This window comes from Microtus oregoni, unplaced genomic scaffold (assembly GCF_018167655.1).
Source record: "Microtus oregoni isolate MIOR12 unplaced genomic scaffold, Mior012 000006F_ref0000085, whole genome shotgun sequence".
In the NCBI taxonomy this organism is placed as follows: domain Eukaryota; kingdom Metazoa; phylum Chordata; class Mammalia; order Rodentia; family Cricetidae; genus Microtus; species Microtus oregoni.
In genome coordinates, this window is record NW_024543065.1 from 39598674 (window position 1) to 39742852 (window position 144179).

The 144179-nt window shown below is 40.5% G+C and overlaps 2 protein-coding genes across 4 annotated transcripts; both read left to right on the forward strand.

Annotated features, from left to right (window-relative positions):
- Positions 1 to 24496: 24496 nt before the first annotated feature.
- LOC121449174 (vomeronasal type-2 receptor 116-like) lies at positions 24497 to 59166 on the forward strand. Of its 2 annotated transcripts, none has more exons than XM_041653441.1 (6): positions 24497 to 24681; positions 36781 to 37072; positions 37358 to 38170; positions 39543 to 39770; positions 49866 to 49989; positions 58262 to 59166. In XM_041653441.1, the coding sequence occupies exons 1-6, from the start codon at positions 24497 to 24499 to the stop codon at positions 59164 to 59166; spliced, it is 2547 nt and encodes an 848-aa protein (XP_041509375.1). The 2 variants fall into 2 exon arrangements, with proteins under 2 accessions (XP_041509375.1, XP_041509376.1); XM_041653442.1 differs by having other exon boundaries at positions 58412 to 59166.
- A 15593-nt stretch (positions 59167 to 74759) lies between these two features.
- Positions 74760 to 109171, forward strand: LOC121449134 (vomeronasal type-2 receptor 116-like). Of its 2 annotated transcripts, none has more exons than XM_041653363.1 (6): positions 74760 to 74956; positions 89055 to 89346; positions 89597 to 90394; positions 91702 to 91929; positions 97833 to 97956; positions 108267 to 109171. In XM_041653363.1, the coding sequence occupies exons 1-6, from the start codon at positions 74760 to 74762 to the stop codon at positions 109169 to 109171; spliced, it is 2544 nt and encodes an 847-aa protein (XP_041509297.1). The 2 variants fall into 2 exon arrangements, with proteins under 2 accessions (XP_041509297.1, XP_041509298.1); XM_041653364.1 differs by having other exon boundaries at positions 89055 to 89296; positions 89595 to 90394.
- Positions 109172 to 144179: the final 35008 nt, after the last annotated feature.

Genomic DNA, 144179 nt, shown 5'->3' on the forward strand with positions numbered 1-144179 from the left:
CAAACTTCCACAGTTACAAAAAAAAATATCAGTGTCCATCTGTGTCTTATCAGATCACCATGGATTAAAATTAGAATTCAACAACAATGCTACCCCCAGAAAGCCTACAACTCATGGAAACTGAACAGTCAACTACTGAACCACACCTGGATCAAGGAAGAAATAAAGAAAGAAATTAAAGTCTTCCTCAAATTCAATGAAAATAAAGAAACAACCTACTCAAACTTATGGGATACTATGAAAGCAGTCCTGAGAGGAAAGTTCATAGCACTAAGTGCCCACGTAAAGAAAACAGAAAAAGCACATATTGGAGACTTAACAGCCCACCTGAAAGCTCTAGAAAAAAAGAAGCAAACTCACCTAGGAGTAGTAGAAGACTGGAAATAATCAAACTGAGGGCCGAAATCCACAAAATAGAAACACAGAAAACAATCCAAAGAATCAATGAAACAAAAAGTTGCTTATGGAGAAAATCAACAAGATCAACAAACCCCTATCCAAACTAATCAAACGGCAGAGAGAGAACACGCAAATTAATAAGAGCAGAAATGAAAAGGGGGACATAACCATAGACACAGAGGAAATTCAGAGAATCATTAGATCTTACTACAAAAGCCTGTATGCCACAAAATTGGAAAATGTAAAAGAAATGGACATTTTTTTAGGTAAGTACCATTTACCAAAATTAAATCAAGACCAGGTGAACAATTTGAATAGACCTGTAGGTCGTGAGGAATTAGAGAAGCTGTCATCAAAAACCTCCCTACCAAAAATAGTTCAGGACTAGATGGTTTCAATGCAGAATTCTACCAAAACTTCCAAGAAGAGCTAATACCTATATTCCTTAATGTGTTTCACAATATAGAAACAGAAGAGTCATTGCCAAACTCCTTTTATGAAGCTACAGTTACCCCAATACCAAAACCACACAAAGACTCAACCAAGAAAGAGAATTATAGACCAATCTCACTCATGAACATCAAAGCAAAAATTACCAATAAAATACTGGAAAACTGAATCCAAGAACACATTAGAAAAATATGCATTATGATCAAGTAGGCTTCATCCCAGAGATGCAGGGCTTGTGCAACATATGAAATCTATCAATGTAATCCATCATATAAATAAACTGAAAGAAAAAACCATATGATCATTTTATTAGATGCTGAAAAAGCATTCGACAAATCAACATGCCTTTATGATAAAGGTCTTGGAGAGATTAGGGATACAAGGTTCATACCTAAATATAATAAAAGCAATATGCAGCAAGCCAACAGCTAACATCAAATTAAATGGAGAGAAACTCAAAGCCATCTCACTAAAATCAGGAACACCACAAGGCTGTCCACTCTCTCCATACCTCTTCAATATAGTGCTAGAATTTCTAGCAATAGCAATAAGACAACAAAAGGAGATCAAGGGGATTTGATTTGGAAAGGAAGAGCTCAAACTTTCCTTATTTGTGGATGATATGATATTGTACATAAGCAACCCCAAAAACTCTATGAAAAACCTCCTACAGTTGATAAACACCTTTAGTAATGTGGCAGGATACAAAATCAACTCCAAAAAATTAGTTGCCCCCTTCCCCAAATAACAAAGTAGCAGAGAGGGAAATCAGAGAAACATCACCTTTCCTGATAGCCACAAATAGCATAAAGTATCATGGGGTAACTCTAATCAAGGAAGTGAAAGATCTATTTAACAAGAACTTTAAATCTTTGAAGAAAGAAATTGAAGAGGATACCAGAAAATGAAATGTTCTCCCTTGCTCTTGGATTGTGGAGGATCAACATAGTAAAAATGGCAATTCTACCAAAAGATTCAATGCAATCCCCATCAAAATCCCAACAAAATTCTTTACAGACCTTGAGAGAACAATAATCAACTTTATATGGAAAAACAAATACCCAAGATAGCCAAAACAATCCTATACAATAAAAGTACCTCAAAGGCTTTACCATCCCTGACTTCAAACTCTATTACAGAGCAACAGTAATGAAAACAGCTTGGTATTGTCACAAAAACAGAGATGTTGACCAATGGAACCAAGTCAAAGACCTGGATATTAATCCACAAACCTATGAACATCTGATTTTTTACAAAGGAGCTAAAATTATACAATGGAAGAAAGAAAGCATCTTCAACAAATGGTGCTGGCATAAATGGATGTCAACCTATAGAAGAATGAAAATAGACCCATATCTATCACCATGCACAAAACTCAAATCCAAATGGATCAAAGACCTGAATATTAATCTGACCACACTGAATCTGATAGAAGAAAAACTTGGAAATAGTCTACAACACATAGGCACAGGAGACCACTTCATACATAGAACCCCAGCAGCACAGACAATAGGAGCAGTAATGAATAAATGGGACGTCCTGAAACTGAGAAGCCTCTGTAGGGGAAAGAACACTGTCATTAAGACAAAATGGCATCCATCTGTTTGGGAGAAGATCTTCACCAACCCCACATTAGACAAAGGTCTGAACTCCAAAATATATAAAGAACTCAGGAAACTAGACATTAAAACTCTAATTAAACCTATTAAAAAATGGGGCACTGAACTGAACAGAGAATTCTCAACAGAAGTTCAAATGGCCAAAAGACACTTAAGGTCATCCTCAACCTCCTTAGCAATCAGGGAAATTCAAATCAAAACAACACTGAGATATGATCTTACACCTATCAGAATAGCTAAAATCAAAAACATCAATGATAGCCTATGCTGGAGAACATGTGGAGTAAGGTGAACACTCATCCATTGTTGGTGGGAATGCAAACTTGTGCAACCACTTTGGAAATCATTGTGGTGGTTTCTCAGGAAACTGGGAGTCAACCTACCTCAAGATCCAACAATTCCACTTTGGGAATATACCCAAGAGAAGCCCAATAATACTACAAAAGCATTTGTTCAACTATGTTCATAGCAGCACTATTTGTAATAGCCAGAACCTGGACACAACCTGGGTACCCCTCAATAGAAGAATGGATAAAGAAGGTGTGGCACATATACAATTTAGTGTTCTACTCAGAGGTAAAAAACAGTGACATCTTGAATTTTGCATGCAAATGGGTGAAAATAGAAAACACTTTACTGAGTGCCATATCCCAGACCTAAAATGATGAAAATGGTATGTACTCACTCAGAAGTGGATTCTAGCCATAAACAAAGGACATTGAGCCTATAATTCATCATCCTAGAGAAGCCAAATAAGAAGGTGAACCCAAAGAAAAACATATATTTATCCTCCTGTATATTGGAAGTAGACAAGATTGTCAGGCAAAAGTTGGCATCACGGGGGTGGGGGTTTGTTGTGGGGAAGGGAGATGGGGAGAAAGAAGGGAGAAGGGGAGGATTGGGGAGAGCTTGGGGGAATGGGAAGGTTGAGATGGAGGAAGAGTGGATATAGGAGCAGGGAAGAAGATATCCTAACTAAGGGAGCCATTTGAGGGTTGGCAAGAGATTTGGTTTTAGAGGGGTTCCCAGGTGTCCAAGGGGGTTTCCCCAGCTAGGTCCTTGGGTAGCAGACGTAGGGTGCCTGAACTGGCCTTCTCCTATAGCCACACTGATGAATATCTTGCATATCCCTGTAGAACCTTCAACTGGCAATGGATGGAGAAAGAGACAGAGACCCACATTGGAGCACTGGACTGAGCTCCCAAGGCCCAGATGAAGAGCAGAAGGAGGGAGAACATGAGCAAGGAAGTCAGGACCGCGAGGGGTGTGTCCACCCACGGAGACAATGGGACTGATCTAATAGGAGTGTCTCAAGGTATAGTCAGGGCCATGGTTCCAGTTGCTCAGTTGTCTTGGCAGTCGCTGGTAGCTGCTGGCATTCAGCAACTAGGGTAAGCAGCTTAGGTCTTTGGAATTCACAGGTAATCAGAGGTTTAGGACTTTAGAACACTCAGGCGACTTGGCAGCTCAGAGTCTGGCCTTTCCAAGTAGATTAGCAGCTCAGGCCTCTCGAAAAATTTGGATTTTGGTGAAGCTGAAAGCTACTAAAAATATCCTAGATCAATTTAATTAGGCAATTCCATTTTGTTCATCTTCTACTCTTCTTAGTAGATATCGTTGCATAAGAACATGTGTACTGCAAATTATTAGCTGCTTGCTTATGTTTATCTAGCTACTTTTGTACTCTCAGATGGAAAGTTCGTTCAGAAGTACATTGTATCTGGGTATGTGCTTTCCCTTCCACTTTATAACCAGAGGCTGGTAGTCAATGCCAGATAAGATCTTTTTTTCTTCTTTTTTCCTAACCCTAACCCCTAACCCCTAACCCTAACCTTAACCCTAACCTTAGCCAGATAAGATCTTTTTCCCTCCAAACAATCTAAGGCAGGACATGGATGACAGAATATATGTACTGATGATGGGTAGGCCTGGAAAGTGGAAGAAGACAATCTGAGGCACACACAGTCATCTGTCCTGTAGCAAAAGTACAAGCTTTAATAAATAAATAGCTTCACTTCTTTAGCCATTCAGCAGGAGAGTTTTCTGTAGATCAGCTGCTCGAATACGCCCATCTCTTCCATTGGACCCTGCAAGCTACAAGTCCCACTCTTCCCCCAAACCCTCCTAACCCCCACCACCTTAGTGGAACTCTGAAAACAGCCTGTTATGACACAAGGAGGATCAAGAGGTGAGTGACCAGCCACTTGGTGGGACCTCCACTCTCTAGGGTCTCCATACCAGGACAAAACCCTGGGACCCTCCCCCACCTGCCTCAGCTTCTCTAGCAAGCCAGCAGGAGAGTTTCCTGCAGGTAGGCTTTTCTAAAACCCCCATCCCATCTATTGGACCCTCAAGTTACAAGTCCCACTCTTTCCTCAAACCTTCCTATCCCTCTGCAACCTCAGTGGAACTCTGAAACACAACCTGCTACTACACAGAGAGGACCAAGAGGTAGGTTGCTCCAATATCCCCATCCCCTTCATCAGACACTTCAAGCTATAAGTCTCACTCTTCCCCCAAACTCACCTGCTTTGACTTCTCTAGTCAGCCAGCAGGAGAGGTTTTTTTTTTCCAGATAGCCTGCTCCAATACCCCTATCCCATCCATTGGACCCTAAGATCTACAAGTCCCACATCACCCACAAAGTCACCTATCCCCACACAACCTCATTGGAAATCTGAAACATGTCCTTCTACTACACAGAGAGTGCCAAGATGTGAGTGACCAGCCACCCAGTGAGACACCTCACTCTCTAGGCCTTCCATACTGGGCAAAACCCAATTCCCTCCCCCACCTATCTCAGCTCCTATGGTCATCCAGTAGGTGAGCTTCCTACAGGTAGGCTGCTACAAAACCTTATCCCATCTATCAGACTCAGAAACCCCCAAGTCCCATTCTGTCCCCAAACCCTCCATCTCCCCAACAACTTCAGAGGAATGCTGAAACACAAGTTGCAAGTACACAAAGAGGATCAAGAGAGAGGACTAAGTGTGGAACTCTGAAGCACAGGTTGTGACTGCACAGAGTAGACCAAGAGAACAAACCAAGAGAGCAGGCTAAGAAAGACCTCAGTGTTTCCTTGAGACAGAGACAGTGACAGTACAGAGAAGACTAAGAACAGTTCCCAAGACACAGACAACCAATGCAAGAATTGGACCAAGATGCAAAGACACTGCTGGCGTCAGTTGAATGAAGAGATCGGTAGGCACCAATGCAAGAATTCATCTAACAACCTAAAAGGCAACATGGTAACACCAGACCTCAATGGTCATACAACAGGAAGACTTGATTATCCTAACCCAGAAGAAGCAGAAGAAAATGATTTTAAATGGAATTTTATGAGGATGATGGAGAACTTTAAAGAGGAAATGAAAACTCTTTTAAAATATGGAGGATAAGACAAGCAAAAAATTGGAAGAAATGAATAAATCTCTCAAAGAAACCCAAGAAAACAAGAAAAAAAAGCCAAACAAGCAGGTGAAACAAGCCGCTCAAGACTTGAAGACTGAAAAAGAGGCAATGAAGAAAATGTGAACTGAGGGAATTCTGGATATAGAAAATCTGGGTAAACAATCAGGAACTACAGAGCCAAGCAAAACAAACAGAAAATAAGAGATGAAAGAGAGAATATCAGGATCTAGAGATACTACAGAATAAATAGATTAATTGGCCAAAGGAAACATTAAATTCAACAAATTCTTAGCACAAAACATCCAGGAAATCTGGGACACCATGATAAGACCAAATATAAGAATAATAGGGATAGAGGAAGGAGAAGAACTCCAGCTCAAAGACACAGAAAAAGTATTTAAAATATAATAAAAGAAAACATTCCAACCTAAAGAAGAATAGCCCTATAAAGGTATAAGAAGTGTACAGGACACCAAATAGGCTGTATCAGAAAAAAAATGCATCCCCTTTTCATATAATAATCAAAACTCAAACCATACAGAATAAAGAAAGAATATTAATAGCTGTAAAGGAAAAAGGTCAAGTATCATATAAAGGTAGACATATGAGAATTACACCTGACTTCTCAATTTAAATCATGAAAACCAAAAGGTCCTGGGCAGATGTGCTGCAGACACTAAGACCAGAGATATAAGCCCAGACTACTATACCCAGCAAAGCTTTCAATCACCATTGGTGGAGAAAACAAGTCATTCCATGACAAAATCAGATTTACACAATTACTAGCAACAAATTCACCCCTACAGAAAGTACTTGTAGGAAAACTCACACCCAAGGAAGATAACTGCACCCACAAAAAACACAGGCAACAGATAACTTCAGACAAATAAAACCTAAAGAAGGGAAATACACACACACATTGCCACTAGAAACACCCCAGGAATTAACAGTCACTCATCCTTAATATCAATGGATATAATTCACTTATGAAAAGACACAGGGTCAGAGAAAAGATATAAAAGCAGGATCTAGTCTTTTGCTATATATAAGAAACACACCTCAACATCAATAATAGACATGATCTCAGAGGAAAAGGTTGGGAAAATGGACCTAATAAACAAGCTGGTGAAGCTATCCTAATTTCTAGCAAAATGGACTTCAAACTAAAATCAATCAGAAGATGATGTGGGATTCCCTTATGTATGCTGTGAATATCACCGGTGAACAAAAAACTATCTTGGCCTGTTTATAGGTTAGAACTTAGGTAGGCAGGGAAAACTAAATTGAATACTGGGAGAAAGAAAGGCAGAGTCAGAGAGAAGCCATGGAGCCCTGCCAGAGACAGACATGCTGAAATTTGCTGGTAGGCCACGACCTTGTGGTGATGCACAGAATACTAGAAATAGGTTAAATTAACATGGAAGAGTTGTGCAATAAGAAGCTGGAGGTAACAGGCCAAACATTTTTTTATATAATATAGTTTCTGTGTGATTATTTTGGTTCTTGGTGGCCAGGACAAACAAATAGCCCCCTGAAACAAATTGGCACACAACATGGTTGACTAAATCCATGTAAAACCTGAAAAAGCTTAAAAAGAAATCTTAAACACAAAGAATAGAGTTAAGCATAGTTTGGTAGTGGTATTTTCTTGAGCATATCCCCCTATCCTATCTGGATAATTATCTTTTCCTCTTTAGGTATCTAGATGTCCAGGGTCTCTTGAATTTTTGAAAATAAATATTTTCCTGCAAAGACAAGAATCAAAACCTGCCCCAACTCTTATAAAGTTTTCTTACCACCTGATTGGTTGTCACCTCTGTGGATGAGCCATCATATCTCAAGATATTTCTCTTTTTCAAATGAAATTTTTATTAATTTTGATGGTATATATAACTTTTCTTCTGTTGAAAGAAGAGTAAAACCCTTTTCCCAATGTAGTACATCTCCTGGCTTCCATTGTGAGATCAACACATCCTTGAAATACACTGGTTGATTCAATTCAGAAGTATTTTTCATTATCCAATAACTCTCTACTGAAGTTGTTGCTTTCTCAATAGCATTAAGAAAATTAAATGTTAATAAAGCATTATGCAATCTATTTCTGGGGATATTTTCCATCCCTTTCTGTTTGTTTAGGATATCATTTATAGTTCAATTTGAACTTTCTATAACTGCCTGACCTGTAGGATTATTTGGTATACCTGTAATGTGCTTTATATTATAATAGGCAAAAGTCTGTTTTATTTTCTTAGATACATATGTTGGGCCATTGTCTGTCTTTGTTTGTCCAGGAATGCTTATGATGGCCATAACTTCTAACAAATGTGTGATTACTGAATCAGCCTTTTTTGAGCTGAAGGCAGTTGCCCATTGAAAATCTGAATATGTGTCTATGGTGTGGTGCACATATTTTAATTTACCAAATTCTGTAAAGTGGAACATATCCAATCTGCCAGATTGCATTTTTTGAGTACCCTTTGGGTTACTCCCTGCAGCAATGGTGTTTGATTTTAGAAAGAGCAAGTAGGAAAACTCGTTAAAATATCCTTAACTTGTTGCCATGTAATAAGAGACTCTTTCTTTAAACCTTTGCTCTTGACATGATGTTTTTTTAATAAAATTCTGAGGCCTGCAACATTCTTCCAATCAATAATTGATCAATTTCTGCATTACCTTGTGCTAGAGGACCTAACAGACTCATATGGATCAGATGTGTGTTATGTTCAGAGGAAAATGCTTCTTCCTGATTATGTCCTACACCCGAATGAATAATAAAGTCAATTCTGTATCATCTGGTATAAACTTTACAGTTTCAATATGCAATACAACTCTTTCTGTATATTGTGAATTAGTAACTATATTAAGAAGTTCTTTAAAATCCCATAGTATCATAAGAATAGCATACAATCTGTCTTCTGGACAGAATTATAAGGGCCTTGTTCCACCTTACTTAATTGTTCTGATTTGTAACCTGCCTTTCCTGATTTATATGCATCAGTATAGAATATATGGGCTTCAGTTATAAGTATATCATACACAATTCAGGTAAGAATCTAAGTTCTCTTTATGAGGTTAAGTCTCTTGCTTTGGGGATAATTGCTATCAATTTCACCCCCAAAATTAGCACAAGCTCTTTACGAAGGTTCATTGTCTTCCCATAGTTTCTTAATTTAATCAGAAGTAAAAGGCACTATAATTTCTGCTGGGTCTATACCTGCTAGTTGATGAAGTGTCAATTTTCCTTTTATAGTTAATTCAGAGACTTTTTCCACATAAGTTTTTAATTTTTTACTTGGTTTATGTGATAAAAATATCCATTCTATAATAATATCTTCACTTTGCATTAAAATTCCCATGGAGTAAATTCTGGAAGGCAATATGACTAGAATGAAATTAAGATTTGGATTCACCCTATCCACATGTGCCTCCCGTAATTTTTCTTCAACAACAATCAATTCCTTTTCCACTTCAGCTGTTAATTCTCTGGGACTATTTATGTCTTTGTTTCCATCTAAGTTTTTGTTTAAATGGACTATTAGATCAGGTGTTATCCCAAAAGCCGGTCATAGACTGGAAATATATCCTAACGATCTTTGAAAGTCACTAAGAATCCGCAATCAATCTTTTTTAATTTGTGCCTTTTGTGTTCTTATTTTTAGTAAACCTATCTTATATCCTAGGTAACTGACAGAATCTCCTTCCCGTATTTTTTTCAGGACCAATTTGTAATTCCCATTTAGGCAAAACTCTCTTTACTTCTTCAAACATCTTTCTAAAGTACCTATGTTTGAATCAGATAGCAAAATGTCATCCATGTAATGGTAAATTATAGATGTAGGCAATTTTTTATGTATTATTTCCAATGTCTGACTTATAAAGTATTGATATAGTGTGTGGCTACCGAGCATTCCCTGTGGAAGCATGGTTTACTGGTGTCTCCTAGTAGGTTGATAATTATTATAAGTTGCACTGTGAAAGAAAATGTTTCTCTATCCTTTTCTTGTAAAGGTATAGTGAAGATACAATCTTTTAAATAAATAATTATAAGAGGCCATTCTTTTGGTAATAGAGAAGGCAGAGGAATTCCAGATTGTAGAGGGCCCATAGGTTGAATTACCTTGTTGATAGCTCTAAGATCTGTTACCATTCCCCATTTTCCAGATTTCTTTTCAACAACAAATTCAGGAAAATTCAAAAAGCTGGTAAATTCTTAAATATGGTGAGCATCTAGTTGCTCTTGTACCAGCTGTTCTAAAGCCTGCAACTTTTGTTCAGTTATAGGCCACTATTTAACCCATATTGGTTTCTCAGTTAACCATTTTAAAGGCAGGGCCATTAGTACCTCTGAAGGTTTATCAATTGCTTCGTGTTCTTGTATAGCCTGAATGACTGGTGACCTTCTTCTATAATATCTTCTAACATTTTCCCCAGAAACATAGGTTTTTGGGATTGTAGAAATGTTAATCTGTGTATTTCATAGCTGCCATAGATCATGACCACACAAATTCACTGCAATATTAGCTACATATGTCCTCAATTGTCTTCTTTGCCCTCCTGGCCCTATGCATTCTACCCATCTTGTGCTTTGCTTCATCTGAGATACGGTTCCACTTCTTGGGAACTGAACATCTACCTCTTGAAGAGGCCAATTTGGATGCTAAGATCCTGGAGTAATAATACTTTTATTCACGGTTATGTCTAGTAGGTCTCCAATAAAAATGCCATTTATACAAACCCTTAGTTTGGTCTTTGATCATTTATAGAAGTCTGCAAGACTATATGTTTCCTATGTCCGACTGGAGTTTTGACTCATCTTCCATATTTATTTAATCATCCAGACTAGTATTGTTTTTCACAGTACACAGTGGCATAGACAGTAAGTGTACAGAGTAAACTAAGAGCAGTTCCCTAAAACATAAACAGAAACTGTAAGGATTGGACGAAGAGGCAAAGAAACTTTTGGCACCAACTGGAGGAACAGATGGGTAGGTGCCAATGCAAAAAATTATTCAACAACCTAAAAAGTATCATAGCAATGCCAGAATCCAGTGAACATACAACAGGAAGACTTGACTATCTGATGCCAGAAGAAGCAGAAGAAAACCATCTTAAATATAACTTTATGAAGATAATAGAGAACCTTAAAGAGGAATTGAAAATTTCTCTTAAAGAAATTGAGGAAAAGACAAACAAAAAAATGGAAGAAATTAATCAATCTCTTAAAGAAACCAAGATAAAATCAAGAAAATAACCAAGATAACCAAGAAAAAGCAAGTGAACTGGAGAAGGAAACAGTGCAATACTTGAAAACTAAAACAGAGGCAACAACAACAACACAAACCATGGGAATACTGCCAATGGAAAATTGAGATAAATAAATAGGAACTACTGATGCAAACATAACCAACAGAATGCAATAGATGGAAGAAAGAATAGCAAATGTTGGAGATAGTGTAGCAGAAATAGATTCATTGGTCAAAGAAAATATTAAATCCAAGAAACTTTTAATACAAAAATTCTTAAATAATATGACAGCAGGACAGTTCAATGGAGACATGGCTTTAGTTAAGGCTCTTTTTATCTTCTAAATATACTTTTTTTTCTAAAACCTTTTAAAATATATTTCTTTTTTTTACATTTTTTTATTGAGAAAAGAAGAAAAAAACATAAACAAAAAACAAGTTTCCACCTCCTCCCAGCCTCCCATTTCCCTCCCCCTCCTCCCACCCTTCTCCCCCTCCTCCAACCCTTTCCCCCTCCCCCCACTCCTCTCCCCCTCCCTCTCCAGTCCACAGAGCAGTCCAGGTTCCCTGCCCTGTGGTAAGTCCTAGGTCCTCCCCCCTCTGTCCATATCTAGAAAGGTGAACGTCCAAACTGGCTAGGCTCCCACAAAGCCAGCACATTAAGTAGGATCAAAACCCCATGCCATTGTCCTTGGTGTCTCATCAGCCCTCATTGTTCGCCATGTTCAGAGACTCTGGTTTTATCCCATGCTTTTTCGGTCACAGTCCAGCTGGCCTTGGTGAGCTCCCAGTAGATCAGCTCCACTGTCTCAGTGGGTGGGTGCACGCCTCGTGGTCCCGACTTCTTTGCTCATGTTCTCCCTCCTTCTGCACCTCATTGGGACCTTGGGAGCTCAGTCCAGTGCTCCAGTGTGGGTCTCTGTCTCTATCTCTATCGATCACCAGATGAAGGTTCTATGATGATATGCAAGATATTTGTCAGTATAGCTCTAGGATAGGGTCATTTCAGGTTCCCAATCCTCAGCTGCCCAAGGAACTAACTGGGAACCTCATCTTGGGCACCTAGGAGCCCCTCTAGGGTCAAGTCTCTTGCCCACCCTAAAGTGGCTCCCTTAACTAAGAATTGTGGTTCCGTGCTCCACTATCCACCTTTCCTTTATCCCAATTCTCCTGTTTCCCCAAGTCCCCCCTCCATCCCTTCTACCTTTTCTCTCCCCATCTCCCCTTACCCCCATCCCACTCCACCCCCAAGATCCCAATTTTCTCCCCGGAAATTTGGTCTACTTCCCTTAGCCAAGAGGATAACTATATGTTTTCCTTGGGTTCACCTTCTTACTTAGCTTCTTTAGGTTCACCTATTGTAGACTCCGTGGCCCTTATTTATGGCTAGAAACCAATTATGAGTGAGTACATCCCATGTTCATCTTTTTGGGTCTGGGACACCTCACTCAGGATAGTGTTTTCTATTTCCATCCATTTGCATGCAAAATTCGAGAAGTCATTGTTTTTTACCGCAGCGTAGTACTCTAGCGTGTATATATTCCATACTTTCTTCATCCATTCTTCCATTGAAGGGCATCTAGGTTGTTTCCAGGTTCTGGCTATTACAAATAATACTGCTATGAACATAGTTGAACAAATGCTTTTGTCATATGATAGAGCATCTCTTGGGTATATTCCCAGGAGTGGTATTGCTGGGTTGATCCTGAATTTCCTGAGAAACCGAAACAATGACTTCCACAGTGGTTGCACAAGATTGCATTCCCACCAGCAATGGATGAGGGTACCCGTTCCTCCACAGCCTCTCCAGCAAAGGTTATCCTTGGTGTTTTTGACTTTGGCCATTCTGACAGGTGTAAGATGATATCTCAAAGTTGTTTTGATTTGCATTTCCCTGATTGCTAAGGAAGTTGAGCATGACCTTAAGTGTCTTTTGGCCATTTGAAGTTCTTCTGTTGAGAATTCTCTGTTCAGTTCAGTGCCCCATTTTTTAATTGGGTTAATTAGCATTTTAAAGTGTAGTTTCTTGAGTTCTCTATATATTTTGGAGATCAGACCTTTGTCAGTTGCGGGTTTGGTGAAGATTTTCTCCAAGTCAGTAGGTTGCCTTTGTGTCTTAGTGACAGTGTTCTTTGCTTTACAGAAGCTTCTCAGTTTAAGTAGGTCCCATTTATTCAATGTTGCCCTTAATGTCTGTGCTTCTAGGGTTATACATAGGAAGCGATCTCCTGTACCCATCTGTTGTAGGGTATTTCCCACTTTCTCTTCTATCAGGTTCAGTGTGTTTGGGCTGATATTGAGGTCTTTAATCCATTTGGACTTGAGTTTTGTGCACGGTGATAGATATGGGTCTATTTTCATTCTTCTAGAGGTTGACATCCAGTTGTGCCAGCACCATTTGTTGAAGATGCTTTCTTTCTTCCATTGTATACTTTTAGCTCCTTTATCGAAAATGAGGTGTTCATAGGTTTGTAGCATAAAATCTGGGTCTTCTATATGATTCCATTGGTCGACTTCTCTGTTTTTATGCCAGTACCACACTATTTTCATTACTGTAGCTCTGTAATAGAGTTTAAAGTCAGGGATGGTAATGCCTCCAGAAGATCCTTTATTGTATAGGATTGTTTTGGCTATCCTGGGTATTTGTTTTTCCATATAAAGTTGATTATTGTCCTCTCCAGATCTGTGAAGAATTTTGATGGGATCTTGATGGGGATTGCATTGAATCTATAAATTGCCTTTGGTAGAATTGCCATTTTTACTATGTTTATCCTCCCAATCCAAGAGCAAGGGAGGTCCATCCAGTTTTTGGTATCCTCTTCAATTTCTTTCTTCAATGCCTTAAAGTTCTTGTCAAATAGATCTTTCACTTCCTTGGTTAGATTTACCCCAAGATATTTTATGCTGTTTGTGGCTATCGTGAATGGTGAAGCTTCTCTGATTTCCCTCTCTGCTTCCATATCCTTTGTGTATAAGAGGGCGACTGATTTTTTGGAGTTGATCTTGTATCCTACCACATTACTAAAGCTGTTAATCAGCTGTAAAAGTTCTTTGGTGGAGTTTTGGGGGTCGCTTATGTAGACTATCATATCACCTGCAAATAACGAAAGTTTAACTTCTTCCTTTCCAATTCGAATCCCCTTGATCCCATTATGTTGTCTTATTGCTATTGCTAGAACTTCAAACACTATATTGAAGAGGTATGGCGAGAGTGGACAGCCTTGTCGTGTTCCTGAGTTAAGCGGGATGGCTTTGAGTTTCTCTCCGTTTAATTTGATGTTAGCTGTTGGCTTGCTGTATATAGCTTTTATTATATTTAGGTATGACCCTTGTATCCCTAATCTCTCCAAGACTTTTAACATAAATGGATGTTGAATTTTGTCAAATGCTTTTTCAGCATCTAATGAAATGATCATATGTTTTTTTTTTCTTTCAGTTTATTTATATGCTGGATTACATTGATAGATTTTCGTATGTTGAACCAGCCCTGCATCTCAGGAATGAAGCCTACTTGATCATAATGGATAATTTTTCGGATGTGTTCTTGGATTCGATTTGCCAGTATTTTGTTGAGGATTTTTGCGTCGATATTCATGAGTGAGATTGGCCTGTAGTTCTCTTTCCTGGTTGAGTCTTTGAGTGGTTTTGGTATCAGAGTAATTGTGGCTTCATAAAAGGAATTTGGTAATGACCCTTCTGTTTCTATATTGTGGAATACATTAAGGAGTATAGGTATTAGGTCTTCTTGGAAGTTCTGGTAGAATTCTGCATTGAAACCATCTGGTCCTGGCCTTTTTTTGGTAGGGAGGTTTTCGATAACAGCTTCTAATTCTTCGTGACTGACAGGTCTGTTTAGATTGTACACCTGGTCCTGGTTTAGTTTTGGTAAATGGTATTTATCTAAACACGTGTCCATTTCTTTTACATTTTCCAGTTTTGTGGCATACAGGCTTTTGTAGTAAGATCTAATGACTCTCTGAATTTCCTCTGTTTCTGTGGTTATGTCCCCCTTTTCATTTCTGCTCTTATTAATTTGCGTGTTCTCTCTCTGTCGTTTGATTAGTTTGAATAGGGGTTTATCAACCTTGTTGATTTTCTCCAGGAACCAGCTTTTTGTTTCATTGATTCTTTGGATTGTTTTCTGTGTTTCTATTTTGTTGATTTCAGCCTTCAGTTTGATTATTTCCAGTCTTCTACTCCTCCTAGGTGAGTCTGCTTCTTTTTTTTCTAGAGCTTTCAAGTGGGCTGTTAAGTCTCCAATATGTGCTTTCTCTGTTTTCTTTAGGTGGGCACTTAGTGCTATGAACTTTCCTCTCAGGACTGCTTTCATAGTGTCCCATAAGTTCGAATATGTTGTTTCTTTATTTTCATTGAATTCAAGGAAGACTTTAATTTCTTTATTTCTTCCTTAATCCAGGTATGGTTCAGTAGTTGACTGTTCAGTTTCCATGAGTTTGTAGGCTTTCTGGGGGTAGCATTGTTGTTGAATTCTACCTTTAATTTATGGTGATCTGATAAGACACAGGTGGTTACTAATATTTTTTTGTAACTGTGTAAGTTAGCTTTGTTACCGAGTATGTGGTCAATTTTCGAGAAGGCTCCATGAGCTGCAGAGAAGAAGGTATATTCTTTCCTATTTGGGTGGAATAATCTATAGATGTCTGTTAAGTCCATTTGCTTCATTACCTCCATTAATTCTCTAATTTATCTGTTAGGTTTCTGTCTGATTGACCTGTCCATTGGTGAGAGAGGAGTGTTGAAGTCTCCTACTATTAGTGTGTGCGGTTTGATGTCTGCCTTGAGTTTTAGTAATGTTTCTTTTACGTACGTGGGTGCTTTTATATCAAGGGCATAGATATTCAGGATTGAGACTTCTTCCTGATGAATTGTTCCTGTTATGAGTATAAAATGTCCCTCTCCATCTCTTCTGATTGATTTCAGTTTGAAGTCAACTTTGTTAGAAATTAGTATGGCCACACCTGCTTGTTTCTTAGGTCCATTTGCTTGATAAGCCTTTCCCAGCCCTTTACTCTGAGTAGGTGCCTGTCTTTGTGGTTGAGGTGAGTTTCTTGTAAACAGCAGAATGTTGGATCCTGTTTTCTTATCCAATCTCTTAGCCTGTGCCTTTTTATAGGTGAGTTGAGCCCATTGATATTAAGTGATATTAATGACCAGTGGTTGTTAACTCCGGTCACTTTTTTAGTAGTAGGGTTTGTGTGTTTTCCTCCTTTGATTTGCACTGATGAAGGGTCTCTAGATGTCTGAGTTATTGTGGTCATTGTTGGATTCCTTGGTTAGTGATTTTCCTTCTATTATTTTCTGTAAGGCTGGATTTGTGGCTACGTATTGTTTAAATTTGTTTTTATCCTGGAAAATTTTTTTTCTCCATTTATAGTGAACGAAAGTTTGGCTGGATATAGTAGTCTGGGCTTGCATCCGTGGTCTCTTAGTTTTTGGAGTACATCTATCCAGGATCTTCTGGCTTTCATGGTTTCCATGGAGAAGTCAGGTGTAAGTCTGATAGGTTTACCTTTATAAGTAACTTGGCCTTTTTCCTTTGCGGCTCTTAATATTCTTTCTTTATTCTGTATATTTTGTGTTTTGATTATTATATGGCGAGGGGATGTTTTCTTTTGATCCAGCCTATTTGGTGTTCTGTATGCTTCTTGAACCTTCATAGGTACGTCTGTCTTCAGGTTGGGAAAGTTTTCTTCTATAATTTTATGAAGTATATTTTCTGGACCATTGAGCTGCACTTCTTCTCCTTCTGCTACTCCAATTATTCTTAGGTTTGGTCTTTTTATTGTGTCCCATATTTCCTGAATGTTTTGTGATGAGAGTTTGTTGGACTTGCTGTTTTCTTTGATCAGAGCGTTTATTTTCTCTATGTTATCCTCAGAATCTGAGATTCTTTCTTCTATCTCTTGTATTCTGCTGGTTATGCTTGATTCTGTAGTCTCTATTTGTTTACCTAGATTTTCCATGTCCAGCCGGCCCTCTATTTGTGTTTTCTTCTTTGCCTCCATTTCAGTTTTCAAGTCATGAACTGTTTCCATTATCTGCTTGATTGTTTTTCCTTGGTTTCCTAGGGTATCATTCACTGAATTAGTCAATTCCTCGAACTTTCTGTTATACTTCTCATCCATTTCTATAAGGGTGTTTTTTATATGCTGCTTAAGGGTGTCAATCACTTTCATGAAGTCAGTTTTTTCTACTTCTTCTTGATTAAGGTGTTCATGTCCTCCTGTTGTGAGGTCACTGGCTTCTGGTGGTTTTGTGTTGTTTTTCAGATTGTTGGGAGAATTCCTGCATTGGCATCTGCCCATCTCTTCCTCCCAATAATCTCCTTTGGATCTTCTTTTACAGGATCAGGTCTTCTTGCCCACTGATGTACTTTCCCAGTGATGTCACTCCCCAGAGATGTTTCTCCACAATGATGTTTCACTTGGGGCCCAGATCGAAACTCTGCGCTGCTTGGTTATCTCGCGAACAAAGGGCCCACCCTGCTCGCTGCGGGCAGGCTATGGGAACAAAGGAGTTACCGGCCACCCCTTTGTCCTCCCGGTTCGGGTTCGGTCTCAGCACCCTAGCATACTGAGCAGGGAGGTGCTATGCCCCAAAGAAGGGAGGGAGGGAGGGAGACAGGGGGTGGGGGGATCTGGATGTGAGCTGGATGGGATCGGGAGAGAGAGGAGGTATTGGGCAGTATAGCCCCTGTAGGATGGCCAGGAAGTGTGGGCTGGCTGAGGTTTGTTCCCGGCTGCCGCAGCACTCACTCACCACAATGATGTTTCACTCGGTGCCCAGATTGATCCGCGCTGCTTGGTTAGCTCGCAAACAAAGGGCCCACCCTGCTCGCTGTGGGCAGGCTATGGGAACAAAGGAGCTACCGGCCACCCCTTTGTCCTCCCGGTTCGGGTTCAGTCCCAGCGCCCTAGCAGACTCTTAAATATACTTTGTATCAAGTTTAAAGTTGCCATCCTGGGTAGTCTTGGTTCGGTATTAATTATTAAGTGTTGAAGTAAAAATAACACACTCACCAATCCAGAAGGAAGTGGCTCAGATGCCTCTTTGTCTACCAGGGAATATGGGGAAAATTCTAGACCAAGTCATCAAACTGTGGTGTAAGGAACTCTTTCACATCCAAGAGAAAGAGTGTGTAACCCTCTTCCCTGGCTTCTTAATAGTCAGGTATACCCAGAGAAAATCATGCACATTGGGCCAGTTCACACTATTCCATTGGTCATTAGGCTGAATGATCAAATTCTTACATTTCTCCTTTTTTGTCTAACTAAGAAGACTTTAATCCTAACAGAAAACTATATACAATAAAAACAATTATTAAGCATTGTCCAGAAGAAAAGGCAATAATATAAACAAAAAAGGAACTGCTACCAAGAACACCTTTAAGCAAAAACCACATTCTAGATGTCCAAACCATCATTAACTGGCAAATTACAGAGATTACTCCAATAGTTGTCCTTTTCTGAAAAGTGTAAGTCTTGTACCTAATACACCCTTATGCAAGATTTGAGAGGATGGTAATTGTAACTATCTTGTGTTCAAACTGATCAAAGACCTGAGCAGAAAAGTAATATTATCTGAGTAAGCAGAAAGTGCAAGCAAGATACTTCTAAAAAATGTATGAAATTACAGAGACAACTGCTTTGCCTGTAAGTCACCCAAAGATTCTCTGCAATGTTGGAGCATCCAACAATGTATGTAGGATTATTGCATCTGACGAACCATTTTCAGAAGCAGAAAAAATTAAAGTCTGTTCTTATCTATCTCAGAATGGTTCAACAGTTACTTTTCCTGGAATCCTGCTTGACAGATTGGAGAGCATGTTTGCTGTGAGCACGTGATGCATGAGGAGCTTTTTGTCCAATAAGACAGTTTTGCAAAAAAGAAAAGACACTTAATAAGGAGTGCCTGCAGTGCCTGTCTTCCTCGCTGGAGTAGATCAGTGTCGTACATCAACAGATTTTCAAGTTAGTAAAATATTTAAAATGCCATTCAAAATGTCTTTGAAGCATTTGAAGATTATCTATCGTTGTGGAATATATCTCTGCAGGCAGTGTGGTGAACTTGTGAGCCATCTCTTCAGATTCCTATTTTCTATGTCTTTTATAAAGGATTAATATCTATTTTTAATACTTAGTATTGATTTTTTTGAGACAGAGTTTTCCTGTAGTTTTAGAGCCTGTCCTGGAACTAGTTCTTATAGACATAATTTTGACATAAATAATGGCTCCTTGGTAAAGCACATTGCTTTGTGGAAGGTCCAAGGCCCTCCCTACTATACCTAGGCTGAGCTGAGCATTAGATGGGGGTGGGCTTGGAGGATGTGTGGAGAGAATGGGAGTGGGAATTTGGATTTTTTTTAAAAATCTAATAAATTAAATAATAAGTGGCTCCTTGTATAGTAATCAATAATGAAGGTGATGGAAAAGCAAAATTCACCTAAATACAAAGTTGTATGTATATAAAAGTGCTGTAATGAATTCATTATGCTGTATACTATTGAAGAAAGATGTAATATTTGTGAGAAGGACAATATTAATACTGGGTTCCATGTACAAACTAGAATACTGGAAATTTTGAATACAATGTTTAAAGATGAATTTTCCCCATTAAAGGTTCCATCTGCCATGTCCCTATTTGTGTGTGTCTGTGTTTGATCTACCAGGACAGTTCATACAGAATCCCAGATTTTATACATACATGTTAATTTTTAGGTGTTTAACAAGATCTAGAGAAGAGAACCAAAACAATGCACTAATAAATATCTATTACTCCCACTACACACACACACATGAAAGAACTGTATTTGTTCTAATTTGTGAAAAGTGATGAAGATGGCTCAGTCTGTATTTGTTTTCATACATTCAGTTCAATCACCCTATTTGTTGAAGCTGCTGAGTTTATTCCAGGGTCTATTTCTAAATCCTTATAAAAGATCAGGTGTCCACAAATGTCTGGACTTAAAGTATCTTCCATTTGATTTATTTGACCAACTTCTCTGCTTAGATACCAGACCATGAACCTTTTAATTCTATGGCATCTGAAGTATGTCTTAAAATGGTGAATGGTGAGAACTGCTGCTCTGTTATTAATTTTGGTATTATTTTTAGCCATCCCAGGTTTGCTGAGTTTACATCATAATTAAAAAATCCTCTTCATAGATCTGGCAACAATTGTGTAGGACAAAGATTTAATGAATATATTGTTTTTGTCAATCAGAGTGATCCACGAGCATAGGGAATCTTTTCATCTTTTGATATCTTTTTCAAATTTTTTTTATTTTAAAGCCACAAATATTTTAATCACACAAAAGCTGCTGTTAAGATGGGAGTATGCATTACAGTGAGATTAAATAGCTAAAACGTTACAAAAAATTAATGAGCATGTCAGTACCTTGAGAATTCATATGAATGTTTATATTTAAAATGTGAGTAGAAATTGTGGGCACCATTGTGGTAAGCATATACAGCTAATACTGTTAGTAATAGAGGAATACCTTATGATCCAAGCATGCCTCTCATGGAATTTTCTAGGAACCAAAAGTCAGCATAGGAAATAGACACTTGCTCGTTCCTCTTTATTTCAGCATTATTCAGAAGATACAAGATATGGAATGAACATCCCAACACATGAGTAAATTAAGATATCATCTAAAATTGAATGATTTTACTTTCAAATATACAAATATTCATTATTGTTATTTACAGTGCATTCTTAGAATTTTTAAAGATTCATTCAACAAATTACCACAGTTGAATATACACCCAGTGATTTTTAACTTAAACATTACACTGATTTTATTGAAGCTTAAATTAATAGCTACCATGTAATCCATAAATTTGTGAAACCAATGATGAAATTAAATGAATAAGTTTACTAGGTACAGATGTTGCTTTGACATGTTGGAATTAAGATGAATGCGTCATAGAACTTACATGCACATAGAGGAGTTGTCTTCAACCTGGAAGAGTTAAATGATAGGGCATCTCTTGGGTATATTCCCAAGAGTGGTATTGCTGGGTCCAGGGGTAGGTTGATCCCGAATTTCCTGAGAAACCGAAACACTGACTTCCAAAGTGGTTGCACAAGATTGCATTCCCACCAGCAATGGATGAGGGTACCCCTTCCTCCACAGCCTCTCCAGCAAAGGCTATCCTTGGTGTTTTTGACTTTAGCCATTCTGACAGGTGTAAGATGATATCTCAAAGTTGTTTTGATTTGCATTTCCCTGATTGCTAAGAAAGTTGAGCACGACCTTAAGTGTCTTTTGGCCATTTGAAGTTCTTCTGTTGAGAATTCTCTGTTCAGTTCAGTGCCCCATTTTTTAATTGGGTTAATTAGCATTTTAAAGTGTAGTTTCTTGAGTTCTCTATATATTTTGGAGATCAGACCTTTGTCTGTTGCGGGGTTGGTGAAGATCTTCTCCCAGTCAGTAGGTTGCCTTTGTGTCTTAGTGACAGTGTCCTTTGCTTTACAGAAGCTTCTCAGTTTTAGTAGGTCCCATTTCCTAGAGCAATACTGACGAATATCTTGCATATCATCATAGAACCTTCATCTGGTGATGGATGGAGATAGAGACAGAGACCCACACTGGAGCACTGGACTGAGCTCCCAAGGTCCCAATGAGGAGCAGAAGGAGGGAGAACATGAGCAAAGAAGTCGGGACCACGAGGGGTGCACCCACCCACTGAGACAGCGGAGCTGATATGTTGGGAGCTCACCAAGCCCAGCTGGACTGGGATTGAAAAAGCATGGGATAAAACTGGACTCTCTGAACATGGCGAACAATGAGGGCTGATAAGACGCAAAGGACAATGGCATGGGGTTTTGATCCTACGTAATGTGCTGGCTTTGTGGGAGCCTAGCCAGTTTGGACGTTCACCTTCCTAGATATGGACAGAGGGGGGAAGACCTAGGACTTACCACAGGGCAGGAAACCCTGACTGCTCTTTGGACTGGAGAGGGAGGGGGAAAGGAGTGGGGGGAGGGGGAGAAGGGTGGGAGGAGGGAAAGAAGGGTAGGAGGAGGGGGAGGGAAAGGGGAGGCTGGGAGGAGGTGGAAACTTGTTTTTTTTTTCTCCTTTTCTCAATTAAAAAAAAAAAAGAGTTAAATGATGTCATTACCAGGAACTGGAGAAGGAATATTAGGTCATCATGTTAACTGAACAGAAAGACTTCAGAAATTTGATTTTTCACCAATGCTGAAGTTAATTCTCTGTGTGTGTATGAATGTGTGTGTGCATGGATGTGTGTGCATGTGTGTGTCTGTGTACATATATACATGCATTTTAACACAAAGAAAGTGGGAGAGATATTATTTGAGATTTGATTGCCTAATAGAATCCATTGGGGTGCTATGTGAAGCTAGTACAAAGAAAATATCACACTTGTCTCATAAATTGAACAAGCCCCCACACATCATCAAGTGAGCAGAAAACTTTTTGAATTGAAAAATAGAATTAGTAGAAAGATTTGCAGTAGATGTGGTTAACAGCATGTAAAATACCAACAAAGGACATGCTTCACATTTATAAATGTGACAAAACAAAAGTCTTTATGTTATGTATTAAATAAAATAATAATTATTACACAGAAGACAAAACTGGAAAACATAGCAAAACTGGAATGAAGGAGCTTTCATTTGCACTCGTGAAACATGATTTCTCTGGGTCTTGAGATAGAACAATTCTCAATTTTCTGAAAAAGCGACTGTCTCTAACACCTTTGCAGGCTTTTGGGACCCTACTTTTCAAATTGAAGCTCCTTGACCACATTTAATACAAGGTGAGGTGCTTAGTCTTATTACAACTTGATATGCCATGTCATGTTGATATTTACAGGAGGGCTGATATTTTTTAAATAGAAACGGGAGAAGTAGGCTGGGGTGGGGGCAGATAGGAAGTGGAATGACTGAGAAAAGAGGAAGGAGGAGAAACTGCAGTTGGGATGTAAAATAAGTACATAAATAAAAGGTTGAATTTCTTTTCTGTTCCTGTAAAAGACTCCTCCTGTCACATTATTTTCTATCCACAACTTTGCCCACCATGACACCTCATCGAAGAATCAGAGGACATGAACTTTTTAAATGTTGAGCTTTAAATGTGAAGTAAACGCCAGATGATAACCCTAGTGTTGTTTTCCTGGTCTTAAATGATAGTAAGTAACAACAGCAAAGGCTTACCCTACGTTTTCCCTGCTTTCTTTGCAGACCGTATTTGTTGAAATATGTGCATCAGCTCCCACTCAACAAATGGTTCTCACACTGGCATTGCAGGGTCAAGAATGCAAGCAAAACTAGAGGAAAAAGAAAATGGTATTAGAGGAATGTATACATTGAACCCAGGGTCAGGGTCACTGTGCTGTTTCCATTTGCTTTGTAGATACTCAACAAGATTTCTTTGCAGCCACAACTGGAATCTAAAATGAGAAAAACACTGTAGGAAATCAGATGAAGCAGAACATATTGGTCAAAATAAAGAATTCATGTATGAGAACTGAGGATTGGGGAGGGATTTTCTGTTTCAATAATCATATATTCACCTTTTCTTCTCTATACTAATGATTGGTTGGTACAAGGGGTGAGCAATATCATTTAGTATTTGAAATGTAGGACACAAAATATCGATGGAACATGTTGAATATTCAAAAAAACATGTTTATGTGGTGCTCTAAATGTAACAGTGGTTCTGTGATGAACTGGGTAGTTTAGAACAGCAGGATTCTGTAAATTTTGGAATTTTGCCGGATTATTGCTTCTCAAGACAATGGAAGCACAGTGTTTGTTTTAAATATTCTATAACTGTCACTGTTTCAGTATAGGCCCTACTGTGCATCTTGTGTAAAACTCAATTGCTCCCAACATAGAGGTGTTTTTCAAGGATAGGGACTTTGTGAAAGAATTCCAACTGTGTAACCAGAAATTCTTGTGAGTCCTTACTGACTCGTTAGCGCATGTCTCAATGTGGATCAACTAACAAAATCTACTGACATCATTTCTAAAGGCACTGGCACAAACAGAATGCTCAGGAAGTCTTGGAACCAAATATTCTCAAAATGGCATCCTCCAAGGAGCCTTAATTTCTGCAAATATGAATGATGTCAAGAAACTACATTAACTGTCATATATATTTATCACTCAAATTTAAACACAGGGACATCAGGTGCAGAGCCCCAGGGAAGAGACTGTCCAACATTCTTCCAGAGGTGAAAACCACTTTGGAAAGAAAAAAAAAAGCTCTCATCTGGATACAGAAATAAAAGCAGATAGGAAAAATATATGGGTGCCAATGTAATGTATTGATCTGAATAGTACTTCACAACACACACTGCCTAGGTTTTAAGTAGGACAAAGATGTTCACTTTGATTTTCCTCTTATTTCTACTTCTTTTGCCAAGGTTCATTTATCCTAGATGCTTTTGGAGAATGAAGCAGAATAAAGACAAGGATGGAGACTTGGTGAAAGATTGTGCCTTCTTCCTTGCAAGTGTGCAGCAGCCTGTAGAGATAGATTATTTCAAGCACATTCTGAATGAGCAGTAAGTTCCTTTGTATTTTCTATGTTATATAATTTGGGAATAGAAGATGAAAATCAGAGCAATATTTTGAGTCATTTGTTCTGGTGTGCAGCTGTAGGAGTTCTTTGGTAGAGTTTTTGGGGTCGCTTATGTACACTATCATATCATCTGCAAATAATGACAGTTTGACTCCTTCCTTTCCAATTCAAATCCCCTTGATCTCCTTATGTTGTCTTAATGCTATTGCTAGAACATCAAGCACTGTGTTGATGAGATATAAAGAGAGTGGACAGCCTTGTCATGTTCCTGATTTTAGGGGAATCATTTTGAGTTTCTCTTCATTTAATTTACTGTTAGCTGGAGCCTTGCTATATATTGTTTTTTATTATATTTAGATATGATCCTTGTATCCCTAATCTTTCCAAGACCTTTATCATAAAGGGGTGTTGAATTTTGTCAAATGCTTTTTCCACATCTAATGAAATGATCATATGGTTTTTTTCTTTCAGTTTATTTATATGATGGATTACATTGTTAGATTTTCATATGTTGACCCAACCCTGCATCTCTGGGATGAAGCCTACTTGATCATAATGGATGATTTTTTTGATGTGTTTTTGGATTCAGTTTGCCAGTATTTTATTGAGAATTTTTGCATCGATGTTCATGAGTGAGATTGGTATATAATTCTCTTTCTTGGTTGAGTCTTTGTGTATTTTGGGTATCAGGGTAACTGTAGCTTCATAAAAAGAGTTTGGCAATAACTCTTCTGGTTCTGTTATGTGGACATATTAAGGAGTATAGGTATTAGCTCTTTTTGGAAGATCTGGTAGAATTCTTCACTAAAACCATTTGGCCCTGGGCTTTTTTGGTCGGGAGTTTTTTGACGACAGCTTCTATATCCTTGTGACTTATAGGTCTATTTAAATTGTTCACCTGTTCTTGGTTTAATTTTGGTATATGTTATTTATCTAATAAAATGTCCGTTTCTTTTACATTTTCTAATTTTGTGGCATATAGGCTTTTGTAGTAAGAGCTAATGATTCTCTGAATTTACTCAGTGTCTGTTTTTATGTCTCCCTTTTCATTTCTGATCTTGTTAATTTGAGTGTTCTTTCTCTGTCTTTTGATTAGATTGGATAGGGGTTTGTCAATCTTATTGATTTTCTCAAAGAACCAGCTCTTTGTTTCATTCATCCTTTGGATTGTTTTCTGTGTTTCTATTTTGTTGATTTCAGCCCTCAGTTTGATTATTTCCAGTCTTCTCTTCCTCCTGAGTGAGTCTGCTTTTTTTTCTAGAGCTTTCAGGTGTGCTGTTAAGTCTCTAATGTGAGCTTTCTCCATTTCCTTATGTGGGCACTTAGTGCTATGAACTTTCCTCTTAGCACTGCTTTCATAGTGTCCCGTAGGTTTGGGTATGTTGTGTCTTCATTTTTGTTGAATTCAAGGAAGACTTTAATTTCTTTCTTTTTTGAAAAAAAAATTTGTTTGTTTATTTATTTATTATGTATACACTATTCTTTCTGCGTATATACCTGAAAGCCAGAAGAGGGCACCAGACCTCATTACACATGGTTGTGAGCCACCATGTGGTTGCTGGAAATTGAACTCAGGACCTTTGGAAGAGCAGGCAATTCTCTTAACCACTGAGTCATCTCTCCAGCCCTTTAATTTCTTTTTTTATTTCTTCCTTTACCCAGTGGTGGTTCAGTAATTGACTGTTCAGTTTCCATGAGTTTGTAGGCTTTCTGGGGGTGGTATTGTTGTTAAATTATAACTGTACTCCATGGTGATATAATAAGACACAGGTATCTGTGGATGTTTGCTTTGTTACTAAGTATGTGATCAATTTTCGAGAAGGTTCCATGAGGTGTTGAGAAGAAGACATATTCTTTCCTGTTTTGGTGGACTAGTCTATAGATGTCTGTTAAGAGCATTTGATTCATTATATCTTTTAGTTCTCTTATTTCTCTGTTAAGTTTCTGTCTGGTTGACCTTTCTGTTGGTGAGAGAGGAGTGTTGAAATCTCCTACTATTAGTGTGTGGGGTTTGATGTGTGATTTGAGTTTTAGTAATGTTTCTTTTACATATGTGGCTGCTTTTATATTAGGGGCACAGATATTCAGGATTGAGACTTCATCTTGATGAAATGTTACTGTTATGAGTATTAAGTGTCCTTTTCCATCTCTTCTGATTGATTTTAGCTTGAAATCAATTTTGTTAAATATTAGGATATCCATACCCACTTGCTTCTTAGGTTAGTTTGACTGGAAAACCTTTTCCCAACCCATTACTCTGAGGTAGTGTCTGTCTTTGAGTTTGAGGTGTGTTTCTTGTAAAAAGCAGAATGCTGGATCATGTTTTCATATCCATTCTCTTAACCTGTGCCTTTTTTTTTTTTTGGTTTTTCGAGACAGGGTTTCTCTGTGGTTTTGGAGCCTGTCCTGGAACTAGCTCTTGTAGACCAGGCTGGTCTCAAACTCACAGAGATCCGCCTGCCTCTGCCTCCCGAGTGCTGGGATTAAAGGCGTGCGCCACCACCGCCCGGCCTAACCTGTGCCTTTTTATGGGTGAATTGATTCTATGATATTAAGCAATATTAATGACCAGTGGTTGTTCACTTCGCTTATTTTTTTTGGTGGTAGTGTTTGTGTGTTTTCTTTCTTTGCATTGTGGTGGTGGAGGGTTAACAGATGTCTATTGTCTTCTGGGTGTTCTTTGCTTCCTTGTGTTGAGGTTTTCCTTCTAGTACATTCTGTAAGGCTGGTTTTGTGGATGCATATTGTTTAAAACTGTTTTTTTTTGTCATGGAATATCTTGTTTTCTCAATCAATGGTGAAATAAAGCTTTGCTGGGTATAGTAGTCTGGGCTTGCATCCATGGTCTCTTCGTATCTGCAGCACATCTATCCAAGACCTTCTAGCTTTCATGTTTTCCATTGTGAAATCTGGTGTAATTCTGATAGGTTTGCCTTTATAAATTACTTGACCTTTTTTCCGTTGCAGCTTCTCATATTCTTCCTTTATTATATATTTTCTTCATTATATGGTGAAGAGATTTTTTGGATCCAATTTATTTGGTGTTTTGTAAGCTTCTTGTACCTTCATAGGAAAATCCTTCTTTAGATTGGGAAAGTTTTCTTCTATAATTTCTTTGAATATATTTTCTGGGCCTTTGAGCTGGAATTCTCTTTCTTCTACACTTATTATTCTTAGGTTTGGTCTTTTCATGGTGTCCCAGATTTCCTGGATATTTTGTGTTAAGAATTTGTTGGATTTGATGTTTTCTTTGATTAATGAGTCTGTTTCCTTTATAGTATCTTCAGTGCCTAAGATTCTTTCTTCTATCTCTTATATTCTGTTAGTTATACTTGTCTCTGTAGTTCCTCTTTATTTATCCAGATTTTCTGTATCCAGACATCCCTCAGGTTTTGTTTTCTTCATTACCTCCGTTTCGGTCTTCAGGTCTTGAACTGTTTCCTTTACCTATTTGTTTGCTTTTTCTTGGTTTTCTTGGGTATCTTTGAGTGATTTTTAAAAATTTCTTCTTTTTGTTTGTCTTCTCTTCCATTGCCTTAAGAGAGTTTTTCACTTCCTCTTTAAGGTTCTCCGTTTTCAAAAGATTATGTTTAAAGTTGATTTCTTCTACTTCTTCTGGGTTAGAATGTTCAAGTCCTCCTGTTGTGTGTGCACTGGATTCTGGTGTTACCACGTTGCTTTTCAGGATGCTGGAGGAATTCTTGCATTGATGCCTGCCCATCTCTTCCTTCAAATGAGGCCAGCAGAGTCTTGGCGTCTTGGACCAATCTTTGCTGTGGCTGACTGTGTACTTTGAAGTTTTTCTTGGTCTGCCCTCTCTTAGGTCCCCTCAGCACTGTAACAGGCTCTCAAATCCCCTCTACTCTCCCAAATATTGATTATAAATGTTTGCATTTAAAGGCGGATATGCTATAAAGATTTGTATTGGTACGGATCTTGGTTTATTGATACAAATTTAAAGTCAATTTTGTTATTATCTATATATGTATATATATATATATATATATCTTGATTAAGGAATTGTGTTTGTATAGATCTTTAAAAATATAATGTATAATTAAGAATTATAGATTAATAGATAATCACTTGTAATAGTTAAGCTTGTAGTCATGTTAGTTAGATTTTCTAGATGAACAGATATGTATTTCAGATGAATAGGCATTCTTCAAACCTATCAAAGACTACATAGTATGGCATTTAAAATGTTTTAAGAATTTAGAACTTTTATGACAGTGAGACGTATCTGCTCCTGCCAGCACCAAACAGCTTCAAGAGGAAGACAGGCATTTAAGAGGCTCCTTATGGAGTTTGCTAGCTATTTGAGCAAGAAACTACTCTTGCCTAGACTGCTTGATAGTACATGCAGGACCAACAGAAAAATGACTGCTGAACTTGCTTAAAGGTGAGATGGTCTTTTGGGGTTCCTGCTTCATGAAAGAGTCTGCTAGAAACTGCCATTATTGGCAGAACTATATTTATACTATGGGCCTGTAGGCTGAAGATGGATGCCCCAATGGTACAGAATAACTTTGGGTGACTGTCCAGGCAGCGTGATGTCTCTGTCAATTCTAGAGTTTTGAAAGTTGCTTACAATGTACTTCCTGTTTACTTAGGTAATTTTATATCCTTCTGGATTCTTTGATGGAGCTGAAGAATTTATAGCTATAGTTATAGTTTTCCTTAGTTATGATAAAAGATAAAGTATATATATATAAATATTGTAACTATAGTTCTTGCTTGATACCTGTTTTGTTATATGTAATTTTACTATGTTAAGGTTTAAACCTTCTTTTTTTATTTAAAAAGAAAAGGGGAGGTGATGTGTGATTCCCCTCTGTATGTGGTCAATACTATTTGTTAATAAAGAACCTGGATTGGCCTGATAGGGGTAAATAGAGGTAGGTGGGGAAAACTAAACTGAATGCTGGGAGAAAGAAGGAGGAGTTAAGGATAAGCTATGTAGCCCCACTAGAGACAGACACCGGAATTTTAGCCGGTAAGCTACAGCCTGGTGGCAATGCAAAAATAAATAGAAATGGGTTAAATTAATACATGAGTTATCCAAAAAAAATCTAGAGCTAATGGGCCAAGCAGTGATTTTACTAATACAGTTTCTTTGTGGTTATTTTGATTCTGGATGGCCAGAACAAACAAGCAGACTCCTTCCAACATTTTTTGTTTCCTCTTTATATGTCTCCATTATCCTCATAAAGTTACATTTAAAATAGTTTTCTTTTGGATTAGGATGATCAAGTCCTCCTGTTGTATAACCACTGGGATGTAGCATTACCATGTTGCTTTTTAGGGTGTTGGATAAATTTTTGCATTGGCACCTCCCCATGTCTTCCTTTACTTGGTGCTATCAGTGTTTTTGCCTCTTGGTCAAATCCTTACGGTGGCCGTCTATGTCTTTGGAAGTTTTGAGTGTTTATGTCTTTGCTGGTCTGTATGTCACTGTTTGTGTCTCAGGGAGCCTCTGAGGTCTCTTTGGGAACTCTCACATGGCTTGTCCTCTTGTCTCACTCTATTGGTTCACTCTGCAGTCACAGCTTATGCTTTGTGTTTCTTTCTTGATCCTCTTTCTTGGTTCTCTCTGTGTAGTTGCAGCTTGTGTTTCAGCATTCCTCTGATGTTGCAAGCATGTTGTAGGAGGGTTTGGGTGCAAAGTGGGACTTGTAGCTTTCAGGGTCCAATGGATGGGATGGAGTTATTGGAGCAGCCTACCTGCAAGAAACTCACCTGCTAACTGGCTAGAGCAGCCTTGGCAGGTGGGGGAGTTTTCTGGAGTTTTACCCCAGTATGGAGGGCCTAGAGAATGGGGTGTCCCATCAGGTAGCTCACTGTTTGGTCCTCTTTGTGTTGTAGCAGGCTGTGTTTCAGAGTTCCACTGAAGTTGTGGGTGGATAGGATGGTTTGGGGACAGAGTGGATCTTGTAATTTGCAAGGTCAGATGGATGAGGTGGAGGTATTCAACCAGCCTACCTGCAGGAAACTTGCCTGCTGACTGGCTAGAGAAGCTAAGGCAGGCAGGCAAGGAGACTGGGTTTTTGGCCCCAGTATGGAGTGCCTTGAGAGTGGGGTGTCCCACAACAGGGCTGGACACTGATCTCTTGGTCATCTTTGTGTTGTAGCAGGCTGTGTTTCAGAGTTCCACTGGGGTTGCAGGAGGGTATAAGAGGGTTTGGGGGCAGAGTTGGACTTACGGCTTTCAGTGTCCAGTGCACGGGATAGGGGTAATGGAGTAGCCTACCTGAAGGAAACTCACCTGCTGGCTGGCTAGAGAAGCTGATGCAGGTGGGAGAGGTTTCTGGGTGTTTGCCCCAAGTATGGAAGGCATAGAGAGTGTAGTGTTCCACTGGGTGGCTTGTGACTCACCTCTTGGCTCTCTCTGTGTAGTAGCAGGCTGTATTTCAGAGATCCACTGAGCTTGTGGTCAAATAGGAGAGTTTGGGTGCAGAGTGGGACTTGTAGCTTTCAGGGTCCAATGGATGGGATGGGGGTCTTGGAGCACCCGACCTGTAGGAAATTCCACTCTTAGAATTTTGAAAGCTTCATTTCATTAATTACCACGCTGAAATATATTCACTGATTTTTTTTCCTTTCTCGTTTTTTTTTTTTTAGAAGGTTTCTTTGTGTAACAGTCCTGACTGCCCTGAAACTCATTCTGTAGAACAGGCTATTATTGAACCCACAGAAATTTGGCTACCTCTACTTTCTACATGCTGGGATTAAAGGTGTGTGCCACCCCTGTCCAGCCAAAGTGAATTTTATCTAAACCATAATGCTGATTTCAGACACGTTGAAATACATAGCTTGCATGTAATTCATAAAGGTTTGAAGCCAGCAATAAAATTAAATAAGATGATTGGGTACAGAATCCTCTCAGGCACATTAGAATTCTGATTAAAGGATCCCTGGATTTGTGTACACATAATTGCCCCCAACCTGAAAGAATTAAATGCCATTGGTAGAAATTGGGTATGGTGTAGGAGGTCATGATACTAACTAAAGAGAGACACTCCCGAAATTCAGATTTTTCATAGATGCTAGATGTACTAGTGCGTGTCTCTGTGTGTACATACACACACCCTTTTAAATGAAAGTAGGGGAGGTATTGGTTGAGAATTGAAGGCCTGAAAAAAATGGGAATGACATACCACGTGAAGCCAGTATGAAGAAAACATCACATTTTTCTCATAAATTGTACAAGCACACAGATATCATATGGCGAAAAGGAAGCTGTTTGAACTAAGATATGAAATCAGTACTTAGGTGAGATAAAGCTGTGTGTGACAGATGGGGAAATCACAACAAAGACATGCAAAATGTGTAAAGTGACATAATAAAACAATTTAGGATAAGTTAATTAAGATAATTATTATGCACATAACAAATCTGGATATCATCTTGAATCTTGATCTCTTGAATTTTTAGTTGCACTTTCTAAGAAAGGAAAATTGCTCTGTCTTCTTACGAAAGAATCTTCCTTTCATTTACCTCTATATTTACATCATGGGCCTTAAGGGATAACGTATCACAGAGCAAGAGGTCACGCACATTTTAAATGTTTATTTTTAAATGTACCATAAAATCCATAGCAGAACAGTACTCCTGTTAACCTCATCACAAATACTAAATAAGACACATTACCACCAATAACAAAGGCTTGCTCCATATTTTCCAACATTTTTTGCAGTCCATATCCACTGAAAGAGACTCATCAGAGTACATTCATCAGAAAACTCTTCCTTTGGCAGTACAGGTTCTAGGACAGAATAAATAAATTACTAAAAAAATGGTATAACAAGGTTACTTCTACCTTGTTAGTGGTGGCAGATGCTTTTAATTTCACCATTAGGAGGCAGAGGCAGGTGAATCTCTGTGAGTATGAGGACAGTCTGGTCTACAAGAACTAGTTCCAGGACAGGATCCAAATCTACAGAGAAATCCTGTCTTGAAAAACCAAAAACCTAAAAAGAAAAGAAGAAGGTCACTTGTCACTTTCTATTTGCTTCTAAGGTAATCAACAACAGATAATGAAAGCACAGGGTTTGGTCAAATATTCTGTACCTGCCACTGATGCAGCATAGTCCCCATTGTATATGCTGAGGGGAATTTAACTGCTCCAGAGATGAATCTGATTTCCCTGCATGAACTTTGTAATACCATGTCCAGTGTGCAACCAAAAATTCTGAATTTGTGAGTCCTCTTGAATCAATAATGCATGTCACACTGTGAATCACCTAATAAATTTCCATATATTTCTAAAGGCATTAATATATAGATTGATGAGACTGTCATGGAATAAAATTTTCTCAACGTGGCATCTTACCAGCAGCTTTAATTTTTACAAAGATGAATGATGCTATGAAAGTACCTGAACCAATCTAGTACAGTTGTCAACAAAATTTAATAAAATGGACTGCTAAAATCATGTGCAGGTACCCAGAGAAGAGTGTCAAAACTTCTCAAGAAATGAGGAAACACCTTAAAAAAATCAGCCGGGCGGTGGTGGCGCACGCCTTTAATCCCAGCACTTGGGAGGCAGAGGCAGGCGGATCTTTGTGAGTTCGAGACCAGCCTGGTCTACAAGAGCTAGTTCCAGGACAGGCTCCAAAAACCACAGAGAAACCCTGTCTCGAAAAACCAAGAAAAAAAATCAGGAATGCACAAGTATATATCTTTGTCCACAGCAATAAAAGCAAGTGGGGTACATGGACGTCCATTTGAAGTGCCTATATAAATGGCAAATCACAATTCACACTGATCAGTCATACACCTTGACAAATACAATTTTCCTGAAAGCATTCTACTTCCTATTGGGCAGTTTCATTCATTCAACTTGCATTTGGAGAAAAGGCAGAATGAAGTAGAGGATGGAATCTTGGTGGCAATTTTTGTCTGCTCACTTGCAGCAGTATATTTATTGGCCAGTAGAAAAGAGAATCTTAGCAACATTTAGAATATACAGTAAGTCTCTTTGTATTTTCTATGAAAATGACATCATGCATATTTACATAGCTAGAGGATTAAGAACAGAGCAATATGTTGAAACTTCTATCCTGTTTTCCCAATTTCCACATCAAAAATAAACCCAAAATATTTTTGGAGAATCAATGCTATTTTTCTACTTATAATTTACCCAGAGTGTTCTGTTTTTATCTCAGTTACCCTTGAAATTACAAGGCTGAAATCTGAGTGAAGAAAAGAATTTCTACTTTGTTCCATCATATATAGCCCTTCTCTTCTCAGTTTGCATAGCAAAATAGTAGGTGATGACTTATGAAATGAAGCCCCATTCTATTTTGATTAGTAACATTCTAAGTTGGTACAAGAAAATGACCATAGAGTACAATGTGTAGTAGGTCCTAAAGCATGTGTCAGGACAACTAATATTTGTGGCACATCTAGATGCATAGGTTTTTCATATAGATACACTGTAATTCTCTTGAATGCTCTGTACATGGTCATACTCTATCTTCTGAAGCTGCATCAAGAATGGAAATAGCAAAGCTTTACATTGTGAACATCATATGTGTCCCTATTTCACTGTACTTTGCTTACATACATGTAAACCACTGCCCTTTAATTTCAAAGTTCAGTTCTTTACTTCATTCTGAGAAAAATGAATTATGGAGTGTAAATTTTTCTCTTTATTTTTTTTAAAGAAAAGAAATTGTCTTTTTCATTATACATACCAATCTAAGTGTGAGGTTATCTGTTGTATATGTTTTTGTGGGAACAGTTAGATTCTTTGGGTGGGAATTTTCTTTCTAGTACTTTTTGTAGGGCTGGATTTGTAGATAGGTATTGTTAAAAACTGATTTTTGCCATGACATATCTTGTTTTCTCAATACTAGACCCTTTCATCTTAAAGGTCTTGGAGAGATCAGAAGTACAAGGAATATATCTAAACATAATAAAAGCTTTATACAACAAACCAACCACCAATATCAACTTAAATCGAGATAAACTCAAGGCAATTCCAATAAAATAAAGAACAAGATAAGGCTGTTCACTCTCTCTCCATATCTATTCAACATAGTTCTTGAAGTTTTGGCTATAGAGATGTTTGCATTCTTTGATAAGTAAGGCTGTAACTTCCCTTGTCACTTGTATGAGTGACAGTTGTGGTATGTGTTATTGATAACACTTGAGAATGGTAACAGAGGAAGGAGTTACATACTAAGTTATCTTTACCATTATTTGAGAAGCATGTGTCTTCTCTCTTTATATCCAAATTGTTTCTTATGTGACATTCATATTCCATTAACCTCTTATTTTTGCTTTGAGTATTTTTATTAATTAGAGCTGCATGTTTTACCAATGGGCACTATACACATTTTGATTTTATGAATTATTGATAGTTGTTTTCAAACACAGCAGTTTAGGTAAGTGAATCACTCTAACTCATGAAGAGACTGATGTTTATTAATGTTTGGTGAGCAGGTATTAGTGTTTGAGCTTCAAAAGATCTAGTCTCAAATGACTGCTAGGTGTTACTAGAAGTTTCAATGAAACTATTTCTGTGTTGTAATAGAGAATATTCCAAAATTATTTTTATTTTAAAATGTATGGAAAAATACATAAGGACATCATAGTGGTGCAATTTCTAAGTGAGAAACAGATTCTATTTAACTCTGAGTGAATCATTCAGAATGAATAATATGTTTGATGTTTATTGGTCAGATGATATTAAATGACTAGAAAGAGACAGAAGTTTTTATTCTTTGCAAAAACATATAAACACAAATTGGTATTATTCACTCCCAATTTACTTGTTACCAAATTTTATTACAAAACCCTCATAAATATTTTCCTTACATTTTAAAATTTGTAGTCTTCTATTTTACTAAGATGTAATACTGACATATACATATTCCAGTAGGATGCTATTGTTCTTAAGGGTATGTATAGGTATTCAAAGACTGCTTTCTAAAATAAAAGGTACGTTGGTCAGATATACCCCATATACCCAGTGTGAATATATTACATTTCTTTTCAAACTCAAATAGGTGAACAATAATAAGCAGGTAGTTCATGACCTTAATATCTGCACTAAGGAATTGGAGCAGATGTATATCTGTATATTTGAGGCCAGCCTACTCTATAGCAAAGTATCATTCAAAACCTTGGAATCCATTCCCTGTTTATGGCCCACAGAAGCATTAATCCTGTCTATATACATTAGTGAATACATACATAGGCCTCTCCCACTTACATCTCTGGTATTTGAATTTATTTAAAAATAAATCTTAAAAAGAAAGATTTTACACCTGTGTTTAATAAACCTGAAAATAAAAGAACAATACAAAGATCAACATGAGGCTACAGAGTCCACTAATGGTGATGGGAATGAACTGATCAACATGAGGCTACAGAGTCCACTAATGGTGATGAACTGATCAGCATGAGGCTACAGAGTCCACTAATGGTGATGAACTGATCAGCATGAGGCTACACAGTCCACTAATGGTGATGAACTGATCAGCATGAGGCTACACAGTCCACTAATGGTGATGGGAATGAACTGATCAACATGAGGCTACACAGTCCACTAATGGTAATGAACTGATCAGCATGAGGCTACACAGTCCACTAATGGCAATAGTAATGAACTGAGAGCACAAGAGCCAACATTGTTCAGACTATTGTGCACTCATCAGGCATTACTCGACTTCATAGCCAATTCGTAATGATAGACCATAAACTTATTGACTCACAAATCACATGAATTTTTCACAATGTTTGATGATTTTAAAATTAATGCATTAATAGATTTACTGTTTGGTCAAGGCCTGTGCCATTGTCTTTATCTTTATCTCAAAAACCAGAGATGGACAGCACACTGTTTTGTAGATGCTGATGTCTCATCTTATTTATTGGAGATTCACTCTGATGAACTTTTAAAGTTTTTGCAAACTTCCAGGTCCTTATGCCATTCCAATCTCACAGCATAGGCCGTTTGTTTCAGTATTTAAGGGTGGTTTTGCGTACCATCCAGCTTAGGATATTCCTTCTATTGACTACTCAGCATCATCTGTAGATCTCTGTCCATACTAATCACTATACCCATTTACAGACCACCAACTGAAAACATCAAGTTTGCACTGGCCTTAGCTTTTTCCATTGATGAACTCAAAAGGAACCCTGATCTTTTACCAAATACATCATTAGTGTTTGAATTCCAAGAAGGTGGTTGTAAGACTATGTCACAATTATACAGTCACTTGCATTTTTCTGAAGAACATAATGATATTTCTCCTAATTATATCTGTGAGAAAGATACTACATGTATAGTGTTGCTTACAGGACCAAACTGGGAAACATCTGCAATGGCTGGGATATTCATAAGTCTCTACATATCTCAACAGGTGAGATTTTGTGTTGTGGATTTGCAAAAAAAAAAAATCTGTCTCTGTTGTTACAATTCCTAGAAGCAAAGAAGATTGTGAGGAGGATACTAGCTTCATGTTTTGTTAAACAGTGTAGAGACTTCTTGGGGATTCATTTCCTTTTTTGAAATTGAGATGAGGGAATAAGTAATAGGTAAGGGGGTTTTGAGGAACTCTTTGCAGAAAGTGTTTTTGCAAGCTTTTGTATATATATATATATATATATATATATATATATATATATATATATTCCCTATATCCTAGATCCTTCAACTTACCTATGGACCTTTCCATCCGCTCCTGAGCAATCGTGAACAATTTCCCTCTGTGTATCAGATGGCCCCTAAGGACACATCTCTAGCCCTGGCAATTGTCTCTTTAATACTTCACTTCAACTGGAACTGGATTGGACTGGCCGTCTCAGACAATGATCAGGGTACCCAATTTCTCTCACTTTTGAGAAGAGAGATGGAACAAAACAAGATTTGCTTTGCCTTTGTTAATATTATCCCAGTCAAAATGAATTTATACTTGCCAAGAGCTGAAGTGTATTATAACCAAATCATGACATCATCCACAAATGTAGTAATCATTTATGGTTACACAGACAGTACACTAGCTATGGGTTTTAGATTGTGGGAATCTCTAGGTGTACAGAAAATATGGATTACCACCTCACAGTGGGATGTCACTACAAATAATAAAGACTTCACAATTAATTCATCCTACAGGACACTAGCTTTTGCACACCATCATGCTGAGATTTCTAGCTTTAAATTTTTTCTCCAGACATTGAACCCTCTCAAATACTCAGAAGAATACCTGGCAACACTGGAGTGGATGAAGTTGAACTGCGAAGTCACAGCTTATAAGTGTAAGACCATGAAGAATTGCTTATCCAATGCCTCATTGCAATGGTTAAAGGTACAGACTTTAGACATGGCCTTTAGCGATAACAGTTATGACATATATAACGCTGTGTATACTTTGGCCTATGCTCTCCATGATATGCTTCTTCAACAAGTACATAATCAGCCAATGGATAATATGAAAGGAACTTATAATCACTGCTTGAAGGTAGTGTTTCTGTTTTTTTTTTGATGAGATGTGATGCCTTCTATGCCATAATCTTTAAGTGTCTTTCAAATGACCTAATTTACTGGATTAGTAAATACTTCATAAAATAAAAATATTTCTGGATATTTTTCCTGGTAAAGATGTAAATCTAGATATTGGTATAAAGCATAATGTTAAAGCAATGGAGTGGAAGACACAATTTATTAAGAAAGAAAACTGATTTTGTTACAGAGTCCCTGAATATCATCACACCTATTCTAATACTGTGAACGTAATAGTCCCTCCTCATTCTTCCTGACAATCATGAGAAGATGAATCCTTGTTCATTTCTCATCAAATATGTGGTAATCAATATATTACATGGTTTAAACACATGTTATCAACTGCTTCACTCACACTGTAGGCTACAGGGCCCTCATTTTGCATTCTTAGTGAGAGTAATTGTACAAGAAAGAGTGCTATTCCTCAATTAGGACACATAATGTGTATCTATGTGTGTGAATGTATGGTTCTCAGTTTGTATAGGTATATGTTTGTATGTTTCTGTGTATCTGGAGTATATCTGTGTTGCTGTGTATATTTGTGCTTCAGTCTATCTGTAGTCTGTCTGTGTAATTGAATATCAAGTTGTCTTCTTTCAACATCTTTCTTTATTGGTGTTTCTTCCTGTGAATATTGTCTTGTGTGTGTTTCTTTCAGTGCCTATGTTTACATGTGTCTGTATTGTGCATTGCTTGAGCATATGTATATCTCTGTTTCTCTCTCTCTCTCTCTCTCTCTCTCTCTCTCTCTCTCTGTGTGTGTGTGTGTGTGTGTGCGTGTGAGTGTGTGTGTGTCTGTGTGTGTCTGTGTGTGTATGTCTATCTCTCTGTCAACCTCTCCTTGGATGTGAGTGTAAACCTGTCTATGTCAATGTCTCTGGGAATGTATTTCTTTTTGTGCCTGTCTCTCTTTGTGTATTTGTCCATGAATATGTGCATGTGTGTGTGTGGCCCTTTGTATGTGTTTTACAGGTTTCTGGTTCCATTGGTCTCTTTGAACGGACATGTTTGCCTGTGTGTGACTTCATTTTCATGTGTGTGTCTTGGCAGGTATTGACATACTAAATGTATGTAGATTTATTATTTGTGTCTATATGGATATTTGTCTCTCTCTGTATGTGTGTGTGTACTTATCATATTAGTGTTTGATGTCTGTAGATATGTCTGTGTTTCTGTTTTGTACTTTTCTCTGAAAGAATTTAAATTCTAGGAATATTATGGTAATTTTATTAGTCCATTTGGTTTATTATTTCTCTCCTGGTAGCATTCAATAATATTGACTTTAAGATATTTAAGGGCATGTATACTATAAAGTGATGTGTCTCTTTCAGCTGCACTCCTTTCTGAGGAAGACCGAGTTCACTAATCCTGTTGGAGACAGAGTGAATATGAAACAGAAAGAAAAAGTCCAGGAAAAGTATGATATTTTTCAGGTTTGGAATTTCCCATATGGTCTTGGACTTAAGGTGAAGATAGGAGAGTTTAGCACATATTTTCCACATGATCAACAGCTGCGTTTATATGAAGACATGATAGAGCAGTCAACAGGAAGTAGACAGGTGGGTCTAAACTAACTATACTCATTTCCATTACAAAGTAGTAACACTATCAAAGGGGTTTATTTGTGCTGTCTTTGCAACCTAGTACAAAGAAATATATTGTCACATTAGACAACATATTCTAGCCTCGTACTTTATGCTTCTACTTTTCTCTTTTTAATATGACATTTTATTCATTCTTAGATGATTTCAGAAATGCATACATTGAATTTTATTATTTCAGAACATGTTTCTGGGTTTAGTATAAAAAAACTGATTGTTACCACTATTCTGTATTATTTCCAGTAAAGTGAGCCATATTCTTTTGGTGCTTTTCTGATTACTACAAATTTTTTTTTGAACCTTAGACACAAGTGCTGAAAGGCTGAGGCTAATTGTGATGGAGAAGCAAAGTCAACACACAGAAATCATTAATTCTTATTATATAATTTGCTTTAAGTCTTTTTATGAACAAATCCTAAATTGCTAACATCTCTAACCATACATCAAGATGATACCTACATGACCCATTTAGATAACCTATGATTCATGTCTTTGTTCTTTCTTTCCATCTTTCTTTTTTCTTTTAAGTGTGTATGGGTGTTTTGTCTTTGTATGTGGCTGTGCAACACTCATATGTGTGGTGCATATGAATACTAACACAGTAATTTGGATCTGTGGGAATTGGAGACAGCTTAGTGGCATACAATGTGTGCTAAGAAAAAAACTTGGGCCTTGTACATAAATGCCAATTGTTATTGACACTTGAGCCATTTCTTCAGCCCTGAAACATATCCTGTTAAAGAAATTGCTCACTAGAGGAACATTGCTAGGTCCCATAAATTCTTTCAGATTTCACTTAAACTAACAAATGTGTGTCTAGTTTCCTAACTGTGTAGGGAGGAGGTATTGGTATCAAAAGACATGAATTATGAACATTTATAATGATGAATTCCATTATGGGTCTAGGGATTATTATAGGTGTGAATTTATCTGATGTGGCTGGTTTCAAGGGTCAAATTTCTCTGGTATAAAGTGACATGAAATTTCAAGGAGTTAAGTTTAGGAAATTCATAAAGCTTAATCTGAAGTTTTATCTCAGGTGGTTAATATACTATAAAATCTACAAAAATATTCTTTCTCAGAGTGAGAAGGAGCACTCTCAGTGAAAAGGACATATGGGTTCAATGTATAGTTACTTAATTATATATCCATTTAAGGAGCAGCAATGCGTATTTCTCGCGTGCTTTTACCGAGTCTCGCTTGAGCATAACAGAAACATCCACAGGGATGATACAGAAGACTAAGAACACTGCAACCGGCGCTCTACTCCCAGATATGCAAATCAGAATTAAATAACAAATAAAAATATAACGGCAACAAAATCACAACCCCGAATGTCATAGTTATAGAATAATTTGAGATTATATTCAATGACATACTAAAAAAAGAATTCAAAAGATTCTTACAGAGTAAGTTCCAAAACAAAACAAAAAAAATGAGGGAAAGATAGAAGAAAAAGCCATGCTTTTAAATGACATCATTAAATATGCTAAAAGATATATATCTTTTTCTGGATCATAAGGTGGTAAGACAATTTTTTTTTAATTTATATTTTTACTTAAAATTTCCACCTTCTCCCCTCTTCCCATTCCCCCCCATATCCTCCTCCCCCTCCCTCTCCAGTTCAAAGAGCAGTCAGGGTTCCCTGCCCTGTGGGAAGTCCAAGGTCCTCCCCCCTCCATCCAGGTCTAGGAAGGTGAGCATACAAACAAACTAGGCACCCACAATGCCAGTATATGCAGTAGGATCAAATCCCAGTGCCATAGTCCTTGGCTTCTCAGTCAGCCCTCCTTGTCAGTCACGTTCAGAGAGTCTGGCTTGATCACAAACTCCATCAGTCTCAGTCCAGCTGGCCTTGGTGAGATCCCATTAGATCAGTCTCACCATCTCAGTGGGTGGGCGCATCCCTGGCAGTCCTGACTTCCTTGCTCATGTCCCCCCTTTTTCTGCTCCTCATTTGGACCTTGGGAGCTCAGTCCGGTGCTCCAATGTGGGTCTCTGTCTCTAGCTTCATCCATTGCCAGATGAAGGTTCTATGGTGATATGCAAGATATTCATCAGTATGGCTATAGGATAGGGCCAGTTCAGGCTCCCTCTCCTCAACTGCCCAAGGATCTAGCTGGTGACATCTCCATGGACACCTGGGGACACCTCTAGAGTCAAGTCTCTTGCCAACCCTAAAATGGCTCCCTTAATTAAGATATATATTTCCCTGCTCTCATATCCACTCTTCCTCCATCCCAACCGTCCCATTCCCTCAAGCACTCCCCATCCCCCCTTCTCACTTTTTTCTCCCCATATCCCCTTGCCCCACCCCACCCCCACCCCCAAGTTTTAAATTTTTGCCTGGCAATCTTGTCTCCTTCCAATATTCAGGAGGATAACTATATGTTTTTCCCCTTTTGTGTTCACCTTCTTATTTAGCTTCTCTAGGATCACGGATTATAGGCTCAATGTCCTTTATTTATGGCTAGAAACCAAATATGAGTGAGTACATAACATATTCATCTTTTTGGGTCTGGGTTACCTCACTCAGGATAGTGTTTTCTATTTCCATCCATTTGCATGCAAAATTCAAGAAGTCATTTTTTTTAACCGCTGAGTAGTACTCTAATGTGTATATATTCCACATTTTCTTCATCCATTCTTCCATTGAAGGGCATCTAGGGTGTTTCCAGGTTCTGGCTATTACAAATAATGTTGCTATGAACATAGTTGAACAAATACTTTTATAATATGATAGGGCATCTCTTGGGTATATTCCCAGGAGTGGTATTGCTGGGTCCTGGGGTAGGTTGATCCTTAATTTCCTGAGAAACCGCCACACTGATTTCCAAAGTGGTTGCACAAGATTGCATTCCCACCAGCAATGGATGAGTGTACCTGTTCCTCCACAGCCTCTCCAGCAAAGGCTATCATTGGTGTTTTTGATTTTAGCCATTCTGACAGGTGTAAGATGATATCTCAAAGTTGTTTTTTTTTATTGCGAAAAGAAGAAAAAAAAACATAAACAAAAAACAAGTTTCCACCTCCTCCCAGCCTCCCATTTCCCTTCCCCTCCTCCCACCCTTCTCCCCCTCCTCCCACCCTTCTCCCCCTCCTCCCACCCTTCTCCCCCTCCCCCTACTCCTCTCCCCCTCCCTCTCCAGTCCACAGAGCAGTCCGGGTTCCCTGCCCTGTGTTAAGTCCTAGGTCCTCCCCCCTCCGTCCATATCTAGGAAGGTGAACATCCAAACTGGCTAGGCTCCCACAAAGCCAGCACATTAAGTAGGATCAAAACCCCCTGCCATTGTCCTTGGTGTCTCATCAGCCCTCATTGTTCGCCATGTTCAGAGAGTCCGGTTTTATCCCATGCTTTTTCGGTCACAGTCCAGCTGGCCTTGGTGAGCTCCCAGTAGATCAGCTCCTCTGTCTCAGTGGGTGGATGCACGCCTCGTGGTCCCGAATTCTTGCTCATGTTCTCCCTCCTTCTGCTCCTCCTTGGGACCTTGGGAGCTCAGTCCAGTGCTCCTGTGTGGGTCACTGTCTCGATCTCTATCCATCACCAGATGAAGATTCTATGATGATATGCAAGATATTCGTCAGTATTGCTCTAGGATAGGGTCATTTCAGGTTCCCAATCCTCAGCTGCCCAAGGAACTAACTGGGAACCTCATCTTGGGCACTAGGGAGCCCCTCTAGGGTCAAGTCGCTTGCCCACCCTAAAGTGGCTCCCTTAACTAAGAATTGTGGTTCCGTGCTCCGCTATCCACCTTTCCTTTATCCCAATTCTCCCGTTTCCCAGGTCCCCCCTCCTTCCCTTCTACCTTTTCTCTCCCCATCTCCCCTTACCCCCATCCCACCCCCCCCCCAAGATCCCATTTTCTCCCCGGAAATTTGGTCTACTTCCCTTAGCGAAGAGGACAACTATATGTTTTTCCTTCGGTTCACCTTCTTCCTTAGCTTCTTTAGGTTCACCTATTGTAGACTCCTTGGTCCTTATTTATGGCTAGAAACCAATTATGAGTGAGTACATCCCATATTCATCTTTTTGGGTCTGGGACACCTCACTCAGGATAGTGTTTTCTATTTCCATCCATTTGCATGCAAAATTCGAGAAGTCATTGTTTTTTACCGCAGCGTAGTACTCTAGCGTGTATATATTCCATACTTTCTTCATCCATTCTTCCATTGAAGGGCATCTAGGTTGTTTCCAGGTTCTGGCTATTACAAATAATACTGCTATGAACATAGTTGAACAAATGCTTTTGTCATTTGATAGAGCATCTCTTGGGTATATTCCCAAGAGTGGTATTGCTGGGTCCAGGGGTAAGTTGATCCCGAATTTCCTGAGAAACCGAAACACTGACTTCCACAGTGGTTGCACAAGATTGCATTCCCACCAGCAATGGATGAGGGTACCCCTTCCTCCACAACCTCTCCAGCAAAGGTTATCGTTGGTGTTTTTGACTTTAGCCATTCTCACAGGTGTAAGATGATATCTCAAAGTTGTTTTGATTTGCATTTCCCTAATCGCTAAGGAGGTTGAGCATGACCTTAAGTGTCTTTTGGCCATTTGAACTTCTTCTGTTGAGAATTCTCTGTTCAGTTCAGTGCCCCATTTTTTAATTGGATTAATTAGCATTTTAAGGTCTAGTTTCTTGAGTTCTTTATATATTTTGGAAATCAGACCTTTTGTCTGTTGCGGGATTGGTGAAGATCTTCTCCCAGTCAGTAGGTTGTCTTTTTGTCTTAATGACAGTGTCCTTTGCTTTACAAAAGTTTCTCAGTTTTAGGAGGTCCCATTTATTCAATGTTGTCCTTATGGTCTGTACTACTGGGGTTATACGTAGGAAGTGGTCTCCTGTGTCCATGTGTTGTAAAGTACTTCCCACTTTCTCTTCTATCAGGTTCAGTGTGTTCAGATTGATATTGAGGGGTAAGACACAATTTTAATCTAGGTCATGTGATCTTGAAAACCACCCTCTAGTGTGGACTAAACCCTCTGTTGAAGGCCTATAGAAGAACTAAATAAAAGGAAATGTGTGTTCTTTGTCTGCTTGCTCTCAGCTTGCTAGCAAGTCCATTCCTTCACTGGCATTAGAGCCTACAACTTTGGGATTCAAGTGTCAATTGAATATCAGTGTAGACATCAGCATCATGGACTGAAAAATGTCTATAGTCTTAGTTTTTGTATTCTTATATAGCAATTGTTGGATTAACTAAACCATATCCTAAAAGAACACATTTATTCTGCAAGTTCTGTTACTCTAGAAAACCCTATCTAATACAGAGGCACAGAAATGTTTAATGATGTATGTAAATTATAGGAAATCATAACCACTTTAAGAGTATTTTGAAGGACACTTGAAGAACCCCAACACACTGAATAGTAAGGTAAATAAATGTTATCATGGAAGATGAAGACACTAGAATATAAGCCAGAAAAACAACTGTTAGAAAAGTATCAAATATAGCAATAACAAAAAATAACAGTATTAGGAAGCAATTCTCAAAAACAAAAGTTTATTTTATACTCTCTAATCATAACTCACAAATAAGATTGGTTTGTAACACGAGCATTCATTTTTGCTTCCAAAATCAAATGCTACTTACAAATATGAAAAGATTCCTTATAAATTTGGGGGTAAGTGATTTTGAGAAAATAAAACATAACAAAGAAAATGAGATGCTAAACACTTAATGGACGTGAATAGAAAATTCTCAACTTCAGGCTGAAAAATATAACTGAACAAGACAACATAAAGATCTGTCCCCATGATAAACATAATATCATTGCAAGGTTACAAGGATGGTTCACCTTATGCAAATCAGTTAAATAAATGTGGTACTGAAATACACTCAAGCACATAGTATATAACTATCCAAATATGTGCAGAAAGATTCTTAGCAAACTTTAGCATCCATTCAGAGTTCAAATTTAAAGCAAACAAAATCCTGACACAATGGAAGTACCACAATTTATTTTCTTCTTTATTAATTACTATTTTTTTCAGTCTGATCATGTTAAAAAGTTTTTCTAAGGCAATTGAACTGATAACATTGTACTACATGAAGAGATACTCAAAGAATTTTCAATAAATCCAAAGTGAGGCCAGGTATATGTTGTGGTGCATGTCTTTATTAAAAAATCTTGGGAGGCAGAGGTAGGCAAAATCCAACCTGTTTAGTCTGGCATGCATGGTGATTCCAAGTGAGCTAGGGTTGAATTTAGAGGCCCTGTCTCAAGAGAAATGAGCAGAAAATGGACAAGGAAATTCTGCTTTCTTCTTGGAAATCATCCTTAATATCTCAGAAAGTACAGAAAACATTAAATCTAGAAAAGAAGGAAAGAAATGTACCCTTTGGTAGCATGCAGGCATCAGGAGAGGCAGCTCGATGTCTTTTCTAAGTTGACATATTCTATATAGGAAAGTGAGGTCTACCAACACATATTTTGGAGACCCTGTTGAAGCATAGTTAATAAAAACTCAAAGACAGAAATTGGGGTTCAACCTGAAGACCAGAAAACAAAGCAGTCAGTCACTGACTCTTACCTTAACCTCAGTTCAAAAATAGCTATATTGCATCTCGGAAACCTCAGAATGTGACTGAGACTGAGATTGTCTCCTATTTTATAATCCTATTTTGTTCTGGGATTAAGTGTGTGCACCATTACTGCCTGGTTTCTATGGCAATCTAGTGTGGCTACTAGGATTAAAGGTATGCATTAAAGGTACTTTGGCTACTGGGATTAAAGGTGTGTGTCATTGCTGCCTAGAGTCATCTGCAAGGCTGAGCAGTGTGGCTGTTCTAATTTTCTGATTTTAAAGTAGCTTTATTTATTAAAATGCATATAAAATGTCATTATATTTTCTCTTTTTGTCTAAAAATTAAAAATGCTATAACTGATATAAAAGCTATATGCAATAAGAAAAATAACTATATTCAATATATACAGGCAATAAATACATCAACAGTGTCTGGTCCATTTGCATTTGACAAATTCAAAGAAAATACTCCATATCTATTTTATCTTGGTGAGTACAAATTATTGTACCTACCTTACTTTCTCTCATAATTTGCCTTCCTTGTCAGGTAAAGAAGGAAAGCTATAAACATAAATATCTCATCTTCAAATTCATCAAAAACCTGAGAAGGAAATAATATCAATTGAATAAACAGAAAGTGCAAGCAAGCAACTTTCAAAAAATATGAGTAATGACAGAAAGAATTGGCTACCTTGACATTTACCCAAAGATCCTCTGCAATGTAAGGGCATCCGTCTTGGGCCTACAGTCCTAGCATATTAGACAGACATCTGTGAAGAAGGATATTCTGAAGGTTGTCTGTTGGTGGGGGCTGTCTCTCCTTGTCTTGGCAATGTTTGTCAGTCATTTTCTTTAGTCTCCTGCTTTTCCAATTAGGGCAGCATACAATCAGCAGTCTTTTTCTTGCCCAGCAGCTTCCTTTTGTCACAAAGAAAGCAAACTCCATGTAGAATTTCTTCAATGTCCATTTTCTTCTCTGAAATTAATTGGTGCTGCCAGGAGCACACATGCCTTATTGTTATAAAAAATAAACCTAGGTTATTAAAACATATTAAGTGCTATATTCTATAGATTTCTGAAGTGTATGAACTTGATCTGTCTATCTAATATATATCTTTTTTTGGATCTTGAAAGTGTGCCTAATATGACTACAAGTTTACACTAGGTGATTGATTAACTACTAATATGACTACAAGTTTACACTAGGTGATTAACTACTAATATGACTACAAGTTTACACTAGGTGATTAACTACTAATATGACATTTCATCATTATTCTAAACTATTCGTAATGATAAATTTCAAGGAAAAGTCCTTAAAAACTTGCATTACATAGTTAAATGACTTATACAGGTATAATATCTTGAACAAGAGTAGAAATGTATGTACAGTATTTTCTAAAAAATTAATCTCAAATTTGTATCAATATACAAAATTTGTATAAAATGTTTAACAGTACAATCCAATTTAAAATATTTAAAAGTAGTAGTTGCTTTTCAGAAGTAGATTCAATAATCTACCTTTTTACATTATCATTTATCTACCTCCATTTTTCTTTTCAGAGTATATTTAATAATTTACCCTTTTATCCTATCATATCTATAATATCCATATACCAGCGAATGACCAATAACCATCTACCTAACCTCTTGGGAAAGTGAGTGTCACATTCTTAAATTTACTGCCTTCTGTCTCGGACAACAGTATCTTTAGGTGATCCTGAAAAATAAATTGAGTTAATTGTTACGTCCTGGGAGAGGTAGCTGAATTATTTCTTGAACAGTCTAAGTGTAATGGTAAGATGCAGGGCTTGTCTCAGGTCTGGCTAGAGTAGTCTGTGATGATGAATAATCTCTAGATTGTATTGAGAAGTTTGAAGTCCAAAACTGATCTTTAAGTGGATTCATCAGCTGAATGACATTATATGATTCAGGTGGAATCATTGTTGTGGGACCCCATCTTTTTCCTAGAGACTTTAAACATTACTGTGGGAAAATCTATTGTTCATTGTGGAAAACTTAAACGTTGCTCTTATCAAAATAGAAAGTTTGTATTTCAGTATATATATATATATATATATATATATATATATATATTCAAATAAATATTCCATAGAGATGAAAGTAGATATGGGGAGAAGTAAAAATTTTAAAAGCATAGTTTTTTATTCCTAGATTTTATTTTCCTTCTGTCCCACACAAGGTGGCTTCTGATAAAACAGAAATTCTGAATTTTTCTTTTAGCAACATACTTGGATTTAGAGAAGGAGAGTCACTGGCCAACTCCAAAGCAGATTTGATATTTAAGTGAGTCACAACTACAATTATACTGAGTAGGGAGCAATGTATGTTTAGGTAGTGAGATTTTACCCTGAAGAGGATATTGACATCATAAATCAGGTTTCTCTATGCTTGGTGATCCTTTCTGGATAGCTATCTTTTCTTCTTCTTCTTCTTCTTCTTCTTCTTCTTCTTCTTCTTCTTCTTCTTCTTCTTTTGGTTAAGTTTTTTTTTATTTATTAAAAATTTCCACCCCCTCCCCACTTCCCTCCCCTCCCCATACTTCTCCTCCCCCTCCCTCTCCAGTCTAAAGAGCAGTCGGGGTTCCCTGCCCTATGGGAAGTCCAAGGTCCTCCCCCCTCTATCCAGGTCCAGGAAGGTGAGCATCCAAACAGAATAGGCTCCCACAAAGCCTGTCCATTGTAAAGCCGTTTTACATCAGGAAACACTCTTTCTTCCAGCTCACACACATCATTTCAGCACGTCCTCACCACAAATGCACATTTTTTAGCTCTTTTTTCTTTACACTCTGCCATGCTTTGCAGTGCTATTTTTGGAGTTCATGTGTTCTAGCTGAGATTTGAAGAAATAGTTCTTCTGTTTCAGATGTCCAGCTTTCCTAGTTTTTCATGCTTTTTATGTGACTAAACACTAATCATTGTCAAATTGAGGAGGGGGTTTGATTTGGCTCATGGGTTACAATAAAGGAATGAGAAGGCAGGAATCTTGAGAGTACAACTAAAGCATAGAGCATGAAGGAAAACTGCCTACTGGCTTTCTATGCTTGAGTTCTCATACAGCCCTTCTAATGGGCATTCCCGCCCACAGTAGGCTGGGAAGTCTTACTCAATTACCAATTAATAATATGCTTAAATAATTTGGCAGCAGGCTAGATCAATGGAGATATATATTTCAGTTAAGGTACCCTCTTACTTTGTTGTGTACTTTGTGTCAAGTTGTTAAAAAAATAAGTAGAAAAACAAGTTTGCAATCTCTATAGTGTTTACTGACAGCAAATAACCTATTCTTTCTAAATTTCTAGGATTGGGAAGCTACTCAACTTTACATCAGTTTCTTCACATACAATCACATTCCTGGCATTAGGACACACATTATGTTTAATGGGGTTACGCATTTGGTGTGCATTAAATAAAATTATTGATAGTTCAATAAGACAAAAGAATATAGTTATGGAAAGAGTAGGTAAAATTCCTGATACCAGAATGTGTCTAATTTCCTGCAGATGTCACCCTCTGTGTGCAGTGCTGATTGTGGTCCTGGATCAAGAAAATTCTGGCAGAAGGGAATGGCAGCCTGTTGTTTTGGTTGCCATCCCTGCCCACAAAATGAAGTTTCTAATGAGACAAGTGAGTATTTGCTTCTGAGATTGTAGTATGGAGGAGTAGTTCCTTTGTTTCGTCCCATCCGCCTCCTGGCTGCCCGGCTATCTTATACCCGAAATAACCACACCAAAACTGTATTAATTAAATTACTGCCTAGCCCATTATATCTAGCCTCTTGGATAACTCTCACATCTTGATTCAACCCATTTCTAATAATCTGAATGTCACCATGAGGTTGCGGCTTACCAGGAAACATTCAACATGTCTGACCTGGCAGCATCATGACGGGTGGCTCTCTGACGCTGCTCTTCTTTCCAGCATACAGTTCTGTCGTCCCTGCCTACCTAAGTTTCTTCCCTATCAAAAGGCCAAGGCAGCCGGGCGGTGGTAGCTCACGCCTTTAATCCCAGCACTTGGGAGGCAGAGGCAGGTGGATCTCTGTGAGTTCGAAACCAGCCTGGTCTACAAGAGCTAGTTCCAGGACAGGCTCCAAAACCACAGAGAAACCCTGTCTCGAAAAAAAAAAAAAAAGGCCAAGGCAGCTTCTTTATTTAACTAATGAAAGCAACACAAATATAGAAGAACCTACTACACCATTTCCCCTTTTTCTGTTTAAACAAAAAAGAAAGGCTTTTAATTTAACATAGTAAAATTACATATAACAAAACAGTTATCAAGCAAAAATTACAGTTACAATATTTATATCTATTTTATCTTTTTATCATAACCAAGGAAAACTATAACTATCTATCTATTCTTCAACTCCATCAAAGATTCCAGAAGGATATAATATTACCTAAGTAGACAACTTCCAAAACTCTAGAAATGACACAGACATCTTGCTACCTGTACAGTCATCCTAAGTTCTTTTGTACCGTGGGGGCATCCATCTTCAGCCTACAGGCCCATAGTTTCCAGCAGACATTTCTATGAAGCAGGAAATTCCAAAGACAGTTCAATCACTTTCTTTTGTGTCCTGTAGAATGTCTCGCCATCCTAGTGAAGAGTCCAATTCTTTTTTTTTTTTTGCTTGACTAATGTTTCCCTAACTTTGGCCAAATTCAAATTGTCTCTTATAACTCTCGAATGAGTAGTATAAAAACAGCATTCTTATAAAACTGCACAGAGTCTTCCTATGTAAGGGAATTTTCTTTTTGCTTAGCATCTCATCCAGGGATTAAGGATGATGTATTCCTTTAACTTCTGGCAGACTGTGAGACATCATTGTCAAGCTAACAAAAGTGATATGTAGGTCAGAAACAAAGAGAAAATTCAGATAATAGGGTGTTTATCAGGAGCATTTGGTTTGTGACCTCTGTTTAAGAGCCAGGAAGCATTCACATTGACTAGACTAGTCCATATGAACTTTCAGGAAGTCCAGGGTCCATAGTCATTTGGAGCAGATGGTAGTCAGCAACTGATGCTTTGTTGTGTCTGTCAACCAAGGGCAAACTTGTTGATACAAGTTTAAACTAGGAACAGAAATTAAAATTTATATGCTTAAAGAAAAATAATATACTTGAAAACTTTTAGGCTCATATTAAAATCCATATTATAGAAAAAGCAAATAACAGATATCTGTAAAAGGGCAGAAATAGACTCATACCTTTGAGTCCTAGCAAAAAACATAGATTTGGGTTAAAAGTATGTAAACTTACATTTAGAAGACAACCAAAAGAAATTTAAAACCCTAAGCTTGTGACCCAAACAGTAAGTAGTCATTGCTCTATCATTTTATCAGAACTAAAACAGAAGGGGAAAGAAATCTGAAACATTTTTATATTTTAATTATTTATTTATATCGTTGTAACCTGTATTTATATCTTAAATTTTTGATGCTGTCAAGTTAACAAAACTCCATCTAGTCTAGTCATCAGTACTGTAGGGATCTCAGAAGGATAAATAAATTGTTTTAAGTAGACACCAAACACCTTTTGAATCTATTAAAAAATGACAGAGACCAGCCCATATACACTCATACCAAGGTCTCTAAACATTGCAGGCAGAAGTATCAGAGCAGCAGGCTTTACCAGGTCCATAAGGTGAGATGTTCCTATGGAAGAGGGACATGAAAAAGACTGATCTTATTTTGTCTAGGCAAAAGTGGTGCGATCAGTTCTTCAGTGTCCACAGTCTGGGCTGGGTCCTGGCAGCAGGTTGTAGCATTGGGGTACCTTGCCCAGCAGTCAGCATCATCATCATCCAGGTGGAGACATTGTGGTGTCCCACAGTCTTCTTTGGAGACCTTGGGTCATTGCTAGGATCTGGGAGTCTCTGTCTGATAAATGCCACATTCCACTGATCGCTGAAGTATGTAGGGATGCCCAGGTATATCTGATTAGACAAGCTTTGCTACAAATTACTTGTTTTAAGCTTGACTTTAAAGACATATCAGGCAACTAAATAAGGCTTATCCCTGTAATTATATTAGTACTTTAAGGTTGACTGATTATTAACTTATATTTCTAAGAGTCTATAGTAAGTTTGCACCTTTAATAAGACCAGGACTTTATATCATATTTTTATCAGATTTAACATTTAAATTAATGACTATAGATTGAAGCTAACTAAGAAACCAAATTAGTCATTCTGAGCATAAAAAAATAGAACAAATTTGTATTATATTGCCATATATTAATGGAAAAGCTACTAGTTCCTTTTAGTATATATGACTTAGTTTATCCAACTAGCTTAATCGTAACAAAGTTAGCAAGGACAAGGAGGCTATACATACATTTTTAAGCCTGATTAGACCTTAAATAATGATAGATATTTTTAAACCATTTTTTTACTTTTTAAAATCTAAATATTAACAATATAAAATATTTTATAAGCACAAATGTTCCATAATCTATGTAATTTTATTGTAACTGATGCTTCTGATGACTATCACCTGGCATTGGTGTTTCTAAAACTATTAAAGTCCATCCTTGCATCTGGACTTTCTTTGGGACTCTTATCTAGTCTCAACTGTCCCCTGTGATTTCATTACGTTTTTTACGTGGTAGACTCTTGAATTACAAGGTTTAACTGACAGAGAAAGGTACATTCTTGTGTATAAAAGCATTGAGGTGCAGCTTTTCAATAAAGAGCAGCATAAAACAAGTTTAACATTATCTACATCAAAAAGACCAAATGGCACTAGGTTTCGATCCTACTTCAGGAACTGGCTTTGTGGGAGCCTAGCCTGTTTGGATGCTCACCTTCTGGGACCTGGATGGAGGGGGGGAGGACCTTGGACTTCCGGCAGCGCAGCGCAGGGAATCGGGACTGCTCTTCAAACTCGAGGGAGGGGGAATGGAGTAGGGGGAAGGGAAGAGGAGTGGGGAGAGGGGGAGAGGAGTGGAGGGAGGAGGAGGGAAATGGGAGGCCTAGAGGAGGCGGAAATTGTTTCAACAAAAAAAAAATTTTTTTAAAGATTTAAAAAAAAAAAAGACGTCCAAATTCCTGCTAACCAGAATCTAGTGACCAGAGCTCAGAGAAAAATTACAAGTACAAAACTTACAATTACCATAGACTAATTTTTCAACAAAATAAGCACACACAATTTTCTCAATTAATAGACATGACCCCTTAACAAGCAAACAAGACTTTTTAAAACCAGAATTAACCTAATATGTCAAACATTCAGCTTATTTTTATCTTTTCTTTTTAAATTTAGTATTTGCAGGTATGAGAAACCACAGCAAACATACTTCACATCCTCTGACCTTTTACAACTTTTTACACAACTTCTACAATTTTCCATATATCTTGTGCAATTTTCAGGTCTGGCTCTCTGTCTATCTCTGATCCATTGGTTTAGTCAGACATTTTTAGAGAAACTCCTTTTTTTTTTCTTTACTTACCTTTATTATTTTAGTATCCTCCTTTCGTTTGCTTTCCAGACAACATAAAAACCTCTATCACAAACAGTTTTTGTCTTTCCCCTCATTTCCCAGACAACACTCAAATTTCCAAGAAAATCTTTTTCTGAGATTTCATCCAGCAGAACATTGCATAGATATAACATTTAAAGCAAAAGTAGAAATATATATCTTAATCAATAATAATTTGTATCCAATTTCCTAAAAAGGGAATAAGTATTTGTAGCTCAATGGATATAAATAATGAAAATCAATATTTTTTTTCCTGTGGAAACAAAAACATATTTTTTCCAAAACATAATGCATCTTTGGCGTTTACTTTAAAAATCAGCACTCCCCAAAGTATGCAGGTTAGTATAATTTAACATTTTTTTATAAGCAGTATCAGAACAGAAAAGGTTTAAGATGGAAAACTGCTGGCCAGCAGAAGAGACCTTGAATGTTACCACAGTGAAGAACTTGTCTTAGGAAAGAAATCAGGGAATTGGGAGCACTGGTGGGCACAGTGTGCCCTTGTCTGACAATATTTCTAAAAAAAATTGTTAACTTTTTTTCTGGCCTTTATCTCAGATTCTCTGTTTTTCATCCATGCAGTTTTTCATTTGTAAGCAGTCAATTCCCTATGCACAGGTGTGCAGGTCCCTTCCTCAAGATACCTAGACAGGGCCTGCAGAGCGGGGCATGGAGGAAACTGTTCACTTCCCAAGCTGGGCTCAGATGGGTCCCTAGCTGTAAGGCCCAGCTGTGCCCCGGTACTGTGGCACTTCTTAGGCTGCTGCAAGTTGCAACCCCCAGGCTTGTTGTAGCCTGTTTTCTCCTCCCACCCCGGCTGTTTTGATCTGCACACCTCTGCCCTCTGCTCCCAGTGGGTGGAGCAAGCCAACTTCGCCACCTGCTCCATCCCAGGCAAGGCTACTGTTGTTGGAGCCCCGTGGGCCCCACCACTGAGCCCAGCCCGAGTCTCCACCCCTAGAGGGACCCCAGAGCGTGCACGGCATGCTTCCGGCATGCACGAAGCTTGCCACCACCGAGCCCCAGGTCCTCTGCCACATTGCATGCAGTCTTGGCTCTCAGCGCCCAGGAAGTGTGTTCCCTGTCATCAGACTGGGCTCAGAGCTAGGGGTGTAGACCCTAGACTGGCAGCAGCCGAGGTGCTATTATTCCTGTTATTCACTCCCTTTTTCCTCCGCACATTTAAGCTCAGTTCCGTTTTTCCAGTCCTTGTCAATCAAATCTTAAACACAATAGACAAAGAAACAACCAACCATCAGAAACCAAATAAAAGCTACAGAAAGAAAACAGCGAGGCCTCAAAAACTCAACCAAAGTTCTGAAGTCCTGGTTACATTCCCTGGCTTGAGATACATCCAAGATTCCAAAGACGATATGAACCCAGGCTCCCAGTGGAGGCTCTGGATTACTGAGGACTTAATATCCTCCAGATGGGATTCCAAATCCTCCAAGAAAGGAAGCTGATCAGAACCCGCTTCCCCATTCTGCAAAGACTCCAGGCTTCTTGGGGGGCTCTGGACAATGAGGAGGAACCAACTTCCTCCAGATGGGAGCCTGCTCTCCCAGTGGGCTCCAGAACCGTTTTCTTTGGATGCCTGTGATCCCGGCCCTACTGACACATCTGTCAGCTGTTCCAGACAACGACCATTATGGACCACCTCACAGCCTCAGACACAGCATGACGCTACAGACACCAGCATGGGCTGTTTTGAAAGGAAAAAGAATTTCCAGCCCACAAAGAAAGCAGAACTCCTTACTAGAGGAAAAGAAGGAACTGCCTGTTAACATGCTACCAGATTTACACATAACAGACAGAAATCACAAATCACAGCTACAAATGGCTACAAACATCTGACAGACAGTATTACTCACTGGTGGTCCAGAAACCTTCGGGATAAGGGTCTGGGGATTCTTGGGTCCTCCCAGGTGAGCCCCCAAATGTTGTGCCTGAGTCCTAGAACTCCCAAGAAGACCACCATGAAACCACACTTCCAACTGCAAAACCAAGGCTTTGTTTAAGTACTGGATAGCACAGGTCCTCTGCCTTACAGTCTGACACAGCAGGAGGGAGAAAGAGCCCACCTACTGTTGTTAGGAGTTTATAAAGACTAAAGCCACAAAACAATTACAGGGTTACAGTCTCCAAAAACGTATCCTATATCATAATTGGCTAAAGATGAGGTAAAGCTCAGCTGTTAATTTATGATAGGCTATTAGTATCTAAGGGGGATAGCAACATCCCCCATGGTTACATCCACATCTGCTGACCCCTTGCTAACCACAAGGGCTGCTTGATACATTGCCCAGCTGATATCACTCAGTGGATAGGGAAAGTTGGGTGGGGAAATGGGCTGCAGTCAGCAACTTTATGTAACTTAGGCTTCTCCATTAGCTAATACTTCCTCCAAGGAGAGGTCATATGACCTTCAGCTTATCCTGGGAGCCTTCAACTCTTCTGAAGCAAGCCTTTAGGTTATCCTGGGGACTGGGGTTCAAAACAGCCCAGCACAGAAATGGAATCTTTTCTAGCCTTTCAATTACAGTTTATGTGGGGTACTATACCTCAAAATAAACCTTCTGTATTATCACTCTGCATGGGTATTCTTGTGCTATTGTGCTCATGACACTATATTAATATCTTCTTTACCCCTGAGTACATTTATAGAGACTGGCTCTCACAGAGATAGAAAGAGGGAGGGAGAAATGCATTTGTTTGTTCTCAAAGGTGATGGAATCAAGAAGTAGGGATTTTTAATGCTAAGTATGTAAAGAGATTTCTACCTTCAGGATAGGGTTTCTGTTTCTTATGAACAAAACTCAGAAATAAAGGATTCATACTACCAGATGAGGACAAAAATGGAGACTCATTTTTTTAATTTAATTTAATTATATTTTTCATTTTAAAACAAAAATTATATTTATATAATTTTCATCTCTCATTTTATACTCCTTCATCTCCCTTATAAACCTAATCACTCTCATATTCAGCTTTGTTGTTACACTTATATGTACACACTCATGTAAATAATATAAGCACATACAACTTTCTGATTATTAAAGGACTTAAGCCTTCTGGAGCATGGCAAACATGGATCTAGTAAGTATTGCCCTTCTCCCTCATTCTCTTTGCCTTGCTAACATCCATTAGATTGCAGTGATAGTTTGAACAGTGACAATAATTGGCCTTATCAGGAGGTGTGGCCTTGTTGGTGCAGGTATAGTCTCAACAGAAGAAGTGTGTCATGATGGAGACAGACTTTGAGGTCTCAATTATGTTTAGGCCATACCCATTGAGACAGTTTACTTCCTATTGCCTAAGAATCAAAATGTAGAAAACTCAGCTAGTTCTCCAGCACCATGAATGCCTGCATACTAGCATATCCCAGCATGATGATAGTAGGCTGAGCCTCCAAACTGTAAGACACCAAATTATATATTTTCTTTTTTAAGAGTACCATAATCATTGTTTTTCTTCACAGCATTAGGAAACCCTAAAAAAGCTACTATATCCTAAAAGTTAGCCACCACACTCTATTTCCTTATTTGGCCACTTCATTCTCCTGAGACTGGCTATCAAAGTATTGAAGTCCAGCTAGCAAAAACTCCCATGTGGCTGTCCAATCAAATTTAATGATTCATGCTAATTAAATAAATAATTTTTATTTTCCTCCAGGTCACATCTATCTCCTCTCTATCTGGAGGCAGTTCTTCATCCTTCCTAACCAAAAACCCTTCCCCTCTCTCTGATTGCTTTACCCTACTCCTCCATTCTATATCTCCTGTCATTGCCTCTTATTCCCAACCCACTGTCCTCTGGGACAAATAATTTTCCTTTTATTGAGAACTTGGTCTTGGCATGTTATGTGCTTACTCCAAAGGTTCCTACAGATTCTGTTTAGTGTTGTTTCTCTGTCAGTGTGTTTGAGATGGTAAATTCAAACTAGAAAAGATATCAACTGATTTGCCCCGATAGAAGACACAGTCTCCATCTGTTTCCAGGAGAGTATTCCAAAAACAGACAGAATGACATCAGGAGGCATGGAAACCAAGGAATCTAATACTTTAAAATATTCTCTGTGTAATACAATGGTTAATTATTTTAACTTCTGTCAATTCACCAGTTTAAGTTTTTTCATCATAACGTTTAGAATTTACAGAAAATGTCTGTTCTTTCTGATAATATAATAAATGACATCATCAGCAAATAGTTAAATAGAAAACATAATGATTTCACTTCATTACCCAAAATGATAATGCATGTGTATTATGAAATGGATGCAGTGCTATGCAACAGTGTCATTCAACTACATCCTCAGCAACAAAAGCAGATAATTCAATGCTTCTTCAAAACAATTAATTGAAATATTCTCCCCATAAATGGTTGAAGTTGCTCTAATCATGCTTTTCATTTTACACCAGATGTGGATAAATGTGTGAGGTGTCCAGAGGACCAGTATGCCAACAGAGAACAGAACCAGTGCATTCCAAAGGTTGTGGTCTTTCTGAACTACAAAGATCCTGTGGGGTTGGCTCTTTCCTTAATGGCCTTATGCTTCTCTGCATTCACAGCTGTGGTTCTTGGAGTATTTGTAAAGTTTCATGACACTCCCATTGTGAAGGCCAATAACCAGAATCTCACCTACATCTTGCTAATTTCACTCATCCTTTGTTTCCTGTGTCCCTTGCTCTTCATTGGGCATCCCAACTCAGCTACCTGTATCCTACAGCAAGTCACATTTGGAGTTGTAGTCACTGTGGCAGTTTCTACCGTGTTGGCCAAAACAGTGACTGTGCTGTTTGCTTTCAAAGTCACAGTCCCTGGAAGAAGGATGAGGTACTTCCTTGTTTCAGGGGCACCCAATTACATCATTGTCATCTGTACTCTCATCCAAATTATTCTCTGTGCAAGCTGGCTGCAATTTTCTCCGCCCTTTATTGACAATGATGCACAGTCTGAGCCTGGCCAAATCATCATTGTGTGCAACAAGGGCTCAGTGACTGCATTCTACTGTGTCCTGGGATACCATGGCTCCCTTGCCTTAGTGAGCTTCATTGTGGCTTTCTTGGCCAGGAATCTCCCTGACACATTCAATGAAGCCAAGTTACTGACCTTCAGCATGCTGTTGTTCTACAGTGTCTGGGTCACTTTTATCCCTGTCTATCACAGTACCAAAGGCAAAGTCATGGTGGTTGTGGAGATCTTATCCATCTTGATTTCCAGTGCAGGCCTACTGGGATGCATCTTTATCCCCAAGTGCTACATAATTTTATTAAGACCAGAAAGAAATTCTCTTCAAAAGTTGAGGGAGAAAAGATCTTTTTGAACACACAATTCATAAATTGTAACTGACAACTGTAATGTTGTTATAGAGCCATCTATTACAATGCCATGCAAGATACATCCACTAACGAGAGATTCTCATTTTCTTCTAATGATGATGCCAGAAGTTTTATGTATACTACTTTTCTGTACATTGTGACCTGTAGTCTTCTACTCAGAAATTAAGAAATAATTATTAGCCATTAGTGCATAGGGGATGTGTTCCTTACTTTCTTTGAAGTGCAATAAGTGTGAAAATAAACTCCGAATGTAGAGGCCCCAATATGTGAGCCTCTTTTTTCCTTGTGTGGTTAGTCAGAGAGTTTGGAGGTTGCTTAATATTTAACAAGTAGAATTATGCACCATCACTCAGGATGTGGCTATTTGTTTTTTTCAGCTAACTGTTTGAGTTCTTCTTTGTATCATGTTAAAAAAGCTTTTTGTTGCCTTCTTTCCCTTTTTGTCTTGAATTATAAAAGGGCATGGAAAATTAATCATGAATGATTTAAATATTCACTGAAACTCCCTCACAATACTATCCTATATTTTTATTATTTTCACTCTTGTCTTTGTAATCTTTACTAACTTTTCTTATTTCTATGCCCCTACCATGGAAAGTAGTATTTTTTAATTTATTATTATTTTTTCTTAAAAATTCTAATCCAAATTCCCATTCCCTCTCATCTTACAATTCCTCCACACACCCTCCCATCTAACCCCCATCTAATCCTGAGAGAGGATAAGGTACATTGCTCTATGGAAGGTCTAAGACCCTCCCTACTATATCTAGGCTGAGTAAGGCATACATACAAAGAGAATAGGATCCCAAAAATGAAGTACATTCAGTAGAGATAAATCCCAGTGCCACTGCCAATGGCCCCTCATTTCTGCCCCAGCCATGCAACTGTCAACCACATTCAGAGGGACTAGTTAGGTCCCATGCCTGTTCCTACTCAGTTAGGCTAGAGTAGGTGAGCTCCCATTAGCTCAGGTAAACTGTTTCAGTGGATGAACCCATCATGCTCTTGACCTCTTTGATCATATTCTCATTCCTTCCACTCTTCATCTGGATCTTGAGAGCTCAGTTCAGTGTCTGATGTGGGTCTCTATCTCTGTTTCCATCTGTTGTTGGACAAAGGTTCTATAGTGATATTTAAGATAATTATCAGTCTTACTACAGGGCAGTGATGTGAAGTCCCCTCAATGTGCTGTGATTACCATTAATGAGTAAAGAAACTGCTTTGGACCTATAGAAAGGTAGAACTTAGGTAGGCAGGGAAAGCTAGGGTGAATGCTGGGAGGAAGAAAAGCAGAGTCAGAGAGAAGCCATGGAGCCACCATAGTCAGACATGCTGAAAATTTGCTGGTAAGCCACTGCCACATGGAAATAGACAGATTAATATAAATGTGCTAAATTAATATGTAAGAGTTAGCCAATAAGAAGCTAGAGCTATTTATGGCTAGAAACCAATTACGAGTGAGTACATCTCATGTTCATCTTTTTAGGTCTGGGTTACCTCACTCAGGATAGTGTTTTCTATTTCCATCCATTTGCATGCAAAATTCAAGATGTCATTGTTTTTTTTAACCATAATGTTTATGCTATGAACATAGTTGAACAAATGCTTTTGTAATATGATAGGGAATCTTTTGGGTATATTCTCAAGAGTGGCATTGCTGGGTCCTGGGGTAGGTGGATCCTGAATTTCCTGAGAAACCGAAACACTGATTTCCAAAGTAGATGCACAAGTTTGTATTCCCACCAGCAATGGATGAGTGTACCCCTTCCTCCACAACCTCTCCAGCAAAGGCTATCATTGGTGTTTTTGATTTTAGCCAATCTGACAGGTGTAAGATGATATCTCAAAGTTGTTTTGATTTGCATTTCCCTGATTGCTAAGGAAGTTGAGCATGACCTTATATCTAGGCTGAGTAAGGCATACATACAAAGAGAATAGGATCCCATTTGGCCATTTGAACTTCTTCTGTTGAGAATTCTCTGTTCAGTTCAGTGCCCCATTTTTTAATTGGGTTAATTAGCATTTTAAAGTGTAGTTTCTTGAGTTCTTTATATATTTTGGAGATCAGACCTTTGTCTGTTGCAGGGTTGGTGAAGCCTATATAATTTGTGATCCTAAAGAAGATAAATAAGAAGGTGAACACAAAGAAAAACATATAGTTATCCTCCTGGATATTGGAAGAAGACAAGATTTCCAGGCAAAAAATTGGGATCTTGGGGGTTGACTGGGATGGGGGTAAGGGGAGATGGGGAGAGAAAAGTGAGAAGGGGAGGATGGGAGGAACTTGGGGGATGGGATGGTTGGGATAAAGGAAGGGTGGATATGGGAGCAGGGAAGTCTATATCTTAATTAAGGGAGCCATCTTAGAGTTGGCAAGAGGCTTGAACATAGAGGTGCTCCCAGGTGCCCAGAGCGATGTCCCCAGTTAGTTCCTTGGGCAGCTGAGGATAGGGAACCTGAAATGGCCCTATCCTATATTCATACTGATGAATATCTTGCACATCACCATAGAACCTTCATCTGGCGATGGATGGAGATAGAGACAGAGACGCACACTGGAGCAATGGACTGAGCTCCCAAGGTCCCAATGAGGAGCAGAAAGAGGGAGAACATGAGCAAGAAAGTCAGGACCGTGAGGAGTGCACCCACCCACTGAGACAGTGGGGCTGATCTATTGGGAGCTCACCAAGGCCAGCTGGACTGGGACTGAAAAAGCATGGGATAAAACCAGACTCTCTGAACATGGCGAACAATGAGGGCTGATGAGAAACCAAGGACAATGGCACTGGGTTTTGATCCTACTGATTGTACTGGCTTTGTGGGAGCCTAGCCAGTTTGAATGCTCACCTTCCTCAACCTGGATGGAGGGGGGAGGACCTTGGACTTCCCACAGGGCAGGGAACACTTACTGCTCTTTGGAATGGAGAGGGAGGGGAAGAGGAGTGGGGGGAGGGGAAGGAAATGGGAGGCTGGGAGGAAGCGGAAATTTTTATTTCAATAAAAAAATAAGAAGCTAGAGCTAATGTGCCAATCAGTGTTTTAATTAATATAGTTTCTGTATAGTTATTTTTGTTCTAGGAGGCCAGGATGGACAAGAGGCCCCTGCATACTACAGATTGTTGCCCATGGGCCAAAAAAAATTTACTTAAAAACCTGAGAAAGTTTAATTCTAGACACAAAAATACAGAGTTTAACACAGCTTCTTGCTGTTTGCTGGCAGCGTGCCACAGCTCCTTTAAGAGAGGTTTTTCTGATTCAATTGTAGCAAAGAAAAAAGCCACACTATTTTGAAATGTTTGCTTTATGGGTCATGCTCCACCACGAACTCTGACTCCTTCAGGCAGGAGGTCTGGCTAAGGAACATTTGGATGGGGTTTGTTAGCAGACTGCTGCAGTTGTTTAATGGTGACATGGACTTGTTATATGCCTGAGAATGGTGTGATGTGCCTGATTCTCACAGGCACCAGCTGGACTGGGCAAGGGAAAAAGGAAGTAGTGTATTACCTTAGGAATGACACAGTTTAAGTTTTAAGAAGCACTTATCATTTTAAAACATATTCCTGGACAGTAAATAATTACAGATACATAGTAGGACAGATTCAGACATAAAAGACCTCTAAATGGGTCACAGTGTTGAATCAATATATGTAGGTTTGGAAGAGAGAAGAAGAAAAAGAGTATAGAGAGTTGGAAAAAATGTAAATGGTTTTAAAAAAGCAAAGTCTTTAAAGAGACAGTACAGACAGTCATAAATTAAAAGGAGTAAAGAAAAATAAGCCACATAAAGTTTTACTATACACAGATAGTAGTCTTGTTTATGTATATTATTGTGTTTTCTTTGATTTTTTGACTTTGAAGGAGCTAAGTACAGAGACATTTCATAGTATGGGCTGCTAAGCTAAACCAGCATGTATATTACAAAGGTATCTTGACTTCAAAATTTGGCTCTAAGGATATGTTGCTTTGAAAAAGAGGTTCTCTTGTTTCCATAGATAAAGAAACCTGTGGATTGCTTCCAGACTGTTGTGGCTTGGAGGAATAAGACCCCCTTAAAGCTTGAATATCCCTAAAAAATTACTTCACCCAACTGCTGACTGAGATTAACCTAGCACACAGGATACACCATGAAAGACCTGATTAACACAGTTCCCAAACAGCAGGAAGCAGCTTGGAGAAACTACACACCCATCCTTCAAATTATTGTTTATGAATTTTCCTTTGCATTTAAAGGGGGATATTCTATAGAGATGAAGAATGTGTATTGGTATGGATCTTGGTTTATTGATACAAATTTAGGATCAATTTTGTTATAATTATATTTCTGTTCTTGATTAAGGTACTGTGTTTTTACAGCTCATTTAAAATGTAACGCATAATTTAAAAATATAAGTTAATAGATAGTCATCTATAATAGTCAAGCTTGTAGTCATGTTAGTTAGGTTTTCTAGATATACAGAGAGATATTTCAGTTATGCATTCATCAGATCTTTCAGAGACTTTCAGAATATTGAATTTAAAATGTTTAAGAACTTAAGACTACATGACAGTGAGACATATCTGATCCTGGAAGCACCAGCTACTTCAAGAGGATGATGAGTATCAAAGAGATTCCTTATGGAGTTTGCTAGCCATTTGGGTGAGAAACTGCTCCTGCCTGAACTGCTGAACTGAACATTCAGGACCCACTTAGAAATGACTACTGAACTTGCCTAAACATGAGACAATCCTTTGGGGTTCCTGCTTCACGAAAGAGTCTCCCAGACATTCTGCATGACACAGAAGAAAATGACTGACAAACTGCCAATGTAGGTGGAAATGTCTTTGAAATTTCCTGCATCATGGAAAGTCAGCCATATACTATGGACTTGTAGGCTGAATTTGGATTCCCCAACAGTACAGAAGAACTTTGGGTGACTCTCCAGGCAGTCAGATGTCTCTGTCAATTCTAGAGTTTTGGAAGTTGCTTACAGTGTACTTCCTGTTTATTTAGGTAATATTATATCCTTCAGGAGTCTTTGATGAAGTTGAAGAATTAATAATTATAGTTACAGTTTTCCTTAGTTATGATAAAAGATAAATAGATATAAATATTATAACTGTAATTCTTGCCATTGATTGTGATAGAAAGCTTTGCTGGGTATAGTATTGCATTCATGGTCTCTTAGTGTTTGCAACACATCTGTCCAGAACCTCCTGGCAATCATAGTTTCTATTGAGAAGTCAGGTGTAACTTTGACTGGTCTGCCTTTATATGTTGCTTGACCTTTTTCCTTTGCAGCTCTTATTATTCTTTCTTTATTCTGTATGTTTTGCATTTTGATTATTTTAGGTGAGAGCACAAAAATATTTTTTCTACAGTCTATCTGGTGTCCTGTAAACTTCTTGTACCTTCATTGGCATGCCCTTCTTTAGGTTGGGAAAGTTATCTTCTATGATTTTGTGGAATATATTTTCTGTGCCTTTGAGTTGGAGTTTTTCCCCTTTTATCCCTATTGTTCTTAGGTTTGGTCTCTTCATGGTGGCCCACATTTCCTCTATGATTTGTTTTGAGAATTTGTTGGATTTAATGTTTTATTTGACCAATGAATCTGTTTCCTTTAGAGTATCTTAAACATCTGAGATTCCAGTGTGGTGGGTCTAGAGAGTGGGGTGTAATGCTGAATGGTTAGTCACTCACCACTTGAACCAACCTGGTCTACAGAGTGAGTACCAGGACAGGATCCAAAGCGGCACAAAGAAAACCTGTCTCAAACAAACAAACACACAAACAAACTCAAGGGTTCTTCTTTTATGTCTGAGTGAATGTGTGACTTTGACAGCAGTTGTGTGGAGACTAAATGCAGTGTACTTTTTTCTCACCTACCACTATTCACTCTCTCTCTCTAAACTTCATTTATTTTCCATTTCCCTTTCAAAAAGAACAGGACTCTAAGAGACTGCCACCAAACAGAAAAAAAAAAAAAAAAACAGTGAGGCCAAAGAATATTTCTGCAAGCATTTCTCACCAATTTGAGGCTCCTCTTTAGAGAATTCTGTTTTTATCTATATCCCATTTTAAAATTGTATTATTTGGTATTTGATACTTAGTTTTGTTTGTATATTTGTCATATAATTCTCTATTAGGCGTGGAATTGGTAAAAAATCTTTTCACATTTTTAGGTTCCTGCTTTGTCTCAATGACACTGTCCTTTGCTTTAGAGGAACTTTTCAGTTTCATGAGTCCCTATTTCTTAATTGTTGGTCTTAGTGGGTGCAATAATGGTGTTCTTTTCAGAAATTCTTGTCCTGTCTTAATGATTTCAAGGCTCTTGTCCATTTTCTCTTCTACCAAGTTCTGTGTGTCAGGTTTTATGTTGAGGCCGTAGATAAATTTGGTCTTGAATTTGGTTCCATGTAGTCAGTATGTATCCATCTGGGTTCTTTTTTTTAATTAATTAATTTATTTATTAAAGGTTTCTGCCTCCTCCCTCCACCGCCTCCCATTTCCCTCTCCCTCCCCCGATCAAGTCCCCCTCCCTCATCAGCTCGAAGAGCAATCAGGGTTCCCTGATGTGTGGGAAGTCCAAGGACCACCCATCTCCATCCAGGTCTAGTAAGGTGAGCATCCAAACTGCCTAGGCTCCCACAAAGCCAGTACGTTCAGTAGGATCAAAAACCCATTGCCATTGTTCTGGAGTTCTCAGTAGTCCTCATTGTCCGCTATGTTCAGCAAGTCCGGTTTTATCCCATGCTTTTTCAGACCCAGGCCAGCTGGCCTTAGTGGGTTCCCGATAGAACATCCCCATTGTCTCAGTGTGTGGGTGCACCCTTCATGGTCCTGAGTTCCTTGCTCGTGCTCTCTCTCCTTCTGCTCCTGATTTGGACCTTGAGATTTATGTCCGGTGCTCCAATGTGGGTCTCTGTCTCCTTTCATCGTCTGAAGTTTAATATTCAGGAGGATGCCTATATGTTTGTCTTTGGGTTCACCTTCTTATTTAGCTTCTCTAGGATCGCGAATTATAGGCTCAATGTCTTTATTTATGGCTAGAAACCAAATATGAGTGAGTACATTCCATGTTCCTCTTTTTGGGTCTGGCTTACCTCACTCAGGATAGTGTTTTCTATTTCCATCCATTTGTATGCAAAATTCAAGAAGTCCTTGTTTTTTACTGCTGAGTAGTACTCTAATACGTATATATTCCATACTTTCTTCATCCATTCTTCCATTGAAGGGCATCTAGGTTGTTTCCAGGTTCTGGCTATTACAAACAATGCTGCTATGAACATAGTTGAGCATATACGCTTGTTGTATGATAGGGCCTCTCTTGGGTATATTCCCAAGAGTGGTATTGCTGGGTCCAGGTTCTTCTATATGCAGACGTCTGTTTGACCTGTAACATTTGTTGAAGGTGTCTTATTTTTAAACTGTCTATTTTTTCTTCTTTATCAAATTCCAGTGTTCTGAATTTATATCTATGTATTCAATTCTATTCCATTGACCATCTTGCCGTTTTTTTATTCCAATACCATACTCTTTTTATTACTATCACTTTTCAGTACAACTTGAAATCAGGAATAGTGAAACTTCCAAAAGTTATTTTATTGTACATGATTATATCAGCTATTCTATATTTGTTGTTTAACCCTATGAAACTGAATATTGTCCTCTGAAGATCTATGAAAATTGCATTGGAGGGGTGCATTCTCATGAAGAAGTTTGTATTTATTGTTCCTATTTGCATTCCTAAATTTTGATTTCCAAAATTGTTTCATTTTGGGTCCTTTTTAAATTATTGATTTCATTTCCATTTTTAGTTCTTGAACTATTGTATTAATTTCATTCCCCTGTTTGTTTGGATTTTCCTGGATTCCTTTTTGTAGTATCATTATTAATCTCACACAAAGTACATCCTGATCATAGCTCCCCTCCCTCTACTCCATCCTTTTCCCCCATATATCCTTTGTTTCTCATTTTCCCTTCATTAAAGAGCAGACCTCTCCAGAGATGTAAAGGAGACACAGTATAACAAGTGCAATAAAACTAGACAATACCCTTCATATCAAGGCTACAAGAGGCAGCCCAGTAGGAGGAAGAGTCTCAGTAGGACAAGAGTCAAAGACACCTATGTCCCACTCTTACAACTCCCCAAAACACCCCATGCTAAACAACTAAGGCGGGTATGCAGCACATATGCAACTAAGACCTGATAGTTTAATTTGTGGGCCATGTTCTCCTGGTTTCTTTAGCCACATTACTAAAGGTGTTTATCAGCTGTAGGAGTTCTTTGGTAGAGTTTTTGGGGTCGCTTATGTGCACTATCATATCATCTGCAAATAACGAAAGTTCGACTTCTTCCTTTCCAATTCAAATCCCCTTGATCTCCTTTTGTTGTCTTATTGCTATTGCTAGAACTTCAAGCACTATATTGAATAGATATGGAGAGATCAGACAGCCTTGTCTTGTTCCTGATTTTAGTGGAAATGCTTTGATTTTCTTTCCATTTAATTTGATGTTAGCTGTCGGCTTGCTGTATATTGCTTTTATTATATTTAGATATGATCCTTGTATCCCTAATCTCTCCAAAACCTTTATCATGAAGGGGTGTTGAATTTTGTCAAATGCTTTTAAGCATCTAATGAAATGATCAAATGGGTTTTTTTTTCAGTATGATGGATTACATTGACAGATTTTCATATGTTGAACCAGCCCTGCATCTCTGGGATGAAGCCTACTTGATCATAATGAATAAGTTTTTGATGTGTTGTTGGATTCGGTTTGCCAGTCTGTTATTGAGAATTTTTGCATCGATGTTCATGAGTGAGATTGCTCTGTAATTCTCTTTCTTGGTTGAGTTTTTGTGTTTTTTTTTATCAGGGTACTATAGCTTCATAAAAAGAGTTTGGCAATGACTCTTCTGCTTCTATTATGTGGAACACATCAAGGAGTATAGTTGTTAGCTCTCCTTGGAAGTTCTGGTAAATTTCTGCACTAAAACCATCTGGCCCTAGCCCTTTTTGGTTGGTGGATTTTTGATGACAACTTATATTTCCTCGTGACTTATAGGTCTATTTAAATTCTTCATGTGGTCTTGATTTAATTTTGGCATATGGTATTTATTGAAAATTTGTCCATTTCTTTTGCATTTCCAATTTTGTGGCATACAGGCTTTTGTAGTAAGACAAGAAATGATTCTCAGAATTTCCTCAGTGTCTTTTGTTATGTTCCTCTTTTCATTTCTGATCTTGTTAATTTAAGTGTTTTCTCTCTGCCTTTTGATTAGTTTGGATAGCGGTTTGTTTGTCTTAATTTTCTCAAAGAACCAGCTCTTTGTTTCATTGATTCTTTGGATTGTTTTCTGTGTTTCTATTTTGTTTATTTCAACCCTCAGTGTGATTATTTCCAGTCTTCTACTCCTCCTGGGTGAGTCTGCTTTTTTTTCTAGAGCTTTCAGGTGTGCTGTTAAGTCTCTAATGTGAGCTTTCTCTGTTTTCTTTAAGTGGGCAATTAGTGCTATAAACTTTCCTCTTAGTACTACTTTCATAGTGTCCCATAGGTTTGGGTATATTGTGTCTTCATTTTCATTGAATTCTAGGAAGACTTTAAATTCTTTATTTTTTTCATTGACCCAGGTGTGGTTCAGTATTGACTGTTCAGTTTCCCTGAGTTTGTAGGATTTCTGGGGTTGGAATTGTTGTTTAATTCTAACTTTACTTCATGGTGTTCTGAGAAGACACAGGTGGTTACTCCAATTTTTTTTTGTATCTGTTGTTGTTTGCTTTGTTACTGAGTACATGATCAATTTTCACGAAGGTTGCATGAGATGTTGAGAAAAAGGTATATTCTTTTTTGTTTGGGTGGAATATTTAATAGATGTCTGTTAAGACCATTTGATTAATTACATCTGTTAGTTCTCTTATTTCTTGGTTAAGTTTATGTCTGGTAAACCTGTCCATTGGTGAGAGAGGAGTGTTTAAATCTCCTACTATTAGTGTGTTGGGTTTGATGTGTGATTTGAATTCTAGTAATGTTTCTTTTACATATGTGGGTGCTTTTGTATTAGGGGCATATATATTCAGAATTGGGACTTTATCTTGAATTGTTCCTGTTATGAGTATAAAGTGTCCTTCTCCATCTCTTCTGTTATTTGTATAATTGTGCTCTTTATTAAGGTATTATGTTTGAGCAGCTCATTTATAAATGTAATTTATAACTAATAATATAGCTTAATAAAGAGTCATCTATAATAGCCAAGATTTTAGTCATGTTACTTAGATTTTCTAGATGTACAGAGATGTATTTCAGATGGATAGGTATTCTTCAAATCTTTCAGAGTCCTTCAGAATATGGTATTTAATATGTTCTAATAACTTAGTACTATTCACGACAATGAGACACATCTGCTCCTGGCACACCAGCTACTGCAAGAGGAAGATGGGCATCAAAGAGGCTCTTTATGGAGTTTGGTAACCATTTGGGCAAGAAACTATTTGGGCCTGGACTGGTGATGTGGACATGAAGGACTCATAGAGAAATGACTTCTGAACTTGCCTAAAGGTGAGGCAATCCTTCAGGGTTCCTGCTTCATGAAAGAGTCTGCAAGATATTCTTCAGGATACAAAAGAAATTTACTGACAAACTACCAATATAGGTGGACCTGTCTTTAAAATTTCCTGCTTCATGAAAAAGTCTACTGGATATTATGGGCCTGTAAGCTAAAAATGAATGGTACAAAAGAACTTTGAGTGACACCAGGTAGTAAGGTGTCTCTATCGATTCTAGAGTTTTGGAAGTTACTTACAATGCACTTCCTTTTTACTTAGGTAATATTATATCCTTCTATTATATCCTTCTAGAGTCTTTGATGGAGTTGAAAATTGTTAGTTATAGTTTTCCTTAGTTATGATAAAAGATAAAGTACATATGAATATTAGAACTATAATTCTTGCTTGATACCTATTTTTATATGTAATTTTACTATATTAATATTAAAACCTTTCTTTTTATTTAAACAGAAAAGGGGAGGTGATGTAGGATTTCCCTCTGTGTGCTATGATTACCATTGATAAATGAAGGAACTGATTTGAGCCTATAGCAGAGCTATAGGGGAACAGAGCTAGGTGGGGAAAATTGAGCTGAATGCTGGGAGAAAGGAGGCAGAGTCAAGAGAGAAGCAATGGTTCTGCCACCAGAGTCAGACAAGCCAAAATTTTGCCTGTAAGCTACTGCCACGTGGCGATACACTGATTTATAGAAATGGGCTAATTTGATATGTAAGAGTTAGCCAATTAGAAGCTAGAGCTAATGGGTCAAGCAGAGATTTACTTAATATAGTTTCTGTGTGATTATTTCAGTTCTGGGCAGCAGGGATGAACAAGAGGCCTCTGTCCTACACTATATTGAAAAGTTATGTAGAGTTTGGAAAACCTTGTCTTGTTCCTGAATTTAGTGGAATTGATTTGAGTTTCTCTTCATTTAAGTTGATTTTAGCTATAAGCTTGCTGGACACTGATATTGATTTGTTGGTGTATGTGCCTTGCATCCCTAATTTCTCCTGGACTTTTATCATGGAGATGTATTGGATTTTGGTAAAGACCTTACTGCATCTCATAAAATGATGCTATCCTTTTGTTTCGAGTTTTATGTAATACATTTATTGAGTATTTTACACTGAAATATCATGGAATTTTTGGGATGACTTCTACTTGATCATAATAGTACTTTGCATATGACCTTGGATTTGATTTGGATATTCTTTATTGAACATTTTTGTATCAATGTTTTAAAGATAAACTAGTCAGTAATTTTCTTTTGTCATTTTGGTGTAATGGGATTTGAGTGTCAAGATGATTGAGGGCTCATGAGTTAAATTGATTGATGTTCTGTTTGTTTTTCTGTTTCAGAACAGTTTAAGAGTACTGGTATTAGCTCTACTTTGTAAGTGTGAAATAACTAATTGCTAAAACTTATCTGGTTATCGAAATTTTTGGCTTAGGAGAATTTTAATAACTTATTTTATTGTCCTAACAGTTAGTTCTGTATAAATTGTTTTTATGACATTCATTTAAGACTTGTAAGTGTAATACATTGAGGAAATATGTATATGGAAAACTGCAGTTAAGATGAAAGTACTACATTTCAATGAGAATGAATAATTTAAAATGACCAAATAAATTAATTAGCATGTAAGAGTTGCGGGAATTCACATGAATTTTGTGTTTGTAATGTGAATAGAAACTGAAAGCCCCCTTGTGGTAAGCATATGCGGCTAATTCAGTCAGTAAATATAGGAGTACCTTTTGGTTCAAGCATGCCTCTCATGGTCAATTCTTAAAGTGACAAGTCAGCACAGCAAATAGACACTTGCATTTATATCTTTATTACATCATTATTCAGGATATACAAGACACGGAATGAGCTCTGCTGAATCTCAACAGATGAGTAATTAAAGATATCATTTAGTTCAGTTACCCTGCACCAAAGGTGGGCAGCTCCCAACTATCTGTAACTCCCTCAGGTCCTTACCAAGAGACATGACTCCTGACTGTGGGCCATCCCTCTAGCTCCAGATGTCACCATTTCTAATGTGGGGAACTTCTGCAGCAAAACTCACATCAGTGACACCAAACCCAGGAATGGCTCTCCTGCCTACAGTGGTGTATACCATGGTCCATGGCCCAAACTCTCCTTCAGTAAGTGACTTGGGTTTTGGGGCAGCAGGAGAGCTGGTTCTTCTCAGGGTGAGGGAGGGCACCAGTACCAGAACTCCCCCTATGGGATTGACTAGGGCTAGAGCAACTGTCCCCAGCTGTTGGAAGCAGGGAGACCCCAGATCCTGAATTTCTTGTAATCCCCTGATCTGAGTGCCTACAGCTGCTCTGAGCACAAGACCTTCAGGAGTTCCTGATGGCAGGAGAGTGGTTTCTAGTGGGTTTGGCTGGGGCATGGCTATATAATCTGCCCCTGAACACAATAAAGGGGGCATTCTTGGGGAATTCAAGGATGACCTGTGTCACTGTCAAAAAAAAAAGATATCATCTAAATTTTGGGAGTTTTATGTTCAAATCTACAAATATTCATTATTGAAATTTACAATTCATTCTTCAAATTTTGAAAGTTTCATTCAATGAATTACCACATTTGGATATATGCAGAGTAATTTTTAACAAAATGTATATACCAATTTTTATAGAAACCTTGGTAAATAGCTACTATGTAATTCATAAAGTATTGAAACCAATAACAAAATTAAACAAATAAGATTGTTGGGAACAAATTTTTCTTAGACATACAGGAAATAAGATGAAACCCTCACAGGATTTATATGCACATAATGGAGTTGTCCTGATCATGAAAGAGTTAAGCAATGTCATTACCAGGAATTGGGGTTATTATGTTAACTGAACAGACTCTGGAATTTAGATTTTTCACAGACTCTAAATGTAACTGTTTTCCAGCATGTATGGATGTATGTGTGTGATTATGTGTATATGTGTGCATGTCTGTGTACATATGTGCATGCAGTTTAAATCAAAGAAAGTAAGAAAGGTATTTTGGGGCACTTGAGTGCCTGAAGAATTTGGGCTGTAGAACCTTGTGAAACTAGTTTGAAGAAAGTATACACTAGCTCATATCTTGAACAAGCCCACACACATAATAAAAGGTGCAAGAAGCTGTTTAAATTGAAGAATAGAATTGGTAGTAATATTAGCAAAAAATGTAGTTGACAGAGTGGCAAATAGCACCAAAGAACATACCACACATGTATGAATGTGATGTAATAAAATTCATTGTATATTAATGAAAATAATAATTATTATTACACATAAAACAAAATTGAATACCATACTCAAACTGGAATACTGGCAATTTCTTTACACTCTTAAAATATAATTTCTCTGGGTCTTGAGGTAGACCAATTCCTAATTTTCTGGGAAAGGGGCTCTCTCAAACTCCTTCACAGGACTTTGAGATACTACTCTTTATACTGGGTCATCTTGACCATCCTTAATACAAGACAAGATGATTAATCTTACTGCAACTTGAAATGTGATCTCATGTTTATATTCATGGGAGGGCTCACATTTTCTGAATAGAAATAGAGAAGGAGCCTATTGGGGAGGGTAGAGGCAGATAGGAAGTGGGGAGAAGGATGAGAAAAGAGAAGGGAGGTGAAACTGAGTTGGGATGCAAAATAAATCATACATGAATAAAAAGGTTATTCTGTTCTGTATACTTATGAAAGACACTACCTGTCACATTTCTCTATGTCCATGCCTTATCCCTCCAGGACAGTTAATTACCAAAACAGAGGTCAAGCACTTTTAAAATGTTGTTCTTAAGATGTACAGTAACTTCCAGATGAAAACACTAGTCCTGTTTGCCTCATCTCAAATGCTAAGTCTTATTACAAAGTACAAAAAGACTGGCCTGGCGTTTGTTGTGTTTTCTCTGCAGTTCATATTCACTGAAAGGGGCTCAACAGTTCACAATCATCAAAATTCTTTCACCCTGGCAATGTGTGGTCTAGAATGCAAGCAAAATAGATGAATAGGGAAATGGTATAAGAAGAATTTATATATTGAACCCAGGGTCACCTCCCAGTTTCTATTTGTTTTGTAGATTCTCAACAAGACTTCTTCACAGCCACAACTGGAACCTAAAATGAAAAAAAAACACTGTAGAAAATCACAGATAAAGCAGAGTATATTGGTCAAAACAAAGAACTGATCTAGGAGAACTAAGACTGGGAAGAGATATAATGTCTTAGAAATCAAATTTTACCTCATATTCTTTTTAATAGTGATTGGTTGGGAGGAGGAGTAAGAGATATTATTAAGTTTTTGAAAAGTAGGATGCATGATCTCTATGGATCATGTTGAATATTTAGAGAGTTTGTAATGCTGTAAATGACAGTGGTTCTGTGATAATCTAGATAGTTGTAGAACAGAGGATTCAGTGTATTTTGGAATTTGGCTTGATTTTTCACTCTTAAGACAATGGGAACACAGGATTTTGTTAAATATTCTATAACTGGTACTGGTGTATTATTGGTTCCCACTGTGCATATAAAATTCAATTTCTCTAACCATAGAGCTATTTTCCCTGACAGGGACTCATGACAGAATCCCAATGTGCAAATAGAAATTCTGACTTTGTGCGTCCTTCCTGAAACATTACTGCATGTCTCAAAATGGATCATCTAACAAAATCCACTGACATCATTTCAAAAGACATTGACATAAACAGATTGTTCATCCATTGCTGGGACTAAATTTTCTCAAATTGGCATCCTCCAAGGAGCCTTAATTTCCACAACTATGAATGATATCATAAAACTACCTGAACTCTCCTCATATTATATTCATTAACCAGAATAAATCATGTAGTTATCAGGTGCAGAGCCCCAGGGAAGAGAGTGTCCAAGGTTCCTTCAGAGGTGAGGAACCACCTGGGAAATAAAAGAATATTGAATACACAAATAGCCTCTCCTTTGGCTGCAGAAATAAATGCAGGTAGGAAAATATGGGTACCCATATAATGTGCTGATCTGAAGAGTACTTCACCATACACACTGCCCAGGCTCTGGGTAGGACAAAGATGTTCACTTTGATTTTCCTCTTCTTTTTCCTGAACATTCCACTTCTTGTATCTAGATTCACTCATTCCAGGTGCTTTTGGAGAATGAAGCAGAATAAAGACAAGGATGGAGATTTGGTGGCAGGTTGTATCTTCTTCCTTATAGGAGTAGAGTGGCCTGTGAAGAAAGATTATTTCAACCACATTCTGAATATAGAGTAAGTTCCTTTGTATTTTGTATGTAAATGCCCTCATAAATATTTCACATGGGATCAGAACATGAGAATCAGAGCAATGCTTTGAATTCTTTGCCTTGTTATTCCAATATGCACATTAGGAAACAGCAACAAATTCTTTTAGGGACCCAAAGCTATTTTTCCTACCTTTAATTTGCCCAGTGTTCTGTTATTCTCCCAGTCACCTTGCTGCTGATAAGGCTAGTATCTGAGTGAAAGGGGGACTCTATAACATGGTCCATCACATGTATCCCTTCTTTTGACAGGTTCCACAGCAGGCTAGTCAGAAAGAAACTCCATAAGTCAGTGAATAACATGCTAAATAGATACAACTACATTGCTGTTGATTAGAGTCAGTGATGATACTTTGGCTACCAAGAGCAGCTTCTAATGCATATGCCAGGGCAACTAATATTCGTGGCACAACTAGTTCCAGCGAGTTTCTACATAGGTATTCAGTTACCCTCCCAGGTGTTCTGCATGTGGTCATCCCGTGACTTCTATAGCTGCATCAAGGTTAAAAGTAGGAGTCCTACCTACTGTGAAGTTCATATGTGTTTCTGTTTCTCCATACTTTACTTATACTCATGTATAACCACTGTCTTTTATTTTCAAAGTATGGCTCGTCACTCTCTCTTTAGAGTAAAGAAGGAATACATGGAGTGTAAATGATATATTTGCATTCTATGAAATATGAGGCTATGAAATAATAGTGGTAACTGCTTACTTTCCTTGCCACTTGCCTGAGGGACAGCTGTGGCATGAAATATTGGCAACATCTAAGAATTGTTACCTACTAGCTCCCATTTGCAATTATTTAAGAAGTATGTGTATCTCTATTAATATCTAATCATATTTTTCTCTGAAACTTCTACCACATTTGATTCTTATGCTTCTGCTTTAATAATTTTACTAATTATATCTATGTATTTTAACAATTAGGGTGCTATACACAATTCAATTTTATGTACTGCTGATAGTTGTTTTCAAACATAGTACTTTAGACTACGAGGCCACTCTAACAGCTCAAGCTAGTGATGTTTCTTAATGTTTAATGGGTAGGTGTTAGTGTTTGAATTTCATAAATTCTAATCTCAAATTCCTGTTGAGTGTTACAGAAAATTTCAAAGACAGTTTACACATGACAATAAACAATATTTTAAGATTGTTTTATTCAAAAATTTATAGAAAAATAATTGGGAAAATTATTGGATTTAACACTGAGTGAATGTTTTAGAAAGAAAGCATATATTTGGAGTTGATGCTTATTATCCAGATGATAAATAATTTGTAAGAAGATATAGTAGTTATTATTCTTCCCTTAAACATAGATACAAAATGGTCTTGTTCTATTTTTACTAATTTGTTGACCATTTTTATTATCAAAATTCTTAAATATTTTTCATAAATTGTATACTTTATATTATTTCATTTTACAAACATATCATACTGACAAAACTAATCTCACTGCAATTTCCATGTGTACACAGTTCTCAATTGCATGCCAGTGTTGAGAGTTTGTAACTGGAAATGTAGACAGAAGGTGCTCTGTACAAAAAAATTTATGTTGGCCAGATGTATCAGGAATGATTTTATTGAACATAGCTGTGGAAATATTAAATGGATGAACAGGACTAGGATACATGTCCTTAGTCTCTCTGCATTCATGAAATGAAGCAGGTGTATAACTGTACATTTAAGGCTAGTCCCATCTAAATCCAACTGGTATTCAAAACCATGGAATCCATTGCCCTTTTTTGGCCTATATGAGTATTTCTCATGCCAATACACACATATACATATATTTATCAAGCAGACCCTGGTATTTACATTTATTTAAAAATATATCTTTTAGAAAGCAGTTTGTACCTTAAATAGATAAACCAGAAAAAGACTAACATTATGATTGGCATGAAGAATATGTTAAATATGTTGTCTACTAAATATAATATATATTAGTGCAGGAGCCAAATGTTGCCCAAAACATCACTGTGCACTTACCAGCCATTCTTCAGATGCCTTATCCACTTAAATTTGTTTCATAAAAATTAACATAATCTTGACTAGTATATTGCATGTATATTTTTATTGTTCAATAATTTCAAAATGAAAATATGGTCACGTTTACTGTTAAACCCTGTACCCTCGTATTTACCTTCTGTGCAAGCACTCAAAAACCAGAGATGGGCAACCCTCCCACTGAAAGTTGTAAAGGGCTTATCTTATTTATGGGCGATGCATTCTCATGAACTTTTAAAGATTTTCAAACTTACAGCAACTTCTGTCATCTCAACCACACAACAGAGAACATTTGTTTCAGTCATTGAGGGAGGCTGGGAATACTGTGCAGTACAGGATAATCCTTGTTCTGGCTACAAATGATCATCTGTAAATCTCTGTCCATAATAAATACTGTTCCGTTTTACAGAGCACTAAATAAAAACTAGCAGTTTGTCCTGGAATTAGCTTTTTGCACTGATGATGTCATCAGGAATCCTGATCTTTTACCAAATATGTCTTTAGCATTTGAATTACCAATAGGGGCAGTTTAATATTATGTCACAATTAGAGAGTCTCATTCATATTTCTGAAAAAAATATGAATCTCCCCCTAATTCTGTCTTAATGATGAGATCAGGTGTACTGTGGTTCTTAGACGACCTTACTGGGCAACATCTGTCATAATTGGTTTAGTCATGAACCTCTGAAAATCTAAGCATGTGAACATTTTGGGGGATTTGCAAAAAAATCTGTCTTTGTTTATACCATTCTCAAATGTTAATAAGTGTATAAGGAAGATAATCACCACACCATATGTCAAACTGTGTTATTAAGAGACATGATGGAGCTTCTGAATTTCCTTTGGTGAAACAGATGGGGAAAGAAGTAACAAGAAACAGAGTTTTCTAGAACACTTGGCAGAGCAGTGTTTATAAACTCTTAGGAGTGCATGTAGTAGTTCGAGCGGCGGGCTGCGTCCCCTGCGCCCGGCGCCCGCACAGCTAGCTTTACCCGAAATAATTACACACAAACTGTATTCATTTAAACACTGCTTGGCCCATTTCTATCTAGCCTCTTCTAGGCTAATTCTCACATATTAATTTAGCCCATTTCTAATCATCTGTGTTACACCCCAAGGTGCGCTTACTGGGAAGATTCTAGCCTACATCCATCCTGGGTCGGAGCTGAATCGCATCTGCCCGGGAGAGCAGAGCATGGCGTCTCTGTCTGAGGCATCGTACCTCACTTCCTCTTCCTCCCAGCATTCTGTTCTGTTTACTCCACCCACCTATGTTCTAAGCTATGAGCCCAAGCAGTTTGTTTATTACTTAACCAATGAAATCAACAGATTGATATATGACACTCCCACATCAAGTGCATGCTGCTTCCTGTTGCTCCCTGCTCACTGGGTCCTTTAGCTTACTTATGGACCCTTTCATCCTATCCTGAGTGATGGTGGTCAGTTTCTTTTCTCTATCAGATACATCTCTAACTCTAGTCCTATCATGTTTCCCTTACACTGGACCTGTATTAGGCCGGCCAACTTAGACAATGAAGATGGTACTCAATTTCTCTAACAATTGATGGAAAATATGTAGTCAGCGTTGACTTTGTAAATATTATCCCTGTCAAAATTATTTAAATATGTCAAGACCTGAGGTGTATTATAATTAGATCATAACATTATGAACAAATATAGTTATTATTTAAGGTGACACAGACAGTACTTTGGCTATGTGCTTTCGAATGTTGGAATTACTCAGTAAACAGAGCTATGGGCCACCACCTGACCACCTCACAGTGGGATATTACTACATGTAACAGAGACTTCATACTTGGCTAATCCATTGGGATGCTAGCTTTTGCACATCACCATGCTGAGAGTTCTTGTTTTAAATTTTGTCCAGACATTAACCCATCTCAAATATTCAAATGAATACCTGACAAGTGTAGGGGATGAATTTAGAAGGCTCAGTTTCTAAATGTAAGACACTGAAGAACTGCTCATTCAATTCTTCATTGGAATGTCTAATGGTACAGCCTTTTGACTTTTGACATGGCCTTTATTGAGGGAAGTTATGATGAATAACATGCTGTGTATGTTGTGGCCATGCCATGCATAAGAATCTTCTTCAAGAATAAGATAATCAGTCAAAGGATAATAAGAAAAAAATTACATTAACTACTTGAAGGTGGTGTTTCTTCTATTGGATGATATTTGGTGTCATCAATGTCATAGTTCTTAAGAGGATCTCATGAGCCCAAATCTAGTATTTTAAGAAATATTAACCACATAGAAAGATTTCTGAACATTTTTTTGCTGTGGAAATAAATCTACATGTTAGTATAAATTCCTACTGCAAAGGCAATGGAGTAGAAGAAACTATTTAACAATGAAAATTAATGATTATGTTACAATGCAAATGAATATCATCACCCCATCTTAATACCAAAAACATCAGTCTGCTGATGTTTCCTCCATGCTGAGATGAGCCCTCAAGTAGCAATTTTCACATATGTGGTAATCACTGTATGGGATGTTTTTCACAATTGTCCTTAACTGATTCTTCCACCACTGCAGGCTGTAGGGACCTCACTTATAATTCTGAGAGTAATTACAGAAGAAATTGTGCTTTGATTCACTTCAGTACATGAACACATATTCATTTATGTAAATGGATGTTTTTCACTCTGTATGGGATATAGTTTTGTGCATCTATATGAATACATATGTTTCTATATTTCTGTATATCTATCTGTTTGTTTCTGGAAGCGATCATAAATTTGCCTATTTCAGTATCTTTCTGTATGGGTGCTTGTTTTGTATGTATCTTTCAGCCTGTTTGTTCAGTATAAGTGTCTTCATCTGTCTGTGTATATGTTCTTCATATGTATGTATATGTGCTTGCATATACAAATTTCTGTGTTGCTGTGTGTGTGTGTGTGTGTGTGTGTGTGTGTGTGCTGGTATATCTTAGTATGTGTTCTTAAAGATGTTCCTGTCATTGTTTCCCTGTGTGGTTGTTTATCCCTGTACTTATATCAGTACTTTGAGGATGACTGATTGTTAATTTGTATTTTTAACAGTCCAGAACTATATACCATATTTTTGTCAGATTTAACCTTTAATTATTTCAGCAAAGACAATGAGGCTAAAACTAAATATTAACAATATGAAACATTTTATAAGCATATATGTTTTATAACCTACTTTAGTATAGTTGACACTTTTGGTGACTATTACCTGGCATTGGTGGTTTTCTTTGTAGCTGTTTTTTTTCCCCCTTTGGGAGTCTAATCCCAGCTATTTCCAGTGGTAACTGACATTCTTGTATATCAATAAAGAACAGCATAAAACAGTTTTAACATTATCTATATCAAACAGATTCCAAACTTTTGGGAACCCGAATCTAATGACCAGAGCTCAGAGAAAAATTACAAGTACAAAACTTATAATTACCAAAGACTAATTTTTTAACAAAATAAGCATATGTATTTTTTAAAGAAATAACCATGACCTTTTAACAAGACAAACAAAGCTTTTTTTTTTTTTCAAATAAAGCTTTTTAAAACCAGAATTAACCGTTAAACATTTAGGTACAAGAAATAATAGGAAACATCTTTTGGCCCTTTATAATTTTATTTTTTAATTTATTTTTTATTGTTTTAGACAGAAATTTTTAGACAAACATTATTATTATTATTTTAGTCTTTTGTCTTTTTTGTTTTTTGGACCTTCTTAGACAATATGTAAATTTTTATCAGTCTTTTTTTGTGATTTTATTTAGCAGAACATTGCATCAAACAAAAGCAGAAATATCTATCTTAATTAAAGGTGATAAGTATTTGTAACCCATATATTTTTTTCCCTGTGGAAACAAAAGCATTTTTAAACAATGTATCTTTTGACATTTACTTTAAAATCAACATTTTTTAAAGTTACGCGTTGGTATAATTGAAAACTTCTTATAAGCAGTATCAGGACAGGAAAGGGTTAAGATGGGAAACTGCAGTCCAGCAGAAGAGACCTTGAGTGTTATCACACTGAAGAACTTGGCTCAGAAAAGAAAAGAGGGGGCAGCAGCAGTGGGCACAGTGTCCTTGACTGTCAATGCTTTTTTAAAAAAGTTTTTTGTTAACTTTTTTTTTGACCATGATCTCAGATTTTTTTTTTGTTTTGTTTTACATTAGCATAGTTTTTTTAATTGCAAGCGGTCAATTCCCTGCCACCCTTGTGCAGGTCCCTCTCTCTTGCCTAAGGCGAAGACTCTCAAGATACAGAGAGAGAACAAGGAAGAGGGGGCTGCCCTGTTCTGTTGCAGCCGGCCTCTCTCAATCTCTAGCTCCACCGCCTGCCTTTTGAAGAGGCATTTCTCTGCCCTCAGCAGGGTGAGTGATGATTTTGCCACCTGCTCCATCTCAGGTGTCCTTGCTCCCTGGCCTTAGAGCCCCCAGCCCCCACCCAGATCCTCTGCCACTTTGCATTTCCTGCAGTCTCAAGGCTTAGCTCTCAGCACCCAGACCTGGCTCAGGGTTAGGGATATAGACCCTAGATGGGCTGCTGTCAAGTCATTTGTATTTTGCATTTAAGTTTTGTCTTATTTTTTTTTAGTACTCGTCAGTTTAGTCTTAAACATAATAAACAAAGAGACAACAGTTTTCTGGAACTCCAGGGGATCATCATGCACCCAATATAGTGGCCCCAAAGACATTCCAAGTCACAGGCATGTACTCCCCACCCTCTCTTCGCCCAGTTCCTTTTGGGCACTCTCCAAGATTTTGCCTCTCTCCTCTCCATCCCTAATGGCTGGGGGGAGGGTGCTGGGGCTCTATAGGAACCTGGAGGATAGAAGTCCAGAGAGAAAGAAAACAAAGCAACAATTACCATAACATAATATAAAAAGACTTTGACAAATTCCTGGGACAACATACATAGTGACATTTTCTCCAGCGGTGGGAGAAACCCAAACAGCTGTCTCTGTGGTAGCTGCAAATGACCCAGAGCCAGTAGAATGCCGGCTCCTGTCTAATGACTGGGGAGCAAAACTCCCTGTCTGGAAATGACCAGGAGCCAGAAAGGCCCCTGTCTGGAAATGGAAGACAAGGCATCCCTTACTTCTCCAGGGTCTCTGTACAAGTGTGTCCACTTCAGAGAAAACCTGTCAATACCAAAATCTCAAATCGGTCGACTGGTACAAAACCAAAGCACCAATAGTCAGACAGACAAGACAAAATGACAGAGACAGAGACAAGAGACAAAGAGCGCTCTCTCACGGGTAGATGCTAATAAACTTCCGGACTTCCATCATCCTGGTGGAATCTCTGGGGTTCCCGGCCAATGCACCATATGTTGTGCCCAGATTATGACCCCCAGAGAGAGACCACCAGAGAGGCCCAGACTATTATAAGCAAGGTTTAATCAGCATAATACGGACTTTTGCTCCCTTCCATTCTGTTAAGTCAGCTTTTTCCTTGTTTTTAGATCAAGGTTCTTGAGTTAGGCCATCTTTATCAGCCTGTACCAGTAGCTGAGCTAAGTGACCTTGTGCTTGGAATCTCCTGGGTGGGAGAGGGGAAGGCCACTATCTTCCTGGGAAAACATTCTGCTAGGAAATTTCTTCTTGCCCATTTTGAGAATAAGGGGTGAGGGTCCCACACTCACTCCTGCAAAATATTTATATTTAATTCTGAACTGGTAGTAGCCAACTATTATCTCTGACTCAACACAAACTAGATAGTCAATCTCAGCCACAATGAATGTTAGTTGATATTTTAAATGCAACCAAAATATCATAAATATAAGTCTTTCACTTACGTTATAGAGTAACCCAGAGATATTTTTGACTATCATAAATTTCTGACTATCAAAAAAGGTGCCATTTCCTTTATTTTTCTTAGTCTTGTTGGCATTTGTTTATGGGAGGTCTACCAGTGTGTTTAGTACCACTTTAGGTATCGATCATCTGTAGAAATTCTGTCCTAGAATTTTTAGAATCACATATATATGCTATTATAACTTTTGCAAATACCTATACATTAAGTTCTTCCTATTTTGTAATCTCCTGATCTCCTTTGGCAGTCTTACTGCTCTTGGTATATCTTCAAATACTATATGGAATAGATTTAGAGTCAAAATCTATTGGCAGCCTTGACCTGATCCAGATTTTAGTGAGAAAGTTGTGAGTTTCTTTCCATTTAGTTTGATGTTGACCCTGGAACTTCTGTAAATTGCTTTTATTATGTTAAGGTATATCACTGGTATTTCTACTTTCATATTTTATCATGAAGGGTTGCTTGATTTTGTCACAGGTATTGTAGCATCTAATGGGATTATCATGTAGTATTTTTCTTTTTGATTATTTACATGGTGTACTTATTGATGGATTTTCTTATGGTGAACCACCCCATACTCTCTGGGGAAAAATGTACTTGGTCATAATGGATAATATTTTCGATGTGTTCTTCGATTCAATTATATATTTGTGTTCCTAATGGGAAATCATTTGTAATTTTTTCATAGTTGAATTATTTGTGGTTTGTATGTCAGATGACTATGGCTTCATAAAATGAAGTTGGGAATATTATTTCTGCTTATAATTTATGAAATAATTTAAAGAAACCTGGTGTTAGCTTATACTGAAATATCTGGTAGAATTCTGCCCTAAAACCATCTGGCTTTGGGCTTTATTTGGTTGGGAGACTATTAAAGACTGCTAGTATTTCCTTAGGGATCATAGTAGTATTTCAGTTGCTTATCTGATCTTGATTTAGCTTGGTAAATCTATTGAGAAATTATCCATTTCTTTTAGATTTTCCACTTTTGTTAATTGCAAGCTTTTAAAGTATGATGTAATGATTATTAATATTTCCTTGATGTCCATTATTATGTCTCTCCTTTAAATTCTGATTTTGTAAATTTGGATATACTCTCTATCATTGAGTTAGTTTGGATAAGGGTTTGTCTATCATGTTGATTTTTTCAGAAAACCAATTCTTAGTTTCATTGACTCTTTTTATTGTCCTCTTTTATTTCTCTTATTGTATACAAACATTAGGTTGATTATTTCCTGTGTTTACTCATCTTGAATGTCCTTACTTCTTTTTGTCCTAGTGTATTCAAGTGTGTATTAAACTGCTAGTATGAGATCTTTCCAGTTTTTTGTAAAATAATCCTATTTTTTGATAAATGAACTTTTTTTTACAACTGTTGTCACTTTGTCTCATAAATTTGGGTGTATGTTTTAATTATACTTATTTAATTCTAGGAAGCCTTTAATTTCATTATTCCTGTGTTGATTCCCTAGTAAATCATTTGAGAGTTGCTTGTTTTCCGTAAGTGTGAAAGCTTTCTGTTTTTCTCTTATTGTTGATATTAAGATTCGATCTGTAGTAGTCTGACCGGATTCATGGGGTTATTACAGTTTTCTTGCATCTGTTGAGACGTGGTTTGTGACTGATTATGTAGTCTGTTTTGGAGAAAGTTCCATGAGGTCCTGAAAAGAGGAAATATTCATTTGTGCTTGGGTTCAGCGTTCTGTAGATATTTGTTAGGTCCTTTCATTAATAAAATCTGTGATCTGGTGTAATTTTTTTTTTTGCTTTGCTTTTGTCTGGATGACCTGTCCTTTGGAGAGTGTGAGATATTGAGATCTCCCACTCTCAATGGATGAATGACAATGTATGATTTTAAGCTTTAGTTATGTTTCTTTTACAAATATGAGACCCCTTGCATTTAGAGCACAGATGTTAAGAATGAAATGTTATCTTTATGGATTACTCCTATGTTGAAAATATAATATCCTTTATCATCTCCTTTGATTAATTTGGGCTTAAAGTATATTTTTCTAGATGTTGGGAAGACTTTGGTTTTTTGTTTTCTGGGTCATTTTTCTTATTATTTTCCATTTATTAACTCTGAGATATAACTATCTTTGATTCTGAGAATTTATTGTCATTTCTAGAAGGATGGATACTCTTTCCATATTCATTCCTTTAGTCTGTGTCTTTTTGTTTTGAAGCTGAAATCACTGTTATATCAATGGGTCATAAGTTTGAGCCCCATGTTGGGCACCAGATGAAGGTGTAAGTCACAAAACAATCCCACACCAGTTTTGAATTATGATTAATAAAAGGGTTATTTATTTACAGGGAAACACTTACAGATCACCATCCTAGACAACAGCCCTCTGCACAACCAGGAAAGGAGTCTAGCAGTCAGAAGCAGAGCCAGAAGGGGCTACTGCTGCTTTTTAAAGTGAAAGAGACCACACCCAAGTGGGCTGGTATTTTAAAGGCTATTGGCTGAAGGAGCGGAAGGAGCTCCCGCAGCACAGATGCTTGTGTCTGTAGTTCCTGTTTGCTTACCTAGATTTTCCATTTCCAAAATTACCTCATTTTGTGTTTGCTATATTGTTTCTATTACCTTTTTAGTTCTTGAACAGTTTTATTCATTTCTTTCAACTGATTTTTTCCTATGCTTTCTTTAAGGGATTTATTCATTTTCTACATTTTTTGTTTGTACTTTCTTCAATTTCTTTCAGAGATTAATTAATTTCCTCTTTAAAGTCCTTAATTATCTGCATAAAGTTGGCCATAAGGTGCTTCAGCTGTGCTGGAACAGTCATGCTTGCTTAGTAAGATAGCTAGCTTTGGCAGGGACGTATTGCCCCAGCTCTTGTTGAATGTATATTTACACTGATGTTTAGGCATCTGAGTTTTTTGTTATTAGAGGCCTAAGTGATTATTTATTAATTTATCTTCTTTGGATATGTGTTTTCTTCTTTTGTTTCTGTTTTCTCTTTTGTCATCTGACCAGTGAGCCCTGAGAATCTTTATGGCATCTCCACTTAAGTTAGTGGATGAATGTCTGGAGGCCAGATTGGTCACTGTTCCACCAGTGGGACTCTCCCTATGTTGTGGCTGGAGTACTTCAATGCATAGGTGTTTGGGATTGTGGATATAGTGGGAGGCACCAAAATGTGGTATACAATAGAGTTAGGCCCCCAATGTCAACCTCTAACAGTTCTGTGTATTTGCTGGTGGATAATGAATCTCTTACAGTGTTGTTCAGCTGGAGCACCTGTGATCTGGAGGGCTGGAGATGAGGAATAATAGCGATGGGACATGGACAGGGCTGGAGGTTCAAGGTTGGATGGTCTACCTAGAATTCTAAAGGCCATTGTGGTCTCTGGTAGAGGTAGGAGACTCTGCCGAAGTGGGGACTGGGACAATGTAGAAAGGGGGATAAAAAACAGGTGATAGAATGAGCTGGCACAGAAAGAGCGAGAGATTTGCAGAGTTCAATATGAAAGTGTCCTACCTGGACTCATGTTGGTAGCCATGTTCCCAGGTACACCAATGTAGAATTGACTTGAATAACTGACTTGTTTTGCCACTGATATTTTATCTTTGGTGATTTAGTCATTTGCCAATTAATTGTTAATTAACCCAGAGAAGGGTTCCATAATGTTCAAAACACGTGTGGCAACAGTAAAACTTTTCTAAATAGGCAATAAGCAAAAACTAAGTAAAAATTAAAATAAAAGTAATCTGATGCTTTTTACAGTGTTTACCAAGTTGCATCATGGGACTGTGATACAGCCTATGTTGTAAACATACATCAAGCGTATTTTACATCTCCAAATTACACAACTGGAAGTTGAGTGAAGAATGGACTCTCGACCTTGTTCCATCATATATAGCCCTCTTCTTTACAGCTTTCATAGCACAGTAGCAGGTATTGACTTGTCAAATGAAACCCCATTCTGTGTCATTTAGCGTCATTATAAGTGGTACAAGTAAATGGCCATAGAGTACAATAAGCTGATGAACATACATTAATATGTAGGTCTTAATGCATGTTTTAGTTCAACTAATATTTGTGGCACAACTATCTGCAGAAAATTTTCACATAGATATATAGTAATTCTCTTAGATGCTCTGCACATGAGAATGGAAATAGACCAGTCCATTGTGAAGATCATATGTGTTCCTATTTGTCCACATATCACTTATTTTTAATTTATTTATTTATTAAAGATTTCTGTCTCTTCCCCGCCACCGCCTCTCATTTCCCTCCCCCTCCCACAATTAAGTCCCCCCACTCAGCCCGCAAAAGCAATCAGGGATCCCTGTCCTGTGGGAAGTCCAAGGAACCCCCACCTCCATCCAGGATGCTCCACATATCACTTTTACACAAGTACAATCACTCTCCTTTGATTTCAAATTCCATTTCTTCACTCTTTCTTCAGTAAAGAAGGGATTATTTATTCTTTACTAAAGAGAGATATGTTTGAATTTTTTGAATTGAATAAAAGATATGTTTGAATTTTTTGAATTGAATAAAATATATGTTTGAATTCTTTGAAAAGTAAGGCTGCCACATCCCTTGTCACTTGCCTAAGTTTCACCTGTGGTATGTGATACTTGGTAACACTTGAGAATGGAAAGAGAGGAGTTACCTGCTAACTCTTTTTTGTCATTACTTAAGAAACATATGTCTTCTCTCTTTGTATTTTTTTTATTTTCTAACACTTATAACCCATTTACCTCTTATTTTTGCTTTGATAAATTTTAATAATTATAACTGCATATTTTATGAATGTGAACACTGTAAGACATTTTGATTTTGTGAATTGTTGAGAGCTGTTATCAAACATAACACTTTAGTTCACCGGGTCACTCTAAGTATACAAGAGATTGATACTTCTTAATGTTTAGTGTGCAGGAATTAGTTTTTGAGTTTCACAAGCTCTATTCAAAAATTCTTGTGTTTTTCTAAAATTTTAAATGGTGCATTTTCTGTGTGATAATAAAGAATATTTTAAAATTATTTTTAAAATGTACAAGTAAATACATAAAGACATCAGAGTGGTACAGTTTCTAGGTAGGAAACATACTATATTTAACTCTGAGTGAATCAGTCAGAATGAAGAGGTATGATTGATAGTTACTGGTCAGATAATATGAAATGAATAGAAAGAGACAGAAGTTGTTATTCTTTCCAAAACATAAAAACAAATTGGTATTATTCACTCCCACCTTACCTGTTACCCATTTTTTTTACTACAAAACTTCCTCAAAAACATTTTTCTTACATTTTATAAAGATGTTATACAGCTATATACAAATTTATTTAGGATGCTATTTTTGTGTTACTATAACTGGAAAGGTAGTCAAAGCTGTTTTGTAGAAGAAAAAGTATGTTGGTAAGATATACGCAGTATGAATATATAACATGTCTGTATAATTACAAAATAGGTGAACAATATTGGAGAGCTAGCAAATGGCTTTAATCTCTACAGTAAGAACCTGGAACTGGTGTATTTCTGTAAATTTGAGGCCAGTCTAGTCCATAGAAAAAGCAAAGTAACATTTGAAACTTTGAAATCTATTTCCTGTTTATGGACTTTATAAGCATTAATCCTGTTGATACACATTGGTGAACACATATATACAACTTTACTAAACACATCTCTGGTATTTGAATTTATTTAAAAAATAAATCTTTAGAAATATTTTACCCCTGTATTAGATAAAGCAGAGTGAACAAAGAACAACATATGGGGGTATGTGTTAACTATAAAGCCCTTTGATTATGAAGAATTGGAAGCACTAGAGTGAAATGTTGCCTAGACCATTGTGTACTCCTCAGGCATTATTTGACCGCCTTAGCCAATTCAGATAATTTCATAAGAAATACTCATTAGCTCACATTTCACATGAATTTTTCATATTGTTCGATGATTTCAAATGAATACATAAGTAATTTTACTGTTTGGTCAAAACCTCTGCCATTGTCTTTACCTTTAGTGTAAGCACTCAAATACCAGAAATAGACAACACATTATTTTGAAAGATGCAAATGATCCATCTTACTTATGGCATATGCATTGTGATGAGCTTTGAAAGTTTTTGCAAGATTGAAGCTTCTTATGTCATTCCAATCTCACAGCATAGGCAATGTGTTTTAGTATTTGGGGGTGGTTGGGAATACTGTCCAGTTCAGGATAGTTCTTTTTTTTACTACTCAGGATCATCTGTAGATCTCTGTCCATACTTATTGTCATACCCTTTTACAGAACAACAGCTGAACACAACCAGTTTGCATTGGCCTTAGCTTTTTCCATGGATGAAGTCAATAGGAACCCTGGTCTTTTATCAAACACATCATTAGTATTTGATTTTCAAGAAGGTGGTTGTAAGCCTGTGTCACACTTAAACAGTCTCATGCATCTTTATAAAGAAAATCCTTATATTCTTCCGAATTATTCCTGTCAAAAAGAGCCTATGTGTATAATAGTGCTTTCAGGACCAGACTGGGCAACATCTGCGATGTTAGGCACAGTCCTAAACTTCTACGAATCTCTACAGGTGAGATTTTGTGTTGCAGGTTTGCAAGAAATTCTGATTTCATTGTTACAATTTCTAGACGCTAAGAAGATTGTGAGGAGGATACTAGCTTCATACTTTTGTTAAACAGTGTTGTTTAAGGTTACTATTCAGAGACTTGTTGATGAGGGAAGAAGTAACAGGTAATAGGGTTTTAAGAAACTCTTTGCTGAAAGTGCGTTTGTAAGCTCTTAAAAGTGCATGCTATCTCATGTTGCTTCCTGTGCCCTAGGTCCTTCACCTTACCTATGGGCCTTTCCATCCCATCCTGAGCAATCATGAACAATTTCCCTCTCTGTATCAGATGGCCCCTAAAGACACATCTCTAGCCATTGCCATGGTGTCATTGATGCTTCAATTCAACTGGAACTGGATTGGACTGGCCATCTCAGACAATGATCAGGGTATTCAATTTCTCTCACACTTGAGGAGAGAGATGGAAAAAAATACAGTTTGCTTTGCCTTTGTGAATATGATTCCAGTCGAAATGCATTTATTCCAGTCAAGAGCTGAAGTTTATTATAACCAAATCATGACATCATCCACAAATGTGGTTGTCATTTATGGTGACACAGACAGTACTCTAGCTGTGAGCTTTAGAAGGTGGCAATCTTTAGGTATACAAAGAATATGGGTCACCACCTCACAGTGGGATGTCATCACAAGTAAGAGAGACTTTCAACTTAATTCATCCCATGGTACACTAGCTTTTGCACACCACCATGCTGAGATTTCTAGCTTTAAAATTTTTGTCCAGACATTGAACCCTCTCAAATACACAGATGAATACCTGGCAAGTCTGGAGTGGATGAACTTGAACTGCAAACTCTCAGATTCTAAGTGTAAGACCTTGAGGAATTGTTTATCCAATGCCTCACTGCAATGGCTAAAGGTACAGACTTTAGACATGGCCTTTAGTGATGACAGTTATGACATATATAATGCAGTGTATGCTGTGGCCCATGCTCTCCATGAGATGTTTCTTCAACAAGCGGATAATTGGAAAGGATATTATGCTCATTGTTTGAAGGTAGTGTTTCTTCTTTTGGATGAAATTTGATGTCATAGTCTTTAAGCATCTGTCAAATGCCCAAATTTACTTGTTTAAAAATATTTTATAAAATAGAAAGATTCTTGAATTTTTTCTGGTAATAATATAAATTTAGAGGTTGGTATGAATCTTAATGCAAAAACAATGGTGTGAAAGAAACAATTTATCAAGCGAGATGACTTATTTTTGTTACAGAGCACCTAAATATCATGACACCTGTTCTAATACTGTAAACTTAACAGTTCTTCCTCATTAATCCTGTCCATGATGAGAAAATGGATCCTTGCTCATTTATTGTGGTAATAAGTGTATGAGATGGTTTTTGCAAGTTTTCTGAACTGCTTTATTCCTGTGTTAGGCTCTGCCGATCTCATTTCACCTTCTGAGTGAGAGTAGTTACATAGTAAAGAGTACTTATTCTTCAGTTCAGGACATCCATGTGTATCTATGAATGTGAATGGATGGTTCTCACTGTGTGTGTGTTTCTGTGTATCTGTGTGTATATCTGTGTTGCTCTGTACATATGTATTCTTGTCTATCTTCATATCTATCTCTCTGTGTTACCTAGTATAAATTTGTCTTTTGTCAATGTCTTTCTGTATGGTTGTTTGTTTCTGTAAACATTTTCTTGTTTGTTTTTCAGTGCATGTGTTTACTTTTATCTATCTGTGTGTTGTGTATTGCATGCACATGTGTGTAAATCTGTTTCTCTCTCACTGTGTGTGTATGTGTGTGTATCTGTCTGTCTGTCTTTCTGTAAATTTATCTTGGGATATGAACATAAATCTGTCTATGTCAATATCTCTGTGTGGGTCTTTCTATCTGTGTATATCTTTCTGTGTGTATTTGTTCATGAGTGTGTACATGTGTACATTGGATTGTGTATGTGTTTTTGCAGGTTTCTGTTTCTATGTATCTATTTTGGTGCATATGTCTATGTGTGACTTTATTTTCATGCAGGTGTCAAAGCTTAAATGTGTGTATGAAATGTAGTTTTATTGTGTATGTCTATATGGATGTGAGTCTTCTAAATGTCTCTCTCACTCTCTGTGTGTATTTTCATGTCAATGTTTGGTGTCTGCATATATGTCTGTGTTTTTGTTTGGTAGTTTCCCATGAAATAACTTAAATTCTAGGAACTTTATGATAATTTTATTGGTGCACTTGATTTATTGATGATTGTTCCCTGGAAAACTTCAATAATATTGACTTTAAGATGAACTCAGAATACATTTTCTGACTTCAAGAAAGAGCAAATACACTATAGAATGGTGTGTCTCTTTCAGCTGCATTCCTTTCTGAAGAAAACAAGCTTCATTAATCCAGTTGGGGACAGAGTGAATATGAACCAGAAAGAAAACCTTCAGGAAGAGTATGACATTTTTCAGATTTGGAATTTTCCATATGGTCTTGGACTTAAGATAAAGATAGGAGAGTTTAGCACATATTTTCCACACGGTAAACAGCTGCATTTATATGAAGACATGATAGAACAGTCAACAGGAAGTAGACAGGTGGGTCTGACCTAACTGTATTCATTTCCATTGTACAGTAGTAACATTGTCAATGGGTCCATTTGTGCCTAATTTGTAACCTAGTGCAAAAAAATAGATTTTAAAATAGGGAATGTTTATTTTTTGATTTGAGGTGTTTTCAATTATTAGAGGATTTCAGACATGCATACAGTGAATTCTTATTATTCTAGAATATATTTATTTTGGAATAAACTTCTTTTTACCACTGTTCTATATTATTTCCTGTAAAGTGAGCCATATTCTCTTGTGGCCATTCTAATTACTACATAGTGATTTTTGTCTTTTCTGTTAAACCTTTAATAAAGATACTAAAAGACTATGATAATTGTAAGAGGGAGCAAAGAAAACACATGCGAATCATTATTTTTTATTATATAATATGCTTTAAGCATTTTTACCAACAGGTTAAATTGCCAGCGTCTCTAACGGTACAGTAAGATGACATTTGTATGACCCCTTTAGATAACCTATGAATTATAATTTTGTTCTTTCTCTCATTTTTCTTTTAAATAGGTTTGGGTGTTTTGTGTGTACAAACGTCTGTGCAAAACTGCTATATGTGGTACATATGAATGCAACACAATGATTTGGATACCTGGGACGTGGAGACAGCTTAGTGGCCAACTAAAAACCAAATCAGGGCCTTAGACATGAGCAGCAATTGTTATTTACAGCTCTATCATTTCTCCAGCACTGAAATATATCCTGTTAAGGAAATCACTCATTAGAGGAACTTTACTTGATCCCATAAATTCTTTTATATTTTCACTCACACAAAGAAGTATGTGTCCAGTTCCCTTATCTGTGTAGGAAGAACATATTGTTAGTAAAAGAAATGGCTCTTGAACATTTATAAATAATGACTTCCATTATGGGTCTAAGAATTGTTATAATTGTGAATTCTTACGTGACGGGTTTTAAGGTATCCAATTCAAGTTTCTCCAGTATAAAGTGACTTGAAATATCAAGGTGATAGGTTCAGAAAAGTCTTCAGGCTTAATCTAAAATTATGTCTCAAGTATCCAAGATAGTATAAATTCTACAAAATATTCCTCCTTAAAGTAAGGAGGATATTTACTCCCTGAGTGTGTAGCTATTGAACTATATATCCATTAAGGGAGCAGAAATTATTTTTCAAGTGTGCTCTGACCAAGTCTCACTTGACCATTACAAAATGTCCCCTGAGGCTAAACAGAAGATTACGAACATGAAAACCAGTGCTCTACTCCCAGAATTGAAAAACAAATGAACAAAAATTTAAAGACATCAAAGCAATACAACTCCAATGTTATAGTCATAGGCTAAAATAAGATTATTCTTAATGACATATTAAAAAGGGAATTCAAAGAATTATTATAGCAATATTTCCAAATACCAAAGAGGACACAAATCCTCCAGGAGAAGTCAATGAAATCATTAAAATTTGAATGTTATAAGGAGCCGAGTGAGCATGTGACAAATATTTTCTAAAAGGTACAAAAATAATGAAAAAATTAAACTAAAATATGTAAAGACCAAACAAATACAATTAAAATTATAGAGAGAAATCTCACAAAGGGAATATTTCAAGTTGAAGCAGGATTTCTTTAGGAGAGAGGATTAGAGAGTCATAGAGGCAGAGAGAGAGACAGGGACAGATACATTCCATAAGTTCTGTTACTCTAGAGAACCATAACTAATACAGAGACAGATCAATGCTCAATGATGTCTATAAACTATAGGAATTCATAACCACACTGACAGTACTATAGAAGACACTTGAAGAACCCCTACACACTAAAAAGTAAGGTGAATAAAAGTGGTCAAGAGAGACAAATAGAACACCATATGGAAAAACAGTTGGTATAAAATTATTAAATATAAACCCAGAATTGGTGACATGTATCTTTAATCCCAGCACTCAGGAGGCAGAGGCAGGAAGACCTCTGTTAGTTAAGACCAGCTTGGTCTACAAGAACTATTTATAGGACAGGCTCCAAAGCTACAGAGAAACCCTTTCTCAAAAACAAACAAACAAAAAGTATCAAACATAACAATCTCAAAAGTGAAAAATAATTAGCAAATAATTCTCAAAAACAAATGTTAACCTTCTCATTCTCTAATCATAGTAAACAAGCAAAAAGATTGGTTTAAAAAAATCAACATTAATTTTGGCCTCTTAAAACAAATGCCAATTGCAAACATGAAGAGATATTTTCTATAAATATGATGGAAAGGGATTTTGTGGAAATCGAACACAATATAAAAATGAGAGACTAAACATTTTGATAGGAATGGATTGAAAATTCTCAACTAAAGACTAAAAGATGTAGCTCAACAACACAACAGAAAGATCTGTTGGAATGATAAACATAACTTCATTCAAGGGTTACAAAGATGGTTCAAAATATGCAAATAAGTTAAGTAAATGTGGCACAGAAATATACTGATGTATAAGACTGCATAATTATCCATATATGTACAGAAAGCACTCTTGACAGCATTCAACATTCATTCAGAGTTAAAATTTAAAACAAACAAAATCCTGACAAAATAGAAGAAACACATCTTGATTTAATAATGGTTTTTTTTTTTTGTAGTTACTGATTTTTTTCCAGCCTGATCATATTAAAAAGTTTTTTTCATATGGCAGTCATATTTACTAGATTGTGCTACATGAAGAGAAACAGAAAGAATTTCCAATAAAAGCATAAGTGAGGCATGTGTATGTGGTTGGTGTAGAAGGTCCTTCTGTTTGTGTGCTGCTTTCATTGGTTGAAAACAAAAACTGCCTTGGCCTTTTGATAGGGCAGCACTTAGGTAGGCAGAGTAGACAGAACTGAATTCTGGGAGGAAGAAAGCAGAGTCAGATGGAGAGCCGCCATGGAGATGCCATGAATCTCCAGCCTGAGATGGATGTAGGTTAGAATCTTGCTGGTAAGCCACAGTCACATGGTGATACACAGATTTAATAGAAATGGGTTAATCAAGATGTGAGAGTTACCCAATAAGAGGCTAGAGCTAATGGGCCAGTCAGAAATTTAATTAATATAATTTCTATGTAGTTATTTTGGGTGTAAGCTAGCAGGGTGGCCAGGACCAAAAGCAAGCCCTCTCACACAACATGTGGTGGTAAATATCTTTAAGTAAAACTATTGGGAGACAGAAGTAGACAAAATCCTGTTTCTTTTGGACAGTCTGGCCTGCATAGCAAGTCCAAGTGATTTAGGGTTGCATATAGAGACTCTGGCTCAAGAGAAATGAGCAGAAATTAAAAAAGGATATAAATTTTCTCTGTTCTTCTAGAAAAGAATCTTTAATATCTTACTAAGTATAAAAACAAAATGCTAAGCATTAAATACAATAAAAAGGGAAGAAATGTACCATCTGTTAGCATAAACATTCAATTCCAGCATTCAGGAGGCATGCAAGGCAGATGTCTGTGTAATAAAAGACTCAAAATCTTTATTTAGGGATTTGAGATCTAGTAACACTATCTTTCGAGACCCTGTTTCAATAAAAGAATAAAAAGAGAAGATTTGTAGTTAATTATGTTGTGGAATATATTTAAGAGCCCATGTATAATAGAATGAAGATGGATGCTAGAAGGAAGTCCCACACTAGCTCAGAATTGAGTATAATAAAGGATTATTTATTTAGGAGTAGACTCACAGATAAAACAGCCCTCTTCAGGAAAGAAGAACAGGAACCAAATCCAGCAGTGAGAAGAGAGAGCAAGCACATGTTTTATATCAACATTTATAGTATAAAAGGCCACACCCAAGTTGGTTGGTAACTTAAAGGTTACTGGCTGGAGGAGTTCCTACTCCAGGAGACACTGATTTTTGACACAGAACTAAATACTGAAGAATGAAGAGTGAGCACCCAAAAATCAGAAGCAATCTAAAGCTGTATATAGATCACTATCCCCAGACCCAAAAAGATGAATATGGGATGTACTCGCTCATAATTGGTTTCTAGCCATAAATAAGGGCCACGGAGTCTACAATAGGTGAACCCAAAGAAGCTAAGTAAGAAGGTGAACCCAAGGAAAAACATATAGTTATCCTCTTGGCTAAGGGAAGTAGACCAAATTGCCAGGGAGAAAATTGGGATCTTGGGGGTGGGGTGGGATGGAGGTAAGGGGAGATGGGGAGAGAAAAGGTAGAAGGGAAGGAGGGGGGACTTGGGGAAACAGGAGAATTGGGATAAAGGAAAGGTGGATAGGGGAGCACGGAACCACAATTCTTAGTTAAGGGAGCCACTTTAGGGTGGGCAAGAGACTTGACCCTAGAGGGGCTCCCAAGTGCCCAAGATGAGGTTCCCAGTTAGTTCCTTGGGCAGCTGAGGATTGGGAACCTGAAATGACCCTATCCTAGAGCAATACTGACGAATATCTTGCATATCATCATAGAACCTTCATCTGGTGATGGATAGAGATAGAGACAGAGACCCACACAGGAGCACTGGACTGAGCTCCCAAGGTCCCAATGAGGAGCAGAAGGAGGGAGAACATGAGCAAAGAAGTCGGGACCACGAGGCGTGTACCCACCCACTGAGACAGTGGAGCTGATCTACTGGGAGCTCACCAAGGCCAGCTGGACTGTGACCGAAAAAGCATGGGATAAAACCGGACTCTCTGAACATGGCGAACAATGAGGGCTGATGAGACGCCAAGGACAATGGCACGGGGTTTTGATCCTACTTAATGTGCTGGCTTTGTGGGAGCCTAGCCAGTTTGGATGTTCACCTTCCTAGATATGGATGGAGGGGGGAGGACCTAGGACTTACCACAGGGCAGGGAACCCGGACTGCTCTGTGGTCTGGAGAGGGAGGGGGAGAGGAGTGGGGGGAGGGGGAGAAGGGTGGGAGGAGGGGGAGAAGGGTGGGAGGAGGGGGAGGGAAATGGGAGGCTGGGAGGAGGTGGAAACTTGTTTTTTGTTTATGTTTTTTTTCTTCTTTTCTCAATAAAAAAAAGTTTTTTGTTTTAAACTTTAATAAATTCTTTAATTAACTTTAATAAACCTAACTTTTCTTCATGTTCCCCAAGTATTTGCAACCTTTCTAAAGCACATTGATGTCAGGAAACACCCCAACTTTCAGCTCGATACACATCAGTTCAACACTTTCTCACCACAATTGCACCGTGCCCTTCCTACTTAGCTGTATTTTCTTAATATTCTATTTGTCATGCTTTGCAGTGGTATATTTGGAGTTTATGTGTTCCATCTGACATTTGAAGAGATATTCCCCTTGTTGCAGATGTCCGTTCATCCTAGCTTTTTGTGCTATTACTGTGATCAAACACTGACCATAATCAAATTGAGGAGGAGGTTTGATTTGGCTCATGAGCTACAGGAAAGGGATGACATAACAGGAATCTAGAGATTGCTCCTAAATCATACACCCTGAAGGAACACTGCTTACTGTCTTTCTTTGCTTTAGTTCTCATACAGCCCTGCCTAGGGATAGCACTGACAACAATGAGTTGGCCAGTCCTACATCAATGACCCACTAATAAAATGCTTAAGTATTTTGACAGCAGGCTAGTTTAATAGAGAGAAATACTTTAGTTAATTTTCTTTCTAACTTTTTGATGTACTTTGTGTCAAGGTGATGAAAATTAAGTATAAAAATCAGTTTGCAAGCTATAAAATGTTTGCCTACAGAAAAAAAAACCCATATTCTTCTTTCTAAATTTCTAGGATTGGGAAGCTATTCAACTTTACATCAGTTTATGTCTATACAATCATATGATTGGCATTATAAAATATATTAAGTTTAATCTGGTCACTCTTTTGGTGTATATTAAATAAGTTTATTGATATTACAGCATGACAAAATAATATAGTTATAGAAGGAGTAGGTAAAACTGATACCAACTTGTGTCTTATTTTCTTCAGATGCCACACTCTGTGTGCAGTGCTGATTGTGGTCCTGGATTCAGAAAAATCTGGCAGCAGGGAATGGCAGCCTGCTGTTTTGATTGCAGCCCCTGCCCACAAAATGAAGTTTCTAATGAAACAAGTGAGTGCTTGCTGCTGAGATAAATCCTTCACATATATCATCCTCTGTGAAATACACAGGGTTGAGCAAATGAACTTAAAAAGTCACTGCAGAAATAAAATATATGACTATCCTCTGTTAGTTTTATAGAACTATAATCATTAACAATTTTAATTTAAGTAGCACATTATGTCATACACCTTTTACTTTAAGTAACACATCACAGCATACATCTTCAACTCATTGTAAATACACGGTAGGCTTCCTTTCCTCAACGAAACAGTTTTGGTAATCAAAGTACAGTATGAGCGAATTAAAGACCTTGTATACAAGGTCTTACATGATCCCCACACTGCCAATTTACTCAGGAGATTCTATTTTTTTTCTATTTTCTATGTAGATTAGATCCATGTATATCTCTTTTAGGGTCCTCTTTGTTGTCTAAGGTGTCATCATTGTCTTTGATCTTGGCCATTCTTACAGGTGCAAGATGGAATCTCAGAGTTGTTTTGATTTCCATTTCTCTGAGGCCTAAGGATGCTGAACATTTCCTTAAGGGTCTTTCAGTCATTTTAGATTTATCTGTTGAGAGTTCTCTGTTTAGGTCTGTACCCAATTTTTATTGCATTATTTTTTCTTTGATGACAAATTTCTTGAGTTCTTTGAATATTTTGGAAATTAGCCTTCTGTCCAATGTGGGGTTGGTGAAGATCTTATCCAATTCTGTAGGTTGTCATTTTGTCTTGTTGACCATGCCCTTTCCATTATAGAAGCTTCTCAGTTTTAGGAGGTCCCTAAACATTGTTTCTCTCAGTGTGTGTGTGCTACTGGTGTTATATTTAAAAAGTAGTCTCTTGTGCTAATGTGTGAAACTGTACTTCCCACATACTGCTCTTTGAGGTTCAGTGTAGTGGGTTTTATGTTGACGTCTTTGATCCATTTGGATTTGAGTTTTGTGCATGGTGATACATGTGGATATATTTTCATTCTTCTACATGTTTATATCCAGTTATGCCAGCACCATTTGTTGAATATACATTCTTTTTTTTCATTTTTTTTGCTTCTTTGTCAAAAATCAAGTGTTCACGGATTGATATCTTGGTCTTTGATTCGGTTCCATTGGCCTTCCTGTAAGTTATTATGCCAATACCAGGCTGTTTTCATTACTGTCGCTCTGTAGGAGAGTTTGAAGTCAGGGACTGTGATGCCCCCAAAAGTTCCTTTATTATACAGGATTGTTTTTGCTATTCTGGGTTTTTTGCTTCATAATATGAAGTTGTGTTCTTTCAAGGTCTGTGAAGAATTCTGCTGGGATTTTGAAAGGCATTGCACTGAATCTGTAGATTGCTTTTTGTGAGATTGTCATTTTTACTATGTTAATTCTACTTACCCAAGATCATGGGAAATCTTTTCATTTTCTGGTGTCTTCCTCAATTTCTTTCTTCAAAGATTTAAAGTTCTTGTCATTCAGATCTTCCACTTGTTTGGTTACAGTTACTCCAAGATATTTTACATTATTTGTGGTTATTGTGAAGGGTTGTTTCTCTAATTTTTTTTATCAGCCCATTTATCATCTGTGTAAAGACTGCTACTGATATGTCCATGTTAATCTTGTATCCTGCTAGATTACTGAAGGTGTTTCTGAGTTGTAGAATTTCCTGGATAGACTTTTTGTGATCACTTATGTAAACTATGATATGATCATTTAATAGTTAGCCTTTCACCACTTCTATTTCAATTTGTATCACCTTTAATTCTTTCTGTTGTCTCAGTGTTCTTGCTAAAACCTCAAGTACTCTATTGAATAGATATGGAGAGAGTGTACAACCTTGTCTGTTTTCTGACGTGTGATTAATTTGGGTTTCTGCACATTTATGTTATTGTATGTGTTTTTCCATTCTTTGGAATTTGTTGCTGTGAGATCATCTATGGTCTGTGTTTTTGTAGATGTAGGTAACTTCCTTGTGCTGGAATTTTCCTTCTAGTACTTTATGTAGGGCTGGGATTATGGCTAGGTATTATTTAAATCTGATTCTGTCAGGGAATTTTTTGTTTTGTCCATCTATGGTGGTTGAAAGTTTTGCTGGGTATAGTAGTCTGGGCTGGCATCCATGGTCATAACATCTTAATATCTGCATAATGCTTGACTGAGACCATCTGGCTTTCATTGTTTCCATAGGGAAATCAGGTGTCATTCTGATAAATCTACCTTTATATCTTACTTGACCTTTTCTTTGATGTTCTTAATATTAAATATTATTTCTTTATTCTGGATGTGTAGTGCTTTGATTATTATATGGTGAGGGGACTTTTTATTCTAGTCTATTTGGTGTTCTATAAGCTTCTTTTATCTTCATATGCATACCTTTCTTTAGGTTGAAAAAGTTTCCTTCTATGATTTTGTTGAATATACTCTTTGTGTTTTTAAGTTGGACTTCTCTTTATTCTATTTTTATTATTCTTAGATTTGGTCTTTTTGTCATGTCCCATATTTCCTGGATATTTTACGTTAAGCTTTTGTTAAATTAAATGTTTTCTTTGACCAATGAGCCTATTTCATCTATTGTATCTTCAGCACTTGAGATTTCTCTCTTCCATCTCTTGTATTCTGCTGTTCATGCTTGCATTTGTGATTCTTGATCATTTCACATATTTTCCATATCCAGAATTCTCTGTTTGTGTTTTCTTTATTGTCTCCATTTTAGTTTTCAAGTCTTGAATAATTTCTTTAATTTTTTTATTGTTATTTCTTGGTTTTATTAAGGATTTACAGATTTCTTCTGACTTTTTCCTCCATTTTTAAAGAAAACTTTTTATTTCCTCTTTAATGGCCTCAAACATTCTCCTAAAGTTATATATTGGGTCATTTTCTTCTGTTTCATCTATATTGGTGTGTTCAAGTCTTGGTGCATTAGAGCCACTAGTTTTTGTTGGTGTCATATTGCTTTTTGTGGTGCTGTGTGTTCTTAACTTGCCTACCCATCTTTTCCTCTGATTGATGTAGTTCTGACTGTGTTTCTGGTGATCAATCTTCCAGGTGCCAGTAGATTCAAGGCCCAGATGGTTGATCCTTGTGATGTAGTAAGGGTGACAGTTGGAGTTACTCAGGAAGTTTCTCAGTGTTCCAGAGGTCAATTGGGTCTCCCCATGGTCACTCTGTATTCCTAATTGTCATTTGTTATTTTTTTGTTTTTGTTTTTTTTTGTTTGTTTGTTTGTTTGTTTTTCGAGACAGGGTTTCTCTGTGGCTTTGGAGGCTGTCCTGGAACTAGCTCCTGTAGACCAGGCTGGTCTCAAACTCACAGAGATCCGCCTGTCTCTGCCTCCCGAGTGCTGGGATTAAAGGCGTGCACCACCACGTTGGTCCTGTGGAGGTCAGTTGCTTGGGCCTGCTCCCGCTGAGGTTGCTGGCTTGGACCTAGTCCAATTTTTCAAAGGAAAAAAATGGGATTTGAAAACTAAAGAAGGGTGGATTCGTATTGGCACATAATGTAGACAATATGGGGTTCTATAAAAAGTATTTTTACATACAGCACATGGTTAATAATGTCAAATAGTAGAAGATTAAGATGGTTTCCTATGAAAGCAACTAGCCACACTTATCCAAATGGTGTTTTTATTACACGGTTCATATTAGTCAAATGATTATTTGTTTAAAGTTGGTTATATAATACATAGTTGGCAACTAGATAAATTTTTCTCTCCTATTGCCTGTCATTCTATATAATGAAAGCCCTTTAAGGTCATTTAGGGGTTGTAAGATGGTACAAAAGTTAAATTTCTTGCTACTAAAGACGAAAATAAACTTCTCCCCAGGATCCATAAGTAGAAAGGGCTCGTGTTCTGATTTCTATGCATTCACACATACAACAAACTCTAAATTAATAAAAATAAGCTCTAACAAAATTGTGTTGCATATGAAAAAATATGAGAATGAAGGATATTTACAACTATAAAACTACAATAGTGGGGCTGGAGAGATGGCTCAGAGGTTAAGAGCATTGCCTGCTCTTCCAAAGGTCCTAAGTTCAATTCCCAGCAACCACATGGTGGCTCACAACCATCTGTAATGGGGTCTGTTGCCCTCTTCTGGCCTGCAGACATACAGACAGAATATTGTATACATAATAAATAAATATAAAAAACTACGATAGTTATACAAAAATATTTTTAAAGACCTGGATGGAGGTGGGGGTTCCTTGGACTTCCCACAGGATAGGGAACCCTGATTGCTTTTCGGGCTGGGGGGGGGACTTATTTGGGGGAGGGGGAGGGAAATGGGAGGCGGTGGCGGGGAAGGGACAGAAATCTTTAATAAATAAATAAATTAAAAAAAAAATATTTTTAGCATTTGATCTTTATTAATCTTTTTCTTTTTTAATTTACTATTTTTTTAAAAAAAATTCTTTTTTCATTATGCATACCAATACATGATCCCACTCCCTCTCCTCCTACCATTTCCTCTACATACCCTCCCACCCCACTACCATACAGTTCTCAGAAAAGGTAAGGAACCATGTTTACGGAAGGACCAAGGCTTCCCCAACTATATCTAGGCTGATCAAGGTATCATCTAACAAGAATAGGTAACCAAAAAGCCAATAAGTGCAGTAGAAATAAATCCTGATACCACTGCAAGTGGCCCCTCCTTTTTCCCCAGCCATGCAACTGTCAACCACATTCAGAAGGACTAGTTCGTTCCTATGCTTGTTCCTTCTCAGTCTGGCTGTAGTAGGTGAGTTCTCATTAACTCAAACTGTTTCAGTGGGTATACCCATCATTGTCATGGTCATGGCCTCTTTTCTCATATTCCCATACATTCTACTCTTCAACTGGACCTTGGGAGCTCAGTTCAGTGCTCTGATGTAGGTCTCTGCCTCTGTTTCCATCAGTTGCTAGATGAAGGTTCTATGGTGATATTTAACATATTTGTCAGTCTGACTACATGTCAAGTCAAGATTGGACCCTCTCTCCTATATTTCTTAGGGTCTTAGCTGGAGTCATCCTTGTGGATTCCTGGGAATTTCTCTAGAGTCAGGTTTCTCGATAACACTACAATGGCTCCCTCAATTAAGATATCTCTTTTCTTTCTCATTTCTCTGTCCTTCCTTTTTCTCAAAGATCCCATTCCCTCAAGTTTTCCTAACTCCCCCTCTTCTCCCTTCCTCTTCCCATTCCACCCTCCCTTCTCCCCCAACCCCCATACTCCCAATTTTGTCAAACAATCTTGTCTATTTCCACTTTCCAGGTGGATCTATATATGTTTTTCTTAGGGTTCAACTTATTACTTAGCCTCTCAAGGCTGAATGTCCTTTGTTTATAGCTAATATCAAATTATGAGTTAGTACATACCATATTCATCTTTTTGGGTCTGGATTACCTCATTCAGGATAGTGTTTTCTAATTCAATCCATTTGCATGCAAAACTAAAGATGTCATTTTTTTATCTCTGAGTAGTACTCTAATGTGTAAATGTGGCACATTTTCTTTATCCATTCTTCAGTTGAAGGGCATCTAGGTTGCTTCCAAGTTCTGACTATTACAAATAATGCTGCTATGAACATAGTTGAACAAATACTTTTGTTCTATGATTGAGCATCTTTTGGTTATATGCCCAAGAATAGTATGCTGGATCTTGAGGTAGTTTGATTCCCAGTTATCTAAGAACCTCCATACTAATTTCCAAAGCAGTTTACAAGTTTACATTACCACCAGCAGTGGAAGAGTGTTCCCCTTACTCCACATCATCTCCAGCATAAGCTATCATTAGTGATTTTGATCTTAGCCATTCTGACAGGTGTAAGATGGTATTTTAGAGTGATTTTGATTTGTATTTCCCTGATGGCTAAGGATGTTGAAAATTTCCTTAACTATCTTTTGGCCATTTGAGATTCTTCTGTTAAGAATTCTTTCTTTAGTTCTGCACCCCATTTTAATTGGGTTATTTAGAATTTTGATTTGTAATTTTTTTGAGTTCTTTATATAGACGATCTTTTCCCATTCAGTAGGCTGCCTTTTTGTTTTGTTGACTATTCCTTTGCTTTACTGAAACTTCTCAGTTTCAGGAGGTCCCATTTATTTTTTTTAAATATTTATTATTTATTATGTATACAATAGTCTGTCTGTGTGTATGCCAAAGGCCAGAAGAGGGCACCAGACCTTATTACAGATGGTTGTGAGCCACCATGTGGTTGCTGGGAATTGAACTCAGGACCTTTGGAAGAGCAGGCAATGCTCTTAACCACTGAGCCATCTCTCCAGCCCCCGAGGTCCCATTTATTTATTGTTACCTTAGTATCTGTGCTCCTGGGGTTATATTTAGGAAGTGGTGTCTTGTGCCAATGCATTGAAGACTACTTCCCACTTTGTTTTCTATCAGGTTTAGTGTGGTCAGATTTATCCAGGTCTTTAATCCATTTGTACTTGAGTTTTATATATGGTGATAGATATGGATCTATTTTCTTTCTTCTACATGATGATATTCCAGCATTATTTGTTGAAGATACTTTTTTTTCATTGTATAATTTTAGCTTCTCTGTCAAAATCAAGTGTTCATAGATATGTGGATTAATATCCGGGTCTTCAGGTCAATTCCACTGGTCAACCTCACTGTTTTTATGCCATCACCAAGCTGTTTTTATTACTGTAGATCTGTAATAGAGAAATGTCAGGGATGGTAATATCTCTGGAAGTTACTTTATTGTACAGGATTGTTTTGGCTATCCTGGGTTTTTTGTTTTTCCATATAAAGTTGATTATTGTTCTTTCAGGGTCTGTAAAGAATGATATTGTGATTTTAATGGAGATTGCATTGAATTTGTAGATTGTTTTGGTGTAATTGTCATTTTTACTATGTTGATCCTACCTATCCAAGAGCATGGGAAATCTTTCCATTTTCTATTATCTTCTTTTCTTCAATTTCTTTCTTCAAAGACTTAAAGTTCTTGTCAAATAGGTCTCTCACTTCTTTGATTAGAGTTACCCCCAAGATATTTTTATGTTATTTGTGGCTATTGTGAAAGTTGATATTTCTCTGATTTTTCTCTTAGCTTTATTATCATTTGTATATAGGAGGGCTGCTGATTTTTTTGAGCTGATCTTTTATCCTGCCACATCACTGAAGGTATTTATCAGCTGTAGGTGTTCTTTGCTAGAGATTTAGGGGTCCCTTATTTATACTATCATCTGCAAATAATGAAAGTTTGACTTCTTCCTTTTCAAATTAAATTCCCTTGATCTCCTTTTTTTGTCTTATTGCTATAGCCAAAACTTCAAGTACTATGTTGAAGATATATGGGAAGAGTGGACAGCCTTGTCTTGTTCCTGATTTTAGTGGAATTGCTTTGAGTTTCTCTCCATGTAATTTGATGTTGGCCATTGGCTTGCTATATATTGCTTTTATTACATTTAGATATGTTCCTTGTACCCCTGATCTCTTTCAGACCTTTTCATGAAGAGTGCTGGATTTTGTTCAATGCTTTTTCAGTACCTAATGAAATGATCATATGGCCTTTTTCTTTCAGTTTATTTATATGATGGATTACATTGGTAGATTTTTATATGTTGAACTAGACTTGCATCTCTGGGATAAAACTGACTTGATTATGGTAGATTTTTTTATGTGTTCTTGTATTTGGTTTGTCAGGATCTTATTGAGTATTTTTGCATCCATGCTCATGATTGAGACTGGTTTGTAATTCTCTTTCTTGATTGTGTTTTTATTTGGTTCTGGTATCAGGGTTATTGTAGCCTCAAAAAATAGTTTGGCAACATTCTTTCTGTTTCTATAATGTGGAACACTTTGAGGAGTATAAGTATTAGCTCTTCTTAAAAGTTCTGGTAGACATCTGCACAAATCCATCTGGCCCTGGGTATTTATTTGGTTGGAAGATTTTTGATGACAACTTCTCTTTCCTTGCAGTTTATAGGTCTATTTAAATTGCTCACCTGGCATTTCTTTACTTTTCATGTCAATCTCCTTCCTCCCCTCCTCCTGCTTCCCCCATGTTCTCTCAAATCCATTCTCATGCACTCTCCTGACAGTGTAAGGCCTTTCATAGGGAGTCAACAGAGTTTGTCACATCACCATTGATCTTACCTAAACCAAAATATTTTGATTAGTTCTTCAAATATGCTTATATATGTGAGATGACTGATTATTTGTACACAATTGTAGGTGCATATATGAGGCAGCCCTTGCCCATGTAGTTAACATAACAAAAAATTGTGAGACATGTATGCTGTCAACTGACCTCAGTTTGTCTGCAAGAGCAGTACATTCTCTTGACATTTGGGGCAAATTTCTAGTCCATTAAGCAAATTGACTAATTACATTTGTCCATAAACGCATTGTTTGGATAAATAGGCTTAAAATCTAGAAGCACATCATCACTTTGTGAAATTATCTAATGATTCAGAAAACTCGCAATCATGTTTCTTATATGTCTAGTGGTGGAGCTTATAACATATGAATAGGGCACTATTCCTCAAGTCATACATTCTGTACTATCATTCTTGCTTGAGTGTTTTTGTTTTGTCAAGGTCCTGGTGTTATATCAATATCTACTTAATACTCAAGAGCACTCACTGAGTCTGGATCTCACATACATGAAAATTAGGAAGGGGAAAGGGTGTTCCAAGAGATGATAGAATCAATTGGTAGGACATTTAATTCTAAGTATGTTCCAGAGATCCTACCTTCAGGACAGGAATATTGCTTCTTATAATCAATAATCAGGGATAAAGCATCCATACTGCTAGATGAGGACACAATTGACAATTTGTTTGCTTGTTTATATTTTGCCTTTTAAGACATAAAAATTATATTTCTAAATTTTTTCTCTCATTCTCACCATCACTTCCCCAATCACTTTCATATTCAAGCTCTGTTGTTACTTTTTACATATACACATACATGTAAATATCCACATACCAGAGAAAACATACTTATTCTCAAGGCTCTCTAGCCAGCCTGAGCATGGCAAACATGGCTGAGCAAGCCTTGTTCTTCTATCCCTTTGCCTTGCTAAAAAACCATTAGATTTCAGTGATAGTTTGAACAGTGGTAGTAATTGACCCTGTTAAGCAGTGTGACATGCTCGGAGTAGGTATGATCTTATTGGAGGAAGTATGTCATGGTGGAGCCAGATACTGAGGTCTCTTATAGTCTTAGGTTATACCCAGTGAGACAGTTTATTTCCTGTTGCCAATAGATCAAAGATATAGAATACTCAGCTCCTTCTCTAGCACCCTTTCTTCCTGTATACTACCATGTATACCATGATGTTAATGGACTGAGAATCCAAACTATAAGACACCCAATTAAATATTTCCTTTATAATAGCTACTCTCTTCATGGTTTTTATTTACAGAAATAGAAACCATAATGAGGCTTCTATATTCCTAAAGCCTCTACCAACCTCTACTCCTTTATTTGGTCAGTTCCTTCTCCTTAGATTGATTATAAATGTTCACTTATCAAAATATTGAAATTTAGCTATCAAAAACTCCTTTCTGGCTATCCTAATTAACCCATTTTATCAAAATTAAATACTTCTTCCTAACATGGGGCTTCCTTTTTACATTTATAAACTGCTATTTTCCTATAGCCACATCTGTCTCCTCTCTATCCAGAGGCAATTCTTTATCTACCCTGACAAATGATCTCTTCTCCCTGTCTCTTGTTGTTTTAATCTTCTCCTCCTTTCTCTATTTCTTGTCTTTGTCCTTTATTCTGTGCCCATTGTCTATTCTGGTAAATCTATCTCCTTTTATTGAGAACTTGGTCTTGTCATGTGATATACCGAGTCCAAGGACTTCTGCAGATTGTGTTAAGTGTCATTTCTATGTCAATGCATTTGGGTTGTTGAATTCAAACAGAAAAACAGATCACATGTCTTGTTCCAATGGAAGACACAGTCTCCATCTACAACAGAGAGACCATTCATAAAACAGACAGAATCTCACCAGACACTGCATTCATGGGATCTGAGACTTCAAAATACACTCTGTGCAATATAATGTTTAATGATTTTACCCTCTGTCAATTCATCAGTTTCAGTCTTTTCATCATAGCCTTTAGAATATACTGAAAATATCTGTGCTCTCTGATAACATAACAAATGCTATCACCAACACACAGTAAAATAGATAAAATAGTGATTGGTTGATTTCACTTCCCATAATAATCAATGAGTATTATGCAGTAATGTCTTTTAACTGCATTCTCAGCAACAAATGCAATTCTGCAATGCTTCTTCAACAAGTTTAATCGAACTATCCTGTCAATGAATGGCTACAGTTGCACTAATCATACTTTCCTTTCTCTATCAGATGTGGATAAATGTGTGAGGTGTCCAGAGGACCAGTATGCCAACAGAGAGCAGAACCGGTGCATTCCAAAAGCTGTGGTCTTTCTGGACTACAAAGAACCCTGGGGGATGGCTCTTGCCTTAATGGCCTTGTGCTTCTCTGCATTCACAGCTGTGGTTCTGGGAGTCTTTCTGAAGCATCATGACACGCCCATTGTGAAGGCCAACAACCAGAATCTCAGCTACATCCTGCTTATCTCACTCATCTTTTGTTTCCTGTGCACTTTGCTCTTCATTGGGCATCCCAATTCAGCTACCTGTGTCATGCAGCAAATCATATTTGGAGTTTTATTCACTGTGGCTGTTTCCACTGTATTGGCCAAAACAGTGACTGTGCTGCTGGCTTTCAAACTCACAGTCCCTGGAAGAAGGATGGGCTTCTTCCTACTTTCACGGGCACCCAAGTACATCATTACTATTTGTCTTTTCATCCAAATTATTCTATGTGCAATCTGGTTGCGATTTTCTCCACCCTTTGTTGACACCGATCCACACTCTGAGCATGGCCAAATCATCATTGTGTGCAGCAAGGGCTCAGAGACTGCATTCTACTGTGTCCTGGGATACCATGGCTTCCTTGCCTTAGTGAGCTTCATTGTGGCTTTTTTGGCCAGAAATCTTCCTGACACATTCAATGAAGCTAAGATGCTGACCTTTAGCATGTTTCTGTTCTGCAGTGTCTGGGTCACTTTTCTCCCTGTCTACCACAGCACCAAGGGGAAGGTGATGGTAATTTTGGAGGTCTTTTCCATCTTAGCTTCCAGTGCAGGTGTACTGGGATGCATCTTTATCCCCAAGTGCTATATAATTTTGCTAAAGCCAGAAAGAAATTTTCTTCGGAAGTTCAGGGAGACAACATCTTCTTGAACACACATTTCATAAATTGCAACTGACAACTAGTGTTGGTAAAGAATGACCCATTATGATACAATGTAAGATGCACGTAATAGCATATGATTCTTATTGTTTTTTCTAATGATGATATCCAGAAGTGTCATGTATACTACTTTTCTGTACATTGTGACCTATAATCTTCCTCTCAACCACATATTTTTTAAGACCTAGTTTTTGGACATTGGTGCATAGGAGGTGTGTTCCTTTCTTTTTCTAGTGCACAATAATATTTGAAACTCTTAGTAATTCTTTTGATATCTGAATGAATGTGTGACTTTGAGCATAAGAGAAAATACAGAAAATTTGTAGTAGAGTGAATAAATGTTTGAAGATTATGAAACTAATTTCTGTAGAGGAAGACAACCAAATCCTATTTCATCCTATGAGTTAGAGTAGTAGAACTTAGGAAGGAGGGGTAAGTTTTGTCATATAGACAGGAAGAATACTGAGAAAGATGGAGAGATGTCTCAGAATTTAAAATCATGTACGGCTTTTTCAGAGATGAGTGCACTACCCATTTGACAAATCTTGCAATTCACAAGCACCTATCACAATAACTCCAATGAATCAGATGCCCTCTTCTGGCTTACAAGAACATCTACACTGAGATGTTCATATAACAACACAATCAAAAATCAAAGGCGGGCGGTGGTGGTGCATGCCTTTAATCCCAGCACTTGGGAGGCAGAGGCAGGCGGATCTTTGTGAGTTTGAGACCAGCCTGGTCAACAAGAGCTATTTCCAGGACAGGTTCCAAAACCACAGAGAAACCCTGTCTCGAAAAACAAAAATAAAATAAAATAAAATAACAATCAAAAAGTACAAATACACATGAATGAAATTAAATGAACTTTATAAATTTAATTTTACAAAGCACTATGGTGGAACACTGGATTTCTTTTATTTTTACTTTATTGAAAATAGATTTTTAATTGAGTTTGAAGTCAGGGATGGTAATGCCTCTAGAAGTTCCTTTATTGTATAAGATTGTTTTGGCTATCCTGGGCTTTTTGTTATTCCATATAAAGTTGATTATTGTTCTCTCAAGGTCTGTGAAGAATTTTGTTGGGATTTTAATGGGGATTGCGCTGAATTTATAGATTGCCTTTGGTAGAATTGCCATTTTTACTATGTTGATCCTACCCCTCCAAGAGCATGGGAGATCCTTCCATTTTCTGGTGTCCTCTTTAATTTCTTTCTTCAATGCCTTAAAGTTCTTATCAAATAGGTCTTTCACTTCCTTGGTTAGAGTTACCCCAAGATACTTTATGCTATTTGTGGCTATAGTAAAAGGTGAGGTTTCTCTGATTTCCCTCTCTGCTTTTCTATCCTTTGTGTATAGGAGGGACACTGATTGTTTGAGTTGATCTTGTATCCCGCCACATCACTGAAGGTATTTATCAGCTGTAGGAGTTCTTTGGTAGAGTTTTAGGGGTCACTAATGTACACTATTATATTATCAGCAAATAACGAAAGTTTGACTTCTTCCTTTCCAATTCATATCCCCTTGATCTCCTTAAGTTGTCTTATTGCTATTGCTAGAACTTCAAGAACTATGTTGAAGAGATATGGTGAGAGTGGACAACCTTGTCTTGTTCCTGATTTTAGTGGAATGGCGTTGAGTTTCTCTCCATTTAATTTGATATTAGCTGTTGGCTTGCTATATATTGCTTTTATTATATCTAGGTATGATCATTGTATCCCTAACCTCTCCAAAACCTTTATCATAAAGGGGTGTTGAATTTTGTTAAATGCTTTTTCCACATCTATGGCGCACGCCTTTAATCCCAGCACTCGGGAGGCAGAGGTAGGCGGATCTCTGTGAGTTCGAGACCAGCCTGGTCTACAGAGCTAGTTCCAGGACAGGCTCCAAAGCCACAGAGAAATCCTGTCTCGAAAAACCAAAAAAAAAAAATAATAATCATATGGTTTTTTTAGTTTATTTATATGATGGATTACATATATAGATTTTCATATGTTGAACCATCCCTGACTTCAAACTCTGTTACAGAGCTACAGTAATGAAAACAGCTTGGTATTGGCATAAAAACAGAGAAGTTGACCAATGGAATTGAATAGAAGACCCGGATATTAACCCACAAACCTATGAACACCTGATTTTTGACAAAGGAGCTAAAAGTATACAGTGGAAGAAAGAAAGCATCTTCAACAAATGGTGCTGACATAACTGGATGTCAACCTGTAGAAGAATGAAAATAGATCCATATCTATCACCATGTACAAAACTCAAGTACAAATGGATTAAAGACCTCAATATTAATCTGAACACACTGAACCTGATGGAAGAGAAAGTGGGAAGTACACTGCAACACATGGGCACAAGAGACCACTTCCTACGTATAACCCCAGTAGCACTGACAATAAGAGCAACAATGAATAAATGGGACCTTCTAAAACTGAGAAGCTTCTGTAAAGCAAAGGACACTGTCAATAAGACACAAAGGCAACCCACTGATTGGAAGAAGATCTTCACCAACCCCGCATCAGACAAAGGTCTGATCTCCAAAATATATAAAGAACTCAAGAAACTACACTTTAAAATGCTAATTAACCCAATTAAAAAAATGGGGAACTGAACTGAACAGAGAATTCTCAACAAAAGAAGTTCAAATGGCCAAATGACACTTAAGGTCATGCTCAACCTCCTTAGCGATCAGGGAAATGCAAATCAAAACAACTGTGAGATATCATCTTACACCTGTCAGAATGGCTAAAAATCAAAAACACAAATGATAGCCTTTGCTCGAGAGGATGTGGAGTAAGGGGCACACTTACATTGCTGGTGGGAATGCAAACTTGTGCAACCACTTTAGAAATCAGTGTGGCAGTTTCTCAGGAAATTCGGGATCAACCTACCCCAGGACCCAGCAATACCACTCTTGGGAATATACCCAAGAGATGCCCTATCATACTACAAAAGCATTTGTTCAACTATGTTCATAGCAGCATTATTTGTTTTTTTTTTAATCATGCTTTTTTTATTCTAAGTAAACATAAACCAGATAGGACAAAAATCAAATCAATGACAATACAAGTATTGAAATGGTAAGAATTCTAGGAACCCTGTTTTAATAGCCTTCGGATGTGAGAGCTACGACGCTGAGCTGAAGCAAGCATGATATATGTCCACCACACATTTCCAGAATGACTCACCTTTGAATTTTCTCTAATTTGCACACTTCACCTACTCTCCTTCCAAATTACTAGGTCAAGAAATACTTCTCGTTTTCCTCCGTTGATACGCTGCTTTGACTATTTAGCTTTGCATATTAAGTTTTAACTTATTGGCTTCAGTGATACTCTGATCCCAGGGGGGCTAGGGGATAAAATGTGTTTTTCCAAGGTGCTTTCAAGCCTGGGTTGCAATCTCTAATGTCTGAACTAATGCTTGCTCTGAAGCTGTGAGCCCCGTGGAAGAGCTATTGATCTGCAATCTCCCCGGCACATTTCCACCATCTTCTAAAATCCCAAGGACATTCTAATTAGGAGCAGACACTGGCTACAAATTAGAGCGAAAGAGGCACGCGGGCATTCAGATAGAGACCTTCGGCATTCACATCCCAGGCAATTGGAAGCGGGGCTGAGATTCCTCTTAATCAATCGGCCAAGTTTGGTTGTTTCCCAAAGGCAATAATAGTAAATAAATAACAGCCAACAACCAACAAAATAAACGCAAATTACACCCAGTGTTATTACAAGTGAAGCTATTGATCCCACAGCGCACAATTTATGAGCTCCGCGAAGCAGCTTGAGGCAGCCAGAAAAGGGCTTGCTATGGTGCTCGAATGCCGGGGGCATCATCCCATGACCCGTGTTTGAATCTGTATGTTCTCTTCGCCTGTATGTTCATTCTCGCTGTGACTCTCACGGCCTTATCTGTATATTAAAAGTAGCAAGGATTTACCTCCCAGATTACAAAGTACTGCCATATAGGCTCTGAAGAGGACAGTTACCGACGCCACTTCAGGCTTTCATATTCTAGACCACAAAGTCAGAGGCTATGGGAACACAGCTATCACTCATCGTGATTGTAGTGGTCACCGAGTCGCTGATATCCTTGACCATGTACAGACTGGGAGTCAGACTGAGGCTAAGAGTTAAGAGCAGAGCACGTGACAGCACAGAGGCCACTACTCTTACAAGTAGCATAACTGTGAAGGACAGTATTCTCACCTTCTTCATTTTGAGGACTAGAAACCTTAATGCCAGAAATAGTGTATCTGGAGCAGCATTATTTGTAATAGCCAGAACATGGAAACAACCTAGATGCACCTCAATGGAAGAATGGATAAAGAAAGTTTGGAATATATACACATTAGAGTACTACTCAGCAGTAAAAAAAAAAAAAAAAAAAAACCAATGACATCTTGAATTTTGCATGCAAATGGATGGAAATAGAAAACACTATTTTGAGTGAGGTAACCCAGAGCCAAAAAGATGAATATGGTATGTACTCACTCATAAGTGGATTCTGGCCGTAAATAAAGGACATTGAGCCTATAATTTGTAATCCTAGAGAAGCTAAATAAGAAGGTGAACCCAAAGAATAACATATAGTTATCCTCCTGGATATTGGAAGTAGAGAAGATTGCCAGGCAAAAATTGGGAGCTTGGGTGGGGGTGGGGTGGGGATAAGGGGAGATGCGGAGAGAGAAGGGAAAAGGGGAGGATAGGGAGAGCTTGGGGCAATGGAACAGTTGGGATGGAGGAAGGGTGGATATGGGAGGAGGGAAGTATATAACTTAATTAAGGGAGCCATCTTAGGGTTGGCAAGAGACTTGACTCTGGAGGGGTTCCTAGTTATAAATGGGAAAGGAAAAGTTCTCTTTTCTAGTCATGCAATCATCATGAGGACAAAATGAAGTCACAAATGGGCTCAGAAGACAGGACCCCAGTCTCTCCTGAGCATCGGACCCATGCCTCCATCCTTTACCACACACACTCTTTAAAGTTTTTCCCATTGTACAGCTAGGGAAACCAAGGTTCAGAGAGGGATGTGAGTCTGTCATGTGCTCTGTTGATTAAGAGAGTCACAGTGTCCACTCTCGGGTCCCTTCTGAGCTGCTTCCAAGTCCACGGTTCAGAGAGGGATGCGCGTCTGTCATGTGCTCCGTTGATTAAGAGAGTTACAGTGTCCACCCTCGGGTCCCTTCTGAGCTGCTTCCAAGTCCACAGACAGCCCAATTTTCTTTTCCAGGAACCAGCCCTGGCTGCAAACAGCCATAGTGGAGGGGGCCTTCCTGCTCGCTCTGCAGGAGAGACCACAGCTGACTGTCGGCCAATGCCCAGTCTGGTTGTCCTCCTCACTCCATTCCCAATGGTATCATGCTGTGATGACCACTGGTAGGGTAAGGAAGAGCTGTGGGCAGGACAGGGTCACTAAAGCTGGGTTGCCTGGAAAACCTGGAAAGTTCAGGCACAAAGGACCAGGCTGTGTGGCTTGGAGAGAAGGGAAAAGAGGCCGGATTTGAGTGGAGGCTCCATCCTCCACCAGAAGGGCTCAGGGCAGTAAGTAAGGACAGTGGGTCTGCTGACTTCACATGGGCTCCTAGCTGAGCAGGAGCTGGCCTGTGGGTCGATGTGCTGGGATGTGGGGCAGGAAGACAAGGGTGCTTCGGTTGCTGCCAAGAGGTATTGATTCCAGGCAGTAGGCACTGTGCTGGGGCCCAGCCAAGAGATGAGGTCATGAAGAACAGGACGGTGACTCCGTGGGGGGGGTGACTCCCCAGCCGATGACGTGATTGTCAGCCATGAGGAGTCTGCCTGAAAGACGGAGCCTCTCCTTCCTTCTCCTTGGCAGCCTCCTCTCCCAGCATGTCAGGGAGGAGGCCCGTTGTGCCTGTCTTCAGGATGTGTGAATCTGGTGAGTGATCACCTCTTTGGGTTTCTAGGGGTACCCCACACTCCAAGAATGCCTCCAATATTGACTTTGAGCTGTTCCCACTGTGACTATTGACAGCTCCCAACTACCACACATAGCTGCCTCAGTTTCTCCACCTTGTACTTAGGTATAGAAAGCAGCCTTATTCCCAGCTCCACCTAGACTGTCTCCGTGTGAGTAGGCAGTGGCATGTTGGAGCCTGGCTGTGCCACAGAAGGGCTGTGTGTGAGGTATGTTGTCTTTCTGCTCCGTGTCTAACTTCACCACGAGGTGGGAACTTCTCTACACAGGGCCTGACAGTTGGCAGGACCCGAGAGACAGGACTGGGATGTCATCTTGTCGTATGTCCTGTAGGTTCCAATTTGTCCTTCTGGATCCAAGCTTTAAGGCTCCATTTCCTGAGCCTCAGTTTCAACCTGGGATCCTATTGCTGGGAACCTGGAGGGATGCTGCTCAGGGTGAAGCTTGGCATGGGGCCTGGCACACAAGGGCACTGTTCCCTTCATAGTTGTCAGCATCCCAGCAGACCCCACACCTGCCCCTTGCTCTGTTCAACCACAGGCAAAGCGGTCCCATCCTTAAGAGTATGGGTACTGTATCAACAGAGAAGAGTATCGGGGGACCAACTCCAGAGCCACGTGACCAGAGCAATGGGCACCCACCAAGGCCAGACTCTCCTCCCAGCTACAGAACCACAAAGCCACGAGTATCCGTAATTCTACCTCTACCTCTGCTCAGGAAGAGAAGCAGGGCATCTGCGTTGCAGGGTGGTGTCTACACTCCAAGGCTTGGCATTTATGCTCCAGTGTTTGAGTCTATGCTCCAGCACTGAGCACCGACATTATGGGGGTTGTGTCTATGCTATACAGCTGGTGTCTACACTGTCTTTTTGGATGCCTGTACTGCAGGACTATACCACAATCTCAGCCAAAGTGGGGAAGGGGTTGGTAGTCTTTGAGGCAAGAACAGAATCAACTGGGAGAAGAGGAGGCTTGAGCAGGAACTGTGGCTGCAGGGAAGCCACTGAACCTCAGGAGAGAGATGCGTGACTTGGAGGTCCATGGTGTTACTTCCATGGTCTCGGGTCCTACCACCTCCCACTTCTGCCGGCGTGTTCCACCTTCTCTTCCCTGCCTCCAACTTTGACACACCAGGCAAAGCTGCCACAGGGCCTTTACACAGGAACACCTTGATCCAAGGCTTGATTGCCCTCCTTTTGTCTCACAGGTCTCTGCTCAGGCTGTGCCTTCCCAGAAAGCTCCTGGCCAGTGAGTCACTGGCAACCTCTGATGTCACCCTACTTCACTTCCTGCTTAGTGATGTGCTCAGAGCCCACACTAGAGTCTTACACAGAACGTGGACCTTAGAATGAGAGCTGAGCTCCCATGCAAACAACGCACCCTTCCCACTCACCAGGGTGGCCCCACGGCAGCTGATTCCCTACAGCCCAGGTTCCAGGTAGAGCCTGTCCTCTAGAGTCTTCATAGAGGCTCCATCCACAGTTCAGGCATTCCTGGGTGCCCCTCCTGTGCTTCAGGCAGGCTGAAGAACAGTGGATTCCACAAGAAACAGAAGGAGCAGCCCATGGCCAGGGAGGCTACCATCAAGGGGACTGCCATCCCCAGAAGGGGAGTCCCAGTGCTGCGTGGGGCCTTGCTCCTCAGTCTGTATAGCTTGTTTGCTGTTTGGGGGAACCTAGAACATGGCGGCTTGTACCAGTCCATTCCTCCCACCCCAGTCTATGCAGAACGGCCTGGGGTTGCATTCTGGCAGAGTCCCATGCAGGCTCCAGCCCTGTCCTCCACTTCAGGTGGCACTGGACCTTCAATCCAGTGATTGCAGGTGACCTGTGATCAACCCTCCAAACACTCGGGTGTAAGCAAAAGCGCCCCGCCGGCTTCCAGGAGCCTTTCTAGGGATATAACTGATACCTCCACTTGGCTCCTTTTCCTCTTGTCCTCCTTTGACCTGCTAATGTAGAACATGAGGGACTGGAAACCTGGCGGCCACATTGGGCATCCTCCTTGGTTTGGTAGAACCAGCAGCTAGAAGGAAGGCGGTTCCCTCTGTCCAGCCGGTACTGGAAAGTTTGAATATGAGAAAGATAGCATTCCTGTCTCGTTTAGGCCACTGGGACTCCCTTTCGCAGCCCAGCTCTCCAAAGATAGCATTCCTGTCTTGTTTAGGCCACTGGGACTCCCTTTCACAGCCCAGCTCTCCACTGCATGGAGGATTCCAAGAGATCCAAGTTAGATGTTGTCTTGTGTGCAGCCAGAGGCAGAGCCAGGCAAAACTGGAGCACCTGTCTTGTCCTGTTCTCTTGAGTCACAAGGCCCTGTTCCCTGTTTCCTTGGCTAGCCCCCTCCTCCTTCCTGCCCATTATGGCCCTGTGGCCATCACGAGGCCCAGGTTCAGCCAAAGGAATGGTCAGTCTGAGCAAAGCTCTGCTCCCCCCCCCCCCACTTTGTCCTTTGTGTCTTACTGGCTAAGCTACTGACACAGACCCTGGGTACCCCTGGCTCCTGATTCACTCTTCAATACAGCCTCAGAACAAAAGTTGTCAGGATGCCCGGATGCCCTCTTCTTGCCACATGGTCACCCAGATGCTTCTCCAACCCTTTAGGAGCAAGGGTTATTTATTCTGGTCCACACACCAGACTGGATTCAGCTTCCTGCCCTGGGCTCTTGGTCCAACTCTAGCCTGACCCCATCACCATCCTGGATCAAGACCAGGATTCCCTAAGGCTGGACTGCTCTCCTCTAGGCTCTGAGCACCTGCTGCTGTGACTTCTGTGTCCTGAGAGTGAGCTCCACCTCCATTTTTGGGGTAACAAAGTTTGGTGGAGGGTTTCAGAGGCTCCCTTGCTCCCCAAAGGAAAGAAGGAGCCAATCGCTGAAACCTGGCAACGGCCATGCACAGTGTTCCAGGCTCCTCACCCTCACCTGCTCTATGTCCTCACCAGGCTCCTTGTGGGGTCAACCTAGCTTACAGATAAGAGCCCTGAGGCCTGGAAAAGCCAGAAGAGGGGCAACTGCCCAGCCTGGCTTGTCCCCCACTCCACCCCTACCTCTCGGCCCTCCCAGCGCTGTCCCGGTTGGGACAAGACTCCGACTTGCAGGAGAGATTAGGACTAAGGAGAAAGAACACTGTCCTGGCCCCGCGCATGCCCTGAGTATTTAAATTCTTTTTCATAATTATCTCAGATAGTAATTACTGCAGAAGCAGATGCACTTATCGCAGACAAGAAGCCACTTGCCTTCCCATCTTTGTCAAAAGCGGAAACTGACATTATTTTTGTGACTTGCTTCAATGGCTGTTTTCACTGTAAATACCACCTTCACCACAAAGAAAATAACCCTGGAGATGTAGGGGTTGTTCAAGGCTCGGGGCTATTACACTAATCCAGCTGTGGGCCTTGTTCAAGGGCTGGAGGAGAGAGGGGAACAAGCTTCCACAAAAAGTACAGCTGAGGTTCACTCCCAGGGGTGTGTTCACTTCCTCTCTCACCACACCTCTCCTCCCCCTGTCCCAGGACTGCTACCCTCTGGAATCCACCCCCACACCCACCACAAACATCAGTGTCCTGGACCTTGAAAGAACTGGCTTCCATGAGAAGTTCTCATAGCTCTCAGGATGATGCCCCTTCAAGGGTCTGGTATTCAGAGCTCTCTCTTCTCTCACAGCCTCACACAGGAGACTTCAGTATCGAAAAGGGACAGCCTGAGAACCTTCCACCAAGGGAAAGTTCTGCAACTGGGCAGGATGATCTACTTACAGGAATCAGATGGGACTCCCAGGCCTGGAGCTGGCTCCCTCTCTGGTCCCCAGTGTCCCCTCTGTCAAATGGGCAGACCTGGAGGATCTCGACCACCTGTCCTTTTGAGAACCCGATGAATAAATCATCCCTCGTGGCAAGCTTTCGGCATGAACCTCTGAACATGGTTCACTGCTACTCTCAGCCCCAAGTCACAAATGACTTCACTATCATAACTGTCAAGAGCTACAGCCTACATGCTGGGTACCTAGCGGGCCCTGTGCATTGGTAGCATTGATCTCGCCCCCAAATCCCACACTATAGGTCCGTTCTCATCCCGGTGTTTCACTTGAGGACAAGACTCAGGCCAGACCAGTTGCCCACAGTCACAAAGCAAACCTGCGAAAGCACGCTGTTACTAGGTACACAATATTCTGTTCCCTAAGATACGGTCCGATTGCTCCCATTTCCCAGGTGGAGGCACTGAGGTTCGGAGAGATGCCCCTCAGGGGAAAGGAAGTACAGGCGCAGCATTGAGTACAGAGGGTGCCTTGCTGTGTTCAGCCTGGCTTTTGGAAGAGTCCCGCTGGGCTGCCATCTGTACCTTCTCACAGCTGCTTCTTCTGCTGCCTCCGTGTGATCAAAAAGGGTTGACCCGGCTTCCAGTTGTGAAAGCTGAGGGTTTGCAAAAGTGTTGCTGGTTGTGCGTGCCGTGGTTAGAAGGCAAGTGTGCACGGGAGCACAGCCCTGCCCTGCAGTCCTCCTCAGTTACTACTGACTCCCCATAGGCAAACCATGTCCCATCCTTTGTCCTAGCAGATCTGTCTAGGACAGTCTTCCCTGACCTTTTATTCCTTTCTAACAGGGTCCCCCAGCCCTACCCATTGCTCATCTTCATAGTTGTCACCATTTAAGACCATGATGTGGATGTATCGGTTTTCCACGTGCAGAAATGAACCTGGTGTAGGACCTCACAGTGGACTCCGGCTGGGCTCTCTTCCTCCTACACGCCTCTGGACCGCAAACCTGAGCTGGTTCAGCTGCAGGCCCTCTTTCATACACAGTGTGTCAGGCAACGGGCCGCAAGCCCCGCATCCCGCGCTGCAGTCCTTACTCTAAAGGCACAGTTCACTAGCACACGCTTGCTGCAGGATGCTACCCGCCACACCTGCACTCGGGTAGGCAGCTTACAAAGGGGCGTGGACTGTATGGAGCAGGGGGACAACCAGGTACATCAAGGATGGCTGTCTTTTCTGGGACAAAGAGAATGGCCTAGCACTGAATTTGCCCCCCAAATCAACCTAGTGGAGCTTTTCATTGGTCTTGTCTTCCCACAAGGAGAAAAGTTTGATACAAATGTCTTTCGGGTCTCGTAAGCACCTGCTTACACGGTGCCAACTGCTCAGCGACATGTTTTTCTGTGCACCAAATAGCCAGACCCACCAGTGAACTGCGCTGTGATGGTCGGGAACATGTATCTGGGAGTGCTATAGGTTTCCCCGTTGCAACCCTGTACGACCTCTACTCGCAGCAATCTCGTCTCACATGGCAGGAAAACAGGCACAAACTTGCTTAGGTCTCACAGCTGGGAAAGAGCAGAACCGAGAGATCGGAACCCTTGCTGGGCGGGGCAGTGGGCAGCAGGGTCCGCATCCTGCAGTGTACTGAAACCCAGGGCGTGCCAGCCTTGTGTTCTGGAGCCGAGATCTGCTGTCAGCAGAGCGTGTGACCTCCAGGCGGAAAGTGCTAGGGCCTGCGCTTTAGCTCTCTGCGAACCAGCTCTAAGCACCCCAGCACCTGTACATTCTGCGGTTCTCACTGAAAGGACAGCGACACTCGCAGCGCCCCCTGGCGGCGTCCCGCACCTTCGGGCGCGATGGCCTTGGAGACCGTCCTAGCTGTGCCAGTCAAAGGCGGGTGGCCACGCGAGGGACCAGCACTCGCCAGCTGAGCCTGGCCACCTGCTGTTGGAGGTCGAGCTCATTTCCGAGAGTCCTTGTGTGCCTTCCCGGTGGCTCCAGGCCAGGCTGCAGGTAAAAGCCCGGGGTCAGCAGAAATACTGCGGCCCCTCTCGGCCCGCTGTGCGCAGCTGTCCCGTACTGGGTTGTGGGGCCCGAGGAGGGACTCGAGGATTCCACCTGTGGCCACGCCGAGGACTGCGAAGCGCACCTGCCGGGCCCTCATCCTGTCCTCGTGGGCGCTAGCGAGTAGCGGCGCCCAGCCTGCTTATCACCACAGAGAGGAGCGCAGGAAAAGCCAGGCCAGGGGGCTAGAAAAGGGAGGAGTCCCGGCCCTAAAGCCGCGTGAGTTGGGAATATGCCCCTAGGTCGAGTGCCCTGGGGCCTGATCTTCCTGCTACACTGTCTGTCCTCCAGAGCTTCACAAGTTGGTGACGCAAACAGCACTTTGGGGAGGAGCTGGGGGAAAAGTACAGCCAGAATGACGCCCGCCCTCTTCCCACCCACCCACCCTCCTCAGCCACTGGTCCCTACATAGTCAGACCTCAGGCAGCTGGGGAGGAGATAGCCAAAGGCAGGCCCCCGGTCTAACAAAGGGCTGGATGCTCTCTAAGCTCGAGCCAAGACTGTTTCCATGGTAACCCTCTTCTAGGATAAAGCAAAGGCTCCTTTCCCCAACATGATGCTACTGGCTGTGAGAAGGGGAGCCCTGCATTAGAACACGGACGGGGAAACTGAGTCTTTATGGGGAAACTGAGTCTTGGGGAGAGATAGGAACGCCCTGAAAATATCCCCCTTATCCCAGACACCCAGGTTTCCCCACCATAAGTCAGTCCATCACTCCGCAACACCTGTTTCCTAGAGCCCCCATTATTTCATACGGAGGACAGAAATAATGTTCGTAAAACAGGTTCTGAGAAAGTTACATTTCTCTAAAAAGACAGAGTGCAAGGTGGTGGGGGAGTCTTCATGGAAAGACCTGAGAAAGACAGGGCGAAGCAGGGAGGGAGGGGGCCTCGCGAACATGGAGAAACAGCATTTGGGGCGGAGGCAGTGGTTTCTGGCCACGACAACAAGTTTAGCCTGCCCATCAGGGGGATATGAAGGCAAGGAAAGAGTGAGTTAGAGAGGTGGGCTCCAGGGAACCGTAGGACACCAAGGTGGGCCGAGGCTGCTTAGCAAGGGCTATGTCTACAGAAGCAAGACTCCTACAGAGGCTCAGCAGAAGGCACACTGGGGCACTGGAGGCAGGGCAAGAGAGGCAGGGCAGTGGTTAGGCCAGAGTAGTAAAGGCCACACAGTTGGATGGGCAGGGGGGTAGGCGCCAGGTTCTGGAGTGTTCTTAGGGTTTCATTCTGCAGGACTCACCAATGGTTTGAAAATATTGGAAAATGTTGGAAAAGAGGGAGGGGAGGTCAGGCCTAGAATGTTCTGGGATCCAATAGATAGAATACAGGAGAGTGAGAGGGGAGCATTATTTCTAGCACAAGCAACAGAGTGGCCACTGAGCTAACTCTCCTCTGTCCTGTTCAAGCCTGAACTACCTGCCCACGCCTCTCATGGCCATGCAGTCCACCCCTCCACTTTGCTCTGGTCCCTACCTAACGTTTTGACAAACACGGCTGTCTAATAGCTGGGAAAGACCTGCCTTTGTCAGAACCTCCTTTATGTCATGGCTGGTGCCAGCTATTGGGGCTCAGTTTACAGCCAGCACAGCCCCACCCATCTCTCTCCCTTTCTCTTCCATTCAGAACCCCACATTACTCCTCCCTGCTGAGAGGCTTCAACTGTAGCATCCACAACTGGAGTCACAAGTAGGATACTGTGCTAGGAACAGGCCAGCAAAGGGCACGCGGGCTGGAGGGGACTCCCCAAGAGGGCAGGATGTGAGTAGGCCGGGAGGGCGTGGCTACTCAGACTGTGCCATGGTACCCTTGTTCTCTTTGGGCTTGACCTTTGGAGGCAGGTTGATGCCAAAAATCCTCAACCACAGCTACTATCCCTCGGGCTCTGCCAGCCTCCTGCAGGGATGGCTCAGCTGGCCGAAGGGCGTTGTCCTGATGACAAGGCCCACGAGTGGGAGCTTCAGACATAAACCCTGACCCTGATGGCAGAGCCCTAGAGCCAGCATGGAAGCCCCAGGGTCCCTTCCTGTTCCCACCCTTCTTGTGCCTCACAGGGCCCTGGAGTAAAGAGGGAAGCCTCAGAAGCCTTGACCTAAGCCAAGCAGAACTGGCCTTGAGCTTCTGATCTGATAAAATGGACAGGAATGAGGATAAGGCTGTCTCTGACTGGTCCACCAGGGCACAGAGAGCCTTGGAGGCAAGCCCAGTTTCTGGGGCCAGTGACAAGTTAGCAGCAGCTTCAGGGGTAGAGAGAGGACACCTAGGCAACCCCTATCCAACTGCTCCATCAACCCTTTTCCTCCAGAACCGGCTCACCCTGGACATTCTGGTGAACTCTGAAGAGTGGAAAAGAGCCCCCTTCCTCCCAGCCGAGCACACCTGCGGAGATGATTCGCTGAGCATTTATCTGCACCCTTTATGCCTGGTGCTGGACTGGGCAGTGGCGACTCAGAGAGGAGCTATTGTAGGAATCGTGAAGGCCATGGGAAACACCAACTCTGTGGAAGGGCAAAGGGAGATTGAAGGGGTGGCAGACGGGCTCAGGAGGACCAGCCCCACCTCAGCCTCTTATCAGCCCTAGCTAGGGTCCCTGAGTAGACTATGGAACCTCTCTGGGCCTTGGTTTCCGTGTCTAGAAAATGGAGACAGGCATGGAAAGGAAGATGGTTCTGGCGAGGCATTGGCCACACATGTTCCTCCCAGCGCAGTCAACGTAGGTAGACCAGTCCTGCATCACTTCCTACCCCTAAGAGTGGCTGGGCAAGGCCCTGGGAATCACAAAGGCTAAACATCACAGAGCTGTGGGTCGGGTGCCACCCACAAGGCTCCCCTCAGACACCCAGGTCCTCCAGGCACACAGCATAGGACAGGCCTCATTTATAGCCACTGCCCAGCACAGCTATTAGGACTACCTGCTGTCACGTGGGTGGCCAGATAGACTCAGCAAATGTGACCTATGGTCAGCATCCCACACTGACCACACACAGGAGTCACCTTCCCAGAGATGTACACCCCGTGTGCATGTGTGTGCATGTGGACTGGCAGCTGGGCACACCTAGCGTTTCTTAAATGCCAATTACACAGAAATTACAGTTATCAGAACACCAAGAGGCTCGTGGTGGGGCTCTAGTGGGCCTCTGAACCCATACAATGCTCTCCAGCGGCAAGTCTCAAGTCAGTGTAATTTCTGTGTACACTGAGAGAAAATGGGGTATGGGAGCTCTAAGAGACCTGGCAGCCACAGCCAAAGTGGCAGGGATGCCTTGTCTGTGGCAGGAGTGACAGGAAAGGTGGCGTGTCCATTGGAGTTTGGGAACAGGTGAGGGGCGTCAAGTGGGTTCGGCACACCCCTGGCCACCTCTCAGCTTACCTACAGTCTGCATCTACCCAGCTGCTAGCAATTCCTCCCTTGACCGCAAGGTGTCATCAACACTCCCCCGTATCTCAGCCTTCTCACACCGTCCGTTTCCACTCTAGCTCAACCCTAGTTGTTTGGCCCCAGCCACTCTTTGACAAAATTCCTCAGCAACCTGCGTGATTGGGGAAGTGACACAGAATGCCTTTGGTGAATTCACTCAGACCTCACCAAAGATCAAAGTGGATGTGCGCCCCCCCCCCCCCATTATCCTGGAACACACTCCAAGATCCCCAGTAGGCACCTAAAATGGCAGGTGGCCTCGAGTCCCATGGGATTTGTGTTTTTCTGTTATATGCGTACCTACGATCGTTCATTTTATCAATGAGGCCTTGTGAGACATGACAGAAATAGCACAAGGCAGCAACAACACAACGATCAGACGCTGTGGTGTGCTGTAACAAAGGCTATCTAACTTCTCTCTCCCCCTCCTCCCTACCCCACTTCCCTTCGCTCAGAGAAAACACTTCCTCCTCCTGTGAGGGAGCACTCACTTCCCTTCACCTGAGGGGAGCACATCTGGTTCCTGTCCCCTTGAGGAGAGCATGCCCAGATCCTCTTCCCACGAGGGGACGTGCGGTTACCTTTCTGCTGTTGTGGTAAAAACACTACGACCAAGGCAACTTCTAGAAGAAAGGGTTTACTGGCTTATGGTTTCAGAGGGATGAGAGTCCACTGTGGCGGGAAAATATGGCAGCAACCGATAGGTATAGAGACAGGAGCGGGAAGCTGGGTGGTCCCATTTTCAACAAGAAGCACGGAGCAGAGCGAGTGGACTCGGGTCGCAGGGAGAAGCTGCATCCTCTCAGCTCCCCCTCAGTGCTGCGCTTCCTTCAACAGGGCCTAAATGTGCCCCAGACAGAGTCACCAACTAGGGACCAAGTCTTTAAATCAGCCTCTGGGGACATTTCCCAGCAAACACCACAGCTCCAGACGGGAAGCGCTCACGGCTTCTCTTCAGCACACCTGGGTTGCCAGCATCACTACTCTGGAGTCATTCTAGGCAAAGCAAGGGCCACTTTCCTGGGCTCTGTGGCCATATCTGCAACCCTAACATTTGGGAAGTGGACACAGAAAGATCAAGAGTTCAAGGCCAGTCCCAGCTACCCAGTGAGTTCAAGGTCAGCCTGAGCCACAGGAGACCTTTTCTCAAAACAACAAGGAATTAAAACTTAAAAAGTAAAACAAAAGAGCCATTTGAAGACGGTAGATTCTAAAACCAAGATGACAGTGACAGACAGCCGTAATGGCAGGGCAACTCACACCCTGAAGATAACAGAATGTGAAAGCAAGACAGTGTGTCATTCAGTGTGGGAGAGGTCAAAGCCAGAGAATTACGAATTACTTATTCTCAATTTTTGTTATTTTCTAAATCAATTTTCTATTTATGCATATGAATGTTTCGCCTACAATTATGTTTGCATACCATATGTGTGCCGGGTGTCACCAGAGGCCAGAAAATCTCCGGGAACCAGAATTGTGAACCACTGTGTGGGTGTTGGAAACTGAGCCATCTTCACTTGAAGCTCCAGAGCGCTTGCCGATTCTCTTCACCTGAAGGACCTCTGCAAGTACAGCAAGCGCTCTTACTCACTGAGCCGTCTCAAATGCCCCCACATCTATTAATCCTGTGTGTGCATACACGTGTGTGTGTGTGTGTGCATACACGTGTGTGTGTGGATGGGTGCCACCTGTGGAGGTCAGAGGTCAACCTGGTAAAGTCGGCTCTCTCCTTCCACCTTCTGGGATCACTGAGCTTCTCACCAATTCCTGGCTTATTTGTTTCTGGAACTTCTGCTTTGATGTTTTTTTGGGTGGCTGACTGAAAGGCGAAAGCTCACACAAGGGGCTGTGGCAGCTGGGTCTCACTGGCGGCTCCGTAGTGACAGAAACAGGTCATACTTTCACGTGCGTATCAGCCGTCTGCGCACATGCGTGTTCTCACCGAGATGTCTGCTCATCATCTGCCATGTTGGGTTCGTGTCATCGTCTACGGTCATGTGTTAGGGGTCCCTTGTATGCGTGACAGTTGTCCGTTATCAGCTTCGCGTTTGCAATTATTTTCTGTCAGCCTTTGACTTCTCTCTTTTGCCTGGCTTTGGCCATCCTTACAACGTGTGAATCCTTATATGGCCCTTGGTAAGCCCATGCCAAACTCTGCCTAGGCTGTGGTGGGTGAGGCAAGACTCGAACCCCCAGCACGGAGCTTGAGACACGGGGCTGCACCTCCGGGTGGAGTGGGTTGCCCACAGACCAGGAAAGTCCCAGGCCTTCACAGGGGTTGTTTTCCTGGAAGACTCTTGCATGTCGGGATCCATTAGTCCTAGGTAGGGCAGGGAAGTTGACTCTAGGGTGACTATGGGCCCAGACACATGGTTTAAGGAAGGACAGCTAGCTCTGCTGGTCCCCTCAAGGCCCATTCCCAGGCATCCCGCTTAATTAATCTCCAACTGTCCACATAGACCTCTGGTTTCAGCTCACACTAAACTTTTCCAAAGTCACTTCAGGCCACAGTGTGAGGCCTCAAAGCCTCCCATGGCACTGAAAACACCTTTTTGCCCAAATCCACCCTTGCCATTACTTGTTGACTGGGTTGAAATACAGCCACGAGGGGGCGCCCTTGCTCCACTGTGCGACAGAACACTGTAGGAATCCGGCCGGAGACCTCCTCTCCTGTGAGCCCCACTTAAGAGTCCCCAGAAAACACTGCCCTGCCCACAGCAGGATGGCTCTGTATATACACAAAGAGATTTGTGGTGACTCTGGGCCATCCTGCAGAAATCATGTAATCTCAAGAGATCATCAAATTAGAAACTTTCAAGAGAATAGCTTGACTTTAGAAACCGAGAAGAAAAAGGAAGCCCGGAGCTTTCAGAGAAGTCCAAGGCCTAAAGCCATAGGTACATTTTCTCACTATTTATATGGTGCTCCAAACTTCTCTGAATGCCATGCCAAGAAGTCAGGTGCCTTCTGCTGCCTCTGCTGCAGGACGAACTCTGGTTAATAATGTATCCGAGAGGCTTAGTTAAACACCCCAGGTATTCACGTGCCGTGGACGCCCCCCTCTGCCCACCCAGACCGTCAGCAAGTTAGCTGTGTGTCCCCTTAGCATTTGAGAAGCACAGTGTCAGCATCTGCGTACCACTGGAACAACCCTATGCAAGGACAGCGTGGAGCTTTGACACCTGCAGACAGCATGCCCTCCTGCACGTGCGTCCTCTATAGAGGAATCCGCACACAGGCACCGTGCTCTGCGGCAGAGTCTGCCGGTGGCATCTGGGACAGCCCAGGTAGCTTCAAGAGGGCCAAGGGGGAGAGGGCGCCCCTCAGAGGACTTGCAGCCAATAGCATAGGCCTGGATACACATTCGTCGCGAGCTTAAAATGCTGAGTGCCTAACTTTTCAAAAGCCACATATCCATTGCGGTCAGAGACTGCTAGTCCAGGGGACCCGGGTTTAATCTCCAGCACCCACTGGCTTCTCACAATTAACTGTAACTCCAGTCCTAGGAGAGCTGACAGCCTCTCTGGCCTCTCTAGACACAAGGCATGCCCACAATGCACAGATATACAAGCAGACAAAACACCCATGCACACACATTGAAAATTTAATTAACTGAAAAACTACTAACCGCACTTTCAGGCTGTGTGCTTTCTCCTGTTTACTCTTAGAACAATCAAGACCTCCAAGCTTAAGGTCTCAGCCCCCTAAGTCCCCCTACCATGATGCCACTTACAAGCCTCTGGTTGCTTTAACTGAGCTTCTGATCAAGTGGCTGTTACTCCACTATAAATATGTGACAACAGAGGATGAAATGTCCCCAAAGGCCCGTGTATTTAAGAGCTTGCTCTCATTTGGTGGCACTGTTTGGGGAGGTTGTGGAACCTTTAGGAGGCGGAGCCTTTGCAGGGGGTGGGAGGAGGAGTACATCACTGGTGTGTCACTGGGGGCAGGGCTTTAAGGTTTTATAGCCTGGTCCTGCTTCCGGCTCTCTCTCTCTCTACCTCCTGACGATCAGGCTATCCACACTCCTGGTGCCCTACCTTCCCGACCATGACAGACGGTCTCCTTAGGAATTGGAAGCCAAAGTTTTTTTCTCTTCCAAGTTGTTTATAGGTCTTGGCATTTTATCATGGCAACAGAAAGGAACTGATAGGGTGGAGAAAGAGAAAGAACCTGACAGTGAGAGACGTGACCAGCAGACTTCAGCCATGCAGCCAAGGTGAGTGGCCACATGACAGCCTGTGTCCATGGCCTTCCTACTCAGGACTCCACAGCTCCAGCCCAATTATGAGGGTGACTCCTGACAAACCCAACAGGAGACAGCATCTGATTTATTCCCAGTCCTCAAAGCTGCTGAGATCCAGCCAAGATCCTGTAGGGTCACTATGGTACCCTGGGAGGGGTCTGTGATGTTTTGTAACAGGCACGCGGTCTTCATCATACCACGTCTTTAGCATAAGAGATCTGAGCTAGCCTTGAACTCACTCTAGTTGAAGATGTCTTTAATCCTGATCCTTCTGTCTACATCTCCCAAGTACTGAGATTATCGTGTGTAACACCTGATCACCTTCCCAATGCAGTTAGGGACCAATTCAATTCAACTCTTAAGGAGTTGACTTCATGGAGTAGAAGGAAACAGGAAGTAGTAGTGCAAATCAAACTCAAAATCCTCTGGCAGGAGTTGTGTTGGTGTGGGCTAATTCCCTAACCTCAGACTGCTTCCACGGAAGGAGAACAACTCTTGCCCTTGGAGCCTCAGCCGCCCCCCACCAGAAAAAAACAATGTCTATTGCCACACAGCGAAGTTCACCATCAGAGTGGGCAAACCTAGAGGCGAGATGGAGAAAAGGAAGGGGTCACAATCCAATGGGGCACATTTCTAAATCTACATAGAGGGGATGAATTGGTGTGGTACCCTCTGCAGTGACCCAGTGGAGGTCCAGCTGCTCTCCAACCCAGAAGGGCCTCAGACATCTGCGCTTAACTCCCAGTGTAGAGGACAGTCAAGTCAGGGATGGGAGAGAAGCAGCATGCAATCTTCCTCATAAGTGAAGTCCTTGAAAGGTGACCTCACAGAGAAGCTGAAAGCAAGACCCCGGGAGGGCAGAGGAAGAACAGTCAAAGAGGGGTGCCATGTTATTGAGGGGAGGGGTTCTGGTGTATCACGGCACAGCACACAGGGGGACACGGGACAGGATAACTAATATGGTGCATTGAATGTTTCATAGTAGCCTCAAGAATCAGAATGCACTCAGCTTGGAAGAACAATGAAAATCTAAGGTTGTAGATACCGAAGCACCCCTGTGTTTATCACTCCCAGAGGTAGTTTACATAAAATGTCTTCAAAGTCTCAGCACTGGTCCCCAGTTGGTGAAGGTCTGGTCTTGCTGGAGGAAGTGTGTCACAGAAGGCAGGCTTTGGGAGTTAAAAGTATAAGTGCCGCTTTCTGATTTGCTTTCTCTTAGGGTTTGCAGTTCAAAGTGTGAGCCCGCAGTCTGCTGCGCAGGCCTCCATGCCTGCTGCTCGCTGTCACACTTCCCACCATGATGGACTGCTGTCTCTCGGGAACTGCAATCCTTCCTTTTCTAAGTCGCCTTGCTCATGGTGTTATAAGAACAACAGAAAAGTTGATGAAAACACCAACCAAACCATCACACTGTTGTCCGGGGATGGATCTCAGAAGCAGAGTGCTTCCTGCACCTACAGCGCCCTGGCTCGCCATTTCCAGTACTGAAAAAAAGTAACTCACAATAGGACAAATATTGCCGGGCGGTGGTGGCGCACGCCTTTAATCCCAGCACTCGGGAGGCAGAGACAGGCGGATCTCTGTTAGTTCGGGACCAGCCTGGTCTACAAGAGCTAGTTCCAGGACAGGCTCCAAAACCACAGAGAAACCCTGTCTCAAAAAAAAAAAACAATAGGACAAATTTTATTTTAAGCCATCTAATCCTAGCTATTAAGGAGGCTGAGACAGAAGGATGTCAAGTCCAAAGCCTGTCTAGGCCACTTAGTGAAACCTGATCTGAGCATAAAAAAAAAAAAAAAAAAAAAAAAAAAGCAGAAATATCCTAAAGTAGAATACTGGCCTTGCATGCACAAGGTCCTAGATTCAATCCCACTTCTGCCTAAATAAATAAAATGAAAAGCATGTGTGTGTGTGTATTTTTTCTTTCTTTCCTTTATTTCTTTCTTTATTGGTTTTTTTGAGACAAGGTATCTTGTTGTAGGCTTGGGCCAGCTATATGAAAGTCAAGATGTCCCCATGGGGCTCCTCGGGATCAGGGAGAGTTAGCCATACCTGGAAGATGGGAGTCAGGGGAGCAATTCAGTGGGGACTGGAGATCTTGAACCACTATGAACGGTGGGAAAATGGCTTCTCCTGGAATGTAGTGGAGCAGGAGTATTTGCCCAGCATGATGGGGAATGCTTCCGCAATGGGAGCTGTGGAATGGAAGCCACAGGGACTGCTCTGAAGCACAACCGAGACCAGTTGCTAGCCGGTTTGCAAACACTGCTAGGGCTCATGTTCCCCATCGGAAATACTGATGGCTGCAGCTGAGACATTGCCCCAAAAGAGTCCAGGGCCCCTAATGCAGATCCGGGGGAAGTAACCATGAGTTGGCAGGATGCCCCATGCCAAGAGAGAACAGGGGCAGCTGCTGCCATCTGGGGAGAGACCTATATCCCTGTGTCACTGAGTGCTTGTCAATGGAGCTTCATCTAGTCCTTTGTCTTGCAGATGGTGTCACAGCAGAGCTGCAAGCTTTGGGACTCTGAAAGCCAAAGAACTGAGAAGGGAGGTGGGTAGGTTGCTGCAGAGCAGCAACTTCTGATACACTCCTGGGGAGAGGGGGAAGTGAAAGGGAGAACAGAGAAAAAGTCACTGGGTGATGACCTCCGCGAGAGCTGTGACCGTGGGATTTGCTTGGCTTATGCTCGTTTTGTTAAGATGTATTTATTCTTTCTTATGTGTATGAGTGTTTTATGAAGCACAATTAATAACTACGAGAAATTGGGGTTCAACCTGAAGATCTGAAAAGCAAAGTCGACAGTCACTGGCTCTTACCTCCACCTCAATCTGAAATGGCAATCCTGCCTCCAAGAATCTCAGAATGAGACTGTGTCTGAGAGCTGTTTCTTCCCATTTAATAATCCTCTCTAGGGCTGGGATTAAAGGTGTGTACCACTGGGATAAAAGGCGTGCATGCCTGGTTTCTTTGGCAAATAGTGTAGCTACTGAGATTAAAGGTGTGTGTCACCACTGCCTGGCCTGTAAGGCTGATCAGTGGGGCTGTTTAACTCTCTATTAAAACTTGCCTGAAGATCAGAGTTAATAAAAATGAAATGCCAAGGTCCAAATCAGGAGCAGAAGGAGAGAGAGCACGAGCATGGAACTCAGGACCACAAGGGGTGCACCCACACACTGAGACAATGGGGATGTTCTTTCGGGAACCCACTAAGGCCAGCTGGCCTGGGTCTGAAAAAGCATGGGATAAAACCGGACTTGCTGAACATAGCAGACAATGAGGACTACTGAGAATTCAAGAACAATGGCAATGGGTTTTTGATCCTACTGCACGTACTGGCTTTGTGGGAGCCTAGGCAGTTTGGATGCTCACCTTACTAGAACTGGATGGAGGTGGGTGGTCCTTGGACTTCCCACAGGTCAGGGAACCCTGATTGCTCTTCAAGCTGATGAGGGAGGGGGACTTGATTGGGGGAGGGGGAGGGATATGGGAGGCGGTGGGGGAGGGAAGCAGAAATCTTTAATAAATAAATAAATTGAAAAATAAATAAAATAAAAATGAAATGCCACTATACTGCTTTACCTGCATGTGTGCATGTGCACCACGTGTGTCTGGTGCCCACAGGGACAAGAGGGCATCAGATCCCCTGGAATTAACGTTGCAGATAATTGTGAACTGCTGTGTGGGTCTCTTAACCACTAGGCCATCTCCCCAGCTCCCATGTTTACTGCTTTCCTTTTTAAAAAATGTATTTAGAAAGTGAGTGTGTGCGCTCACCTATGTGTGCATGCATGTGTGTGTGAGCGCGTGTGCATGCACATGCCAGAGCACGAGTGCAGAGGTCACAGAACAGCTTGTGGAAGTCAGTTCTCTCCTTCCACCACGTGAGTCCTGGGAACCCAACTCAGGTCTATCAGGTCCCTTTACCCACTGAGCCATTTGCTGGCCCTCATGCCCAATATTTGGTTTTAAAGCTTCAACCACAGCTTAAAACCAGGAGAATTTATACCAAAATGTGGTTTCTTAAAAACATCTTTAGAAAGAATGCTAGCCACTGGGGGTTATGTGCCACCATTCCCATGGGCCACTTCTCCAGGTTCTACCCACTGCTCACAGTAAGATTTTCTACACCCAGCCAGAGCTGGTGTCCCACGCACATGTGTGTGTGGACACCCACACTGCTGTTACTACCCGTGACACACTCAGCCATGCCTATGCTCTCTCCACCATTTGGTTTTCCTCTGTGGTACTAGAGAGTGAACCAACCAAGTGCTCCACCACTACACTACATCCTCAGCCCCCTACCCAATGCTTTTAACTCTTTGGGACAGGGCTACCACTAACTGTCAATCCTCCTGCCTCAGTGTCCCAAGTACTTGGGATTACAGATCTGCTTGACCCAGCTCAGTTTCCATACCATAGTAATATACTTACTGCTTCTCGCCACATGTTAACTGTTCTAGACTGCTCACAGAAAAAAACCCCGTCTCAGGGGCCACACAGTGGAGTTGGCACGCCCACTCTGACCCTCGCTGTAGACCTCAGGCACTGCTCCTCTGCTCTCAGGGCCCTGGTTTCCCACATTTTTATAGGTGCCTCCTTGGCTGAAGCCTAACTGAGCTGAAATCACACAGGCTCAAAGAAATACGTATCTGTTTAAGCCTCACCCAAGTCCACTCCAGACCTGCCGCCATCTTACCCAAGGTGACAAGACAAGCAGCTAGGGTTCACATCTGAGGAGGAGGGGGCAGCAGGAGGGATCGAGTGTGGGCAGGAGGAAAGGACTTGTAATAGAAAGGGTCAGCTAGCTGACCTTTGGATCTCACTCTAAGCTCATCACTAGGTTAGGGACCCTGTGATGTCCTGGTACTGATGTCAAACTTCAACATTCTTACAAAAGAAAGGAGACAAAGAGGCTAAATAACCTTTTTGTGCTATTTGATCAATTTTAATAATGTATACATACTATTCTTATAATTAAACTATAGCAAAAAAAACTTGAGATGAATTTTTTCTTTTTTTTTTTCCTTTTTTTCTTTTTTTGGACACAGGATTTCTCTATGCAGCCCCAGCTGGTGGAACTCCTAATATAGACCAGGCTGGCCTGGAACTCGGAGATCTTTCTGCCTCTACCTCCCCACTGCTGGGATTAAAGGCCTGTGCAACTAGATGGCTTTGTTTGTTGTTTTTTGAATTGAAAAAACACAGTGGGACCAGATATGAAATATCAGTTTTAGCCAGAGTCATGGAGTGGAGTTCTGAAGCTCCTTGTGGCTGTTTCCAGTCTGCGGGCGATTATCCAGTCTTGGGTGACCTTGACCTGTACCCGTTGCCTACTGGGGAACATCTCCCTCCTTCCAGGGCAAAGACCGGAGACCAACATATCACAGAGTCACAGTAAAGGCCACTCAGCGGTGGCATAGCTGCCCAGATGCCACCTGGAGGGACTGGCTCACGTGGAACCTCATGGGGCAAAGGTGGTGAAGAAGATGTACATCTTGACCAGGAAGGTAGTGACAGAGCCCTGCCGCCACAGCTTCGTCTCGACATCCAGGGCAAAGTCCCGGGGCTCTAGGACAGACCTCTGCCAGTGTAGGCACTGGGTCTGCTTGTGAAGAAGTAGCCCTCCTCGTTCCCCTTGGTGATGGTCAGAGAGATGGTATCCCCAGCAAAGGCAGGAGCGGGGCCAATGCAGAAGATGTGAGTGGGTACCAATAGGCCGGTCTGGAAATTGAGCTGGTAATACGTGATGCGGGCTGACAAGGTCTGGCACTCAGCGGTATCCTGGCATGTGGTGCGCTCACACTTCCTGTGAGGGGAGGATGTTTGGTCAGTGGCTGGGAATCCTCACTCCCATCCCAGAGATGGGACAGAACCTGGAAGCTGGCTCAGGAACCAGAGGACCAGAGGTCAAATGTGAGCTCTACCCATAGGAGTCCGGATATCACTTTACCTCTGGGTCTCAGTTCCCACTAAGAAATGGTCTCCCAGGGGTGTGTGGTTGGCAGTGTGCTGCAAGGGTCCCAGCAGGTCTGTCAGCAGCTCTTTTTCATCCATGCTTGTTCCTTCCTTTCTTCCCCTCCTATCACACCCCACTTCCTGATACAAACTGAATGCTGCCTGCTGGCAGCCACACTCCCCTGCCTCCTCTCGCAGGGATGGGTGTTGTCACCTCCAAGTTAATAAATTCTGCATCTCCCTCACCTGGTGGCCTGCACTAAGGAGGCCAGATCCCAGGCAGCTCTTGAGAGGCTGAGGGGTGAGGAACTGAAGCCTCAGTTACAACTTGGTGAGTGCCTGGCAGGATCCTACAAATGCAGGCAGATGACAGGGTAGGGACAGGACAGCTTGATGGTGTGCTCAGGAGGCCCCCACTGGAGGCAGTCTCATGAAGCTGCACCATGCGGCTGCTCTGGCTGCAGGTCCCCAGAACCCCCTGGGAGCTAATGAGTAGATCTATAGCAAGGGGGTTACACAGTAGGTGAGGTACGAGGTGTGTGTGTGTGTGTGTGTGTGTGTGTGTGTGTGTGTGTGTGTGTCTGTGTGTAGGGAGGTGAGTCTGTGAACTGAAGTTCCCAGCAAATGCTATGTCTGTGTTAAAGATTCTATAAGGTTGATTAACTGATTGACTTCATTAAACTGCTCCCGTGAGCATGTTATTTGAGGCAACCTTAATTCATGTTCCTGGGCTGTGGCCATTCATACCTGGTTCCTAAACTTACTGTCTTGGAGGTGACAGCCCTCTATGTGCCTGGACAGCTCTCTATTCTCTTCATTGTGCTTTACAGGAAGGGGCAGGAGGTGGCCACAGCAGGGACCACCTGCCATTGGGCCTGAGGCACAGGGGCCATGAAGGGCGCTGGATCACACCAGAGCTGAAGGCACTCACGTTTCTGAGACACGGACATAGTTTGGTGGGCACTCGAAGCGCAGGCAGCGAAAACCACCCTGGAGGTTATGGCACGTCTCAGATTCAGGGCAGTTGTGGGTGCCCAGTGCACACTCATCCAGGTCTGGGAGGGGAAAGTAGGGCTGTTAAGAGAGTCCTTGTGACGTAGGAACCCAGCCTGAACCACTCCCACCAGGCTGGAGGCCTGGGTCTCAGACACCATGAGGTCTAAGAGCATGGCTCACTGTCCAGCCCCATCACCATCACAGAGCAACAGCAGGCCCTGACCATGCTGTCTTCTCAGGTTCTCAGAACAAAGTGCAAGGTGCCCACTGCACAGCAAGTGCCACCACTAACGGAGATTCAACCTGGTGCTGGACTGACTCCCAGGACCCACAGCCACCAACCTGAATGCCGAGCTGCCCACCCCATGCCTAAGGCACTCTTTCCCTCAAGACACACGGGGCAGGGAGAGCTAGCCACCGAGACCCACTGATCTGTTCACTGCACAAGGCCACCCAGGCTTCAAGTCCAAAGCTCTTGAAGGGGAGTCAGGGCCCCTCCTATGGCCTCCTTGCCTTGCTGTCTTGGCAGGCCCAAAATTTTGTGGTCAGTGGCACTGATTAGAATCATAGCTCAGGGATCCAACTCAGAGGGAGAGTCAAAGTCACAGGTCTGGTCCATCCCAGAACTATCTCCTCTGTAGCAAATCTGATAAACTGCTAAATCTGGGGCTTTCTGTGTCCCCAGTGACAGAGCCACCTCTCCTATCTCCTGACTCACACTGTGGTGACAGGGGGCTGTCAACCTGCCACTAGACAGTGTGATAGAAGTTTGAGGACATCAGCTTGGGTCTCTGAGGCTCATAGACAGTTCCCTGTCTCTTCACACCAGGGCAGGGGACAGGTTCGTGGCCAAGCCTGGGAGATTCTATGCTGGCATGAGTGGCTAAAAGCTCATCTTCTTCCTTACCCCGGTCTGGACACGGGGACTATCGTCCCGAGCACAGCTGTTCTGAGCACATGGGATTAGTGCGGCTCTCCAAGCACGAGGCAGTTTGCAGAGCCTGGTGCATGCACAGAGCTGTCCAAGGCCTGGCGGAGTGGAGGCTGTCACTTACCCTTGCAGGACCTCCCATTGGCCATCATAGTGTAGCCCTGCTCTGGGCATGCACACTGGTAGCTCCCGGGCACGTTGACACAGCGGAAGGTGCAGAGAATGCCAGCGTCCTGTGCACACTCGTCAGTGTCTGCCAGAAAGGGTCAGCTGGTGAGCCTCGGCCAGCCATCCACCGACAGAGCTGGGAATCTCAGGGGCCCGCTTACAAGGGAAGACAATAAGGCACTAATGGTGGGTGTGAAGTGCTCAGAGCCACATAGACGATGGGGGCTAGAACTGGAGTGCACCTCACACAACAATGTGTGTTACTGATCATGACGGTACCAGCCCGTCTTGGGTGACACACTCCTGTTGAGACCAGGGTCATCATCTCACTTTACAGCAGAGGAACCTTAGGTAAGAGTAGAGAGACCCAAGGTCCCACAGCTATAAGCTGGGATATGAACTCAGACCCATCCCAGCACACAGGAAAGGGGTCCCTTATTCACAGAGTCCTTGGGGAAGACAGGTGCCCACCTGTGCAGCTATGCCCATCCTCTGCCAGCTGGTAGCCCTGGCGGCAGTAGCACTGATAGGAGCCGTAGATGTTGGCGCATCCCTGGCTGCAGCGCCGGGCCTCACACTCATTCACATCTGTGGGGATACAGGCTCAATCACGGTGGATCCTCCCAGCCCATATGTTGGGCTAGGCTGGCTCACCGGTATCCTTGTTCCGACAGACATTCCTTTCAGTCACCCATTGGTGAGGGTGGAACCAGGCAAGGAACGCAGCAAGGGCAGGTCCTCTGGCCCCAGGACAAAGTCAAGGCAGAGCCTGGTGCTATCCTGCTGGGGACACACAACTGCTGGAGCAGATGGCTCTCGAGTCACCTGGGTGCACCATAGGCCAAGAGTTGACACTGCATGAAAGTGGGGGGTGGTGGGTGCAGGAGCTGGAGTGGGGGCAAATCAGGAAGGTTAGTTCATGACTTCCTCAGAGCGTCTGCCCTCTGAACATTTTAGAATAAAGTGTGCCAGGCCCACACTGGACTTGGGGAGGCAGCCATGAGCAAGGCAGAGAAAATCTTCCAGGAAAGCTAGCTCACATGGACAGAGAAGAGGGGAGGAGAAAGTGTGGTAAAAATGAGACAGTAAGCATGCCTAAGTATGTCAAGTGGCAAGGGGAAAAGATCAGAGAAATGGGAAGGGGTCCTGTGGTGGGCTGCAGCCTTATATAAAGTGGTCAGGGAGGATGTGATCAGTGGAACAGAGCCATGTGACCATCTGGGAAAGGGGTTCTCCAGGTAGAGGGCTCAGCATGTCCAAAGCCCCTGAAGTAGGAGTTGCTGGGTGTTTCTGAGGAACATCAAGGAGGCAAAGGTGGACAGAGGGAATGTAAAAGAGGGCAAGCCATGCCTGACAGTGTCTAACTCCTGAGATCCATGTCATTCACAAAGACATGTATCAATGTGTGGTTTTGTCTGCCCTGCTGGACTAAGCTTCTGGGCAGCGGAATCCATGTTCAGTTCACCTCCACGACTCCAGCACGCAGCAGTAGGAGCACAGAGGTGAATGTAGGAGGTGTGCCTAGACAGAATGCTGAGACAGAGGCCCTGCCTGCTCCAAGCTGCCCACGCCCAACCTGGATGTGGCATGCCCACACTATGCCACCAGTGTCCTGCCACAGCTAAGCCCAGAGGACTGGGAGTCCCACCAAAGTCTCGGTAGATCTGTCTCATGTGGAAGAGAGTAAGAAAAGACAGTGCTAAGAAAAGGGGCCAGAGATGTCATGACCCAGCTTCTCACTGAGCTACCTCATGACTTCCTTCCCCAGCAGACCGAGCCAGCTGCACTAGGGCACCTGTGTGGACAGTGTGCCATCATTTCCCCAGCTACAGGCCCGTCACACTTGAGAAGACTTGACCCACAGCCATAGTCCATGCCCACACTTGGTTTAGGTCAGTGTGTACCTCAAGGCTTATGCCATTGGCAATGTGCAAGTAGCAGCTAATTCTACATTCATACTGAAATTCCTGAAAAGCCAGAAAAAAAAAATAGACTCTCCTGGACCTTATGGATTGATGACATCATCCCTAGGAACCGTGTGGCCATTGCTCCCTCACAGCTCCTGAGCTCTCATGGTTACCTTGTGGCCTCTTGGCAGCAAACTCCCTGTGATCACAGTAGGAGCAGAGCCTGTCTGTCCAAGTGGGACCATGTTTTCTGAGCCCTGGACTTGTAGCTCACTCTTCTGCCTCTGTGCAGATGGGAGGGGGTAAGATCCTGGGACCGCTTAAGCTACTTCAGACAAAACTCACCGAGGAAGCCAACCAGCCAGTGTCAGAACTACTGCTCCCACTGTACACTGGGAGTTCTAGTACACAGAGACCCAGCTGAGCCAGGACCTCACCTATGCTGCTCACCGGGGTAAAGGGCATGGACTTTGTGACCATCACTCTTCATGTGCTTGTGAATGCCAGAGGAAGCTGTCACCATCGCCAACTCTCCCTCCATGACTGAAGTTCTTCCCACTTCAGGCGTGAGGGGTGTGTTGTATGTGGGGGGGGGGGGGGGGATGAGGCCACTTCTGGATGCTGCTCTGACACACTGACACATCACTTTCTTCTCTTTCTCCACCTCGGGATTGAGCATGGATGACCTCAGAGGTCACTACGCAAGCTCAGCTACAGATCAGCCCAGCCCTCAGGGAGTAGTGAATTAAGTATGGCCCATATCTGGGTTAGTATGGCCATGGGTCCTGGTTAGAACATATGTTCTGAGCTTTCCCAGACCCTCTAATCAGGACATCTGGGGAGCCCGTAGAGTTCCCAGGAATCTGTGTAAAGTGGGCCTCTAGGTGACATGGAACAAGTTCAGTTCTGAGAAGCATTCTCTAGGAAGCAGCAGAGTGACCAGACAGGAGCTGGGACCTTGGACCTCTCCAGCACCATGGGAGGCCCATACCAGGGCTCAGTGATACCAGAGGGAACCACCTACACTGCTCTGCTGGGTTCACTGTCACAACAGCTGAATCTCATGATCAGTGTGCGTTTGATGTCCTGGTCACACCTGCCCTAAGCCCTCACCACAAGACAACCTGATCTGCAAAGGTTAGAGGGTAATCCCAAGGTACTCACCTTCACAGGACACACTGTCCGCCATGATGGCGTAGCCAGGGAAGCAGGAGCACATGGCTGTGCCTCCGACAACACGGCACACCTGCCTGCAGGGCCCATTGTCTGAGGGAAGATTCCTGTAGTCAGAACACAAAGGCCTTGGCCCTGATGACACTGCTTATCCCTCCCCCCCCCCAACTCTGATATGGGTTGAGGTCTCCACTGCAGGCCCAGGAAGGCAGAGATGTGAAAAGATGAGAACCCCATGCCTGTGGCTCTTCACAGCGACCCCAGGAAGTGGCTACAGTCCCAAGTGGCACTAGGAACAGCACTTTGGGTCTCTCCGACATTCCACTCAGAGGCCAAGCCTTTCCTCAGGGGCCAGGGAGGACAGTGAGGAACAAAAGGCCAAAGGCAGGAAGGGAAGACTTCCGCGAATTCCTGAATGAAAACTTGGCTTTCCAGAAGTGAGACTGAGCAGGGGATTCACTTGACCAGGGTCACACAGAGACCCAGAATCCCCTGATGTCACCTTCTCCTGTCCCTCCTCCTCCTCAGTCATCACCAGGTAGGTCCCACCCTTCTACAAAGCAGAGGCATCTGACGGCCTGGACCAGCTCGCATACACCAGCTCCAGAGCCCACCATACCACACAGCCCAGACTTCTACAGTTCAAGCCCTCCTGGCCCTCCCTGCAGAGAGCACATCCCTCCACTCACCTTTGCAGGTGTTAGGCTGTGGCACACGCAGTGGGATGGTGTTGGGAGACACTTGGGCAGAAGACTCCCACACAGTGTCCAACTGAGGGGCGCCTCTATCTGTTATGAGCAGAGCATACAGCAGGGGGCAGGCTTACATCTTCTGTCTGGTCTTGGACACTCACAAGCAACCACACGAGGCACTGACGGATGACCTCACTGACCACTCCCCTTGTTCATTCATAGAGGAGGAAACTAAGGCTCTGGCTAAAAACACACACACCTTGGGCAAGAGCTATCTCACAGTTACTGGGAGAAGACAAAAGAGGGAAAGAAGCAGCAGGTATCTAGACTAAAAAGCAGTTCCACCCCCATACAGTCGACATGAAGAAAAGCACGGTGCTAGGGACACAACTAGGGCCTGGAGAGGGTCTCTGAAGCCCAAACCCAGCTTCAGGCAGTCTTCAGAGTCCCCAGAGCTAGGAGCCTCCTCTGGTTTCTGCCAGCATCAACCCAGAGCCAGGAGGAAGAGAGTCTAGCAAGGCCATCCCTCCACTGGCAGGACAAGCCTATGCCTGGACTGCCTACAACTCACCTGGGCGGCAGGTGTGGCCATCACCCTGCAGCTCGAATCCAGAGAAGCAGGCACAGCGATAGGAGCCCACAGTGTTGATGCACAGATGCTGGCAAAGCTCCCCCAGGAGAAGCAAGCACTCATCCTGGTCATCTCCCAGCAGGCTATTTGGAAGTTCCGCTTCTGTGTCCAGTGACAGGGCCTCCTGGCTTGCTATCTCTACCTCTGAAACTGGGGTGGTTGGTCAGCACTTGGAACATAGCCAACTTGACCCATGGGTGGCTGAGCCCACAGGATCCAGAAAAGCAACAGAGGCTCAATGGACGGTAATGATGGAGAAGTGAAGGAGGAGAGAGGGAGGAGGGGAGAAGAGATGGAGGGATGGAGGGACTGAGGGGGATGGAGGGGGAATAAAGGGGATGGATGAGGGATGGGATGGATAGGGGATGCGATGGATGAGGGGAGGGATGGAGGGAAGGGATGGATGGGGGATGAAGGGATGGGATGGATGGGGGATGGAGGGATGGGAGATGGATGGGGGATGGAGGGATGGAGGAATGGGATCAATGGGGGATGGGATGGGATGAATGGGGGATGAAGGAATGGGATGGATGAGGGTGGTTTGGGGGGATGGGGGATGGAGGTATAGATGGAGGGATGGAGGGATGGTGGATGGGTGAATGAACAATAGTGAACCCCTGTAATGGGTCTGAGTCTTCATCATCTGGGTCCCTTCAACAGGACAGACCATGCCTAATTGAGGTGCTTGCTAAAGTGCTGAACTGGAGTCATAGAAAGAGTGGTGGCCTAGGTTGAGACAAATCAGGCTATGACGTCAGCACTAGGCTCTTTGTGTCCCCCAGGTCCTGGGACCCACAGCCTGCTCTGCAGAGGGTAGTAGTGAGAGAAAGGCTGCTGTTGCTGGGCTGCTCTGCACTAGCCTGATACCTCAGCCCTTGCCGTCAGCCTCGGGCATCAAGAGAACAGGCCTGCTTTTTGTCTTGCTCAGCTCCCACAAGGCTAGCTTAGCCCCAGAATAATTATACGGAAACTGTATTCATTTAAACACTGCCTGACCCATTAGTTTCAGCCTCTTATTGACTAATTCTTACATATTGCTTAACCCATTTTTAATAATTTGTGTAGCACCCCGAGGTGGTGGCTTACCGGGGAAAGATTCAGCATGTCTGACCTGGCGGCTGGCTCCATGGCATCTGACCAACTATGCTTTCTTTCTCCCAGAATTCTGTTCTGTCTACTCCACCTATCTAAATCCTGCCCTATCAAAAAAACCAAGGCAGTTTCTTTATTAACCAATGAGAATAACACATATACAGATGACCCTCCTCCATCAATGTTTGTATTGCCTCTTTTGGGTCTTAAACATTTTTATTCACTTCTTTCAACTCAATGTTTTCTTTGCTTTCCTTAAGGAATTTATTTCATTTACTACATTTTTTAGTTTGCTTTTCCTCAATTTCTTTCAGGTATTTATGAATTTCCTTTTTAAGGTCCTTGATCAAATTCATAAAGTTGGTTTTAAGGCTGATTGTTATACTTCAGCTATGCTGGAATAGTCAGGGCTTGCTGTAGTAAGATAGCTGGCATTCTGGCATTAGTAGTTACATATTACCCCAGCTGTTGCTGATTCTATACTTAATCTGGTGTCTAGGCATCTGACTTTGTGGTGAATATAGACCTAGGTGTTTATTCATGAGTTCATCTTTGGATACATGCTTTATACCTTCTGTTTTTTTTTTCTTTCTGTCATCTCACAAATATTGCCTGAAGATCTTAAAAGCATCTCCACTCAAGCTGGAGGATGAATGTCTGGTGGCAATATTGGCCTCTGGTCCAGCAGGAGTACTCTCCCTATGCTGTGACTGGGGCTCTTCTATGCATGGAGGTTTGGGATTGTAGGTATGGTAGAGCACCAAAATGTGGGATTATATGAGAGTAGGCCATCAATATCAACCTCCAGTACTCTTGTATGTTCTTTGTTTGAGTAGAGACTATCTTACAGTGTTGAAGGAGAAGCACTCTCATCTGGAGACTTGTAGATGGGCAATCACATTTGAGGGACGTGGACAGTGGGGGACATTCAAGGTGAGTGGACTATCTGAAATTCTGGTAGTCACTGAGGTTTCTGATAGAGCTGAGAGATTCTGCTCCTGTTGCAGACTGGTGTAAAGTAGAAAGGGAGATGGAAGACATGAGATATGGTGAACAGGCAATGAGAGAGTGAGGGACTTGGCGAGTTCAACATCCAAGTTACCTACATGGATTTATGTTGGCAACCATGTCTGCAGGTAAAGATTTAATAAACCAATGCAGGATTGTGTTGAATCATTGACTTGCTCTGTCATTGATGCTTTATCTGTGGTGAATAGTCAGCTGTTCAACTGCCTAGGGAAAGTTTACACAATGTTTGAAACACTTGTGGGAACAGTAAAACATTTCTTAACAGGAAATTAACAAAAAGCATGTAACAATTAAAAGTAAAAGTACTGAAATTATTTCTACAGTGCCTCACAAGATTCATCATGACACAGTAATGCAGAGAGAAGCCCACACCAAGCATAATCTGTGCCTTGTGTTCCGTCAAACCATGCATGTTATTAGACTAAATGCAGATCATTGCCATTCGCTCCCCTCTAACAAATCCAACCTTACAGTCTCTTCCCCTGCTTAGTAGTAAATTACCTGCTGTAAAATTATATCTACACACTGACTCTTTTGGCAATGGAACACAGAGATCTTCTCTCCTAACTTTCTCCCTATCACTTATTGCTTTAGAAAGGCCCAGGAGACATTTTCTGAGTATTCACATCCAACTCCAGCCAGGGAAACATAAAACCTTACTGGAAAATGTTCACTTTTTCTTCATTTCCTAAAAAAATAAACAATGTCATGTCATGTACTCAACATTGTAGCAGATCCCCTGCTTCAGCCAGCAACATCAACTTCTCCAGTTGGTCACGTAAATCTTCCACACCAAACTTCCTTCTCCATACCCTATATTTTATCCCAGTCATACAACCTAAGTAACAATACCTAGGGAACACTCAGGACACTATGGCCAGAGAAGAAATTGGCTATCCACAGATATTAACCTGTCCTTCCATTCTTCTCAGTCTAATCCATAATTACCATATCAATACTAGTCCAAAGTGTTAAGAAGGCCACTGCATATTCACCAAA

What these genes read in the sequence shown, in the direction of transcription:
- LOC121449174 (XM_041653441.1), top strand. Translation starts at nt 24,497, where the DNA reads ATGTTCACTTTGATTTTCCTCTTATTTCTACTTCTTTTGCCAAGGTTC. An exon ending in GTCTCTACATATCTCAACAG is followed by an intron (nt 37,073 to 37,357) that starts GTGAGATTTTGT and finishes CCTATATCCTAG; the next exon opens with ATCCTTCAACTTACCTATGG. An exon ending in CTTATAATCACTGCTTGAAG is followed by an intron (nt 38,171 to 39,542) that starts GTAGTGTTTCTG and finishes TGTCTCTTTCAG; the next exon opens with CTGCACTCCTTTCTGAGGAA.
- LOC121449134 (XM_041653363.1), top strand. Translation starts at nt 74,760, where the DNA reads ATGTTCACTTTGATTTTCCTCTTCTTTTTCCTGAACATTCCACTTCTT. An exon ending in ATTATGCTCATTGTTTGAAG is followed by an intron (nt 90,395 to 91,701) that starts GTAGTGTTTCTT and finishes TGTCTCTTTCAG; the next exon opens with CTGCATTCCTTTCTGAAGAA. An exon ending in TGAAGTTTCTAATGAAACAA is followed by an intron (nt 97,957 to 108,266) that starts GTGAGTGCTTGC and finishes TTTCTCTATCAG; the next exon opens with ATGTGGATAAATGTGTGAGG.